General features: G+C 47.7%; 5 protein-coding genes across 11 annotated transcripts; 3 read left to right on the top strand and 2 right to left on the bottom strand.

Annotated features, from left to right (window-relative positions):
* Positions 1 to 17884: 17884 nt before the first annotated feature.
* Positions 17885 to 46334, top strand: PLCD4 (phospholipase C delta 4; the record flags this gene model as incomplete). Its single annotated transcript, XM_080689320.1, has 16 exons — positions 17885 to 17906; positions 18040 to 18198; positions 21280 to 21508; positions 23469 to 23598; positions 24572 to 24803; positions 27349 to 27550; positions 30169 to 30313; positions 31129 to 31281; positions 39393 to 39602; positions 41616 to 41711; positions 41836 to 41992; positions 42851 to 42967; positions 43380 to 43552; positions 44967 to 45102; positions 46009 to 46158; positions 46231 to 46334. 16 exons carry the CDS (start codon positions 17885 to 17887, stop codon positions 46332 to 46334), a joined length of 2415 nt encoding a protein of 804 aa, XP_080545446.1.
* A 2145-nt stretch (positions 46335 to 48479) lies between these two features.
* Positions 48480 to 65624, bottom strand: ZNF142 (zinc finger protein 142; the record flags this gene model as incomplete). 2 transcript variants are annotated; one of them, XM_080689264.1, is made up of 8 exons in its annotated part: positions 48480 to 48949; positions 49829 to 49934; positions 50929 to 53854; positions 54570 to 54747; positions 56661 to 57485; positions 58376 to 58543; positions 60040 to 60639; positions 65342 to 65624. In XM_080689264.1, the coding sequence occupies 8 exons, from the start codon at positions 65622 to 65624 to the stop codon at positions 48480 to 48482; spliced, it is 5556 nt and encodes a 1851-aa protein (XP_080545390.1). The 2 variants fall into 2 exon arrangements, with proteins under 2 accessions (XP_080545390.1, XP_080545391.1); XM_080689265.1 differs by lacking the exon at positions 60040 to 60639 and having other exon boundaries at positions 65342 to 65621.
* Positions 65625 to 69534: 3910 nt separating this feature from the next.
* On the top strand, positions 69535 to 72335 carry BCS1L (BCS1 homolog, ubiquinol-cytochrome c reductase complex chaperone; the record flags this gene model as incomplete). Its single annotated transcript, XM_080689319.1, has 7 exons — positions 69535 to 69854; positions 69957 to 70096; positions 70299 to 70493; positions 70942 to 71005; positions 71468 to 71637; positions 71841 to 71958; positions 72086 to 72335. The coding sequence occupies 7 exons, from the start codon at positions 69535 to 69537 to the stop codon at positions 72333 to 72335; spliced, it is 1257 nt and encodes a 418-aa protein (XP_080545445.1).
* Positions 72336 to 72872: 537 nt separating this feature from the next.
* RNF25 (ring finger protein 25) lies at positions 72873 to 80454 on the bottom strand (the record flags this gene model as incomplete). 2 transcript variants are annotated; one of them, XM_080689281.1, is made up of 10 exons in its annotated part: positions 72873 to 73445; positions 73626 to 73760; positions 74005 to 74097; positions 74413 to 74556; positions 74655 to 74726; positions 77234 to 77303; positions 77386 to 77453; positions 77545 to 77647; positions 77895 to 77969; positions 80365 to 80454. In XM_080689281.1, the coding sequence occupies 10 exons, from the start codon at positions 80403 to 80405 to the stop codon at positions 72873 to 72875; spliced, it is 1374 nt and encodes a 457-aa protein (XP_080545407.1). The 2 variants fall into 2 exon arrangements, with proteins under 2 accessions (XP_080545407.1, XP_080545406.1); XM_080689280.1 differs by having other exon boundaries at positions 74005 to 74094; positions 80365 to 80405.
* A 677-nt stretch (positions 80455 to 81131) lies between these two features.
* On the top strand, positions 81132 to 111176 carry STK36 (serine/threonine kinase 36; the record flags this gene model as incomplete). 5 transcript variants are annotated; one of them, XM_080689266.1, is made up of 26 exons in its annotated part: positions 81132 to 81297; positions 82672 to 82812; positions 82917 to 82994; positions 85667 to 85797; positions 86061 to 86310; positions 88556 to 88649; positions 88917 to 89086; positions 89244 to 89431; positions 90129 to 90228; positions 92646 to 92789; positions 96873 to 97052; positions 98351 to 98448; positions 98894 to 98999; positions 102459 to 102609; positions 102794 to 102921; positions 103978 to 104082; positions 104841 to 104939; positions 105026 to 105114; positions 105642 to 105705; positions 105899 to 106009; positions 106542 to 106616; positions 107353 to 107527; positions 107750 to 107897; positions 108386 to 108533; positions 109044 to 109790; positions 111033 to 111176. In XM_080689266.1, the coding sequence occupies 26 exons, from the start codon at positions 81214 to 81216 to the stop codon at positions 111174 to 111176; spliced, it is 3948 nt and encodes a 1315-aa protein (XP_080545392.1). The 5 variants fall into 5 exon arrangements, with proteins under 5 accessions (XP_080545392.1, XP_080545395.1, XP_080545394.1 ...); XM_080689269.1 differs by having other exon boundaries at positions 81214 to 81297; positions 106605 to 106616; XM_080689268.1 differs by having other exon boundaries at positions 81214 to 81297; positions 107356 to 107527.
* Positions 111177 to 121269: the final 10093 nt, after the last annotated feature.

Below are 121269 nucleotides of genomic sequence, written 5' to 3'. Positions count from 1 at the left end.
TTTTTAATTCTATAGGTGGTTTCATATCTGATTTTTAAATGGAATTTGATATTTTTGAGTTGCCTTTTTTACCACAAAAGATGATGCTTTATTTAAGAAATTTGAGTAGTTTGGCTGGGCAGACCTGGAAACCAGTGTCAGACTTCAGCCTGAATGACTAGAGAAGCAGAGATGTTCAGGTGTGGTGGCATCTACCCGGGGTGTCCAGTGGAAGGTCTAGGCAAGCATGGTGTTCAGATCTCTCCGCCAGCTGCTGCTTCATTTCAATTTAGGGCTTTTAGGCCTTTCCTGGGCATGGTTCCCAGAGAGTCCCTCTGCTACTGCTGCCCTGCTCAGGTTTCTGGATCTGTTAATAATAGACAGCAAGGGGGTGGGGGAGGGATAGGATCTTTGCAGAAATAGGAATTACCAAACCAGATGGACAATTCCTGTGCCTGGGGCTCTGTCTGCTCCCTCCCTGGATCTAATGAGAGTCATGTGCATGACTTCTAAGAGCATGCCTTCAGAAGGCACTCTGGGAAGGTGAAGGTCTCCCAGTGCCCACCCCAAAAATCAGAACAGTTGGGCTGAGAAGTAAATATTAAGAATGCTTAAATAGAATATTTCAGATCTATGCCTTCCCAGAAAATCCAGGATGAGTGATAACGTCCTTAACAGATCACCCAGAAGAAAGGAGGGTGGACAGCATCTGAGGTTAAAAGAGAAGTGTTGTGAAACGGAATGTGAAGTTCTAAAGCTCAGAAAAAGGAGGAGATAACCAGACGTGGTAGGGCGCACCTGTAATCTCAGTACGTGGGGCTGAACTGAGAGGATCATAGGTTCAAGACCGGCTTCAGCAACTTAGGCCCTCAGCAACTAGATGAGACCCCCGTTTCAAAGTAAAAAATAAAACAGGACGGGGGTGTGTGACTCAGAGGTAGAATACCTGTGGGTTCAATCCCCAGCACCACTGAAAAGAAAAGCGGAAGAGGAGATGATAATATTAGGCGAGTAGAAATGGGGAGCAAGACAAACATGTTAGACAGGGCTTCTACAGTAAATCTGTTTTGATGCCATGCCCTCTTTTGTCCCCCTTCAATGGCCTGTGTGTGTGTGTGTGTGTGTGTGTGTGTGTGTATGTGTGTGTGTGTGTGTTACTGGGGATTGAACCAGGGGCATTCTACCCCTGAGCTATATCCCCTTATTTTATTTTTTTAATTTCAAAATAGGATCTTGCTAGCCGGGCATAGTGGTGTACGCTTGTAATCCCTGAACTCAGAACACTGAGACAGGAGGATCGCACAGCTTCGAAGCCAGCCTCAGATACTTAGGCTCTCAGCAACTTAGTGAGACCCTGTTTCCAAATAAAATATAAAATAGGTCTGGCCTGGTGTGATGGCGCACGCCTGTTATCCTAGTGCTTGGGAGGCTGAGACAGGAGGATCGAGGCCAGCAGAGACCTTCAGCAACTTAGCCGAGACCCTTTAATGCCAGGCGTGGTGGCGCACACTTGTAATCCCCGCACTTGGGAGGCTGAGACAGGAGGATCGCGCAGGTTCGAAGCCAGCCTCCACTGGCTTAAGAGACCCTGTTTCAAAATTAAAAAATATAAAATAGGTCTGGGAGTGTAGCCCGGAGGTAGAAGGCCCCTGGGTTCCACCCCCAGTACTACCAAAACAAAAATAGGTCTGGAGTATAGCCTGGAGGTAGAAAGCCCCTGAGTTCCACCCCCAATACCACCTCCCCCCCAAAAAAGAAAGAAAGAAATAGGATCTTGCTAAGTTGCAAAGGGCCTTCTCACTAAGTTACTGAGGCTGGCTGCAAACCTGTGACCTTCGTGTCTCAGCCTCCCACGTACTGGGACTACAGGTGTGTGCCACTGCACCCAACTAAGGCCTCCCACTTCCCTTCCTTTCAGTGCCCTCCCTCTCTTTGTTCTTGTTCCGAAATCAAAACCTGCTCTCAGCTTAGCATGGTGACACAGGTCTAATGCTGAGACAGAACCACAGGTTTCAGGCCAGCCTCAGCAACGTAGTAAGAACAAACAAAAAAATTTTTAATGGCTTGGGAGTGTGGCTTGGAGGTAGAATGCCTCTGGGTTTAACCCCCCCCCCCCCCGCGCCCCAGTACCATTCCAAAAAAATCGAAAAACCCTACTCCCAATAAAGAGTATGGTCAACTCAGCTGCAAACCTGTGATCCTCCTGTCTCAGCCTCCCAAGGGCTGGGATTACAAGCGTGTGCCACCACGTCTGGCTAGGAGGATTTTATTTTAATGGTACTAAAAGTTTAGCTGTAAATAAACACTATTGGCAGAATATTAGGCAGTTGGAGGATGTTTGGGGGAACCAAGAAAGGCAATCAGATCTTGAAAATCACATCATTTCACATAACTGGTTCTCTCTGTGCCTGTGGTTAAAATACACCTCACTGAGCCTGGCGTGGTGGCGCACGCTTGTATTCCCCGCACTTGGGAGACTGAGACAGGATCGTGCAGGTTCAAAGCCAGCCTCCACCGGCTTAAGAGACCCTGTTTCCAAATAAAAAATATAAAATAGGTCTGGGAGTGTAGCCCAGAGGTAGAAGGCCCCTGGGTTCCATCCCCAGTACCACCAAAAATAAAATACGCCTCACTGACAAAGGATCTCACAGAATTCGAGTATGCCTTAACTGCTTTACTGTCAAGCACTGGTCCAGTCTTCCCAATTCAGAGCAAAAGCAGATCCCAGCTTACAGAACTTGGAAGTGTCAGGGGCTGGTTGTCTCTGTTGCTCACATATGTGTGTCTAGATCATTGCATTGACTTCCCTGGGCCTCGGTTTCTCATTGGGAAGTATGGGGTCATAAGAAGGCCCTTACCCATCCATGTTCCACTCCTAATTTGGCCCCCTTTCCTCAATCTTGGTTTCTGTTTGAGCTGCCTATTCTCTCACCCTTGTAAGGAGCTTGTCTTCCTTTCCTAGCGACTGTCTTTCCAGTCTGTGCTTCTCTCTTTGCTCTGGGTCCTTACACATCATGCTTCACACTGTGTCCTGGCACAGAGCAAATGCTTGTAGATGAATGAATGAAAGTAAAAAACAGATGAATGCTTTCACACATTCACTTGTGCATTCCTTCAATATTTAGCAAGTGGCAGACATGGTGACGCATGCCTATAATCCTACTACTCTGGATGTTGAGACAAGAAGATCATAGGTACAAGGACAACCTCAACAAAAAATAAAATAGGGCTAGGGGTGTAGCTCAGAGGTAGAATGCCCCTGGCTAAGCCGGGTGTGGTGGTGCAAGCTTGTAATCCCAATGCTTGGGGAGGCTTTACACTCTTATCATCACTCCTTCCTTTCTCCTCCGTCCCCATCCTAGTTCTTTCTTCCTTTTCCAGTACCACAAAGCTAGACCTGGTGCCCCATGCTGTAGGACTCGGAGACACAGGAGCAGGCTGGTGGAAAGCGACACTGTGGAAGGCAGCCAGATGAAACGAGGGCAAAGACAGCCCTGAGAGAAGCAGAGAAGACCAGAATGAAAAGCTGCGATTCACAGAACACTGAGATTCAGACTCTCCTAGGGTTTCATTTTGAGATCTACTGTGGGATTGGGGTCAGTGGGGGAGGAGGAATTAGGGTTAAAGGGCAGCCAGACCTCCTCCCAGGAGATGCACCGTCTGCTTAATGCTTTCTCCCACCCCACCCCCACTGCTCCCTGACACTGACCGTGTCCTGGGCCCTTTAAGAGTTGGATGGGCTGGACTGAGAAGAGCCCACACACCTCTCCCCCACCCTAGTCCTTTTCTTGGGGCTATAAACGCTGCCAGTCACAGCAATAAGCTGCAGTAGAAGAGGGCAGGGAGCCAGCGAGTGCACAGAAAAGGAGCCAGGCTGGGACTCCTCATCTCACACCGGAGAGCACTGCTACACACAGGACTGCTATCCTGCCCACGGTAAGGGTCTGCAGGCTCTGGCCAGCCTCCATGCTTCGTCCTGCCTGAGTCCCTAACTCTGCCTTCCAGGTGCTGACCCAGCTGGCCAGACTGTGCCCTCCATGCATGCCTTTTCCACAGGGCTCTCTCCTCTTCGTTCCCTCCAGCTTATTCTCTTTGACTTGGAGGGTTTTTTTCCTTCCTGTATGTGTCAATCACCTATTTTCTTTTCTTTTCTTTTGGTACTGGACATTGAACCAAGAGGTATTCTGTCTCTGAGCTATACCCTTGTATATTTTGTTTTATTATTATTGTTGGTTTTGTTGTGTTGGGGATTGAACTCAGGGGAATTCTACCTCTGAGCTACACCCTCAGCCCTATTTTATTTTTTATTTTGAAACAAGGTCTCAATAGGTTGATAAAAGTCTCACTGCTTGGCTGGCGTGGTGGCACACACTTGTAATCCCCGCTCTTGAGAGGCAGAGACAGGAGGATCGCGCAGGTTTGAAGCCAGCCATGCTGGTTTAAGAGACGCTGTTTCCAAATAAAAAAGTATAGAATAGGTATGGGAGTATAGCCTGGAGGTAGAAGGGCTTCCAGGAACCCAGTATCACCAAAAAAAAAAAAAAAAAAAAAAGTCTCACTGCTTGTTGAGACTGTCGTTGAACCTGTGATCCCCCTCCCAAGTACTGGGATTACAGGCATGCACCACCACATCTGGCTTTTATTTTTTATTTTGAAACAGGATAGTCTTGCCGGGTGTAGTGGCACATGTTTGTAATCCTGGCACTTGGGAGGCTGAGACAAGAGGATAGCACAGGTTCGAAGCCAACCTCACCTACTTTAGGCTCTCAGCAACTTGGTGAGATCCTGTTTCCAAATAAAATAGGTCTGGGAGTATAGCCCAGAGGTAGAAAGCCCCTGGGTTCCACCCTCAGTACCACACACACACACACACACACACACACACATATATATATATATATATATATAGTTTTGAACCTGCAATCCTCCTGTCTCAGTCTCCCAGATTATAGGTGTGTGCCACCATACCCAGCTATCTTTTTATTTTGAAATAGGTCTCACTAAGTTGTGGATGGCCTTGTTAATTTGTTGAGGCTGGCCACAAACCTGCCATCCACCTATCCCAGCCTCCCAAGAACTGTTATTGTAGCCATGTGCTGCCATGCCCAGCTAGGAATCCTATTCTAAAACACTCTCCAGGAGATACTGATTTAACTAAGAAGTTTTGGATTATATGTGCTATGAAAGAACGTTCAAGCAGGGCACAGTGGTTCACACCTATAATCCCAGTATGAGAGGCTGAGATGGGAGGACGGGAGGTTCGTGGCCAGCCTCAGAAACTTAGCAAGGCCCTCCATGACTTAATGAGTCCCTGTTTCAAAATAATAAAAGCCGAATGTGTTGGCGCATGCTTGTAATCCCAGTACTTGGGAGGCTGAGACAGGAGGATCACAGGTTTGTGGCCAGCCTCAGCTACTTAGTGAGGCCTTCGCAACTTAGTGAGACCCTGTTTCAAAATAAAGAATAAAAAATTAGGGATAGGGTATAACTCAGAGGCTGAGACAAGAAGATCTTAGGTTCAACGCCAGCCTATGCAACTTTGACCCTCTGCAACTTAGTGAGGCCCTGTTTTAAAATAAAAAAATAAAATAGGGTAGTGAGGCCCTCTGCAACTCAGTGAGACCTGGTTTCAAAATAATCAAAAGTAGGGCAGGGGGTACAGCTTGGAGGTCAGATGCCCCTGGGTTCCATCTCCAGACCTTCAAAATGCCCTGGGTTTAATCCCTAGCACCACAAAATAAATAAACAAACAAACAAACAAACAAACAAACAAACTGGAAATAGAACTGAGGAAAGCTTGGCATGGTGGAGCACACCTGTTATCCCAGTACTTGGAAAGCTGAAATAGAAGGGTTGCAGGTGTGAAACCAGCCTCTGCAATTTAGGAAGACCCTCAGCAAATTAGTGAGACCCTGTTTTAGAATAAAAAATAAAATAGGACTGGGGGTGTAGCTCAGAGGTAAAACACCCCTGTGTTCAATCCCCAGTGCCACAAAAAGAAAAGAAATAGCCTTCAGGCTGCAACATTGTGAGGGCTATGATCTGTGACCGTAGCCATTCTGTCCTCTACGTGAATCAAGTTAGGTATAATCCTCAAAAACAAGGGAGTAGCCAAATTCTTCTCTTTCCTCTTGCTCCTCCCAGAGAATTGAGACACCCTGAATCCTACTATCATGTGTCATTGGTGCCAATGGTGACACTGCCAAAGTCCCTCTTTAGGTGATGCAAAGCTACTTGGAAATTGACCAAATCTTGCTCTACAACCTAAGGCCACCTCCCATCTTATATTTCTTTCCTTTTCTTTTTTTTTTTTTTTTTTTTTGTGGTACTGGGGATGGAACCCAGAGGCTTTCTACCTTCGGGCTATACTCCCAGACCTATTTTATATTTTATTTGGAAACAGGGTCTCGCTAAGTTGCTGAGAGCCTCACTAAGTAGCTGAGGCTGGCTCCGAACCTGTGCGATCCTCCTGTCTCAGCCTCCCAAGCGCGGGGATTACAAGCGTGCGCCACCACGCCTGGCCCACCCTATATTTCTTTCTTCATATCTGTATCATAGAGACAAGCTATATCTTCCAAGATTTCCACATATGAATTTAGCAGCTGATATTTAAGGCCTAGTCTTTCTAATACTGGACGTGGTAGCAAACACCTATAATATCAGAATTTGGGAGGCTGAAATAGAAGGTTTGCAGCCAGCCTTAGCAACCTCACGAAGCCCTCCGAAACTTGGTGAGACCCTGTTTCAAAACAAAAAAGTAGGGCAGGGGGTGTAGTTTGGAGGTAGAATGCCCCTGTTTCCAGTTCCCAAGTGTGTATGCTAGCATGTGTGTGTGTACACACAAACACAAACACACACAACCCATTCTCTCAATCTTAGTTTTCATCCTCTCTGCCCTTATCAGTGCCCACTCCCAAAGCCTTTATTTCTATTTGCCCCACTGCACCTGCATCCACTGTGACCATTCCTTTCAGACACCAGAAGAAACACCAAGACCTAGAACGCTAGATTCTAACTTGCATTCTCAGTCTCCTAGGATACAGGGGAAAGTGAGGCTGTGCAGAGGGACATGCGACCCAGTGTCCAAACCCAAGTGTCCTGAAAATCCTCAAAGGGGATGAGAATCAGAGCTACTGGGAATTAGCAGAGACAGAGGAGGGAAGACAGGAAGAGGTGATGGAGAGAAGGGATTAAAAAAGGAGAGCAAAAAGAGGATGACCTAAGTGACCAAGAAGGAACTCCGAGAAGATCAGAAGAGAGAAGAGTGAGCTGAGAAGAAAGGTAAAGGACCAGGTCAGGCATGGGATGGGGAAAAGAAAGTGGAAAGGAAGAAAAGAGCTAGTTTGCCAGGCGTGGCAGCACACACTCATAATCCCAGCTTTTGGGAAACTGAGACAAAGATTGCGGTTCGCAGCCAGCCTCAGCTACTTGTGAGGCCCTTTACACCTCACTGAGACCCTGTTTCAAAATAAAGAATAAAAACAGGGCAGGAGGTGTAGCTCGGAGATAGAATGCCCCTGGGTTCCATCCCCAGTACCACAGAAAAAAATAAAAGGGAAAAGAACTAGTTTGTGGGATACACAGTGGGCAGAAAATGGTGCAGAGACAAACCAGCAGTGTCTCACTGATTCCTAGCCCGGTTCAACCTGCTTCCTAGAGAAGGCTGATTCTAAGGGCAGAGTCCTGGCGAGCTCTTAGAGCTGTTTTTTGAAGACTTGGGCTCTAGTGCCAGTTCCTCTGGCACGTCAGGCAATTGAGAATTCTAGTCCTCAGTTTCTTCTCTAAAACATGAAGTCTAGCTGGGCTAAGACTTGCTTTGTCAGGCTGGTGTGATGATTAAATTAGTTTAGCAGCAGGGCGTGATGCCACGCCTCTATAATCCCAGTACTTGGGAGGCTGAGGCAGGAGGGTGGCAGGTTGTAAACCAGCTTCAGCAATTTAGTGAGACCCTCAGCAATCTAATGAGACCCTGTTTCAAAATAAACAAAAAGGCCTGGGGTGTAGCTCAGAGGTCTGCCCCTGGAGGTTCAGTTCCCAGTACTACAAAAGAAGGAAGAAGAAGGAGAAGCCGGGCGTGGTGGCGCACGCTTTTAATCCCCGCACTTGGGAGGCTGAGATAGGAGGATGGCACAGGTTCGAAGCCAGCCTCAGCTACTGAGTGAGGCTCTCAGCAACACAGTGAGACCCTGTTTCCAAATAAATTATAAAATAGGGGTGGGGGTGTAGCCCGGAGATAGAAAGCCTCTTGGTTCCACACCCCCGCACCGTACCACCAAAAAAAGAAGGAGGAGGAGAAGGAAGGAAGAAGTTTTTCAATTCAGACATTCTGTGGCTTCCCAAGTTGAAGCTGCTCATATAGCCACGTGTCACCTGGATACAGGTTTAAAATAGTGGTTCTAGAATAGGAGCAGAATTGGGTGGGGGTGAGCCAAGCCCCAGGGTTAGAAGAGTTTGACAGAGGGAAGGATAGTTTTCAAAGGCTAATTAGAAAGGAGATAGTCTCCAAAATAGGGGTATGCAGATATTTGGGCTCTTTTAGTCTTCCCACGTTCAGGACATTCCTGCGAGGCTCCTGGATACAGTTGTAAGAGAAGGTAATTCTATCTCCTCCCAGGCCCATGGCTCCCAGAGTCCTGTGCCCCAGAGGTAGGAGCTGAAGTTGAGAGGGGAGCAAAGGCAGGATTATAGCACAGGAGATTACACTTCAACCTCAGCCCAACTTTGACCCCCAGCAGTTGAGGACCTAACAATTGTGTTGGGGGGGGGTGACTGGGGACTGAACCCAGAGGTAGAATGAGACATTCTATCCAATCAATGTCTCATTCTACCTCTGAACTACGCTCTCAGTCCCCCTTTTTTATTTTGAAACGGGTCTCACTAAGTTTGTGAGGCTGTTCTTGAACTTGTGATCCTCCTGTCTCTGCCTTCCAAATGCTAGGATTATAGGCAATGTGACACCATGCCCAAACCCTTTTTTTTTTTTTTTCAGGTCTGGGGATGGAACCCAGGGGCATTTGACCTCTGAGCTACACCCCCTGCCCTATTTTTTATTCTTTATTTTGAAACCGGGTCTCACTGAGTTGCAGAGGGCCGCACTAAGTAGCTGAGGCTGTTCGCGAACCGCAATCCTCGGGTCTCAGCCTCCCAAATGCTGGGCTTACAAGCGTGCGCCACCACGCCCGGCTGCCCAAACCCTTTTTATGTTTAAATCTGAAATAGGGTCACACACTAACCTGGAACCTGCAATCCTTGTCTTGATTTCCCAGGTTCTGGGATTGTAGGCATGCTCCACTGTGCCTGGCTAGAAGCTAAGAAATTTACTTTTTTATTTTTTATTTTTGGTGGTAATGGGGTTCCTGGAAGCCCTTCTACCTCTGGGCTACACTCCCAGACCTATTTTTTATATTTTTATTTAGAAACAGGGTCCCACACAGCTGACTTCGGACCTGCGCGATCCTCCTGTCTCCGCCTCCCAAGTGCGGGGATTACAAGCGTGCGCCACCACGCCCAGCTACTTGTTTTTTTTTTAATTTATTTATGGTACCAGGGATAGATCCCAGGGGCATTCTACCTTTGAACTATACCCCCAGCCCAATTTTTTTTTTTTAATTTTGAAACAGGGTCTCACTGAGTTGCGAAGGGCCTCACTAAGTAGCTGAGGCTGTCCACAAACCCGGATCCTCCTATCTCAGTCTCCCAAGTACTGGGATTACAAGCGTGTGCCACCTGGTTTAACTAAGAACTTTAAGATAGACCTGTTCCCTTCTACTTCAGTCTTCATATAGCTTCTCTAAGCCTCAAGTTTCAAACTGTGCTTTCCACCCAAACAAGAAAATCCTTCTGTGTCTCTCAGGAAGCACTTCAAGTCCCTTCCTCCATCCAGAAGTTTCTTGTGGCCTCACCCAAGGCACATGTTTCAGCCTCAGCCAGAAAAGCCTTTTCTTCCTGAACTGTCACAGGGCTGTTTCTCTTCCACGGGAACACTTCCAGCCTTCCACCCTCACGCTGCTGCCCCTTTGGAAAGGCTTCTTAGCTCCTGGAGCCAGGAAAGCTGCATTCTCAGTGACCCTCATTCTCCCTGAAGACTTAGTTTCTCCTGGATCACTTTATCGGGTTTTCTCATTAAAGAGATAGACTCTAATATGCTGTGTAACCTCAGACAAGTCACACCACACCTCTGCTTTTTCATCTGTAAAATATAGGAATAAAAATGCATGATGTTTTGTTCTGTTTTGTCTTTGTTTTGGGGGGGGTTCGTACTGGGTTTGAACCCAGGCACTTTCTACCTTGGAGCCCCCCCCTTTTTGCGGTCCTAGGGATGGAACCCAGGGGCATTCTACCTCTGAGCTATACCTCCAGCCCTATTTTTTATTTATTTTGAAACAGGATCTCATTGAGTTGCAAGGGCCTCACTAAATAGCTGAGGCTGTCCATGAACCATGATCCTCCCATCTCAGCCTCCCAAATGCTAGGATTTAGAATTACAAGCATATGCCACCACACCTGGTTCCTATTTTATTTTTAATTTATTTATTATTTGTTATTTTGTGGTACTGGGATTGAACTCAGGGGCATTATTCCTCCATGCTACAGCCCCAGCCTTTTTTATTTTGTTTGGAAACAGAGTCTCACTACATTGCCAATAGTCTCACTAAATTGCTTAGGTTTTCCTTGAACCTGTGATCCTCCTGTGTTAGCCTCCCAAGTGCTGGGATTTCAGGCATGCACCACCACAACTGGCTTCTTGTTTTTTTGTTTTTACTTTTTTCTTGAAACAGGATCTTTGTTGTTGTTGTTGTTGTTGTTGTTGTACTGGGGGTGGAATCCAGAGGCTTTCTACCTCCAGGCTATACTCCCAGACCTTTTTTATATTTTATTTGGAAACAGGGTCTCACTTAGTTGCTGAGAGCCTCACTAAGTAGCTGAGGCTGGCTTCGAACCCATGCGATCCTCCTGTCTCAGCCTCCCAAGCGCAGGGATTACAAGCGTGTGCCACCACGCCCGGCTAGAATTTTAAATTGAAACAGGATCTTGCTAGGTTACTAAGAGTCTATGTTGCTGAGGCTGTTCTTAAACCTGAAATCGTCCTGCCTCAGGCTCTGAAGTACTGGGATTACAGACATATGCCACCACTCCTAGCCACCCTAGCCCTTCTTATTTTGAAGAAGGTCTTGCTATGAGACTTGCTGTGAGTTTATGAGACTGGCCTCCAACCTCTGAGCCCTAACCCCATCCTTATTTCATTTTTTATTTTGAAACAGGGTCTCACTAAGTTGCAGAGGGCCTCACTAATTAGCTGAGGCTGGCTGAGAACCTGGTTATCCTCCTGTACCAGCATCCCAAGTACTGGGATTACAAGCATGCACTACCATGCCTGACTCGGTTTAAATTTTTTGGGGGATGGAACCCAGGCGCATTCCTCAGTTTAAATTTTTAAATTAAGAAACACAACAAAGCCGGGTGGGTGCACACTTGTAATCCCAGCATTTGGGAGACTGAGACAGGAAGATCACAGTTTGCGGACAGCCTCAGCTACTTAGTGAGGCCCTTTAAACCCAGTGAGGCCTTGTTTCAAAATAAAAAATAGGGTTGGGGGTGTAGTTTGGAGATAGAATGCCCCTGGGTTCTATCTCCAGTACCCCACCAAAAAGAAAAAAAGAAGAAAAAGAAACACAGTATGTATGTTTGTGGTGTGTGTGTGTGTGTGTGTGTGTGTGTGTGTGTGTGTGTGAGCATGTGTGTGTGATGAGGGAGGATGTTGGGGGGGATTTGGAATTAACCTAGGAGCACTTTACCACTGAGCTACATTCATCCCTTTGTATTTTTTATTTATTTTCACTTTAAAAATTTTTTTAGTGGCACTGGGGTTCCTGGAAGCCCTTCTACCTCCGGGCTACACTCCCAGACCTATTTTTATATTTTTACTTGGAAACAGGGTCTCTTAAGCCAGCGCGGCTGGCTTCGAACCTGCGCGATCCTCCTGTCTTCACCTCCCAAGCGTGGGGATTACAAGCGTGCGCCACCACGCCCGGCTTGTATTTTTATTTTGAAATAGGATCTCACTAAATTGCTAAGCCTGGCCTCAAACTTGCTATCTTCCTGCCTTAGCCTCCTGAGTTGCTGGGATTACAGGTGTGTTCCACCATGCCCAGCTAAGAAATATAACATATTTTTATTAAAATGTAAGCCCTTTGTTTATGCAAATTCATGCTTTATGTTTCATGAACTTTGTCATTTTCAACACAATCTGGTCAAGAGTTGAGTGTATTTATAAGGACAGAAATGGAATAAAAAAGGCTATGTATTAAATTTTTTAGGTTTTGTGTGTGTGTGTGTGTGTGTGTGTGTGTGTGTGTGTGTGTGAGTGTGTAGTACTGGGATAAAACCCAGGGCCTTGCACATACTAGGAGGCAAGCACCCTATCATTGAGCCACATCCCCAGCCCTTCTCTTTTTTTCTTTTTTGTGGTACCAGGGATTAAATACAGGGGTGTTCTACCTCTCTGAGCTACAGCCCCAGCCCTTTTTTTTTTTTTTTTTGGTGGGTCTGGGCATGGAACCTAGAGGCATTTGACCTCCGAGTTACACCACCTGCCCAGTTTTGTATTCTTTATTTTGAAACAGGGTCTCACTGAGTTGAGGGCCTCACTAAGTAGCTGAGGCTGTCCGTGAATCGCGATTCTCTGGTCTCAGCCTCCCAAATGCTGGGATTACAAGTATGCGCCACCACGCCCAGCTCCCCAGCCATATTTTTTATTTTTTATTTTATTTTATTTATTTTGAAACAGGGTTTCACTAGGTTGATGAGAGTATCATTACTTTCTGAAGCTGGTCTCCAACCTGCAATCCTCCTGTATCAACCTCCCAAATACTAGGATTACAGGCGTGTGCCAGCACGCCTGGCTTTCCCACCCCAGTTTTAAAATTTTGAGACAGGGCCTTTCTATGTTATCTGGCCTGGAATTTGGGATCCTCCTGCATCAGCCTCCAGAGTAACTCAGATTACATGTTTGGCACTTGTATTTCTTTTTAAAGGAAATCTGTTTTTAATGATTATGACAACTTATCCAGGCCCTAAATTGGAATATATTGAACGCAGGTGCATTCTACCTCCGAGCTACACCCTCAGTCCTACTTTTTATTCTTTATTTTGGAACAGGGCCTCACTAAGTAGCTGAGGCTAGCCACGAACCTGCAATCTTCCTGTCTCAGCCTCCAAAGTATTGAGATTACAAGCACAGAGCACACATAACTATGCCTGGCTTGGATCTTACATACACACACACACACACACAATTTGTGTGTGTGTGTGTGTGGTACTAGGGATTGAACCCAGGAGTATTCAACCTCTGAGCTACACCCATAGCCCTATTTTTTATTCTGAAACAGTGTCTCATTAAGTTGCAGAAGGCCTCACTAAGTAGCTGAGGCTGGTTTTGAACCTACCATCCTCCTGTCAGCCTCCCAAATACTGGGATTACAAGTGTGTGCCACTATGCCTGGTTTGGATCACATATATCTTAAAGAAGATTCTCTTTTTTAGTAGGTAGAGAAAATTTGAAAAATGTAATTCTGAGACTTATGTAACTTATTTAGTCCATTAAAACCTATGAGAATCTGGGCGTGGTAGCACACCCTTGTAATCTCAGTACTTGGGAGGCTGAGATAGGAGGATAGAAGGTTTGTAGCCAGCTTCAGCTACTTAGTGAGGCCCTCTACAACTTAGTGAGACCCTGTTTCAAAATAAATAATAAAAAGCCAAGCATGGTGGCACACGCTTGTAATCCCAGTACTTGGGAGGCTGACAGGAGGATTGTGCAGGTTCAAAGCCAGCCTCAGCTCCTTAGTGAGGCTCTCAGCAACTTAATGAGACTGTTTCCAAATAAAATATAAAATAGGTCTGGGAATGTAGCTCGGAGGTAGAAAGCCCCTGGGTTCCATCCCAGTACCCCACCGAAAGAAAGAAAGAAAGAAGAGAAAGAAAGAGAAATAGAGCTGTAGGTATATCTCAAAAGTAGAATGCCCTTGGGTTCAATCCCCAGTACCACAAAAATAAATTAAATAAATAAATAAATAAATAAATAAATAAAATAGAGATGGAGTTCCTGGGCACAGTGGCACATGCCTGAAACTCCAGTACTTGGGAAGCTGAAATGAGGATTGCAGGTTTGAGGCCAGCCTCAACAACTTGGTCAGGCTGTTTCCAAAACAAAAAATAAAAAAGGAGCTGTGTGTGGTGGTGCACGTTGTAATACCAGTACTTGGAAGGCTGAGACAGGAGGATCATGCAAGTTCAAAGCCAACCTCAGCTACTTAGTGAGGCTCTCAGCAACTTAGTGAGACCCTGTTTGCAAATAAAATATAAAATAGGTAGCAGGGCGTGGTGGCACACGCTTGTAATCCCCGCGCTTGAGAGGCAGAGACAGGAGGATCGCGCAGGTTCGAAGCCAGCCGCGCGCGCTGGCTTAGGAGACCGTTTCCAAATAAAAATGTAAAAATAGGTCTGGGAGTCTAGTCCAGAGGTAGAAGGGCTTCCAGGAACCCCAGTACCACCAAAAAAATAATAATAATAAAATAAAATAGGTCTGGGAGTGTAGCTTAGAAGTAGAAAGCCCCTGGGTTCCATCCTGAGTACCACAAACAAACAAACAATAAATAAAGGGCTAGCTGGATGTGGTGGTGCATGCTTGTGATTCTAGCATTTGGGAGGCTGAGACAGGAGAATCAGTTTGCAGACAGTTTCAGCTACTTAGGCCCTTTGCAACTCAGTGAGACCTTCTTTCAAAATAAAGAATAAAAAGCCTGGTGTAGCTGGGTGGGCGTGGTGGCGCACGCTTGTAATCCCCGCGCTTGGGAGGCAGAGACAGGAGGATCGCGCAGGTTTGAACCCAGCCGCGCTGGCTTAAAAGACCCTGTTTCCAGATTTTTTTAAAAAATTATTAAAAATTATATATATTATATATTATATAATATATATTACATATATATTATATATATATAATATATATATATATGGTCTGGGAGTATAGCCTGGAAGTAGAAGGGTTTCCAGGAACCCCGGTACCACAAAAAAAAAAAAAAAAAAAGGTTGGGTGTGGTGGTGCATGCTTGTTAATTCCAGTGCTTGGGAGGCTCACACAGGTTCAAAGCCAGCCTCAGCTACTTAGTGAGGCTCTCAACAACTTAGTGAGACCTTGTTTCCAAATAAAGTATAAAATAATTCTGGGAGGCCCGACATGGTAGCTCACGCTTGTAATCCCAGCATTTGGGAGGCTGAGACCAGAAGATCACAGTTCGTGGACAGCCTCAGCTACTAAGTGAGGCCCTCCACAACTCAGTGAGACCCTGTTTAAAAATAAAGAATAAAAAATTGGAGCCAGGAGTGGTGGCGCACGCTTGTAATCCCAGCATTCGGGAGGCTGAGACCTGGAGGATAGCGGTTCGTGGACAGCCTCAGCTACTTAGTGAGGCCCTCTGCAACTCAGTGAGACCGGGTTTCAAAATAAAGAATAATAGCCGGGCGTGGTGGTGCACGCTTGTAATCCCCGCGCTTGGGAGGCTAAGACAGGAGGATCACGCTAGTTCAAAGCCAACCTCAGCTACTTAGTGAGGCTCTCAGCAACTTAGTGAGACCCTGTTTCAAAATAAAACATAAAATAGGGCTGGGAGTATAGCCTGGAGGTAGAAAGCCTCTGGGTTCCACCCCTAGTACCACAAAAAAATAAAGAATAAAAAATAGGGCAGGGGGTGTAGCTCAGAGGTCAAATGCCCCTGGGTTCCATCCCCAGACCCCCCCCCCAAAAAGAAGAAGAATAAAAAATTGGGCAGGGGGTGTGGCTCAGAGGTCAAATGCCTCTGGGTTCCATCCCCAGATCCGCAAAAAGAAAATAAAAAAAGAAAAAAAAAGAAAAAGAAAAAGAAAGTTCTGGGAGTATAGCTATAGCCTGGAGGTAGAAAAAACCCTGGGTTCTACCCCCGGTACCACCCCCCCCAAAAAAAAAGAATAAAAAATAGGAATGGGGTGTAGCTCTGAAGTAGAATGCCTGTGGGTTCCATGGGGCCAAGGCTATATGTAGCTCGGTTTGATCCCCAATACCAAAAACCAAAATAACAAAAAATAAATAAATAAATAAATAACCTGTGAGAATAATTGCTCTAAAAAATATGCTTTGTGAAGAGAGAAACATACAACTAAGTGTGGTAGAAGAGATTATTCAAGAAATACTCTGCCGGGCCTGGTGGCGCACGCTTGTAATCCCAGCATTCGGGAGGCTGAGACCAGAGGATCACAGTTTGCGGACAGCCTCAGCTACTACTTAGTGAGGCCCTCTGCAACTCAGTGAGACCCTGCTTCAAAATAAAGAATAAAAAATAGGACAGGGGGTGTAGCTCAGAGGTCGAATGCCCCCACGTTCCATCCCCAGACCCGCAAGAAAGAAAAAAAATCAAAACAAAACCACTCTGTTTAGCCCTTGAAGAGCTGGACAGTCTACATGGGAGTATGTATGGACAAGGTTTCCAGAAGAGGGAAGCTAGGAAGATTCCACCTGGAAAAGGTGGAATAATAAGGAGATGGGGAGTGGGCAGCGTGTGAAGAGAGACGACCTCATGGGTTGTCAGGTATTAGGCAAGATGTTTGGTAGATGACCTGGTGTCATCTACCCTTGAGATAGCCTTGGGAAATAGCAGAGGCTGTGGGAGCAAATACATGTGGGTTTATTTTTTATTTTTTATTTTTTATTTATTTATTTTTTTGTGGTACTGGGGGTGGAACCCAGAGGCTTTCTACCTCCGGGCTAAACTCCCTAAACCTATTTTTATATTTTATTTGAAAACAGGGTCTCACTAAGTTGCTGAGAGCCTCACTAAGTAGCCGAGGCTGGCTTTGAACCTGAGCTATCCTCCTGTCTCAGCCTCCCAAGCGCGGGGATTACAAGCGTGCGCCACCACGCCCGGCTAATACATATGGGTTTAAATTCTGATCCTTAGAAAGGCGAGGTGGCACACACCTGTAATACCAGTTCTTAGAAGACTGAGACAAAGAGATTGTAGGATTAAGGCCAGTCTCAGCAATTTAGCAAGGCCCTGTTTCAAACTATTTATTTATTTATTTATTTATTTATTTATTTATTTATTTATTTGCATGAACGGGCCTCCCTAAGTATGTTGGCTGTGAACCTGTGATCCTCCTGTCTCAGCCTCCCGAATGCTGGTATTACAAGCATGCACCACCACGCCCAGCTTCTCAAATTTTTAAACAAAGGCTGGGAGTATATAGCTCAAAGATAGAATGTCCCTGGGTTAGCTGGGTGTGGTGGTACACACTTGTAATCCCAGTACTTGGGAGGCTGAGACAGGAGGATCACAGGTTCACAGCCAACATACTTAGGGAAGCCCTCTGCAACTTAGTGAGACCCTGTTTCAAAATAGAGAATAAAAAATAAAGTTCTCAAAATAGAGAAATAAAAAATCTGAGCTGCGCATGGTGGCGCACGCTTGTAAGGCAGAGACAGGAGGATCACACAGGTTCGAAGCCAGCCTTGCTGGCTTAAGAGACCCTGTTTCCAAATTTAAAAAATATAAAATAGGTCTGGAAGTGTAGCCCGGAGGTAGAAGGGTTCCATCCCCAGTACCACCAAAAAAAAAAAAAAAAAAAAAAAAAAAATTGGGAGGTAGAATGCTCCCAGGTTCAATCCCCAACATATATTTAAAAAATTCTGATCTTTATATAATTTGAAGTAGGTTTCTTAGCCTACCTCATCCTCAGAGTCACTAGATTCAAATTCAAAGTAAAAAAAAAAATAGCTATAGACTAGATGGATGAATGCCTGGCTCACCGTGGGCACACCAGCTTCTTTCTCTTGCTTTCTGCAGGTGACTCTGACCAGCTGGTGGAGCAGTTGCTGATGGCGTCCCAGATTCAAGGCCGTGAGTAGCCCTACTAGGAAAGGGTTTGGGGACTGCCTAGGGAAGGGGAGAGGACTGAAGCAGTGCTCTGGTGCTCCTTCTGGGCCCTCCACCTTCCCCACTGGCTCCCTAGTCCCTGCTTTTCCTGACCCAGGGCTGACCACTGACCAGGACCTGCTGCTGATGCAAGAGGGCACGCTGATGCGCAAGGTGAGGTCCAAAAGCTGGAAGAAGCTAAGATACTTCCAACTTCAGAATGACGGCATGACAGTCTGGCACGCACGGCAGGCCGGGGGCAGTGCCAAGCCCACCTGTGAGTGACCTGGACAGCTGGGGGTGGCATGTGGGCAGGAAGGTCCCTGAGGAAGCTGGCAGCCTTGAGGGCAGGGAGGGACCTGGGTCGTCGTACCATAGTGTTGGTACTGTCCCACCTGAGCCCTATAAGGAGATCATAACCAGGACTTGCCTTTGTAAGGCCGGTTAGGATGATTGAATTAGTTGCCGTGGAAGCTGTCATGTAATCCAGGTACTTGGGAGGTGGAGACAGGGAGGATCACAGAAATTTAGCTAGACCCCTGGCAACTTAATGAGACTCAGTTTCCAAATAAAAACTAAAATAGGACTGGGGATATAGCTCAGAGATAAAATGCACGAAGTTCAATTCCCAATAACACACACATACACACACTTGGTTATTGCATTTACTTATTTATTTTTTATCTATTTTTATTTATTTTTTGCAGTACTGAGGATGGAACCCAGGGACATTCTACCTACAAGCTATACCCCTAGCCCTATTTTTTATTCTTTATTTTTGAAACAGCGTTTTCTAAATTGGCAAGGGTCTTGCTAAATTCCCAAAGCTAGCTTCCAACCTGTAATTCTCCTGTCTCAGCCTCCCAAGTACTAGGATTATAGGCATGCATTGCTGCACCTGAAGGAGTTTAACCAGGCATGGTGGCACAGGTTCATAATCCCAGCATTTGGGAAGCTGAGACAGGAGGATCCAGGTTTGAGGACAGCCACAGCTATTTAGTGAGGCCCTTTGCTACTCAATGAGACCCTGTTTCAAAATAAAGAATTAAAAAATAGGGCTGGAGGTGTAGCTCAGTAGAATGCCACTGGGTTCCATACCAAGTACCTAAAAAAAAAAAAAAACTAAAAATAAAAATCCAACACTGTTGGCTCAGTGCCTATAATCCTAGTACATAGGAGGGTGAGACAGGAAGATCACAGGTTCAAGGAACGCCTCAGAAACATAGTGAGACCCTGGGGGGTTTTTTCTTTCTTTCTTTCTTTCTTTTTTTTTTTTTTTTTTGTGTGTGTGTGTGTGTGGTATTGGGGATTGAATCCAGGGGCATTCTACCTCTAAGCTAAACCTCAGACTTATTTTATTTTTATTTTTAAACAGGGTCTCACTAGGTTAATGAGAGTTTCATTACTTCCTGAGGCTGTCCTGGAACCTTCCATCCTCTGTCTCAGCCTCCTAAGTACTGGGATTACAAACATGTGCCACCACACCCAGCAGAGACCCTGTTTCAGGATAAAAAATAAATCTTGGAGGTAGAATGACTCTAGGTTCAATCCCCAGTACTACAAAACAAATAAATAACATAAAACAAAAATAAAACAGGGCTAGGGGTATAGCTCAGAGGTAGAACACCCCTGGGTTCAATTCCCAGTACAAAAGAAAAAGAAGGAAAAAACCTGGAAATAGTGGTGCATGCATATAATCCTAGTACTTGAGAGGCTGAGTCAGGAAGTTTGTGGCCAGCCTCAGCAATTTAGTGAGCCCTCAACAGCTTAGTAAGACCCTGTTTCAAAATAAAGTAGGACTGGGGTGTATCTCAGAGTCAGAATGCCCCTGGGCTCAATACCCAGTACCAAATACACATACATACATACATACGTACATGTTAGCCATTGATATATATATATTTTTTTTTTTTTTTGCGGGTCTGGGGAGGGAACCCAAGGGCATTCGACCTCTGAGTTACACCCTCTGCCCTGTTTTTTATTCTTTATTTTGAAACAGGCTCTCACTAAGTTGCAGAGGGCCTCACTAAGTAGTAGCTGAGGCTGTCCGCAAACCGCGATCCTTTGGTCTCAGCCTCCCGAATGCTGGGATTACAAGCGTGCGCCACCACGTCCAGCTGAGATATATTTTTTTAAGTCAGGTGTGGTAGTGACACTTGTAATCTCAGTACTTGGGAGGCTGAGGTAAGAGGATTGCAGGTTCGCAGCCAAATTCAGCAACTTAGTGAGGCTGGTCTTTGGTAACTTAGTGAGACTCTGTTTCAAAATTAAAGTATAGGGTGTATTCATTTCGAGTCACCCCCCACCATGCCATTTTGACATGGGGCTGTATTTCTATTTTCTGTATTCTATCTTTCTAATAAACTTCTCTAAATCTTCAAAAAAATTAAAGAATAAAATAGGGCTGGAGGTGTAGCTTGGTGGTAGAATGCCCTTGGGTTCCATCTCTGATAACACACACACACACACACACACACACACACACACACACATATTTTAAAAATATAAAACATACTTCATAATAGATCCATCCTATTGGCCAAGCTCTTTATGATACCTCCAAATTTTTTTTTTCTTTGGTGGTACTGGGAATTGAATCCAGGAGTATTCTATCTCCAAGCTACATTCCCAACCCCTATTTTGTTTTTATTTGGAAACAGGATCTCACTAGGTTAATGAGTCCCCTACTCGCTGTGGGTATCCTCAAACCTGTGATCCTCCTGTCTCAGCCTCCCAAGTACTGGAATTAAAAAACGTGTGCCACCATGCCCGGCTGATGCCTCTAAAGTTCTGATCATAGTATGCATCTAAGAGAGCCTGCTTTAGAGATATAATCAAAGCTCATGAGCCACACTACTCCTGGTTGAGGTAAGGGGGCAGAAGAATTTCTCTGGCTCCCTCCTAGACATCTGGAAAGAGAAGACCTTCAAACCTGTAGGGCATATGCTGCTTTTATGTAACTGTTTCTACCCTTCAAGTGTGTTTCCATTTGTCATCTTTGCCAGTCCTTCTGTGATCACCATTGAGTCTGGCCATGGAAGGGACCATCCATTATTTAAGACACAGACACAGAAGGATTAAGTTGTTTTGGTCTGTACCACACTGCCAGTTTGTGGCCGGAAGCCAGGTCTAGCCACTTCCTACACCAACCCCTTGTCAAGCTGCCTACAAAAACAGCAATGATTTGTGTGGACTCCTGAATCCCAGGGGTCTCTCTGTGTGAAAGCCTTTGGGACTCTGCCTGCAGAGGCTGGAGTTCCTCCTCTCTGTGTTCTCACGGAGAAAGGGAACTGGTCCTTGCCCTTGCAATCTGTTGGATTCCCTTCCTCAGTGCTCCCACCTGCTTCTTCTCTGGCAGTCTCAATCTCTGATGTGGAGACACTGCGTAAGGGCCAAGATTCTGAGTTGCTACGCAGCCTGGCAGATGAATTCCCCTTGGAGCAGGGCTTCACCATTGTCTTCCATGGCCGCCGTTCCAACCTGGACCTGGTGGCCAACAGTGTCGAGGAGGCGCAGTACTGGATGCGCGGACTCCAACTTTTGGTGGAACTTGTCACCAACATGGACCAACAGGAGCGGCTGGACCAGTATCAACAAGATGGAGTCAGGGTGGGACCTGGGGGTCTAGATGCTACAGGACTAGAAAAGTGGGAAGGGATACAGGGAAAGGGAGGCGACGTCCAGATGGCATGGACAGACACAGCTCAGGCCAATGTGTGACTGCGGATTCTGAAGGAGAAATGGATGCTAGGAGTAGCAAAGACTTAGCCAAGAAGAATTTGGCACGAACCAGGACTCCCAGGACTCAGAGGAAGGGACAGTGAGTGGCAGAAGTGCAAACAAGGTGCTGATCCTGAGAGCTGGACAGAAGATTCTGGGGCAGTAACTACCAGAGGGCTGGGAGGAAGCTGCCTTAAGGGCTAAGTGATACAGACTCACTTCAAAATTCCTGGAGTGTACATAAGGGTTTTTTTGTTCAATACTGGGTATTGAACCCAGGGGCATTCTACATCTCCAGCACTTGTTTTTTTTTAAACAAGTTCTTGCTGAGTTACTGAGAGTCTCACTAAATTGCTGAGGCTGGCCTTGAACCTGAGAACCTCCTGTCTCAGCCTCCCAAGTAATAGGATTATAGGCGTGAACTACCATGCCTGGCTTGTATTCCAGTCCTTTTATTTATTCATTCTGCCATCTATTAAGCAGAATGTATCAAGCACTATACCACCTTTTAGGGATACAATAATTAATGAGATACTGATAATTGATTCAGTTAGTGAACAGGATGAAATTGTATACAGAATCTAAGTACAAAAGAAGTGTTATGGCACTCATATCATTTGTATGTGTTCAAAGGAAGGATATTTAATTCTCTCTAAGAGTATCCTGAGCTAGGCATGGTGGCGCATGCTTGTAATCCCAGCATTTGGGAAACTGAGACAGGAGGATTGTAGTTTACGACTAGCCTTAGCTATTTAGTGAGGCCCTTTGCAACTCAGTGAGACCCTGTTTCAAAATAAAGAATAAAAAATAGGGCTGGAGGTGTAGCTCTGAGGTAGAATGCCCCGGGTTCCATCCCTAGGACCACACACAAAATTTTTTTTTTTAAAAAAGAGTGTCCTGAAAATCTTCAGGGAAGGAAGAAAGAACATATCAGCTAGGTGTGATGACGCACGTTTATAATCCTAGTCCTTGGGAAGATGAGACAGGAAGGTCCTAGACAGCCTCAACTAACTAGTGAGGTCTTCTACAACTTAGTGAGACCTTTTCAAAGTAAGAATAAAAAATATGGCTGGAGGTGTAGCTTGAAGATAGAATGCCCCTGGATTCAATCCTCAGTTCCACCAAAAGAAAGAAAGGAAGGAAGGAAGGAAGGAAGGAAGGAAGGAAGGAAGGAAGGAAGGAAGGAAGAGCGAGCATGTAAGACAGGTGTGGTGGCACACACCTGTAATCCCAGTCCTTGGGAGTCTGACAGGGAGATTCCAGGTTCATGGCCAGCCTCAGCAATTTAGCAAGACCCTGTTTCCAAAAAATAAATTAGTTAATTAAATTAAAAAAGACTGGAATGGTAAAATAAAATAGGTAGAATGTCTCGGGTTCACTTCCTAGTACCACACATACACAGTGTAGAATCTGAACATGAAGAGAGGAGGAGGGAAAGACCCTCCTGTGAGGGGCAGCCTGGGGCAGTCTATAAACAACAACTAAGGAGCAGGGGAGAGAGTGAGCCATCAGACAGACCAGGGAGTTGCTGAGCCTGGCTATAGCACAAGGAGATCAGAGATAAACTGAGAGCGCTGGGCTGGGCCAGATCACAGGGGCTTTTTTCTGCAGGCAACAGAGAGGTCCCTGCAGGTACCTGAGCCATGCAGTGACAAGATAGGTTAGTTGTTAGAGAGATCGCTTCATTCTAGAAGCTGTGTGGAGAATGGATTGGCACAGGAGAGACTCTGGCAGCACAAAGGGGAGAGATGCCAGGGGATGAAGCTGCACACACATCTGCACACGCAAACACACACCTACAGTGCTTTTGCCTTGACTCAGACCCAGGTGGCTGAGTGACTGGTTTCAGCTCGGAGACAAAAACCAGGATGGTCGGATGAGTTTCCAAGAAGTTCAGCGGTTGCTGCACCTGATGAATGTGGAAATGGATCCAGACTATGCCTACAGCCTTTTTCAGGTAAGTCCGCTAGGGTTGGAGGCGGGATTTCAAGAGGCAGCCAGTTCACGATTTTGCTCGTCCAGAAGGTCTCTGACACCAATCGGCAACATTCACTTGTTGAACCCCTACTGTGTGCCCTAGCACCATGACAGGCTCAGTGGGAAGTACAGGGATGATTCTTGCCATTCAGTCTTGATGGAAAGATGAATCATAATCCTGTGAAAGGTAAACAGCAATATGCTATTATGTTGAGCCTCAAGGGCCTCTCTGTTGGTGGCCTGAATGTCACAGGTACCTAATGCAAAACCCCAACTGAAATGTGAGCAGAGAGATAGACCTCTTAGGAATCTTTGGGAGGTAAAACTCTTGCTAGTGAAAAGTTACTCTGCTAGTAAATTATATGTATGAAAGTCTTTTTTTTTTTTTCACTTACTACAATGGCTTCTTTTTCTTCTTCATCTTCTTCTCTGGCACTGGGGATTAAACCCACAGCCTTGTATCTTTGAGCTACATCACCAGTCCTATCTTATTTTTATTTTGAAACATGGTCTCACTAAATCGCAGAAGGCCTCACTAAATTCCTCACTAAGTTGTACCACCATGCCTGGCTTGCAGTAGCTTCCCATATGAATAAAAAATGCCAGGAGTTGTGTGGAGGTACGTTTGAATCTGTCTGTTAGTAAGGTTGCTTTTACAGGACAAATGAAGAACATTAAATATCCATTAAATTGTTCATTCAGAACCAGATGTGGTTGGTACATGCTTGTAATCCCAGTACTTGGGAGGCTGAGACAGGAGGATCTGGATTCGCAGCCAGCCTCAGGTACTTAGTGAGGCCCTTTGCAACTTAGTGAGACCCTGCTTCAAAATAAAAAATAAAAAATAAAATAGGGCTGGGGGTGTAGCTCAAAGGTAAAATGCCCCTGGGTTCAATCCCCAGTGATACACAAAAAAATTGTTCCCTCACTGTCCCCCAAACTTTCTCTTGTAGGCAGCAGATATATCTCAGACTGGTTGTCTGGAAGGAGATGAATTTGTACACTTCTATCAGGCATTGACTAAACGTACCGAGGTGCAGGAACTGTTTGAAAACTTTTCATCTGATGGGCAGAAGCTGACCCTTCTAGAATTTGTGGATTTTCTTCGAGAGGAGCAGAAAGAAAAAGACCGAGCCCCAGACCTTGCTCTGGAACTCATCGACCGCTATGAGCCTTCAGACAGTGGTAAGGGGGCTTTGCTGTCCTTTTATTTATTTATTTATTTATTTATTTATTTATTTATTTATTCATTTATTCATTTATTCATTTATTTATTTATGGATGTTGTTGTTGTTGTTGTTGTTGTTGTTGTTGTTGTTGTTTGTGTTACTGGGGATGGAACCCAGGAGCCTTCTACCTCCAAGTGATACCTCCAGACCTATTTTTCATATTTTTATTTGGGAACAGGGTCTCACTAAGTTGCTGAGAGCCTCATTAAGCTGCTGAGGCTGCCCTTAAACTTATAAACCTTCTGTCTCAGCCTCCCAAGTACTGGGATTACAAGTGTGCACTACCACGCCCAGCTGTTGTTGTTTTGGTGCTGGGGATTGAACCCAGGTACTGGGATTACAGGCATGCACCACTACACCTGGCTGCTGTCCATTTGTTTGTTTGTTTGTTTGTTTGTTTGTTTGTTTTTCTGCAGTACTGGGGATTGAACGCAGGGGCATTCTACCTCTGAGCTATACTCCCAGCCCTATTTTGTATTCTTTAATTTGAAACAGGGTTTCACTAAATTGCAGAGGGCCTCACTAAGTAGCTGAGGCTGGCCACGTTCCTCCTGTCTCAGCCTCCCAAGTACTGGGATTATAAACCTGCACCACCACGCCTGGCATAATAGTAAATTATTTACAAGGCATTTCACATTCTTTGTGTAATCTAATCCTTACTATAACTTTGTAAATCAACAGCAATAATTTTTATTGGGCCTTTGCTAAATATCACATAATTCACTAGTATTTCTACATGCTCCCTTTTTTTTTCTTGTTGGTACTAAGAATTGAACCCAGGGACATTCAACCTCTGAGCTATACTCCCAGCCCTATTTTATTTTTATTTTTGAAGCAGGGTCTTACTAGGTTGATGAGCCTCACTACTTGTTGAGGCTGACCTCAGACCCATGATGCTCCTATCTCAGCCTCCCAAGTCCTGGGATTACATGAGTGTGTGTCACCACAACCAGCTTCTACATGCTTTTTCTTTTTCTTTTTCTTTCTTTCTTTTTTTTTTTTTTTTTTTTTTGTGATACTGGGGATGGAACCCAGAGGCATTCTACCTCCAAGCTACACCCCCAGCCCTATTTTTTTTGTGTGTGTGGTTCTGGGGATGGAACCCAGGGGCATTCTACCTCTGATCTACACCCCCAACCCTATTTTTTATTCTTTATTTTGAAACAGGCTCTCACTGAGTTGCAAAGGGCCTCACTAAGTAGCTAAGGCTGTTTGCAAACCGCAATCCTCAGGTCTCAGCCTCCCAAATGCTGGGATTACAAGCTTGTGCCACCACACCCGGCTCCCAGCCCTATTTTTTTTTATTCTTTATTTTGAAACAGGGTCTCATTGAGTTGCAAAAGGCCTCAGTAAGTAGCTGAGGCTGGCCATAAACTGTGATCTTTGTCTCAGCCTCCCAGATGCTGGGATTACAAGTGTGTGACACCATGCCCTTCTCTATGTTTTTTCTAATCCTTCCAATGACCTGTTAAAATGAGTTCTATTATCTAATCAGTTGTATAAAATAAGAAAATTGAAGTTTAGAAAGATTAAATGACCTGATCAAGCCCTTTCTTGAGGAAGGAATTTGAATTCAAACCCTGCTCAGCTCTTGTCTGGTGCCTCCAGGAAGATGAGATGGGATGGGATGACTGCGACCTGGACAAGAGATCCAGGTTTCCTGGATCTCACTCTCTTTCATTCATTTATTCACTACGTTAGCTGATGCTTATTGGATACCTAGCATATATAAGGAACTATATGTGCTGAGCACCAGAGATACAGTCGTGCTTAGGTCAGGCAGGGACACTGCTCTCATGGAACTTAGAGTCAAACTGAAACTATTGGAATATCAGCGATTCCAGATTTCTTGTGTGTGGGTTCAGAGAAGAATTAGGCTCTAAAGCAATTATTTCACTAAACAAAATGGAAAAAGAATGTCAGAGGGTTAAAAAGTAAGATTGTTCCCAGTGCAGTATTCATTGTACAATTATAATTGTAGACAGGGTCTCCGTAAGTGATGAGGGTCTCACTACTTCTACTAATTGAGGCTGTCGTCAAACCTGCGATCCTCCTGTCTCAGCCTCCCAAGTACTGAGATTACAGGCGAGCACCACCATGGCGTCCTTTAAGAGTCTGAGGAGCCAGGCGTGGTGGCGCACGCTTGTAATCTCCGCGCTTGGGAGGCTGAGACAGGAGGATTGCAGGGGTTCAAAGCCAGCCTCGGCTACTTAGTGAGGCTTTCAGCAGCTTAGTGAGACCCTGTTTCCAACTAAAATATAAAAAAGGTCTGGGAGTATAGCCCAGAGGTAGAAAGCCTCTGGGTTCCGCCCCCAGTACCACCAAAAAAAAAAAAAAAAAAAAGAGTCTGAGGGTGGGGAGGATGGAAATGAAGGCACTGGGCAGAACAAGGTAGGGATCTGGAGGTTGGGAGTGGCAGGGAGTGTGGAGGAGGGCAGGCAGGAGGGTGCCCCATGCTCCCATCAGGGCTCCTCACTCTGGCCTTCCTGCCCACTCCCTAGGCAAACTGCGCCACGTGCTGAGCCTGAACGGTTTCCTCAGCTACCTCTGCTCCAAGGATGGAGACATCTTTAACCCGGCCTGCCTCCCTGTCTACCAGGACATGAGCCAGCCGCTGAGCCACTACTTCATCAGTTCCTCTCACAACACCTACCTAGTGGGTGACCAGCTTTGTGGCCAGAGCAGCGTCGAGGGATACATACGGTGCGGTGGTGGAAGAGAAGGGGTTCAGCTCATGGGTGGGAGCATTTGTGGGAAGCTGGGGAGCAGGGATAACAGGGATGGAAGAGGTATTATTGTGGGGGGTCAAGGGCTGAGGGTCCCTGGATACCTGAGACACTTGGAGAAGATATTGGTGACTGGTGGAAAAATGATAATGAAACCCTATGGTAAATGGAATTTATCTCTTTTCCAAGTTATAAAATCCTCAGAAGTCAGAGGCCCAGACAGACTTATTTATTTATTTATTTATTTAGTGGTACTGGGGGTGGAACACAGGGGCTTTCTATCTCCAGGCTATACTCTCAGACCTATTTTCTATTTTATTTGGAAACAGGGTCTCACTAAGTTGCTGAGAGCCTCACTCAATAAGTAGCTGAGGCTGGCTTAGAACTTGTGTGATCCTCCTGTCACAGTCTCCCAAGTGCGGGGATTACAAGCGTGTGCCACCATGCGCGGATATTTATTTATTTATTTATTTATTTATTTATTTATTTATTTTGCAGTCCTGGGGATATAACCCAGTGGCATTCTACCTCTGAGCTACATTCCCAGCCCTATTTTTTATTCTTTATTTTGAAACAGGGTCTCACCAAGTTGCAGAGGGCCTCATTAAATAGCTGAGGCTGTCCGCGAACCGCAATCCTCCGGTCTCAACCTCCCAAATGCTGGGATTACAAGCATGTCCCACCACACCCTGCCAAACAGATTTATTTGGAACAAATCCACCAAGTGTTAAAGAAAAGGCAGTAGAGCACAGAAGTTCAAAACCTGGGTTCTGGAGTTGGACCATTGAGGTCAAATCCTAGCTCCTTCTCATTCTGGGGCTAACTAATTAATCTCACTATACCTTATTTCTTTATCTGTGCAATAGGAATGATAACAGTGCCTATTCTCTGCAGGTTGTTCTGAAGATTAAACAAGATAATCCATGTGTGAATAGCTAATAAGTGGCAGTCATTGTATTGTTTTTTTGTTTTGTTTTGTTTTGTTTTTTGTGGTACTGGGGGTGGAACCCAGAGGCTTTCTACCTCCGGGCTATACTCCCAGACCTTTTTTATATTTTATTTGGAAACAGGGTCTCACTAAGTTCCTTAGAGCCTCACTAAGTAGCTGAGGCTGGCTTCGAATCCGTGCAATCCTGTCTCAGCCTCCCAAGCGCGGGGATTACAAGTGTGGGCCACCATGCCTGGCGCAGCCGTTGTATTGTGACTAATTATCATGTATTAGATGAATAGATAAGTTAATTTTATGTTGCTTGCAACGGAACTAGTATCTCTGAGGGATACAAAAATAAGTGGACAGCCTCAGCTACTTAGTGAGGCTCTCAGCAACTTAGTGAGACCCTGTTTCCAAATAAAATATAAAATAGGTCTGGGAGTATAGCCTGGAGGTAGAGAGCCTCTGGGTTCCACCCCCAGTACCACAGAAAGAAAGAAAGAAAGAAAGAAAGAAAGAAAGAAAGAAAGAAAGAAAGAAAGAGAATAATAAATGGAAATTTTCCTTAAAAAAAAAAGTGAAGCTGAGTGTGGTGGCACATGCTGTGACCCCAGCATTCAAGAGGCTGAGACAGAAGGATAGCAGTTCACTGCCAGCCTCAGCTTAGTAAGGTTCTTCACAACTCAGTGGGACCCTGTCTCAAACTAAAGAATAAAAAATAGCTTGGAGGTAGAATGCCCCTGGGTTCTATCCCCAGTACCACACACACACACAAAATGAACCTTCCAAGTTCCTACCTTAGGAAATCTAAAGGAGAAAAAAAGGAGTTGGGGGTATAGGTCAGTGGTAATACTTAACATATGCGAGCCCCCAGTTTCAATCTCCCATCGCCAGAGAGAGAGAGAGAGAGAGAGAGAGAGAGAGAGAGAGAGAGAGAATAAAGTATACATTTATTGACTGTTTGACTGAGTGTTTTACTGAGGTGTTGTAAATATACAACCAGAACACTAGAAGGATCAAAAGGCAATATGTAAATCGGGCGTGGTGGCGCATGCTTATAATCCCAGCATTTTGAAGGTTTGAGACTGTAGGATCGTGGTTCGAGGACAGCCTCAACTACTTAGCGAGGTCCTTCGCAACTCAGTGAGACCCTGTTTCAAAAAATAAAAAATACTAGCAGCGCTTGGGAGGCTGAGACAAGGAGGATCGCACAGGTTCAAAGCCAGCCTTAGGCTCTCAGCAACTTAGTAAGACCCTGTTTCCAAATAAAATATAAAAGAATAGGTCTGGGAGAGTAGTCCTCCCAGTAACACACACACACACACACACACACACACACACACACACACACACACACACACACTGGCTGGGATGTAGCTCAGAGGTCGAATGCCCTTTGGTTCAGATCTCAGTGCTCCCCCCAACAAACACACAACGTGGAGGTGTGTGATGAGTTACTAGGGAGAAATGTGAGGTGATGGGTTGGGCGGGGGTGTGAGCTGCACCTGTGTCCCCATAGACAGAGAAGTCTCTGTGGAAATGTAGATTAAAGGGGTTTGGGTGAGGAAGTGCTGGTGGGCACTGTTCTCTCCAGAGCGGGAAGAGGGTCGTGAGGTAGATCACACCTTGACCTCTTCTGCTTCTTGGGGGTTGGATTTTTGCAGGGCCATGAAGCGAGGGTGCCGCTGCGTGGAGATAGATATATGGGATGGACCTAACGGGGAACCCATCGTGTATCACGGACACACCCTGACCTCCCGCATCCTGTTCAAAGATGTTGTGACCACACTAGCACAATATGCCTTTCAGGTAGTAGCCCTAGGTTGGGAACAGTGCTAGGGCAAGAGGGTCTGAGGGAAGAGTGACTAGCTCTGTGTCTGGGGAGGGTAGAGGGTGACAGGGAGGGTTATTGCAAATAGATGATAGATGTAGGAGAGATTTTAACTGTAACGCATCAGGCAAATATTGAGAGATTATTACAAATAAGCACGGATGTGTTAATAACTAGCGGTCATAGAGGTAATTACAGTGCTTAGTAACTACTAGTACTACTAACAAGTTTTGTTGCCTACCTGGGAGAGGCTGGATAAGTGGTGGGTGGGACTGGGGGACAGTTGTAATCTGTATTTTTTTTTGTGGGGGTCTGGGGATGGAACCCAGGGGCATTCAACCTCCGAGCTACACCCCCTGTCCTAGTTTTTATTCTTTAATTTGAAACAGGGTCTCACTAAGTTGCAGAGGGCCTCACTAAGTAGCTGAGGCTGTCCGTGAACCACGATCCTCCGGTCTCAGCCTCCCGAACGCTGGGATTACAAGCGTGCGCCACCACGCCGGGCTCCAGTTGTAATCTGTAGACAAAGCCGAGAGCAATGCGAAGTCATAGGGGAATGGCTTGGCTCGCGATGCCAAGAATGGCCTTGGGGTGTGGATTTTGTTCCGGCGGGTTGGCCCCAGCCCTGGCAAGCTCTCATCCATTCCTGTAATGGGGTTGTAGGAGTCTGGCAGTCAGGTGCTCTTGGAGTGAGTAAATAGGCAGGTGGGCCTGGGAGCCGAGCATTTGGAGAGGATTATAGGGTTTTAGCACATTGGAAGCAACATGTACCCCCCCCTCGCCCCCCGGCCAGACATCGGACTACCCACTCATCTTGTCCCTGGAGAACCACTGCAGCTGGGAGCAGCAACAGACAGTGGCGCAGCACTTGACGGAGATCCTGGGGGAGCAGCTGCTGAGCACCACCTTGGACGGGCTGCTGCCAGCGCAGCTGCCCTCGCCAGAGGTAGGTGCTCGCGGGAGCCGTGGGGGTCTCTGCTGTGGCTCCACATTCCACCCACGCTCCATCCTCCAGGCCCCTCTTGTCCCCTTCTTTCTGTTCCCAGACAAGCCCTCTTGCTCTTTAGTATCCCTGGAGTCAACTTTAATTTTGACAAATCTAATTGAACACAGACTTCTGCTTATACCTCTCCAAGTTTTATTTATTTATTTATTTATTTATTTAATTTATTTATTATTTTTGCAGGTCTGGGGATGGAACCCAGGGGCATTCTACCTCAGAGCTACAAACCCTGCTCTATTTTTTATTCTTTATTTTGAAACAGGGTCTCACTAAGTTGTGGAGGGCCTAAGTAGCTGAAGCTGTCTGCGAACTGTGATCCTCCTGTCTCAGCCTCCCGAATGCTGGGATTACAAGCGTGCACCACCATGCCTGGCTTATTTATTTTTATTTTTATTTTTTGTGGTACTGGGGATGGAACCCGGGGCATTCTACCTCTGGGCTATACCGCCAGACCTATTTTATATTTTATTTGGAAACAGGGTCTCACTAGGTTGCTGAGAGCCTCACTAAGTAGTTGAGGATGGTTTCTAACCTGTACAATCCTCCTGTCTCAGCCTCCCAAGAGCTGGAATTACAAGCGTGTGCTACCATGCCCAGCTTCTTTTTACTTTTTGAAACAGGGTCTCACTGAGTTTCAAAGGACCTCACTAAGTAGATGAGGATGTCCTCAAACTGCGATTCTCCTGTCTCAGCCTCCAGAATGCTGGGAGGGATTATAAGCATGTGCCACCATACCCGGCTTTCCAAGTTTGTTTGTTTGTTTGTTTGTTTGTTTAGTGGTATTGGGGATGGAACCCAGGGGCATTTTACCTCTGAGCTACACCCCCAGCTCTATATTTTATTCTTTATTTTGCAACAGGGTCTCACTGAGTTGCAAAGGGCCTCACTAGGTAGCTGAGGCTGACCTGGAACCGCAGTCCTCTTGTCTTAGCCTCCCAAATGCTGGGATTACAAGCGTGCGCCACTACACCTGGCTTCTTTCCAAGTTTTAAATCAACTATTTTTCATCTCATTCACAATGGAATATCTTAATTTTTCCTGATAGTTTATAATTTTGGAGTCTATATTAACACTACAGAGAAAAGGAAAGAAATCTCCATCATGACCCCAGCTTTTTCCATAATAACACCTGTCAGTAGATTGTGTGCATCTGTGTGTTGGGGATTGAACCCAGGGCTTCAAGCAAGCTAAATATCTGCTCTGCCACAGAGCTACACCCCCAGCCCCATCAATAGAATTTGAAAATGCTTATCTAAACATACATATGTACATATTTACTTTTGTGTGTGTGGTACCAGAGATTGAATCCAGAGGTAGTCTACCTTCAAGCCACACCTCCAGCCCAATTTTTAAATTCTTTATTTGGAAACAGAGTCTCACTTGGTTGCTGAGAGCTCTGCGAAATTGCCACGGCTGGCTCTGAACTTGCAACCCTTCTGTCTTAGCCTCCCAGAACTGGAATTACAGGTGTGCACCACCACACCCAGCATATATTCTCATTTTAAAAAATCATAAAATTGAGCCGGGTATGGTGGCACATGCTTGTAATCTCAGCGCTTAGGAGGCTGAGACAGGAGGATCGCGCAGGTTCAAAGCCAGCCTCAGCCTCAGCTGGCTTAAGAGACCCTGTTTCCAAATAAAATATAAAAAAATAGGTCTGGGAGTGTAGCCCAGAGGTAGATGGCCCCTGGGTTCCATCCCCAGTACCACAAAAAAAAAAAAAAAAAAAAAAAAGCCATAAAATTGAGCCGGGCATGGTGGCGCATGCTTTTGGGGAAGCTAACACCATTGAGGTTCGCGGACAGCCTCAGCTACTTAGTGAGGCCCTTTGCAACTCAATGAGACCTTGTTTCAAAATAAAGTATAAAAATAGGGCTGGGTATAGCTCAAAGGTAGAATGCCCCTTGGTTCCATCCCCAGTACTACAAAAACAAACAAACAAACCTATAAAGTTGGGCCTGGTAGTGCACGTCTGTAATCCCAGTACTTGGGGGGTTTGAGACAAGAGAATTGCAAGTTTACAGCTAGCCTCAGCAATTTAGTGAGACTGTTTCAAAATAAAAATATAAAATAGGGATAGGAGCTCAGAGGTAGAAGACCCCTGTGTTCAATTCTCAGGCGCTCTCTCTCTCTCTCTCTCTCTCTCTCTCTCTCTCACACACACACACACACACACACACACACACACACACACACCATAAATGGGATTATATTTCATATTCCTTTTTTTTTTGCGGTACTGGAGATGGAACCCAGGGACATTCTACCTCTGAGCTACATTCCTAGCCCTATTTTTTATTCTGAAACCGGGTCTCACTGAGTTGCAGAGGGCCTCACTAAGTAGTTGAGGCTGTCCATGAACTGCAATCCTCCAGTCTCAGCCTCCCAAATGCTGGGATTACAAGTGTGCGCCACCACGCCCGGCTCTTCATATCCTTTTTATATGTTACATATATCATGGATGCCTGATCATGAATTTTTTCTTTATAACAACTCTGCAGTATTCTATTTATGTCATAAGCTATAATTTATTCATTCAATCACACATTTGGCAGACTTTTTTTGTGTGTGTGGTGGTACCGGGGTTCCTGGAAGCCCTTCTACCTCCGGGCTACACTCCCAGACATATTTTATATTTGGAAACAGGGTCTCTTAAGCCAGCGAGGCTGGCTCCGAACCAGCGCGATCCTCCTGCCTCCACCTCCCAAGCATGGGGATTACAAGCGTGTGCCACCGCGCCCGGCGATTTGGCAGATTTTTTAGTTGAGTATAATTTTTCACTTGTACATACAACTTTGTCCATTTATTTATTTATTTATTTATTTATTTATTTATTTATTTTTGTGGTACTGGGGATGGAACCCAGGGGCATTCTACCTCCGAGCTATGCCCTCAGCCCTATTTTTTATTCTTCATTTTTGAAACAGGGTTACACTGAGTTGCAAAAGGCCTAAGTAACTGAGGCGTCCAGGAACTGTGATCCCCCTGTCTTAGCCTCCCAAATGCTGGGATTACAGTGTGCGCCACCATGCCTGTCTAATTTTTTGTTTTGAAACAAGATCTCATTAGGTTGCTGAGAGTCCCACAAGATCTCATTAGGTTGCTGAGGCTGGTCTTGAAATTTTGATCCTCCTGTCTCAGCCTCCCAAGTACTGAGATTACAGGCTTGCACCATCACGTCCAGTTTATATACATTTATTCTTTCTTTGAAATGGATTCCTAGAAGCAAAATTGCTGGGTTAAAATGTTTGCATTCTAGCCAGGTGTGGTAGGCTGAGACAGGAGGATGCACAGGTTCAAAGCCAGCTTAAGCTACTTAATGAGGCTCTCAGCAACTTAGTGAAACCTTGTTTCCAAATAAAAATATAAAATGGGTCTGGGAGTATAGCCCAGAGGTAGAAAGCCCCTGGTTTCCACCCCCAGTACCACACACACACACACACAAAAGTTTGCATTCTGACAGTTTTTATTTATTTATTTATTTTCAGGTCTGGGGATGGAACCCAGGGGCATTTGACCTCTAAGCTATACCCCCTGCCCTATTTTTTATTCTTTATTTTGAAATCAGGTCTCACTAAGTTGCAGAGGGCCTAAGTAGCTGAGGCTGTCTGCGAACCTCAATCCTCCAGTCTCAGTCTCCCGAATGCTGGGATTGCAAGCATGCACCACCACACCCGGCTCAGTTTTGATGTTTTGATTGTTATTGTCAACTTGCCCTCACCAACCAACAGAAGAGAGTGACTACAAACGACATGATTCATAATGGCAAATACTGAAAAAAAGTGTATCCAGATGTGGTGTCACATGCTTATAATCATAGTACTTGGGAGGCTGAGACAGGAGGATGGCAAGTTTGATGCCAGCTTCAGCAACATTGTGAAACTCTCAGCAACCTAGTAAGACACTCAAAAACAAGAGCAGAAGAAAAACATAAATTTTTGTGGTATTGGGGATAGAAACCAAGAGCCTTCTACCTCTAGGTTATGGCCCCAGCTCTTTTTATTTTTTATTTGGAAATGGGGTCTCACTAAGTTGCTGAGAGCCTCCACTAAATTGCTGAGGCTGGCTTTCAACCTGCCATCCTTCTGTCTCAGCCTCCCAAGTACCCAGATGAAAAGGTTATTATTAGCCAGGCATGGTAGTACACACCGGTAATCCTAGTATCTGGGAGGCTAAGACAGGAGGATTGCAGGTTTGGGGACAGCCTCAGCAAGTAGTAAGACTCTCATCAGCCTAGTGAAACTCTGTTTCAAAATAAAAAATAAAGCCAGGCATGGTGGCACACACTTGTAATTCCAGTACTTGGGGGGAATTCCAGTACTGAGAAAGGAAGATCATAGGTTCTTGGCCAGCCTCAGCTTAGTGGGGCCCTGTTTCAAAATAAAGAATTATAAAAGGGGGTCTGGGGGTGTAGCTTGGAGGTAGAATGCTCTTGGGCTCAATCCCCAGTACTGTAATCAATCAATCAATCAATCAATCAATAATAAAAAAAATAGAGTTGGGGATATAGTTCAGAGGTAGAATGTCCCAGGGCTCAATCCCCAGTACCACTCCCCCCCTCACATACACACACACACACACACACACACACACACACACACACAGGTTATTATTGTTGTTGGGTTTTTTTTTTGTGTGTGTGTATGTGTGTGTATGGTACTAGGGATTGAACCCAGGGGCATTCTACCTTTGAGCTATACCTCTAGTCTTACTTTATTTTTTTATTTTGAAACAGGATCTAAGTTGCTGACAGCCTAAATTGCTGAGGCTGCGTGTGAACCTGTGATTCTCCTCTCTCAGCCTCCCAAATACTGGGATTACAGACATGCGTTTAAAGGTTATTTTTTGTTTGTTATTGTGGTGCTGGCGATTGAACCCAGGGGCATTTTACCTCCGAGCTACACACTCAGCCCTTTTCATTTTTCATTTTGAAACAGGGTCTCACTAAATTGTGGAGGGCCTCGCTAAATTGTTGAGGTTTGCTGTGAATCTGTGATCCTCCTGTCTCAGCCTCCCAAGTACTGAGATTATAGGCATGTGCAACTAAACCCACCTAAGGTGGTTGTTGTTGTTGTTGTTATTATTATTATTATTATTTATTATTATTTTGCGGGTCTGGGGATGGAACCCAGAGGCATTTGACCTCCGAGCTACACCCCCTGCCCAAGTTTTTATTCTTTATTTTGAAACAGGGTCTCACTGAGTTGCATAGGGCCTCACTAAGTAGCTGAGGCTGTTTGTGAATCGTGATCCTCTGGTCTTAGCCTCCCAAATGCTGGGATTACAAGCGTGTGCCACCACGCCCGGCTCTAAGGTTATTTTTTATTTTTTATTTTTATTTTTTGCGGATCTGGGGATGGAATTCAGGGACATTCGACCTCTGAGCTACACCCCCTGGCTATTTTCTATTCTTTTACTTTGAAACTAGGTCTCGCTGAGTTGCAAAGGGCCTCACTAAGTAGCTGAGGCTGTTTGTGAACCGTGATCTTCAGGTCTTAGCCTCACAAATGCTGGGATTATAAGCATGTGCCACCATGCCCGGCTATAAGGTTATATTTTAAAAATAAATATGCATGGTTTCTTCTTTTGAATTACATGATAATATAATTTAATTACTTTTATTGGGGTTTATTTATTTATTATTTTTTGTGGTACTAGAGATTGAACTCAGGGGCATTCTACCTCTGAGCTATACCCCCAGCTCCATTTTTCATTTTTTTCTTTTTCTTTTTTTTTTTTTTTGGTGGTACTAGGGGTGGAACTCAGGGGCTTTCTACCTCTGGGCTATAGTCCCAGACCTTTTTTTTTTTTAATTTGGAAACAGGGTCTCACTGAGTTGCTAAGAGCCTCACTAAGTAGCTGAGGCTGGCTTCAAACCTGTATGATCCTCCTGTCTCAGCCTCCCAAGTGCGGGGATTACAAGCGTGCGCCACCACGCCCAGCTTCATTTTTTTAATTTAAAGCAGGGTCTCACTGAGTTGCAGAGGGCCTCACAAGTAGCTGAGGCTGGCCATGAACCTGGATCCTCCTATCTCAGTCTCCCAAGTATTGGGATTACAAGCATGCGCCACCAGGCCCGTCTCTCATTATTTCTTTCTTCTTTCCTTCTTTTCTTTCTTTTTTTCTTGGTTCTGTGATTGAATTTAGGGACATTTTCGCCCTGAGCTACACCCTAGCCCCCCCCCCTTTTTTTTTTTTTGCAGGTCTGGGGATGGAACCCAGGGGCATTCAACCTCCGAGCTACACCCCTGCCTTATATTTTTTAGTCTTTATTTTGAAACTGGGTCTCACTGAGTTGCAGAGGGCCTCACTAAGTAGCTGAGGCTGTCCGCGAACCGCGATCCTCCGGGTCTCAGCCTCCCGAATGCTGGGATTACAAGCGTGCGCCACCACACCTGGCTAACCCAGCCCTTTTTATTATTATTTTTTTTTAATTTTGAAACAGTGTCTAGCTAAATTGCTGGGGTTGGCCTCAAACCTGTAATCCTCTTTTTTTTTTTTTTGTGGGTCTGGGGGTGGAACCCAGGGGCATTTGACCTCCGAGCTACACCCCCTGCCCTATTTTTTATTCTTTATTTTGAAACCGGGTCTCACTGAGTTGCAGAGGGCCCCACTAAGTAGCTGAGGCTGTTCGCGAACCACGATCCTCCAGGTCTCAGCCTCCCGAATGCTGGGATTACAAGCATGCGCCACCACGCCCGGCTTTGTAAACCTCTTTTCTCAGTCCCCCAAGTACTGGGATTACAGGTATCAACCATCATACTCAGCTATAAACATACCATGTTTCTAAAGACTTTTCTTTTTCTTTATTTTCCCCTTGATACTGGAGATTGAACCCTGGAGTATTCTACCTCAGAATTACATCCCCTGCCCTGTTTTATTTATTTATTTGGTTGAAACAGGGTCTCACTAGGTTGATGAGAGTCTATTTGCCGAGGCTATCCTTGAACCTGTCTCAGACTCCCAAATATTGGGATTACAAACCTGTGCCACCATGCCCAACTTTCTAAAGGTTTTCTACTACCATAATATGATAAGTTCTCTATTTTCTTCCCACACTCTTATGTTCTTTATATATGCTAATTTAAACTCTAAAAACACTTTTAATCTGGTCATGGTGGTTCATGCTTATAATCCCTGTACTTGGGAGGCTGAGACAGGAGGATCAAAGGTTCAAGGCCAGCCTTAGCAATGCTATGCCCTCTGAAATTTAGCAAGATCCTCTTTCTTCTTTCTTTCTCTTTCTTTCTTTCTTTCTTTCTTTCTTTCTTTCTTTCTTTCTTTCTTTCTTTCTTTCTGCAGTACTAGGGATGGAAACCAGGAGCATTCTCCCTCCAAGCTACACCCCCAGCCCTATTTTTTATTCTTTATTTTGAAACAGAGTCTTACTGAGTTGTGGGGAGCCTAAGTAGCTGAGGCTGTCCGTGAACCGTGATCCTTCTGTCTCAGCCTCCCGAATGCTGGGATTATAAGTGTAAGCCACCATGCCTTGCAAAGAACCTCTTTCAAAATAAAAAATAAAATAGGGCTGGGGGTATAGCTCAGAGGTAAAATGTCCCTGGGTTTAATCTCTAGTACCACAATAAATAAGTAAATAAAATAAAAATAAATAAAAAGCCGAGCATGGTGGTATGCATGTGTAATTCCAGTACTTTGGAGGCTGAGACAGGATCTCAGGTTCAACATGAGCCTCAGTAACTAGCGAGGCTCTCAGCAACTTAATGAGAGGCTGTTTTCAAAAAAAAAAAAAAAAAATCAGGCTGGGGTGTAGCTTGAAGGTAGAATACCTCTGGTTCAGTCCCCAGTACCAAAATAAAATAAATAAAAAGTTTTTAGTGTGTCAAATGTGAGCTAAGGGCCTACATTTTCCCCCATGTGGATATTACAGGTTTGTCTAACAATAAAGGAATTTCTACCTACCATATGTACCATCCACCCAATCTCTTCCTAGGGTCACGTCTGGCCACTCTCTTTCTCTGCCTTTGAGAGCAGTGGGATCTGCAAGATTCCAGGAGGGCCCTGGAACAGACAGGTTCCTCTATTTCCCTCCCTAGCAGCTTAAAGGGAAAATCCTGTTGAAGGGGAAGAAGTGTGAAACAAATGAGGATCTTGAAGACGAGGAGGAGGAGGAGGAAGAGGAGGAGGAGCCGGGTTCTGAGCTTGTGAGACAGCAGGGGTCAGAACTGGAGCAGGACCCCTTCCCTGAGATCGAGCCTCAGCTTGAGTCCCAGGAGCTGAGCCTTGGGAGTAAGGACAAAAAGAAGGTAGGCCAGGAATGGTCTTTCTGCTGTGGGATTTGATTAGTGGGCTTCACAAGCTGCTGAGGGTCGGTTTGAAGAAACTGGAGCAAGGAAGGGGGAGGGCCAAGGAGAGAAAGGACTCTTCCTCCTGATAACAGAGGTGTAAAAATGTATACGTGGCATCCCATTTATAATTTATTTTCATACATACATACATACATACATATATACATATATATATATATATATTTTAATTTTTTATTTTTTTTGCGGGTATGGGGATGGAACTCAGGGCCATTTGACCTCCAAGCTACAGCCCCTGCCCTCTTTTTTTATTCTTTATTTTGAAACAGGGTTTCACTGAGTTGCAGAGGGCCTAAGTAGCTGAGGCTGTCCGCGACCCGGGATCCTCCGATCTCAGCCTCCCGAATGCTGGGATTACAAGCGTGCGCCACCACGCCCGGCCTTCATACATACATATTTTGCAGTGGCTTTCCAACTTTTTTGAGCTATGAAAACTTTCTTTTTTAAATGAAACCTTATATGGAAGCTCAGTATACAAAATAGATAAATGAAAAACCATTCTCATTGAAGCTCTGGTTTGGGTCTTCTGTGTCTCCTATGTGACTCTGGATACATGTTTGTATTTCTCAGTATCCTTTGAAAATCACAGAGCAAGTAAGCGAGCAAGACACACACACACACACACACACACACACACACACACGACAGTACTATTATTATCCTAGCTAGATAGGGGTTACTGCAATGATTGCTATGACCTCAACTACAGTGGGCTAGGTTAGAGGAAGCTTCTTAGAAAAGGTGAAGTTTGAGTTTAAGGAGGGACAGAAGTAGCCAAAGAGCAGGAAGGTGGGGATGGCGAAGGCTCTGAGAAGGTGGCAGCATGGGAAGGGGAAGCCAGGGGAAAGGCGTGCCATCGGTGGGACCTTCAAGACTTGGGCCTGAGCTCTGTATTTTTCTCTTGTGTGCTTGTTTGGTGCACTCAGCTGGCTTCTGGCTTCTCCAGTTCTCTCTGGGGGCTGTGGTGTTTATCTGCTGCCATGCCAGGGGTGGAAATGGGAATTCAGGAGACAAATCCAAGGACAGTACCCTGGACCCTCACGTCCTTCCTGGTGTGAGTTCCATGACCATTTCCACACCCTGATATATCTGTCTGAATTCATATACGTTTTGATCATCAAAGATTATTGTTCATAGCCGGGCGTGGTGGCCCACGCTTGTAATCCCAGCATTCGGGAGGCTGAGACCGGAGGATCCCGGTTTGCGGACAGCCTCAGCTACTTAGTGAGGCTCTCTGCAACTCAGTGAGACCCGGTTCCAAAATAAAGAATAAAAATAGGGCTGGGGGTGTAGCTCGGAGGTCAAATGCCCCTGGGTTCCACCCCCAGACCTGCAAAAAAAAAAAAAAAAAAAGATTATTGTTTATTTGTTTTCAAAGAAGAAAGGTATTGAGGATGACACCTCTCTGTTTAAAAATAATTAAGAGCCGGGCATGATGGCATATGCCTATAATCCCAGAACATTGGGAGGCTAAGACAGGGGGATCACAGGTTTGAGGGCAGCCTCAGTAAGTAGTGAGATTCTCAGCCACCTAAGATGACCCTGTTTCAAAACAAAATAGAGCTGGGGGTATAGTTAGGAGGTAGAACACCCTTGGGTTCAATCTCCAGTACCACATATACAAACAACAAAATCAGTAGCCTGTTAGCCAGGCATGGTGGTACATGCCTATAATCCTAATACTTGGGAGGCTGAGACAGGTTCATAGCCAGCCTTAGCAACTTAGTGAAACCCTCCACAACTTAGACCCTGCTTCAAAATAAAAACTAAAATATGGCTGGGGGTATAGTTCAGAGGCAGAATACCCCTAGGTTCAATCTCCAGTAACAACAACAACAACAAAAAAGACCTGTTACCCAAGATATTAACGTATAGCAGACCCTTCAAGCCCAGAGGCTGAAGCTGACCCCAGCAGTATATGCAGACTGCCTTTATTCCCATCCCCACCCCCAGGTTGTGATGTGCCCGCTGTTTTGTCCGCCTATGTGTTGTCAGATTGTGGTCCAGGCTCCTATTCCCAGTCCTGGGTCCCTCCTCTTGCCTAATCAGGTGAGGCAGGAGGGAGAATGCAGTGGGGAGGCCATGGGCTGAGGCTCAGGTTGGATGGCCATTAGCTTCTTCCCTCTCAGACTGCTGATAATTCAGTTCCATCTTCCTTTCCATTTTCCTCCAGAAACCCAAGCCCATCTTGTGTCCAGCCCTCTCTGCCCTGGTTGTCTACTTGAAGGCTGTTACCTTTCACAGCTTCACTCATTCAAAGGAGAACTACCACTTTTATGAAATATCATCCTTCTCTGAAACAAAGGCCAAGAACCTTGTCAAGGAGGCTGGTCAGGACCAAAATGGAGGAACAGGGAGGGATAAGGGAAGGGTCGGTTCAGGACTGATGGGCAGGCAGGTAAGAGAATCCAAGAATCTAGATGGAAGAGGACAAGGGAGCTAAGTGGAGATGAAGGAGATAAATTCCTAAGAGCAGGCAAAGAAAGGGTTAAGACTAGTGGACAAAGCTAGGTGTGGTGGTACATGCTTAAAATCCAAGTACTTAGGAAGCTGAAACAGGAGGATTGCAGGTTTGAGACCAACCTGAGCAATTTAGCAAGAACCTGTTTAAAAACTGAAAAATAAAATCAGCAGGACATGGTGGTGCATGCTTGTAATCCCAGTACTTGGGAGACTGAGACAGGAGAACCACAGGTTCAAGAATAGCCTCAGCAAGTAGTAAGACCACCATCAACCTGGTGAGACCTTGTTCAAAATTAAAATAAGGCTGGAGTGTAGCTCAGAGGTAGAATACATCCCCAGTGCCACAGGAAAAAGGAAAGGAAAGGAAAGGAAAGGAAAGGAAAGGAAAGGAAAGGAAAGGAAAGGAAGGAAGGAAGGAAGGAAGGAAGGAAGAAAATCTTAGTAGTCAGGTGTGGTGGTATACATTTGTAATTCCGTAATTTGGGAGGCTGAGACAGAAGGATTGCAGGTCTAGGCCAGCCTCAGCAATTTGGTGAGGTTCTCTGTGACTTAGTGAAACCTTTTTAAAAATAAAAAATATCTGGATGGAGCAGAGAGGCATGCTGAAGCTCTCTGGAGTCAGCCTCAGATGCTGGGAAGAGTGAAATGAGTGGGCAGGGTCCTTGGGACAGGAGGAGCAGGAGGGTCTGCCCTACTTCCATCTCCCTTCCTATACCCTTTTGCAGGCAATGAGTTTGTGCAGCACAATGCCTGGCACTTAAGCCGTGTGTATCCCAGTGCTCTGAGGACAGACTCGTCCAACTACAACCCCCAGGAGCTCTGGAATGCAGGCTGTCAAATGGGTGAGGAGGCAGCAGGGAGCCGCGGGTGGGTGGGGCCGGGGCCTTCCGTGTCCTAGGCTGAGAGGTGCTGCCTCTGGAGTTGTTCTAGCAGGCACTCTTACACCCTGTCTTCCTGAGCCAGGTGTGGTGGCGCACACTTGTAATCCCAGCATTTGGGAGGTTGAGACAGGAGGATCGTGGTTCGTGGACAGCCTCAGCTACTTAGTGAGGCCCTTTGCAATTCAGTGAGACCCGGTTTCAAAATAATAAAAAAAAATTGGGCTGGGGGTGTAGCTCGGAGGTAGAATGCCCCTGGGTTCCACCCCCAGTACCACAGAAGAAAGAAAGAAAGAAAGAAAGAAATCAATCACTCAATCTAGCTTCTAAATTCCCTCAAAGAGGTAACTGTTTTCTTTCCTCCTGGGGCCCTCAGTGGCGATGAACATGCAGACTGCAGGGCCTGAAATGGACCTCTGTGATGGGCTCTTCCGCCAGAACGGTGGCTGTGGCTACGTCTTGAAACCAGACTTCCTGTGTGATACTCAGAGTTCCTTCCACCCCGAGAGGCCCATCAGCCCTTTCAAGGCCCAGACTCTCTTAGTCCAGGTATGATGGAAACTGTTGGAAGAACCTGAGATAGGTGGGACGGAAGAGGTTTTAGATCCTACAGGAGTGTAATTGGTTGGAAATTCCTCCGATTTTCAAGGCAGGACAGCCTGAGTGTTAACTGCAGACTTTGGAGCCAGTTGCCTAGCTTAAAATCCACCTCCTTGCTTGCGTAACATTGGGCGAATTCCTTGACCGCTCTGTACTTCAGTGTGCTCACCTGCAAAGTGGGGTGATCCTACTGCCTACCTCCCAAGGTTGGTAAGGACTGAAGCAGTTAAGATCAAGTTCTGCCAGGAGTGGTGGTGCACACCTATAATTCCAGTACTTGGGAGACTGAGACTAAAGGACCATGGTATTGAGGCCAGCCTCAGCAATTCAGCCCTCTGCAACTTAGTGAGACCCTATTTAAAAATAAAAAAGGGCTAGGGATGTAGCTTAGAGGTAAAAATGTCCCTGTATTCAGTCCCCAACACTATACACATGGTCAAGTGCTTATAAATCCTGGTACACAGTAGAGTTATAGAAGCTGCTATCATTATCAGATCTACTTTCAAACTGTCAAGTTTCTACTTAGGTGGTTTTTTTGTTTTTGTTGGGGATGGAACCCAGGGGCATTCTACCTCTAAGCTATACCCCTAGTTCTATTTTATTTTTATTTGGAAACAGGGTCTCGTTTTTTTGTTTTGTTTGCCAGTCTAGGGATGGAACCCAGGGACATTCAACCTCCGAGCTATACCTCCTGCCCTATTTTTTATTCTTTATTTTGAATACCAGGTCTCACTGAGTTGCAGAGGGTCTAAGTAGCTGAGGCTATCTGCAAACCGCGATCCTCCTGTCTCAACCTCCCAAATGCTAGGATTACAAGCATGCACCACCACGCCCGGCTGAAACAGGGTCTCAATAAGTTGTATAAGACCTCACTAAGTACCTGAGGCTGGACTCAAACCTCGTAGCACCACACCTGGTTTTACTTCGTGCATTTAAAATTGCAGATAGAGCCATGCTTGTAATCCCAGCATTTGGGAGGCTGAAACGAGAATCATGGTTTGCAGACAGCCTCAGCTACTTAGTGAGGCCCTCCGCAACTTAGTGAGACCCTGTTTCAAAATAAAGAATAAAAAATAGGGCAGGGTGCAGTTCGGAGGTTGAATGCCCCTGGGTTCCATCCCCCAACCCACAAAAAAAACTGCAGATAGAGGGTGGCAATGGTGGCACATGCCTGTAACCCCAGACTTGGGAGGCTGAGACAAGTGGATCGAAAGTTCCAGGCCAGCCTGGGCAATTTAGCAAGACCCTATCTCAAAAATAAAAGTGTCAGGTCTTATGTCTTCTTCCCTGGGGTGAGAGAACTAGGGATGTGGGTAGACTGGGCTGAGCAGGAACTCATGGGGTCCCAGTGCTCTGGTTGCAGGTGATCAGTGGTCAGCAACTCCCCAAAGTGAACAAAACCAAAGAGACATCCATTGTGGATCCACTGGTGAAAGTGTCGATCTTTGGTGTTCGTGCTGATACAACCCGGCAAGAAACCAACTATGTGGAGAACAATGGTGAGACTGAGCAGCGCTGGGGAAGATGGTAGGAGCAGGACTGCCATTTCCCCTCCTGTCCTGCCCTCCATTAAGCATGGTCCGTGTTGCCTCCCCTAGCCCCAGCGCGACGTAGAACGGAGCAGTAGAGCATCTTGGCTCTTCACTTAAGAGGCTCCAGTGACTTGGGGAAACTGCTTATACTTCCAGCCTGTAAAATGTTTCCCCACCTGTAAAATGCCGATTACCACCTAGATTGAGAATGCAGGGAAAGCAACCCATTATGGGTGTAAAGATGAGTCAATCCAGCATTTGGGAGGCTGAGACAGGAGGAGGGTGGTTTGTGGATAGCCTCAGCTACTTCAGGGAGGCCCTTTGCAACTCAGTGAGACCCTGTTTCAAAATAAAGAATAAAAAATAGAGCCGGGCGTGGTGGCGCACGCTTGTAATCCCCGCGCTTGGGAGGCAGAGACAGGAGGATCGCACAGGTTCGAAGCCAGCCGTGTGCGCTGGCTTAGGAGACCCTGTTTCCAAATAAAAATGTAAAAATAGGTCTGGGAGTGTAGCCTGGAGGTAGAAGGGCTTCCAGGAACCCCAGTACCAAAAAAAAAAAAAAAAAAAAAAAAAGAGCTGGAGCTGGGGGTGTAGCTCAGAGGTAGAATGCCCCCGGGTTCCATCCCTATTACTGCAAAAAAAAAAAAAAAAAAAAAAAGTCAATCCAGGAATGGTGGCTCACACCTGTAATGTCAGCAACTCAGGAGACTGAAGGAAGAAAGTCCCTGGCCAGCCCGGGCAAATTTAGCAAGACTTCATCTCAAAAATTAAAGGGGCTGGGAGAGTGGCTCAGTGGGGCTCAGAGCACCCCCAATAATGTAAAAAAAAAAAGAGAGCCAATGTCTGTTCCTGTTTCCTCTTGCCTCACTTCAGGCTTTAATCCATACTGGGGGCAGACTCTATGCTTCCGCGTCCTGGTCCCTGAGCTTGCTGTGCTTCGCTTTGTGGTAAAGGATTATGACTGGAAATCCCGAAATGAGTTTATTGGTCAGTACACCCTGCCGTGGACCTGCATGCAGCAAGGTGAGCCGGTCCTGGGGCCTGGCCAACACCAGCTCTGGCTGCTGTCCTAATGCCGCCTTTCCATCCTCCCAGGTTACCGCCACATTCACCTGCTCTCCAGGGATGGTGTCAGCCTCCACCCAGCCTCCATCTTTGTGTACATCTGCATCCGGGAAGATATTGAGGAGGAGCCCTGAGGTGGATACTTTATAGCATGGATGTGTATGCTAGAGGGTGTGAAGCCTGGGAGGTCAGATGCTTCAGAGGGAACCAGAAGTGGTGGAAACCAAGCTTGTAATTGTGCGTTCCCAGGCACAAAACCCAGGACCTTATTTTTCCCTTTTTTCTCTTCCCTTCCCTTGTTTTCACTAGCTGTTGGGATCTTTCCTGCCCTTTCTTTTTGTGTACTCTGCTGGAGTTCCCTCCTCCCTCTTGATGTAGCTCAGTCTCACACTCAGGTCTACCACTAACCTCTCCCATCAACTCTGGCACGAAGACAGATCGCAACTAGAAATCCAGAGAGGGATGTGGAACAGAGAAACCTACAGAAGTATTATTCCTTCCGCTCCTAACTTCCCGCAAACTCAGAACCAAGGGAAGGATAAATCAAGGCTCAAGACTCCCCAGGCAAAAGCTGGGGATGGAGACCTGACTCCAAGACTACACCATGACTCCGGAGAAGAGCGCACGGGCCCGAGTCCCCACTGGGCTTCTGCTCCTCAGTCCCACCGGAGTAAACAAAACTGCTGTCTCCAACTTGGCTCCAGTCTGGTCTGTCACTGTTAGTCAAGAAGGGAGGCAGAAGGGTTGGAGAGACATTGGGTAGTTGGGCAAGGCAGGGAAAAGGTAGAGAATGAGGTTTCCAGGGGCCCTCCTGCAGGTGCTGCATAGGAAGGATGCAAGAATTTTCTGAAGGGTAGGGAAAGGCTGGGTGTGGTGACTTACGCCTATAATCCTACTACTTGGGAGGCTGAAACAGGAGGACCACAAGTTTGAGACTAGCCCCAGCAATTTAGTGAGAACCTCAACAACTTAATGAAACCCTATTTCAAAACTTCAAAAAACAGAGCCGGGCGTGGTGGCGCACGCTTGTAATCTCAGCATTTGGAAGGCTGAGACAGGAGGATCACGATTCATGGACAGCCTCAGCTACTTAGTGAGGCCCTCTGCAACTCAGTGAGAGTTTCAAAATAAAGAATGAAAAAATAGGGCTGGGGGTGTAGCTCGAAGGTAGAATGCCCCTGGTTTCCATCCCCAGTACTGCAAAAAAAAAAAAAAAAGGGCTGGGGGTGTGTCTTAGAGGTATAACACCTTTGGATTCAATCGCCAGCACTAATAAATAAATTAAATAATGGGGCTGGAGGTCTAGCTCAAAGGTAAAGTACCCTGGGTTTAATCCTGGGTACATCCTCGCTCCATAAACATGAATTAAATAAATGAATAAATAAATAAATGAATAAATAACTAAAGATGGGGAAAGGAGGAGGTAAAGGTCTATGTGGGCCGCGCACTCCCGGAGTTCACCTGAAACAGTCCTGGTTCACACCTGTTGTGCTCAAGAGTGATGGTTAATGGCGTCCTCCTTAGTTTCCCAGGGTCTGTTCAATGATTGGACACATAGGGAAACATTACGGAATTATGTTGTCAGAGTTCTGAATGAGAAACTTACCTCCCCAGCCATCTGCCTTCCACAGTTCCCAAGAGCACCTGAGGACTGACACTGAATTAAAGCCACTTCCTGAAGGAGGTTTAGTGAGTGGCAAACCTTCCTCTGTGAATAACAAATAGCTTGGAAACCGGGGGAGAGGAAAGCACCAGGACAGGCTTGAGGACAGAGAGGACGGAGTGAAGACTCTGAGTGAAGACGGAGGAGACAAGGAGGAGCAGAGGTCCATGAGGGCAGGGAAGATCAAGGTGACAGGCGGGAGGCGTCTGTAAACTGGTAATCATTCTGTTTTAACATGCTTTAGAGCCAGCCACAAAAGCACATGCAGTTAGATACAGCTGTTTTGAAGGTGCTGAAAGAAAACAGAACTTGATACAACAAGAAGGAAAGAGAAGAGAAGACAAAGAGGATAAAACCAAGATCTTATAGCTAGGGAGTATGGTGGAGCGGTGGTAAAGAAACTGGAAAAGTGCACCTCAGCAAGAAAGTGATCTTTTGGTCCACTTCTCTCTTTATATATAGCTGTTAATTTCAAAGTACTGTGGCCAAAATACCTATGGGACTCTAGTGCACTGACATCCCAGCCCTGCCACAGGCCCTGAGTGCCTCCTGCTAGCTAGTCTCAGTCTGCGGGCCTCTGACCACGCCCCTTCCTGTCTCAGAGAGGGGTAGGCTCTCAGCCCTCGGGTCCGGTGGGGAGAGCGGCAGGGGCAGGAGGGCTGGGACCCTCCAGCTTCACGTCATGCAGGTGCACCGTGGGGGTGGTGGGGTCTTTGCCCACACCCTGGTTTGGGTCAGCCTGGTCAGGGTGGTGCCTGCGCACGTGCTTGACCACCTGAAATTTCTGTTTGGCCTTGTAGCTGCAGAGGCGGCAGAAGAAGGGGTGGCGGTCAGTGTGGGTAAGGGCGTGGTGGCGCAGGCCCGCAGCCCAACGGAAAGCACGGTGGCACACGTTGCACACATAGGGTTTGGCCTCGCTGTGCTTGCGAAGGTGAGTCCGCAGCAGGAAGCGTGTCTTGAAGGCCTTGCCGCACTGCTCACACATGAAAGCCCGGGCTTCTTGGTGCCGCGTCTCCTGGTGCACACGCAAGGCATCAGCCCTGTTGGTGCAGTATTCACACTCAGGACACTGATATGGCTTCAGACCTATAGGATGGGAAAACGCAAGTCACCATTGAAGGGGTGGGGTAGAACAGTGCTCAGTAGGCCCTAGGAGTCACTGTGATACTGGGATATAAAAAACATACACGGCAGCTGGGTGTGGTGGCACACTCCTGTAATCCTAGTATTTGAGAGGCTGAGACACGGGGATTGCGGGTTCGAGACCAGCACACTGGCAACTTGAGACCGTGTTTCAAAATAAAAAATAAAATTGGGCTGTGGGTGTAGCTCAGAGGTAGACTACTTCTGGGTTCAATCCCCAGTACCAAAACAATGAAAACATAAGCAGCAAGCTAATGAGGACCCTATCATTGGAATGTTCCAGTTTTCTGACATTTCTATATCCTTCTCTCAACACAATCCTTGTATACACAGGTGGCCAATGAGTGCAGCTGACTAGCTGGACTTGTAACCAACTTGCCATCTAATGGTAATGAATACTCAAATATGGTAGGGTCATCAAATGGAAAATTCCATCCCTCTTCTGTGTAGTTCCATAGCCAGGAGAGGAGGAAGGACAAGTTAGGACAGGGAACCCTCACTTTTTTCCTCTTACTTATGACAGTTCCATCACAGCTGTATAGAAGCCAGGTAGACCTGCCCTTAGTCATTCAAGTTTGAGTTGGGGCTCTTGATGGGGGTTGGGGAGCTTTGTACAATAATCACCTAGGAACAAAGTACACAGGGCCAGGCTCCCAGCTTTACTTCTGTTTCTGATATGGATTTAGTGGGTTGGGGAGACATTCTGGTAGATGCTCTCCCAGCCTATCCTCTACCCCACTGTGAAAACCAATGTGGGCCCTCAATCGGACAAGGACATACAGCACCTCAGCAAGGTTAGGGTTTAGTCAAAATCACATTCACCTGTGTGCTTGGTCATGTGGTACTTAAGCTGGTTGACCCACTTGCACTTGTAGCCACACTCTGGGCACAGGTACTTCCGTTCCTCCTTGTGGATCCGCATGTGGTACTGCAAAAGGGCAGAGCAAAAATCAGCACATGTGCACCCCATGGCATTCACTGGATATGGAAGTAGGAACCGGTAGGCAGAGGAACTATGGACAGGTAACTCCATTCCCTGCTCCCACCCTATCCATATTCCCCTTACTAGCTGGGCTGCCCAGAATGCTACTTTGATACCCTAACCAATCTAGCCTCTCCCTAGGCCTGCCCTGACCTCAGCTCTTACCAGCTGTGTTGTTGGGGGTAAACTAATTCTTAGCTTACTGATCTGTAAAATGAAGACTAGTAAAAGTATCCATAGCTTTTATTTTTGAAAGGATTAAAATTAGAGTTGGATTATAATAAGTGCTTAATAAGTGTTAGCTTCTACATTTATCCAGATTATCCCCAAACACAGGCTTTAATCACTTGGTATGCAGATGTTCTAGAATTTTATCTTTATAATAACACTGAAGTATTATCCTCTTTTTTATGTAGGGGCCTTGGAATGTATCCGATCGGTTCCTCCACACATGGGACCATCTGTAACAATCACGGGTAGACAACCACAAACTGTGCACAAACTGCAGTGTGTAGTCCCATAGCCAGGAGAGGAGGAAGGACAAGTTAGGACAGGGAACCCTCACTTTTTCCCTCTTACTTATGACAGTTCCATCACAGCTGTATAGGAGCCACATAGACCTGCCCTTAGTCATTCAAGTTTAAGTTGGGGCTCTTGATGGGGTCTCATCAAGAAACAGGGTCTCACTAAGTTGCTGAGAGCCTCATTAAGTAGCTGAGGCTGGCTTCGAACCTGTGCGATGCTCCTGTCTCAGCGTCTCAAGTGCGGGGATTACAGGTGTGCGCCACCATACCGGACTGTACTATTCTCTTTTTAAAGATGAGGAATCTGAGCCTTGGAGAAGTTAAAGAACTTGTCCAAAGTCACAGAGCTAATACTGGAAGTCAGGATTAGAGAACCCAGACCCTGCACGCCTTCCTTTCCTTGCCCCTGACCTTACCTTGAGGCGAGAGGGGTCAGCACAGGCGTAGGGGCAGAGGTGGCAGCGGTAAGGCTTTTCCCCAGTGTGGATGCGGCTGTGCCAGGTGATTTTCTGCCGGTTCTTGGTGCTGTAAGCACAGTCAGTACACTTGTAAAGTCTGGTGCCCCCATGCCCTTTCACATGGTGATCTAGTACCAGCTGATGGCGACATGCAAAGTCACAAAAGGGACAGTGCAGAGGGGGCTGGCTGGCATTCCCGTCCCCCGCCGAGGTGGCTGCCGCGGTCCCTTCGTGCTGCTCCAGGTAGTGCTTCACCAGGCCCGCCCGCTCCCGGGCGGCGAAGTCACAGAGCTGGCAGCGATGGCTGAAGTGCTGCTGCCTCCGGTGTTCTTCCAGTGCCGGCCGGCTAGGGAAGGCCTCCTGGCAGGCGCCACACTCCAGCCGTGGGTGCTGCTTGCGGGTGTGTCCTCGCAGGCTGGCCGGGCTGGGGCAGAGAAGCCCACAGCGGGCACAGTGCAGGGGGCCCTCCGTGGCCTCCGCAGGGGAGCCAGGCGCAGGGTGCGTGGGCGCAGCGTGCCGGCGCAGAGCGTGCTGCTTCAGGGCTGTCTCTGAGCTGAACTGGGCCTCACACTGGGAGCAGGCAAAGGCTGGGGCCCCCTGGTGGCAGCTGTTGACATGGCGAGTGATGTCGTGGCGAAGATAGCCACTATAGTCACAGAGGGGACAGAAGTGGGTGGGTGTTTTGTCATGTACCCTTAAACGGTGCAAGCGTAGTTTTGAGTTGGTGCCAAATGTCTGGGGACAGGAACTGCAGGGGATGCGGCCAACGCCTGTGTGTCGGGACTGGTGAGCCTCTAACCGATAGCGCCTGGTGGTAGAGAAGTCACAGAAAGGGCACTGATGTGGCTTCACCCCCTCATGCTTGAGTCGCCGATGCTGCTGCAGGCACCGGCTCTGTTTACAGGTGAAGCCACAGTCCCCACACTGCAGCGGGGGCCGAGGGCCGCGGGCGGGGGCCGCAGTGGGGTGCCTCCGCTGCTGGTGCAGCCTCAGCACAGCAGCAGCAGACGTGGTGAACGGGCAGAGGCCACAGCGCAGCTCTCTAGACCCAGCAAGGGGACAACCCTTGGTCTGGTGAGTCCTCAGGGCCCGTTCCTGCTGGCAGCTAAAGGGGCATGTTGGGCAGGAGAAGAGGGTCCTTTTTGGCTTCTGAGGAAGAGCTGTGTCCTCATTACCAGGGCTGGATTCTGTACTCCCACTGTTCAGGGGAGCAGAGTCCCCATTGTTCAGGGGGGACACAGCAGTCTGGGACTGAGGGAAGCCTCGCTTTCCTCCCCTGCCACGCCACCCTCGGCAGCCTTCAGCCACATGAGAGGTAATAGAAGAGAGCCGAGAACAGAGGAACGTGCAGGAGCTGCAGTGAAACTTGCCTTGCTCAAAGTAGAATTTCTCAGGGGTCTGCATAGGTGAGGAGCTTCCTGGAGGGGGCGCGAGGGAGCCAGGGGGTGTGGTGAGTGGCTCCCCTGCTGCTTCTGGCTCCCTGGGAAGCCCAGAAGGAGCGTCTTTTGGAAGCTTCAGTTCTACTCCTTCTGGTGCAGGTGGGGGCTTCCCACCTTCGGCATCCTCCAAGGCCTGGGTGCCCGGGAGCTGAGGATGCAGAGGATTGGGAGAATCTGGTCTGGGTAAGCCCTTGTTCCTCCTGAGCAGTACAGGACACTTCTTCAGCAGGTGGGTGCTTAGGCCGCGTTGTTGCTTGAAGCTGGCCCCACACTCAGAGCAGAGCAGGGGCTCCCTGCGGGCCTGGCACCCGGTCCTGGAGTGCAGACTCAGGGCCTTCTCCCGGCGAGTGATAAAAGGGCAGTGTGGGCAGCGGAAGGCTCGCCCCTCTCCCTGGATCACTACCATCTGCACCCGCCCCTCCAGCACCAAGGCCTCTGCTTGCTCCTTGTCCTGCCTCCGTAGAGCCTTGAGTAGTGACTCTGACTCAGGGAACTGGGGCGAGGGCGCCGTCCCAGCAGGTGCAGTTGCCCTGTGGGATCCCACCCAGTTGTTAGGGGCCTCCTCTGAGGATGGAGGATTACTAGGGGGCTCGGAGACTGGCTTCTCCAGAATGGGCTCTTCAGCACCTAAGCCAGGAGTCCCAACACCTTCAAGGCTGGACAGCATTGGCCCTTCCAGTCCATCTGGCCCTTCCAGTCCCAGTGCGCCTGAGGGATCGAGAGGTCTGAACTCCACAGGGGCTGCTTCAGGGAGCGTCTCCAGGGGTGGCTCGGCCACAGGCTCCAGCTCCACTCCCAGGGCCTCCAGGTGCAATGTGCAGCTGCCCTCCTCCACCTCCGCTGGGCTGGGGCTGCCAACCAGGTCATCCCCACTAGGAGCCTCACTGCCATCCTGTTTCCTGGTGCTGGCCTCCTCATTTGTCTCTGGCAGGGCCTGGTCCAGGCTGGGGTCCACCATAGTCCCAGGTTCGTGGCCTGACCCCTCAGGCTGGAGGGAGAGCTGGCTTGAGGGCTCTGAGTCTGGTGGGGATGCCAGGCACTGCCTGGCTCCCTCTGGCTCTCGGCTAGCCTCACGGAGCTGACAAACCTGGTCTCCTGGCACATAGCCATGGGCCTTCCGTTTATGGAAGAAGAGCGTGGTATTGCTGAAGGTGCGGTAGTCACAGAGGGCGCAGCGGAACTCGCGAAGACGGGTGTGCTTGCAGTTCTCGTGGCTCAGCAGGGCCTGCTTGTGGCGGCTCTGGTAGCTGCAGTAGCGGCAGGGGTAGAGCGGAGCCGGTGTGCCAGGGTGGTGCTGGGAGGCCATGTGCTTCTGCAGCTCATACTTCCGCTTGCAGGCAAAGGCACACACCTCGCACATCAGGGACTTGCCCTGGTGCCGGAGTTTGTGGCTGCTCAGCTGATCAGCCCGATGGCAGCGATAGGAACACTGGTTGCACTGGTATCTGGCAAGGAGAGAAAAAGGGAGTCAATCATAATAATCAGTCACAACAGCTAATGGTCACCGAATAACTTCCTTCAGGCCAGGCACTGCTCTCTGTATTGTACGTGTATCATCTCATTTAACTCACCTTTCCACTACCCTGTGACACAGGTACTTCTCTTCTACAAGTGAGAAAGCCAAGGCACAGCCTGACTGAGCTTCATTGCAGGGGAGTGAGGGGCAGAGGCAGCCCAGCTCCAGGACTGAGCTACCCCTGCTCTACAGCTGCTTCCTGAAGGAGAGCAATCAGGAGCTGCACCTCCCACAGTGGAGTGCCAAGGGGCTGCTAAAACTACAGCCCCTGGGGGCAGATTTCTGTGCCAAGTTCCCATTCTCCCCTGGAGAAATGAAAGCTCTAGAGAGCTGTGCCCGCAGGGCAGAGGGGTACTTGGCTGGATTTGGATGTGGCCAGAATTGACACCATAGGTGTAGATTCTATCCACTTTCCCAGGCTCAGACTCAAGTGACTGAGTCTCCAGGCCTGTCCTCCAGGTCTACACCAGGAGCTCTCACCAGGCCGGCTGGGCTGCAGGGACAGGGGCCGGATGGTGGGAGCAGAGAGGAGCGTGAGGAGGAGACTCTCTGGGTAGGGAGAGCAAGGGGGCCAGAGGCAGGATCCGAGAGGCTAGCTGGGCACAAGGCTCCGGGGACGAGGACGGAGCACGGCACGCTCATACCTGAGGTCCCCCGCGTGCTTCCGCATGTGTACACTGAGGTAGTGCTTCCACTTGGTGACGTAGCCGCACTCAGTGCACATGTAATCCTTGGTGTTGGAGTGAGTCAGCATATGCTTGGACAGGTAGCTCACATCTCGGCAGGTGAAGTCACACAGCTCACACTTGTGAGGTTTCTCACCTTACGTGGGGGTGAGGTGGGGAGGAAGGGGAAGACACAGGTGAGACAGGGACCAAGGAGGTGGCTAGACCATCTCCTCCAGCAAGCTTGCGCTGATGCCAGGCAGGAGCAAAAACCTGATGTGCTACCTGAGGTACTGAAAACTTCAGTCCAAAATCTGCTTCACAGCCTCTCAGATAACTTCTCCTCCAACTTCTTTTTTTTTTTTTTTCTTTTTTCTTTTTGGTGGCTCTGGGGGTGGAACCCAGAGGCTTTCTACCTTGGGGCTATACTCCCAGACCTATTTTATATTTTATTTGGAAACAGGGTCTCACTAAGTTGCTGAGAGCCTCACCAAGTAGCTGAGGCTGGCTTCGAACCCGTGCGATCCTCCTGTCTCAGCCTCCTAAGCGCGGGGATTACAAGCGTGCGCCACCACGCCCGGCCTCCTCCAACTTCTACACCAATGAAGAGGAGAAGAGTAAAAACCAAGCTTTTCAAAACTGCTCCAGAGTCCACTCTTGACTTGTTTACAGCTTATTGGCATTAATGGCCAATGACACCAATTCCTTTCACTTTTCTGGAACAGCACATCACTAGGCGATGGATCATAGTGGCCAAGAACACCAACAGTGGGCATGGGGGTGCACGTTTGTAACCCCAGCCGCTCGGAGACTGGGGCAGGACTGCAAGCTCGAGGCTGGCCTGGGCAACCGAACGAGAATATGTTTCAGAAATAAAAAGGACTAAGGATGTGGCTTAGTGTGGTAGAGCACCACTGGGTTCAAGCTTTAGTAACACACACACACACTCTTTGTGTATGTGTGGGGTACTGGAGATAGAACTCAGGGGCATTCTACCTCCAAACTACACCCCCAGCCCTGTATTTTATTCTTTATTTTGAAACAGGGTCTCACTGAGTTGTGAAGGCTCACTAAGTAGCTGAGGCTGTCTGTGAAATGAGATCCTTCTGTCTCAGCCTCCCAAATGCTGGGATTACAAGCGTGCGCCACCACACCCAGGAGGGTGTTCTACTTCTGAGTTACATTTCCAAGCTCTATTAAATTAAATTAAATTAATTTATTCTGGTACTGGGGATTGAACCCAGAGGCATTTTACCTCCAAGTTATAGCTCCATCCTGATTTTATTTTGAAACAGGATCTCACTAAGTTGCCGAGGCTGACTTCAAACCTGTGATCCTCCTGTCTCAGTCTCCCAAGTACTGGGACTACAAGCGTGTACCACCAAGCCTGGCTAATTATCTTTAAACAAGGTCTTGCTAGGTTGCTGAGTCTTGTTCAGTTGTTGAGGCAGTCTCAGCCTATCTCAGCCTCCCACATACTGGGGTTACAGGTGTGTGCCACCACACCCAGCCCGTGCCCGCATTTCCCTAGTAGAAAATTTTCACTGATGCTTATATAAATCACATGGAAGAGCTGCTGTGGCAGGAAGCCTGATTTAGCTATTACCTAACCCATCAGGTGCCAGTAACGCTGTCAACCAATTAAGAGCCTGAGGTGAAACAAGTGCACCCTGCACATCAGCAGGAGATCCTGTTTCGGTGTCATGGGTGCCCGGGCTATGGAGGGCCATATGTATGCCTGGCTGAGTCCCCTTGCCTCCCGCTTCTCACAGCTTACCCCCAAATTTGAATTGCAAATCTATTCTGGTCTGGGTCTCTTCACTCTAGCATGATGGGTAGGCTCCCCGACACTTATTAGGGGTGGGCAACTGGACAGGAGCTTGCATAGTGGTTAGAGTGCGGGCTCTGCAATAAGACTGCCTGGATTCAGATCCTAGCTGGATCACGAGGTCCATGTCTAGGAATTCTAGCTGAAACGAAATGATGCACGCAAGGCCCTTGGTGTGATGTCTGGTACACTGTAAAAGGCCATCATTATGACGTTCCAAGGATGGAAGCCATCTAGCTCACCGGTATGCAGCAGCATGTGTCTGATGAGCACCCTCTTGTGGGCAGTGGCAAAGCTGCACTCGGGGCACTGGTGGATCTTCTCATGAGCATGCATCTTGCCCAGGTGGTCCTGGTAGGCCACTGGGTTAAAGGTGGCAAAGGGGCAGAAGGTACAGCGCAACTCTTCACTGCCTGCGTGGCCCTGCTTCTTGTGCTTGCGGAACAAGTGCTTGTTGGAGCAGGCGAAGTCACAGTGCGGGCAGTGGAAGGCGTAGTGGCTCTTGTGGTGGGCCTCCATGGCTTCAGCCGTGGCGAAGAGCATGGGACAGGAGTGATGGCGGCACTCCACGGCCCGCACCCCATGGGTCTCCTTCAGGTGTTTAACAAAGGCCTTGCGATCGGGGGCCGCGTAGCTGCAGCCCTCCTGAAAGCAGGGCAGGGGCAGCGGCTCCGCTGCAGCTGCTGCCGTGTGGCTCTTGAGGTGCTCCTTGAGTGCCTGGCTGAGGCGGAACTCCTCCCGGCAGACGGGACAGACGTAGGTGTCTGAGTAGAAGTTGGAGATGTCTTCGTGCATGCTGGCCATGTGGCGGTTGAGCGCATTCCTCTCCACGGCACTGTAGTGGCACAGCGGGCAGCGGTGGGCCTTCTCGCCCAGCTCCCGCAGCAGGTGGGTCTTGAGTTTGCTCTTGCTGGTGAAGAACTTCTGGCAGTTGGGGCACTGGAGGCTTGGGTCAGGGAAGTGAAGGTGCAGATGCTCCACCAGGTGGGTCCGCTTCTTAAAGCAGCGCTTGCACTCTGGGCACATGTGTGTCTTGAAGAGGGACTCAGTGCCAGAAGCCACATCCCCTGGGGGAGGAATGCACAGAGGTAAGAGCAAGGTCCTTTAATAGGTCAGGGGCTAGCCAGGGCACGAGAGGGCCACGACGTGCCCAGACACAAACACCATGTGACCTTTCGCTCTGGGAAACCAAACAATAGTCTGAAGCATTGTAGTCTCAAAGGAGAAATAAGAAACTCTAGTATTAAGAGAATAACAAACTACAAGGACTTCTCAGACCTTGCTATGGCCTGCTTTAAGTGTTTCCCCCAGTCACCCACTGTTCCTGAACCTGTTTAGAGCTGCGCAAGAGAACACACTGGATTAGGCATTCTTGTTCCTGTGCCCCTCTTCTCAGGGGCAGGCAGATGAATTAGCAGGATTGGTGAGAAGGAAAGGGAATGAGCAGAAGAGAAGAAGGTAAAGTACTCTTATTTCTAGGTCCTGTCTCACTGGGCTCTAGATAATAGAGAGCTCCTAACAAATACAATCAGATCTCTCCCATTCGCCTGACAGTAAATATGCTCCTTGTGGGATGGATATCAGATTTCTATTGAATTGGAAAGCGTGGGAAGCAATGATCCAGAAAAAAATGTCCTAGGAGGCTCAATGCCAGGTAAAAGAGGCTGTTTGTCATCGATAACCTCTAACATCTTAGTTAGGAAATCACCTCCTCCTTCCCTGCATAAGAGCTTCCTGTTGAGGAAAACCAGCCCAGAAGGGCAAACTCTATTTACCTTTACCCTATGTTAGTGGTCCCGACCTGTTTATCAATCTCCCGCTAGACCCTGACTTTTGAGGCAAGATGGAACAGAAAGGATCTGAACCCAAACTCAGAAAACCAAGGCCTAGGGCCTCAATGCCAGGTTCCCCACTACCCATCCACGACACCTAGAGCTGCAAGCAGTCCTATCATTACCTCCCAACTGCTGAGCCCCTGGGCCTTTGTCCAGAGTTTTTGGGGAGTCCTTCTGGATGCCGCTCTCCTCTTCTTCCTCTGCATCCTCCTCCTCAGCTGACTCCTGTGCGGGCAAAGGTGAACCTGCTTCCTCTGCAGGTTCTCTCTCTCTCAGAGGCAGTCTGGGGGCTGGAGACACATGAAATCTCATGAAGTCCACAGGAGTGTCAATGACAGCTTATAGTTCTCTGCTTACTGGCTAGCAGAATCACCCTCCTCAGTTTTTAGCAGAAAAGAATATTGGATTCTAAACAGGTAAGTGTATTCCTACTGAAGACACGGATATGAAGACCAAAAGCTAAAAGCTACGAGTGATAATCTGGTCTAAAGTAAATCAAACCTCAACTCCTTAAAGGTCAGAACTTTGAGGCCCCTGGGGTGGGGGTAGGGTGAGAGGTAGAGAAGTTAGAACTGCATTTCTTTGGCTCAGTTCTCCAGGGCTAATGGCTTCAATGGCTCGATGCAGTAAACATACCCTGATAGCTCAACTGCTGTACTGAGAAGCCAAGTGATTCAGGATGATATCTTGCCCTCAAATCTATCCCTTTTTATCCAGCTGACTCAGTAAGGCAAAGAGGTATGACAAGTTCCTAGGAAAAAGGTATTAGATTTCAATGTATCTCATCAAGCCAATTTCTGTCCTCTGGCCTGTTTTTCCCTGTCTCTTCCTGTTCCTCTACTCACCACATGCTGTTTTTTCCTTCTTGTTATTGCTTTCAGAGATGAAGAGGAGTAGAAATCAATAAAGTACCACCCTCCTTGAAGGTTTCATTATAAAATGGTCCTAGCTTCTCCTCTCCAATCCCACTTGCTTTACGGGGAGTCTCCAGGCACTCTTTCTTTTTCTTTCTTGCAGTACTGGGAACCAAGGGGCATTCTACCTTTGTGCTGTACCTCCAGCCTTATTTTTTATTCCTTTTTTTGGTGGTACTGGGGGTGGATCCCAGGGGCTTTATACCTCCCAAGATATACTCCCAGACCTATTTTCTATTTTATTTGGAAACAGGGTCTCATTAAGTTGCTGAAAGCCTCACTAAGTAGCTGAAGCTGGCTTTGAACCTGTGTGATCCTCCTGTCTCAGCCTCTCAAGCGCTGAGATTATAAGCATGCGCCACCACGCCCAGCTTCTTTATTCCTTATTTTGAAACAGTCTCATTAAGTTACAGAGGGCCTCACTAAGTAGCTGAGGCTGACCATGAACCTGTAATCCTCCTGTCTCAGCCTCCCAATACTGGGATTACAAGTGTGTGCCACCACACCTGGCTGAATCTACAGGCGTTCAACAAGTGGCTGCAGCTACTCACAGACACTTTTACTTTTGCCCTGAGAAGAAGGTTCTGAAATGGATCAGTAGAAAATGTTGCTTAAGTGAACCCAGGTCACAAGTAACCCGAGCCAAATTTCACCCGGTGTCATGGACAAAGACCTTCTCCTTGTTGCATATATCCCCAGTGACTCGGGGTTTCGAGATACTTTCCATGCTGTCTAGTAATTCTGACTCCGAGCCACTTGTCTAGATTCCCTTATACTCAAGCAGTTCATGGCATTGGAAATAAGTATCTCTCCTATAAGATCAACTGTAGCTACGTTCTAGGCAGGGGGCTGCTGGGTCCGTGGTCTCATACCTGGCAGCAGCTCCTGGGATGGAAGTCCCTGAACAGCAGAAAGATCTCCCTGTGTCCCGGCTCCATGGCTCCGCTGATGCTGCCGGAAGAGTTTGATGTTGGAGCCCATGAAGCTGCAATGGCTACAGTGGAAAGGATAATGGGCCTGCCGGTGCAGCTCCATGCCCTGCTGACTCCCAAAGAGCAGGGGGCAGCCCCGGAAAGAACACGGCACAGGAACCACACTGTGGGTCTGCTGCAGGTGGTGCTGTAGACCCTTGCGATCTTCAGCACAGAACACACAACCAGATTCAGGACAGGAGAAGGTGCTGGGAGTGGTGCGGTGAATCTTGAAGTGGCTCTTCAGGGCCTGTGGCTGGGCAAATTCCTGCTTACATACAGGGCAGGGCAGGGGGATATCTGCTGGGTTCTGGCCCTGTGGAGGGCCATGGAGGGTGAGGTTGCTGGAGGGCAGCTGCACAGAGCATGCGGGACTGGAGAGGTCCTGTACGGGCTGTATATGGGTCTCAGGACACTGGTGCAGGGACAGCAGAGTGGGCTCTGCGAAGCTCTGTTCACAGCGCTCACAGAAGTAAACCTCCACCACCTTTACCAGGACACCTGCAGGCAGAGGACCAACAGAGAAAGGCACAGATCAGATGGAATGAGACTCACAGGAGTTAGTTACTAGTAGAAATGTAGTTGAATCTGTTCATATTCAAAGTGCAGCTGGACTTCGAGTCTGGCTCCGCAGCTGGACTATAAGTGCACAGGGTCAGGGTATCCTACCTTGGGTTCATAGTGTCTAGCACGATACATACCACAAGACGGGGCGTAATAAGAACGTTAACCGAATGAACACATACTCATCAAATCCAGAAAGTATTACGGCAGTATATTTTCTCAAATAAAAAATAAAAACTAAGCTGGGCGTGGTGGCGCACGCTTGTAATCCCTGTACTTGGGAGGCTGAGACAGGAGGATCACACAGGTTTGAAGCCAGCCTCAGCTACTTAGTGAGGCTCTCAGCAACTTAGTGAGACCCTGTTTCCAAATAAAGTATAAAATAGGTCTGGGAGTATAGCCCGGAGGTAGAAAGCCTCTGGGTTCTACCCCAGTACCACCAAAAAATAAAAAAAGAAAAAAGAAAAAGAAGGGGGGCAGTCTGGAAGTTTAGCTTCGTAGACTTTCCCTAGGTTCAATCTCCAGCACCATACACAGACAAAAAAAGTAGAAACTTCTAGCCAGGCACAGTGGTACATACATGTAATCCCAGTACTTGGGAGGCTAAGACAGGAGGATCATGGGTTTGAGGCTAGCCTCAGCAATTTAGTGAGGCCCTCAGCAATTTGGTGAGAACCTTTTTCAAATAAATAAAGCCAGGAGTGGTGGCGTATGTTTATAATCCCAGTACCTGGGAGACTGAGAAAGGAGGATCACAGGTTTGTGGGCAGCCTCAGCAATGTAATGAGGCCCTCTGCAACTCAGTGAGACCCTGTTTCAACATAAAAATAAAACAGGGCTGGGAGATTGGTTCATAGGTAGAATGCCCCTGGGTTCAATCCCTAGCATCACACACACACAGAATGAACACACACACACACACACACACACACACACACACACACACACACACACACACACACAGAGGCTGGGCTTGTAGCCCAGAGGTTGAAGGCCCCGGATCGAATCCCTAGTGTATATATCTGTACTACAAATACACATCCCCATCCTGTGTGCATGTGTGTCTTTCTAAAGTAGAAATTACTAGGTAAGAGCATGCATATTGTAAATTTGCTATGGAGCTAAACTGCCCTTCAAAAGATTATATTCGCCAGGTATGGTGGTACACACTTGTCACCCCATTACTAGGAGGCCGAGACAGGAGGATCACAGGCTTGAAGCCCGCCTCAGCAACTCAAAGAGATTCTCAGCAACTTAGTGAGACCGTTTCCAAATAAAAACTAAAATAGGTCTGGGGGTGTGGCCCGGGGGTGGAAGGACCCTGGTTTCCACCCCCAATAGGACAAAATAAAAAAAAAAATAATAAAAGATTATATTATTTATATTCTCAGTGATAAGATAGTATATTTCTTCACAGCCTCTTCAACACCACGTATTACATAGAATGTTTAATTTTTGTCAAAGTTAAAAGCAAAAATGGCACCATATAGTTTTTTGGGTTTTTTTGGTTCTGTGGATTGAACCTAGGGGAGTTTGTTCACCAAGCTACAACCCAGTCCTTTTTATTTTTTATTTTGAGACAGGGACTTGCTGGTCTCCAACTTGCAGTCCTCTGGCCTCAGCCTTCCTAGTTGCTAAGATTAGAGGAGTGTATTACCATACCTGGCAATGCAGTTGTTTTTATTTTTATTTTATTACTTGGTTCTAGGGATTGAACTCATGGGGAGTCTACCTCTGAGCTATGCCACAGCTCTTTCTATTTTGAAACAGGGTCTAGTTACACTGCTGAGGCTGGCCTCAAACCTGTAATCCTCCTATCTCAGCCTCCCAAGAACTAGGATTACAGGTGTCTGCCACAGTGCCTGGCTGCGTTATTTTCTGGTATGGGGCATCAACCCAGGGGCATTCCACCTCCAAAGTACACACTCAGTCATTTTTTATTTTGAAACAGGGTCCCACTAAGTTGCTGAGAGCCTTGCTGCATTGCTGAGGCTAGCTTTGAACTTGTGATCCTCCTGTTTCAGCTTCCCAACTACTAGGATTACAAGCAGGCGCCACCACACCCGACTGCATAGGTTTTTTTTTTTTTTTTTTATTCTTTATTTTGAAACAGGGTCTCACTGAGTTGCAGAGGGCCTAAGTAGCTGAGGCTGTCCATGAACCGCGATCCTCTGGTCTCAGCCTCCCACATGCTGGATTACAAGCGTGCGCCACCACGCCCGGCTACATAGTTATTTTTAATTGTGAGATTTATTTGTGTGAGAGTGAGCATCCTTTTATATGGTTGTCGACTATTTATTTCTTTAGTAAACTACATGTACATTTATTCTCCCCCCCCCTTTTTTTTTGCAGTACTAGGGAATTGGACCCAGGGTCACTCTACCTCCAAGTTACATCCTCAGCCCTATTTTTAATTTTCTTTCTTTTTCTTTCTTTCTTCCTTTTCTTTTCTTTTTTTTTTTTTTTTTTTTTTTGTGGTACTGGGGTTCCTGGAAGCCCTTCTACCTGCGGGCTATACTCCCAGACCTATTTTATACTTTTTTTATTTTTGGAAACAGGGTCTCTTAAGCCAGCACAGCTGGCTTCGAACCTGCGCGATCCTCCTGTCTCCGCCTCCCAAGCGCGGGGATTACAAGCATGCGCTACCACGCCTGGCGTTAATTCTTTATTTTTGAAACAGGGTCTCACTAAATTGCAGAGGCCTCACTAAGCAGCTGAGGCTGGTTGTAAACCTGAGATCCTCCTGTCTAAGCTTCCTAACTACTGGGATTATAGGCATGTGCCACCATGCCCGGCTTGCACTTACAATATTTTAATTACTATAAACTGAAATGATTCTGACATTTAATAAACAGTATCTCACATCATATGCAACATAAGAACATTTTGGTTTCTGTTTAACTTTCCATGGATTAGACTGGCTCATGTTAATAAAAGGTTACTTTTGTAATTCTTTTTATTTTTATGAATTGGGGCATTCTACCTCCAATCTATACCCTCGTATTTTCTATTCCTTATTGTGAAACAAGTTCTCACTAAATTTTGGAGGATCTCACTAAGTTTCGGAGGGCCTCACTAGGTAGTTGCGGCTGGCCATGAACCTGAGCTCCTCCTATCTCAGCCTCCCAAGTACTGGGAGTACAAGTGTGCGCCAATACACCGGGCTTAGTCTCCCATTTAAAAAAAGCTGTTTCTTTTCTTTTTTCTTACTGTGCAGATCTTTTGACTTTTACAGATATTCTTTCTTACATATTATCAATATTTTTCTCTCTTTAACTATAAAGTTTAGATGAACATTATATGGTCAAATTAGATAATCTTTCCTAGTATTTTTCTGCCTCGGTACTACACTGCCAGGGGCAGGGGTGACAAGAGTAGCTGGAGGGTGGCAGTTAAAACACAGGGGCGTTTCCTAAAAATAAGAAGTGTAGATATGAGAAGAATAAAAAGGGGAAAATGTTTCTACTAGGATAAATACAAATGATCAACTACTCCTCTTTTTAAATTTTGTAGTACTGGGGACTTAAATCCGGGGCCTCATGTATGATAGGTATGGGCTCTACCACCGACTCACATCCCCAGCCTCAACCTCTCTTTTTGTGGTACTGGGGACTGAACCCTGGGGCATCTAACCTTTGATCTACGCTCCCATTTTTTAGTTTGAAATAGAGTTTCACTACATTGCTGAGGCTGACATCAAAGGTGTGACCTCCCCCCACCAGCCTCCCAAGTACCGGGATTATAGGCTACCACACCCAGTTCCCCAGCCCTTTTAAAAATATTATTATTATTATTATTAATGTTATTGTTATTGTTATTATTTGGCAGTACTGGGGATGAAACCCAGGGGCATTCTAGCTCCGAGCAACACCCCCCAGCCCTATTTTTTATTCTTTATTTGGAAACAGGGTCTCACTGAGTTGCAAAGGGCCTCACTAAGTAGCTGAGGATGGCTTCGAACCTGCGCGATCCTCCTGTTTTGGCCTCCCAAATGCTGGGATTACAAGCGTGCGCCACCACGTCTGGCCTTAAAATATTATTTTTGAAACAGAGTCTCACTAAGTTGCCCAGGCGGGCCTTGAACTTTCTATCCTTCCTGCCTCCAGAATAGTTTGAACTTACATATGTAAGCCACCACACCCAGCCCAACTCTTCTCCCTAACAGGCCTTGGGTGAGTGAAGTATGTTATACACAGGACATGAGGGCAGGGAAATACCAGTTACTTCGCGAAAGCCCTGCCAAGCCAGCGTGCTGGAGACAGGCTGGGCCTTTTGCCTAATCCCTGGTTGCAGTTCCTGGGTGATGGGGTCAGTATGGGGAAAGAATGCTCAAGGATTTAAGAGTAAGGACAAGCCAGAATTGGGCAGAGGTGTCAGAAAGGTATTCTCTTCTGGACTAATGCCTAGCAAACATGAAGCCCTTGTAGGACAGACTTTGCCAAATGCCTGCTTCAAGGTTGTGCAACACTTTGCCAGTCTTCCATCAACATGCATCAACTGCAAATAAAATTATATTTCAAAGTATAAAAATAGCATGCTACCCTGGGTTCTGATCATATTCATAGAGAAAGATAAAAATAGAACACATAAAACCTCAGGGCTGCTTGTCCCAGTGGCCTGCAAGCAACTGTGTCTGTACCTGGGGTCACTCCTGGAACTCCTGGGGATAGGGTTCCAGCTACTGTTTCCACAATGATCTCCATGTTCCCTGGGCTCTCTTCAGTAGCTGTGGCTTCTACCAGCAGACAGCCTGGGTCAGCAGGCAAAGACGCAGTGTCCCCAGAAGGACAGGTATTCTGGACAGGCCCCAGCATTCCGTGGTTAGAGAGGGGCGGGGGGAGGAGCAACAGCTCAGGGCACAGGCCGTCCATCTCTCCAGAACTGCTGGCTGCTTGGGAGGCCAACGCAGGGTCTGTCATCATCACTGACCGCTGCACTGTGGCCTCTTAAATGCTGACGAGCCAACCAGAAGAAAAACAAAATATGGTTAGAACTCTTATTACTTTCTTCCCAGTTTCTGTGGGTACCCAGGCCAGGGCCCACCCATTTATACATTTCCCTCCCAGCTACATGTTCAGAACAAAAAGTATGGAAATGATAATAGGGTCAACATTAGGAGAAAGCCACAAAGTTTTGGCTAACACATTAAACACTATGGTTATATTATGCTTCTTGCTACTAAGTGACCTTGCTCCAATCGTTAAACAATCTGAGTTTCAGTTTTCTTTCTTATTTACTTTCTGTGGCACTGGGGATTGAACCTAGGGCATTCGAATACTGAGCTACATCCCCAGCCCCTTTTATATTTCATGTTGAAACAGGATCTCCCTAAGTTACTGTGCCCTGGTCTCAAACCTGCAATCCTCCTGTCTCTGCCTCCCAAATACTAGGAGTACAGATGTGCACCACAGTACCTACCTTTTCTGGGTCTCGGGGTTTTTTTTATAGACAATAAAACTGGGTGGGGCCAAAGGATTTCAAAGGTCCCTTTCCCTCTTACTTTTTGATGACCTCACTATTCCTCAGAAAGCATGTAAGGTCCTACCATCATGATCTGCTCCCTGCTGACCTCTTCAAATACATCTTCCACTCTGCCCTCCACAGATCTCTGAACCAGGCTGATTTGCCATCCTGTGGACATACTACATCCTCTTTTGCTTGCACACCCACATGCCTTTGCCTCTCAGGCTTGATGTACCTTTTCCCTTTTTCAATTTCTCTTGTCTGACTAACTAACTCCTAACAATCCTTTAAGAAGTTGCATGGCTGGGCGTGGTGGCGCATGCTTGTAATCCCAGCATTCTGGGAGGCTGAGATCGGAGGATGGTGGTTTGAGGACAGCCTCAGCTACTTAGCAAGGCCCCTCACAACTCAGTGAGACCTTGTTTCCAAAAAACAGACTAAAAAATAGGGCTGGGGGTGTAGCTTGGAGGTACAATGCCCCTGGATTCCATCCTTCATACCAAAAAAAAAAAATTAATTAATTAAAAAGAAGTTGCACAAATGTCATTTCCATTATAGAGGCTTCCTGCAGCTCTTAATTAATTCTCTCCTCTGGGGTCCCAACGACAGTCTGAACATAGCCCTATCAGAAACTATGTCACAGTGCACGCTATTTCCCTAACAGTTTCCTGCCTAGTGTGAAGGTTTTGGGGTAGTGTTCTGATATTATCACTTCAATAAACCACCAACAAACTATGCAAGCCAAATAAGAGAATTCAGGTGAAGAAACATAGACACAGAGTTGCATCAGAGTAAAACTGGCTATCTTGTTCCCAGGTACCAAACCAAGGGCTCCTGGCATATCAAGTAATACATGGAGAAACTTCAGACTCATTAAGGTCTCAAATTGGGACACAATTGAGGAATGCACAGCAATTAAGCTGCATATCCTATTATGCACAAGGCAAAATGAGTTTAAGCCCAATTTTTGTAATTAATAAGAACGGCAGAAATCACTTCATGAAACGGAATCACAGAGGTTGAGTAAGGACAGGTTGGTGGTGAGAACTGAAAATGCTATTCTTCAAAACGGATTACAGGGCCTGGGAAGGTGGCAGGGGAGTGCACTTCCGCAGTCAGAGGGATTCTGTAGAAACCAGGGTTCACTTACTGCCAATTATCGTGGCTCTGGGGAGTATTCCAGCCCTGCCTCGGAGAGACTGCAAAGACAAGGGCGCTGTCTAGATTAAGTACCTTTTACCCTTGAGCAGGCGAAGCGGGGCAGGCACGAGAGAAGAAATCTGCTTACCTTCAGGGACAATGAGGAAGAGCAAATTACGGGGCGGGGGGAGAATTGGAGAAACCAGGCGCCCGACCTAGGCAGCCGGGTTCCCCGGCCCTGGGCTCTGACTCAAGGCGAGGCCACGCTTCTCTGGGCCTCAGCGTTCCTATCTGTAAAGTGGAGGCGGCGACAGCGTCTGCATCGTCAGGCGGGCGCGGGATCACGGAAGCCCGCGGGCGGGGACGGCGTCCGGCAACCTGCCAGGCCTGGGACGGGGCATCCTCGGGATTACGGTCCTGAGGGGAGGCAGCGGGTACTCGGGCGGTGTCCAGAACCGCGACGCGGCGGAGGCGCGAGCAGCCGCGGAGACGCGCCGGGCCCCGCGGTCCCTCTCACCTCCTCCCGCGGGCTCCCCCCGCCCGGGTCCACTCCCATCCTGGGGCTCGAGAAACTTTACCTGCAGGTGGCTCCAAGCGCACTCCCGCGATCCCGCCCCGCAGCGGCGGTCTGAGCTCCGGACCCACTGCGGGCGGGAGCCGCATCTCTATGGTCGGCCGCGGCTGGAGCGGCCGCCCAGGGCGCCTTTGTGCGCCCGCCCACGGCCCAGCATGCTCTAGGGCCTCGGGCACCTGCTGGCCGCTCTGGTCGCGCCGAGGGGGACTCTATGGTCTTCTCTATGATCCGTCCTCCTCATCCTTGAAGCCGCAGGAGGGACTGGGCCGGCTGCGGGGCGGGCAGAGCGGCTCGGCCTTGCCGGTGGGCGCGGCGGGAAGTGGGTGAGACCCCGGGGCGGGGCCAGGCGGCGCTTCCCCCTGGAGCGCAGCGGCGAAACCATCGAGACGGGCGGCCAGAGAGTCATGGCGGTAAGGGGCGGAGTGACCCCGTGCTCCGAGCCTGGAGGCGAGAGCGTGGGTTGTATTGGGGGTTCGGGAAGGCTTCGGGTCTTTGACAGGGACTGGGAAGAGCACAGCCCTATTTGTGGCCTTCCATGCATAGATGCTTTGGAATTCTGGATCCCAAGTTCTGAGCCTCAGCCCAGGTCACTGCTGTCAGTTCGCCGCCTGCGAGCCAGGGGCTGGGCAAGGTGGCAGAGGTGGGGTGTTGGAGGAAAGGTGTGCTAGAAACTGTTTGGCCCTCTGCCCCTTGGGGTCTTATTATCTGCAGTTAGACTTAGTCGCGTCTTATTGGGTTGAATTCGGGAATGCTCCGTGGAGGAAGTAGCAGATAGGCAGGATTTCATTGGGAGCGAATGCAGGGAATAAAGAACGGGCATTCCGAACCAAGAGAACTACACGAGCAAGGAGGTAGGAGGTGTCTGCGTATTTGTTGAACGGGGAGTATTAGGAGCTAAGCCATGAAAGGTAGTTGGGTGACCTGTTGTGTGTCTTGAGTACCGGACTGAGGAGTTTGCTGAGAGCCAGCCATTGAAAGTGGGAGTAGGGAGAGAGAGAATTAAAGCTGATCCTTATAACCAGAGTTATGGATGCCCGTGTAGCTGTTTGGTGATGCAAGAGCTGAGGACCCATTAAAGTACCATTTCTAGAACCAAAATCTAAAGAGACATTTTGGCTGGGATGTAATAAAGGTCTGAACAGGACATTAGGAATTGGATATATGAGGGAGAGGATATTTGAAGGGCATTGTTCGTAAAGCATGTGGTCTCTGGCGGGTCAATGGAAAAGCCATGCTTGCTGACTCCAGCCAGTGGGCCCCTTTTTATCTCAGCTTGTACCCGGGGATTACAACAATTTTCTCCATCCATTTTCCTGATACGCAGCCTGTTTCATGCTCGCTTGGGCTTGAGGGAATCTCTAAGCATGCCCTCTGCCAAGAAATTGAGGTATGAGCAGGCCAAGGAAAGGCAAAGTAGGTGAAGGGACTGGAGTGTCACCACTTGCATCCTACCACCGCCCCTGCCCCACAAAAGGAAGAGATTGAAGCCTACAGTTCTGAGCTGCCCTTCCTGCCGCTGCCTGAGGAAGGAGGGTGGGCTGGGGACATATAATGGAGTCCAGAGCCCGTTTCTAAACTAAACCTGTATTTTGTCCCATCTCCACTGCCAGGTTTTGATAATGCCTCAATGCCCGTAAGCCTGTTTCCCTTTCAAGATGCCGCTTTCAGACTTTGTTCTGGCCCTGAAGGATAATCCCTACTTTGGGGCTGGATTTGGCTTGGTGGGTGTAGGCACAGCCCTCGCCCTGGCCCGGAAGGGTGCCCAGCTGGGCTTGTTGGCTTTCAGGCGCCATTACATGATCACGCTGGAAGTCCCTGCTCGAGACAGGAGCTATGCCTGGTTGCTTAGCTGGCTTACCCGCCATAGTACTCATACTCAGCACCTCAGTGTTGAGACTTCGTACCTTCAGCATGAAAGTGGCCGCATCTCCACCAAGTTTGAATTTGTCCCTAGCCCTGGAAACCACTTCATCTGGTAAGACTGGGCATCAGGGAGGGCTCTGAGACTAGACTAGAATTAAGGGCAGTGGATTTGACCACTCTCCTTCACTCGTTCATTTTGGCCATTCTTATATAGGTATCAGGGCAAGTGGATCCGGGTAGAACGAAGTCGAGAGATGCAGATGATAGACTTGCAGACGGGGACCCCTTGGGAATCTGTCACCTTCACAGCCCTGGGTACCGACCGCAAAGTTTTCTTCAACATCCTGAAGGAAGGTATGGGGCGGCCAGGCAGGCTTTACAGGGGATTTCAGGGTTGGGGACACGGATATCAGATGGACATCAGAGGCAGAGCAGCTTGGGGAGTGGTAATAAGATCTGAGTTCTTGAGAGGCTGGGGTCCGAAGGAGCCATTTTGACATCGCTCTACCCACGGGCAAAGAGAACTGTTAGTTTTGTTTCTTCCCCTCCTACCCAGCTCGAGAGCTAGCCCTACAACAGGAAGAAGGGAAGACGGTGATGTACACAGCCGTGGGCTCTGAATGGCGCACCTTCGGTTATCCCCGCCGCCGCCGGCCTCTTAGTTCCGTGGTTCTACAGCAGGGTCTGGCTGACCGAATTATCAGAGACATCCGAGAATTTATTGATAACCCCAAGTGGTACACTGACAGAGGTGAGAAGTGGCTAGGATCTAGGCTAGGCTGTTTTTGACTATGTTGTTAAAAGCCGATAGGCTGGTCTCTGGCCAGATGGGATGATCAAAAGCTCCAGCCTGAGCTGGGCATGGTGGCACACACTAGTAATCTTAGTCCTTGGGAGGCTGAGACAGGAAGATCACACGTTCGAAGCCAGCCTCAGCAACTTAGCAAGGCGCTCTGAAACTTAGTGGGACCCTGTTTCCAAATAACAAAATCAGGCTAGAGGTGTGGCTCAGGGGTAGGATATCCCTGGGTTCAATCCCCAGTGCCTCCCCATCTTTAGCCCAGTTTGCCAGAGGGGGTGATCTCTTCCCATTCCGAGGTCATGAGGCCAGTAGGGGGCAGGGTTGGGAATGAATGTGGACACCTGGGACAGAGTCCATAATTCACTTCAGGTCTTGTTCATCCTGGCTCCATCCCTAGGCATTCCTTACAGACGTGGCTACCTTCTTTACGGACCCCCTGGTTGTGGAAAGAGCAGTTTTATGTAAGTAGTCAAAACGTGTCTTGGCTTTGCAAAACAACCTTTGCAGCTGGGCGTGGTGGCGCACACTTGTAATCCCCGCGCTTGGGAGGCTGAGACAGGAGGATCACGTGGGTTTGAAGTCAGCCTCAGCTACTTAGTGAGGCTCTCAGCAACTTAGTGAGACCCTGTTTCCAAATAAAATATAAAAAAGGTCTGGGAGTATAGCCCGGAGGTAGAAAGCCTCTGGGTTCCACCCCCAGTATCACCAAAAAAAAAAAAAACAACCTTTGCAGAAAAACTGGGCCGGAGGTTGGAGGGAAGTGAATCTGGGGACCAGGACAAACACTAGACATGCGGAACATTAGGTAGATGGTAGGAATCAGGCCTCTGAGACACATCTCTCAGCACTGTGAGGAGGTAGTAGTTGGGCCCAAGGAGGAATCCCCAGCTTGCCACCACCTCCTGCTGTGCCACTGTCCACAGCACCGCCCTGGCTGGGGAACTGGAGCATAGCATCTGCCTGCTGAGTCTCACAGACTCCAGCCTCTCTGACGACCGCCTCAACTACCTGCTGAGCGTGGCCCCACAGCAGAGCCTGGTGCTCCTGGAGGACGTGGACGCCGCTTTTCTCAGTAGAGACTTGGCCACAGAGAGTGAGTAAGGAGCTGGGGAGAGTGGTTCTAAGTGAGCAGTGAGGTGCATGGGGCATAAATAGCAGCAGGAGAGGACGGAAATCCAGAAGGCTGAAAGCTGCCTGCGCTGGCAGTAAGAGGCAGCAGCCAGTGCGGGACTGGGGAGTGCAGGGGCTGCTGATCTGAAGCAGGCTCTGGCCGCCCCCGCTCCCGTCTTCCTCCAGACCCTGTGAAGTACCAAGGTCTAGGTCGCCTCACCTTCAGTGGACTGCTCAATGCCTTGGATGGCGTGGCTTCCACGGAGGCACGCATCGTGTTCATGACCACCAACCACGTTGACAGGTGAGGAGGGAGGAGTGTGGCGAGAGTCCACTCTGTCCATGTCTCGGGACAGTCAGGATGTTGAGGGAACCACTTTTTTTTTTAACACCAGTAGGACTGTTGCTTGTGACTCTGCTTCTCTTCTTAGGTTGGACCCTGCCCTGATACGCCCTGGGCGAGTAGATCTGAAGGAATATGTGGGCTACTGTTCACACTGGCAGCTGACCCAGATGTTCCAGAGGTTCTATCCAGGGCAAGCACCGTCCTTGGCTGAAACCTTTGCAGAACAGGTCCTTCAGGCTACCACCCAGATCAGTCCTGCACAGGTGCAGGGCTACTTCATGCTCTATAAAAATGACCCTGAAGGGGCGATTCATAACGTCAAGTCTCTGAGCTGACCACGCTGTGCCCAGCTCTCCTTGAGACCAATAAACGCCTGCCACACCGAGGCCTCTGGCTTCCCTTCCTCCCTGGCTGTGCTGGTACTAGAGGAGAGAGCAGGCTGCAGTCACAGATGCCCACAAGGGCCAGTCAGGCCACACACACACAGATGATGGGGCACGGCTGAAGACACGGGGGAGGAGACACTCAAGTAAACAGGAAGGTGTAGGCCTCCCCTAAGGGCACCCAGGCAAGAAACATGGGTATGTGTTACAGTGCTTCCTAAGGACTCTGCCCAAATGTTCACCTCCAGCTAGTTTTCCCTGAAACTTACTGTACTAGTAGAGGAGTCAAATCCTCTTTACCCTGATTTCTTAGGAGAACAGACTAAAGAATGAAGGTGGGGACTACTCTGCCACACGGGAATCCTGCTAGGAACTCAGGAAGAGAGCCGGAACTCAGGCTGCGCGGTACTGAGCAAAGAAAGCCAGACAAGGCCAAATCTCTTTATTGTCCCTTCCCACCCCCAATTCCCCGTCCCCCCCACAGTACTGCTAGGAGCCATCTTCAGATTCCAGGCCCAGGGGCTCCCTCCGAGTACCAGGCCGACAAGCTCCCTGGCCCCGGGGCAGGCGGGGATAGGAAGAACCTGGTGTCCGGCCTTTGGAGCGCTCCCAGCGGGCACAGTCCCGAGTCCTGCGGGGCGGGGGGCCCTGCCAACTGCTAGGTCCCTTCTCTTGGGGAGGACCTTCAGTGCCTTGGTTGTGGGGTTCCAGCTTTAGATCCATGGGCTCCTTAAGGGGCCTTTCGGGAGGTGGCAGTTCCTGGGAGTCACTTGTACCTTTGGGGGCACAGCACACCCCTCCCTTCAAGTGCTTCTGACTGGGTTGTTGCCAGGGGCCTCGACTGGGCCGGGGGGGGTCTAGCATAGCTTTCTGGGTCTCACCCGACTTCTGTTGATTTGGCTCAGTCCCTGGAATCTTCTCACACGCGTACTGGGTGGCCACAGGAAGAGGAGTTGGCAGGGTGGGTTGGGCATCTGGTGAGGTGGACTGTTCAAGGGCACTAGGTGGGTGGGCTCCTCTGGAGGCATCTAAGGCTGACTCAGGTTCCGTCGGGGGAGGAGGCTAGGGTGAAGAGAACCCAAGGGAGATGCAGTTCCTCACACAGGGAACTGCAGGCCCCTCTCCTATCATCAGCCTCTAACCTCCTAGGGAAAATACAGTGCCCCCTAAGGGCCACAGCAGAGTGACATTTGTAGGAAAGGTGGTCACCTCGGGGGGGATGGCAGGAAGCCCTTCTCTCACCTGCTGAAGGCTGATGAAGTACCGGTTCCGCTCAGCCTCAAGGTCAATGATGCCGCCCCGCTGCTGCTGCCTCTGGTAGAGCCGCTTCCGCTCTTCCTGCTGGCGTAAACTCTCGGCACTGGGTCGGTACAGCTCCTGGAGGGAAGAATAAACGGGAAAAGGCAAGAGACTTGAACCCCTGCTCTTCCAAGACAGCGCTGGGAGAACTGCATAAGGTTCTTGGTCTTGTCCCGTAGTGTTGGGCTCCAAGTGGGAACTGAGGCTTTGTAGATAGGTCTTAGGCAGGTTAAGCCCAATTCCAAAGATCCCGTTCAGTGGAGACATTCCACTGCCTTGGAGAATGCCTTTATTTTTGGCTCAAATTAGAAGGAAATCTTACCATGGGCTGCTGGGGTTCAGGGGCTGCTTTCAGTGAGGCAAGATCGTACACGAGGGGCTCTCTGCACACTGGACATTGCACACCAACTGCCTTCTAAAATAAGAGGAGAAATCACACCCTGCTCCCTGTCAGCCAGCCTAGAGAGCTGGGAAGGAAAAGCACGGGTATACTTTTCTTGGCAATAAGATGGGGCTGGCAAGGGATGGATGAATGGCTGCCTGGGGGCTTCCAGAAATTGCACGCAGTATCTAAGTATACAAAGGGATGGCTTTTTTTCGAGACAGAGGTAAGACTTCATCCAAAGGGATCTATGATCCTAAAAAGGTAAAAAGCCACTAACGGGGAGGGATGGAAAGAGTTGTGCAGGTGTCAGGGTGCTGGCTGAGAAGGCAGGGCCGGCCGGCCTACCTGTTTGGCGGCAGCGTGCTGCCGTTCCTGTTCTTGTTCCTGCCCTTGTGCCTGCAGTTCCTGCTCCATGTGCTGGATGTACCGAGCAAGGCAGTGGCAGTGGAAATAGTGGTAGCAGGGTGTTTTGGTGAAGGCCTCGTTCTCCTGGAGGGGACGCGGCGCGGGGTGCGGTGTCAGCGCTTGCTCATGAGGCCACACCTGCCCGCCCCAAGCACCTCCCAGGCCCCAGGTGAGACCCTTACCTGGAAGCCATAGAGGCAGATGACACACTGGCCATGGGGGATGTTGTTATCTGTGAGAATTTCCTTTCCTTTCTGAGAGGAGAGAAGACACTAAAGCAATGGCAAAGGGGCAGGGCAAAGGCTGTGAGCAAAGTCTGTTTGCTGCTCTCAGGAGCGTTTGGTCTCGACACTCACTGGCCAGCTTGTTCCTTTGTGTTTATGCCTGCCTTTCTTTCCTTCCTTCCTTCCTTCCTTCCTTCCTTCACAATAGCAACAACAACAACAAAATTTTTTTTTTTTTTTGCGGGTCTGGGGATGGAACCCAGAGGCATTTGACCTCCAAGCTACACTCCCTGCCCCATTTTTTATTCTTTATTTTGAAACAGGGTCTCACTAAGTTGAGGAGGGCCTCACTAAGTAGCTGAGGCTGTCCGCGAACCGTGATCCCCAGGTCTCAGCCTCCCAAATGCTGGGATTACAAGCATGCGCCACCACTCCCGGCTCATGTTTACGCATTTCTGTCCTGGTCATGCCCACTTGCTCTCCTGGCAAGCAGTCCTTCTCCATGTCTCCACCCAATTGATCTGTTTTGCGTCTTATCAATTCAATTTTATTTTTTGGGGATACTGGGGATTGAACTCAGAGGCATTCTATCTCTGAGCTACACCCCCCAAGCCCCATTTTATTAATTAATTAATTAATTAGTTTATTTTTGCAGTACCGGGGATGGAACCCAGGGACACTTTACCTCCGAGCTACATCCCACCCCTATTTTTTATTCTTTATTTTTTGAAACAGGGTCTCACTGAGTTGCAAAGGGCCTCACTAAGTAGCTGAGACTGTCCGCGAACCATCTCCGCCTCCCAAATGCTGGGATTACAAGTGTGCGCCACCATGCTTATTCTTCTCTTATGAAATGGGTCTCACTAAGTTGCTGAGGCTGACCATGAACCTGAAGTCTTTCTGTCTCAGCCTCCCAAGTACTGGGATCGTGGACTGGAACTTAAACCAATACTGTGAGCCAAAATACACCTATTCTCTTCACACACACACACACACACACACACACACACACACACTACTGAGGAAGGTGTGGTGGCGCACGCTGGTAATTAATACTGGGGAGTCGGAGTACTTGAGAGGAGGATCACAGGTTTGTGGCCAGCCTCAGCTACTTAGTGAGGCCCTCCACTACTTACTGAGACTCTGTTTCAAAAATAAAAAGACTTAGCTGGGCGTGGTGGTGCACACTTGTAATCCCAGCATTTGGCAGGCTAAGATGGGAGGACTGCAGTTCATGGACAGCCTCAGCTACTTAAGTGAGACCCTGTTTCAAAATAAAGAATAAAAAATAGGGCTGGAGGTGTAGCTCAGAGGTAGCAAGTCCCTGGGTTCCATCTTCAGTACCGAAAAAAAAAAAAGACTTAAAAAAATAGGGCTGGGGGGTGTAGCTCAGAGGTACAGTGCCTCTGGGTTCCATCTCCAGTACTGCAAAATAAATAAAAAATAAAAATAAAATAATACTGACCTTAAGTAAGTGCTTTTAATCCCCCTCTTTTTTTTTTTTTCATACTGGTAGTTAAACCCACAGGTTCACCTCTGAGCTACACCCCGAGCCCTTTTATTTTTTAGTTTGAAACAGGGTCTCACTAAGTTGCTGAGGGTCCAGCTAAAGTGCTGAGGCTGGCCTCAAACCTCCAATGCTAGAGTCATATCTTCCCAAGTACTGGGATTAGAGAAATGCCACACCACACCTGGCTATGTGCTTTTAATCCTAACTTTGTTAAAAAACAAAGTTAAAGTTGTCTGTGTATGTTAATTTGTAGTTCTGTGTGTTGCTTCATGTCCCTATTTCCTTAGCTAGGGTATAAACTCTCAGAGTAAAGTCACAAATTATGTGATTAATACCACCCAGGCAAGATCCCTCTTTTCCCACTTTTTTTTTTTTTTTGCGGGTCTGGAGAATGGAACCCAGCAGCATTTGACCTCCGAACTACACCCCCTGCCCTATTTTTTATTCTTAATTTTGAAACAGGGTCTAAGTTGCGGGGAGGGCCTCAATAATTAGCTGAGACTGTCCGCGAACCACAATCCTCCGTTCTCAGCCTCCCAAATGCTGGGATTATAAGTGTGTGCCACCACACCAGGCTTCTTTTTCCACTTATAGTTGCTGATGCTATGAGAACAGGACATGCACTGAATGTGAAGAAAAATGCAAACTGAAAAGGAAAATTACTTTTCTGTAAAGGTACTGGAATTGGCAACTTGGGGATATATAGTCTTTTGAGTTTTTTTGGTATTGGGGATTTAGTTTGTTTGCTTGTTTGTTTGTTTTTTTTTTTTGGTATGGAGGGTGTTCTACTTCCAAGCCCCCCCTAGTTTCTTTCATTTTATTTTGTATGATGAAACAGGGCCTTGCTAAGTTGCTGAGGCTGGCTTTGAACTTGCAATCCTCCTGTCTTAGCCTCCCAAGCACTGGAATTATAGGCGTGGGAATTCTTTCTTTTGCTTTTGTTTTTGTGGTACTGGGAATGGAACCCAGGGGCCTTTTACCTTCAAGCTATACCCCCAACCATATTTATTATTATTTTGAGACTTACCTCGATGAGTTCATAGAGCATGGCAGCGCCTAGCCCAGCTTTGGCCACATGGCCCAGTGCTTGTGAGATCCTGGAAGAACAGAGTGGAGCTAACATTAGGACTGCCCCCTTCCTGCACCAGGCACAGCTCTGGGCTGAGCTTTCCAACTTACTTGTGGATCTGTTCATCTGAAAGTCCTCGGGGGTTTCGGATGGAGATCTGTGGCACCTCTTGGGGATACTAGTGGGGGAAAGTAACAGGTTACTGCTAAAGTGATCTACCTCAGGGACTCTCCCTCCCTCCCTTTTCTGCTGTATAGTAGCAGCCTCACCTGCACGGGGACCTGAAGCACCAGAGTGAAACAGACATACTGAGAATCCTGGTCTTCTGCAGTGGCAGGGTACAGAGTGATAAAGATCTCCCAGGGAGAAGATCTGCAGGCGGATGAAGAGGAGACCCAGGATGTAACTGGGCAGAGCCTCAAGGGCTAGGGAGAGGGAGGCGAGACCCTAAAGCTGGCAGAGAAGATGAGCACTCGACTCTTGAGATTAACAGAACAACCTTTACCTACATAGGAGAAGCATTATCTCTGAATCAAGGCTCACAGTGTCTCAAGATTAGATTCTGCACAGAATCCACCTATTACTAAGAATTCCTGCCCGCCCCTAGTCAAATACATACCTGCCATTTCCTTTAATCACCTGTAGTTCATCCAGATAGATAGACTCCAACACTTCAACTTCAGAGGGAAGGACCCTAGGGAGACAGGGAGAGATTGACTCACCGTTACAACTCTCCCTGCTGACGCCTGCTAAGGCAATGAAGGATGGCTTTGGAGAAAAATGGCATTCTGCATAAATGCGTTTGCTAGCTAAACTCTTAAAAATGAGAGAAATATGTTGTCAAGTGGCGAGGTAAGATGCGTAAAAATTAGATCTTACAGATCACTTCTGCCAAAAGATAAGGAAACAAATTCCCAGAAAGATGACTAACTAAGGCTTAACGTGGGCAGAACTGGGACGAGAGCCAGGTTTCCCCGACTCTGATCAAGTTTCATTCTACAGTTGATTTTCCCTTAGTGGGCATCTCACTGACCCAAATATATGGCCATTCATTACTAAGAAAGTTGCTAACAATACTTTTCCTTTTTCCTACACACTATACAGCAAAGAGCCCAGTGCCCTGGCTACTGCCTATATGCCTTGTCAACACCAAACAATTTGAACAGAACAGGTCTAGGTGGTTTACAGGCTGTGTTATGGTAGAAGTGTCATCAGCCTTGAAGTCAGTAATAGGTACCAATCTCTTACCAGCTATGGGATTTGGATAGTTACTTATTTCTGTAAGCCTCAATTACCCTGTCTACGCAGACAGATAATACCACCTATTCCCTAGAGGTATTGTGAGAACTAAAAGTGATTTGTTTATGTAAAGTACCTTATAATGTCTGGGCCACAGTAACTAGGCTAAGTCCTCTTTTTTTCCTGTTTGTATATAACCTTCTCACTTAAAAGGAAAGAGAGGATGTAATTAGTATTCTGGATGTATTTACAGCCCTAGCCATCTGGTTGACCTAAATTAGCCTGTCCAGGTTAGGCTCGAAGGTCCTGATGTAAGCCAGAGAACACACATTTAAGCACAGAAGCAAACTGCAATGCCACTGAAGATGTGCAGCTGGAGTCCACAGCTCCGCCCAGGTGGTACGTGGAAAGATGCATGCTTTGCCATCCTATATATGATTCCATTTTTACTAAGCGTAGGGCTGACCTAGGATGATCTATATCAAAGGTTCTCTTATTGTTACTCTTATGCCTTAGGCAAACACCTCAAACTATAAAAATATCAAGCTTTACATCTCAGATAATGAGTAGTTCTGGTTGACAGGAGGAGGAGATTCAGAGTACCACAGGCTTCTGCAGTCACTGCCAACCTGTAATGGCCCCTGGAATCTTAAAGTTCCCCCAACACTGAAAACCACCAGTCTAGGCAGTCTTTTATTTTTTTGGTACTGGGGACTGAATCCAGAGGCATGCTACCTCTGAGCTACACACTCAGCCCTATTTTATTTTTATTTTGAAACAGGGTCTCACTAGGTTGATGAGTGTCAGTACCTGCTGAGGCTGTCCTTGAACCTACACCCCTCCTGTCTCGGTCTCCCAGGTACTGGGATTACAGGCATGCACCAACATGCCTGGCTCTGGGTGGTCTTTCCAAAGGCCAGTCCTGGCTGAACTAATTAACACTGAGGTGTAGCCTCAGTAGTCCCTTCAATAGCTGTGCCCATCCTAGCTGTGACTTGGATCCTGGGTATGAGGTACAAGATGTGATGATGGTACCGAGAATATAAATCTGGGGTCTGATAAACCTGGATTCCTAGTAGTTTCTGTGTGCCATCTGGCAAATCACTTTACTACTTTAGAGCTCATCTAGTCTCAGGTCCTCAGAGTTATTAAAAAATGAGGCTTCTGTATGGTACATCTATGTCCTCTCAAGTACTTTATGAGGTAGATGCCACACCCACTTTCTTACATATGAAGACACTGACTCAACAGAAGGTAGTTGGCCTGGCCAGCATCGGACAGCTAATAAAATGTGGGATGAACGCACATTCATCATATTTCCAAATCTCAGAGTCCTTACAGATTCTGGTCTCTTGTTAACAATGTTTGAGAAAAGGACTAGGAGGGCTTTTTGTGGGGTAGAAGGCTTTATTCTGACAATAGTCCTCATTAGTGCTGTCTGGGAGAGAAAAGGTTAAGGAAAGCGTAGGCGGAAATAGGGTGATCCAAGGGACTGGGGGACCGCGAGCGAGAGGACGTCGGGAGGTGGGGAGGTGTGATGAGCCAGCATCATCCCCAGGCCCCTGAGAAAATTCACTTCTGGAGAGATGGGACGGAGCGGGTAACAAGCCCACAGGGCGTGACCCCAACCGGCGCCGAAAGCGCGGACCCAGTCTCCTCTTACTTAGATGAGCGTTCCTCCACCCTCCCATCCCCAGTCCAAGAGCTCGCCTAGATAGAGGTGTCAGCGTCTCTGCCATCCCTTATCCCTCGTTCCATCCCACATGCCCGCTGTACGGACCGTCTGCTGCCGCCACGAGCTCCCCGCACCAGATCCAGGCGACCAGCCAAAGCCCATGACCCAAAGTTACCAGTCCTCCTCCCCTGCAGCTGCCGACGCAGACGCCGCCATGTCTTCTCCGGCCGGCAGCCGGAACCGGAAATGCTTTTGGGGAAGTCGGAGGGGAAAACTGACGGGGGGTGGGAGCTGGCGCCGTTTCTAGGCAACCGCAGACTCCGGGTCCTCAGTGGGGCCTGAGAACCGAGCGACAGCTTGGAAGTGCCCTAGGAAGTGCCTATGGGCGGTCCACGTCCCTCCCACACCTCTGAGAGCCGTTGTCGTCCGAATTTCTGACTAGTTCTAGCAAGAAAAATTGGTAAGAATGGGAGCCTAAAGAGACCAGCAGTAGGCGATGGAGAAAACTTACAAGCCACGCAGTGTGCAGGCAGCCAGAAGGGACCGGGCAGGAGGTCGGGACCGATGCCTCTGCCTGCGGAGCTTGGAGCTTTAAGGGTTCGGGGTGAGATAGGGCCCCCGACCAGCGAAGCACACAGACAGGGGGTCTGGTCGGGGCTCCAAGGAGTTTGGGAGTGGCAGAAATTGGGGGGAGGCTGAAGGGGGAGACCGGTAGGCGAGGCTGCGTGGAGGGGGAAGAGGGACACCGTGTCTGGTGGGCGCCGGGCTGGGTTGGGGGACAGGAGACTGAATTCCAAAGAGACACCCTGTTTGTTCCAAGACCTCGTATTTTCATCTAGTCCACCTGACCGTGCCTTTGAAGGCTGGATTAGTGTGAAAAAGAGTAAAAGACATGGGGCTAAAACGTTTACCTTTCTCTCGTGCCTGAACCAGGCCTCCCAGATGTGTGGAACCGTTCCTGGATCTAGAGCTCCTCGGCATCGTAGCTACCTCCTTCATTTGGAAAGACCCGGATATCTTTGCCATGGAAAAGTATCACGTGTTGGAGATGATTGGAGAAGGCTCTTTTGGGAGAGTGTACAAGGGTCGAAAAAAATACAGCGCACAGGTGGTGAACACAGAGGGATATCTTTTGAGTGGGACCCAGTACTCCCAACTCCAGTGGAAATTGAAGCCAGGAGACATGCATTTATACTAGCCAGTATTCCTAGGGAAGGCACTGACTCCTTCATACTTCTTAAGAAGTATGAGCTCTGAGCTGGGCGTAGTGGCACAGTACTGTTGTTTGTTTGTTTGTTTGTTTGTTTTCAAGTCTGGGGATGGAACCCAGGGGCATTTGACCTCCAAGCTACATCCCCTGCCGTATTTTTTTATTCTTTTATTTTGAAACAGAGTCTCACTAAATTGCGGAGGGCCTCACTACGTAGTTGAGGCTGTCCACGAACCACGATCCTCAGGTCTCAGCCTCCCAAATGCTGGGATTACAAGCATGCACCACCACACCTGGCTGGTGGCACAGTATTGTAATCCCAGCATTTGGGAGGCTGAGACTGGAGGATCGCAGTTCACGCACAGCCTCATCTACTTAGTGAGGCCCTGTGTCAAAATAAAGAATAATAATAAAAAAAAAAAACAGGGCAGGGGGTGTAGCTTGGAGGTCAAATGCCCCTGGATTCCATCCCCAGACCCGCCAAAAAAAAAAAAAAGTATTAGCTCTGAAGTTGGATCATGTGGGTTTAAATTCTATATTCAAGGCCGGGCGTGGTGGCGCACGCTTGTAATCCCTGCGCTTGGGAGGCGGAGACGGGAGGATCGCGCAGGTTAGAAGCCAGCCGTGCTGGCGTAAGAGACCCTGTTTCAAAAATATAAAATAGGTCTGGGAGTGTAGCCCGGAGGAAGAAGGGCTTCCAGGAACCCCAGTACCACCAAAATAAATAAATAAATAAAAAATAAATAAATTCTATATTCACCACTTTCCATTTTGGAAATATGGACAAACCACTTAATCTCTCTATGACCTAGTTTTCTCATCCATAGACATGAAATGGGATCAGAACTGATGGATGAGATTTGAGGATCACTTAGTACAATGATTGATTGACACCTAGTAAGCAACACATAAATATTATTATTCATTTCTAGCATATCATCCAGGAAGAGATAAAACAAAACACTTGAACGCTATTCTTCCATCTTTATTTTTTCTTCTCTTTTCCCCAACTCTCCACTGAAGTCTTTTGGTTGGATCAGAACACCTCTCTCAGAACCTACCAATGGGATCCTTTCTCCTGGGATAAGGGGCGGGTGAAACCTGAGTAAGACCAGCTACCATAGGGGCAGTGGAGGAAGGAGGCTAGCAGGTGTAATCAAAGTTGCTCAGACACTCTAAAGCCTTGAATTCCTGAGCTCTGAGGTTGAGGTTGAAATCCTGGATGTTTTCAATAGCATGGCTAGGCCTTGAACCTTCCCTTTACCCTGATAGGTGGTGGCCCTAAAGTTCATCCCAAAGCTGGGGCGCTCGGAGAAGGAGCTGAAGAATCTGCAAAGAGAGATTGAAATCATGCGGGGTCTGCGGCATCCCAACATCGTGCATATGCTTGACAGCTTCGAGACTGACAAAGAGGTGTGGTTTGCTGGCTTGGGGTCGCCTCGCCCAGGCGCGAGGGGGCATTTCCTAACTTCAGAATGCAGGAACCTCCCGTCAGTGCCACTGCCTTCTTGCTGTAGGTGGTGGTGGTGACAGACTATGCTGAGGGCGAGCTCTTCCAGATCCTGGAAGATGATGGAAAACTTCCTGAAGACCAGGTATGTTTCCCGGCTTAAACTTCTCCCCACTCCTGACCACTGAGCAGGTGAACGGCTGTTAGAACAAAGTCCCCATTTTTTAAAACACCTGAGAAGAATACAACAATCCAGTTATATCTTGAGGCAGTGTGGTGTGAGGGTAAAGTATGTGAACACTGGTGTTAGCCAGGCGTGGTGGCACACACTTGTAATCCCAGTACTTGGGAGGCTGAGATTGGGACGTCGCAGATGTGCAGCTGGCCTCAAATTCTTAGTGCGGTCCTCTGCAACTTTGTGAGACCCAGTTTCAAAATAAAATATAAAAAAAAATAGGGCTGAGAATGTAGCTGGGAGGTAGAATGCCCCTGGGTTCAATCCCCAGTACCAAAATAAAAAATAAAAAAAACAAAAAGAACAAATAAACATTGGAGTCAAAATATCAGTATGGAAGCTTGTTCTGCCCCTCACTAGCTGGGTCTCTTTGGACAAGCTAATGTCTTCATGTTTAGTTTCCACATTTATAAAATGGAGATAACCTTAATGCTCCCTCATAAGGCTACTGTGGGGGATAATGAGTTAATTCACATCAGTGTTTAAATTGTTAGTAATAACAACAACAATAATAATAATAATAATTATTATTATTATTATTTATGTGTGTGTCTGTGTGTGTTACCGGGGATTGAGCTACACTCCCAGCCCTATTTTATTATTTTTTATTAATTTATTTTGAAACAGGGCCTTACTAAACTGCAGAGGGCCTCACTAAATTGCCGAGACTGGTGGCAAACCTGCGATCTTTCTGTCTCTGCCTCAAAAGTACTGGGATTACAACTGTGTGCCACCATGCTGGGCCCATGGTGACTTTTACTAGGTCGCTTTAAGGAAGAAGGGCCAGTGTGGTGGTACCAGACGGGGCAATAAGAGATAAGAGTTACGGTCAGGCAGGATTTGCCACCAGTAAATAGTGGCTAACAACGGGATGTGGCTGCATACAGGCTCCAGCCACATCCATCCTGGGCTCTCTCTGCTCTCGAGCAAGTACACCTCCTCAGGACTCCTCATCACAGCCCTCTCTTTCCTTTTGAGCACATATCATTATTTGTAATTATCATTTTCATTTTGTCTGTTTTTTTTTATAACTATTTCCTTTGAGAAAAGAGATTTTATCTTATTTAATAACACTAATATTGAGCCAGGCACGGTGGCACATGCCTGTAATCCTAGTACTTGGGAGGCCAGTATAGGAGGATCACAGGTTTGAGGCCAGCCTCAGCAACTTTAATTAATTAATTAATTAATTTTATTACTGAACCTAGAGGCATTCTACCTCCAAGCTATACCCCCAGCCCGATTCTATTTCTTATTTGGCTACATGATCTCATTAGGTTGTTGAGAGCCTCACTAAGTCGCCAAGGCTGGCTTTGACCCTGCAATCCTCTGTCCCAGCCTCCCAAGTACTAGGATTACAAGCATGGACCACTATGCCTGGCTCAGGCTCAGCAATTTAAGGAGGTCCTCAGCAACTTAGTGAGACCCTGTTGCGGTACTGGGGATGGAAGCCAGGGGCATTCTACCTCTGAGCTATACCCACAGCCCTATTTTTTATTCTTTTTTTTTCCAATACTGGGGGTGGAATCCAGAGGCTATCTACCTCTGTGATATACTCCCAGACCTTTTTTTAATATTTTATTTGGAAACAGGGTCTCACTAAGTTACTGACAGCCTCACTACATAGATAAGGCTGGCTTCGAACCTGTGCGATCCTCCTGTCTCAGCCTCCCAAGCGCGGGGATTACAACCGTGCACCACCACGCCCGGCTTTTATTCTTTATTTTGAAACAGGGTCTCACTGAGTTGCAAAGAGCCTCACTAAGTAGCTGAGGCTGTCCACGAACCATGATCCTCTTGTCTCAGCCTCCCAAATGCTGGGATTACAAGCATGCGCCACCACACCTGGCTGAGACCCTGTTTTATTTATTTATTTTTTGTGTGGTACTGGGGGTGGAACCCAGGGGCTTTTCTTCCTCCAGGCTTTCCTCCCAGACCTATTTTATATTTTATTTGGAAACAGGGTCTCGCTAAGTTGCTGAGACTGACTTTGAACCTGTGCAATCCTCCTGTCTCAGCCTCCCAAGCGTGGGGATTACAAGCATGCGCCACCACATCTGGCTGAGACCCTGTTTCAAAAATAAAAAGTAAAATGGGGCTGAAGGTTTATGTTGGAGGTAGAATGTCCCTGGGCTCAATCCCCAGTACTACACAAGCAAAACAACAAGTGGCACTAATGTGCGTTGACTATTTATTCAATGCCGGGCACCATGCTGAGCTTTGCTTCATGAGCTTTAACTTGTTTCATCCACACAGCAATCTGCAAGGTATGTGGTTTCATTATTTTCACCTTATCGAGGGTAAATCTGAGAAGCACAAAATATTTTGCCCGCTATGATCATGCAACTAGTAAGTGAGCTTTAATATGTTTTCCTTGAGTGAATGAATGAATGAATGAATGATCGATCAAATTAAATAGTAAATTTGAAAGGGGAGCAAGACCTAAGGAAGGTGTAGTGTGAAGCTCTGGAAAAACGGGCAAGAGGGAAAGATGACGTTCGTGGTGGTCTTTAGAAGTCTCTGGCTTGTCAGCTAGTGCCGGCCCCTGACTTTCTTTCTCTCTCCGCCTGTCTGGCCTCTAGGTCCAGGCCATTGCGGCCCAGTTGGTGTCGGCCCTGTACTATCTGCATTCTCACCGCATCCTGCACCGAGACATGAAACCGCAGAACATCCTCCTTGCCAAGGGCGGTGGCATCAAACTCTGTGACTTTGGGTGAGGGCGCGGAGCTTCCGTCTCTGCTCTCAGTTACCCAGGGAGTCTTAGACCATATGTGTGGCTTCCTTTGGCCTGACTTTAGACCCTGAGCTGGAGACTGGGCCTCCTGGGCTGGGTCCTTGGGAACCAATCAAAGGTGCTCAGTTCTGGTTTGGGTTAGCTCGTACAATAACAGGGAGTAGTGAGAGGGTTAATTTCCTAGTAGTGGCCAAGTCTAGACGACCTCTTCCCTTTCTATTTCCATCCATCATCTACTGCAGATTTGCCCGGGCTATGAGCACCAACACGATGGTGCTGACCTCTATCAAAGGCACACCACTGTATATGTCTCCAGAGCTGGTGGAAGAGCGACCGTATGACCACACAGCCGACCTCTGGTCTGTGGGCTGCATCCTGTATGAGCTGGCCGTCGGCACCCCTCCCTTCTACACCACGAGCATCTTTCAGCTGGTCAGCCTCATTCTCAAGGACCCTGTGCGCTGGCCCTCTACCATTAGTCCCTGCTTCAAGGTAATGAAAATTGAAAGAATTTACATCAGAAACCTATCTCCGTCTACTTCTATTCTCTTTTCAAAGAGTTGGGCCAAACAGCCTTGTTTTTCTATGATAAGGGCTTTTTTTGTGTGTGTGGTACTGGGGGTGGAACCCAGGGGCTTTACTATCTCCAGTCTATACTCCCAGACCTATTTTATACTTTATTTGGAAACAGGGTCTCACTAAGTTGCTGAAAGCCAACTTTGAAGTGCCATCCTCCTGTCTCAGCCTCCCAAGTGCTGGGATTACATGGGTGTGCCACCACACCCAGCTATAAGGGCTTATTTTGAGAAGAGGGATGGTCTAAGGTCTGCAAAATTTGGGAATGGCAGTCCCTGTGTGGGGCAGTGTATGCTTTATCACACTGGAGCTGTAATTTCAAGACACAGTAGAGGCCGGGCATGGTGGCGCACACTTGTAATCCCAGCATTCGAGAGATGGAGACAGGAGGATCAGGATTTGTGGACAGCCTCAGCTACTTAGCGCAGCCATTCGCAACTCAGTGAGACCCTGTTTCAAAATAAATAAAGCCGGGCATGGTGGCACACACTTGTAATCCCAGCATTTGGGAGGCTGAGACCGGAAGATCAAGGTTCATGGCCAGCCTCAGCTACTTAGTGAGGCCCTCTGCAATTCAGTGAGACCTGGTTTCAAAATGAAGAATAAAAATAGGGCAGGGGGTGTAGCTCAGAGGTCAAATGCCCCTGGGTTCCATCCCCAGACCCGCAAAAATAAATAAATAAATAAATACATTAAAAGACTAAAAAACAGGACCAGGGGAGGTAGAATGCCTCTGAGTTCCATCCTCAGTACCACACACACACAAAAAAAAAGACACAGTAGATAGATACTGGTCCTTTTCCATGCCCTCTGTTCCACTTATTTTATTAGATACAGTGTCTGGGTGTCTAGACATTGTCCACTGCTTTCAGACCTCTTCAGCCCTAGTGAGGGGCTGGCTCAGTGGTTAGGGGCAGGTGACAGAGGTGGCGCCTGCTCACTGTGGCTCGGTCTCATCTGGTCGGTGGAGGGAGGGAGGAGGAGGGGGAAGAGTTTGAGCTCCTTTTATTTCTCGTCTAGGGCAAGATTATGGACACCTGATGGAATTTAAGAACGATTTTTACCCAGAGTAAAAAAAAATCTCATTACAACTTTCTTTTGCTTTATCTAAGATGAAAATGGGCAAATTTCTCTCTAACCTGTTTAGTTGGGGAGGCCCAAATAATTATGTAAAGGAATCTAAACAACAACAACAAAAACCTTAAGTAGGGGAGAGGTACACAGCATCCTAAGGGCAGGTACACAGGTATCTTCAGTAAGAGCCGTAGTTCTGCAAATCTCCATTTATTTATTTATTTATTTATTTATTTATTTATTTTTGCAGGTCTGGGGATGGAACCCAGGGGCATTTGACCTCTGAGCTACACCCCCTGCCCTATTTTTTTTCTTTATTTTTGAAACCGGGTCTCACTGAATTGCAGAGGGCCTCACTAAGTAGCTGAGGCTGTCTGCGAACTGCGGTCCTCTAGGTCTCAGCCTCCCGAATGCTGGGATTACAAGCGTGCGCCACCACGCCCGGCAAATCTCCTTGTTTTAGAACAGTGATCATAAATCTACTAGTTAATCTCCTATCCTTATTTCAAGCCTAGCTGAGGATGTACCCAGATACCCTGTAACAAATATATCTTTTTGAGAAGATAGTCTCCCTACTCTTCCACCCTCTGAAGACTTAAAAGATTTGTTTTTGAATTTTCCCAATCATATCTTTACACTATTTCTTGTGTATGTGTTTTTAAATACAGGTGCATTTCTTCCTATATAGCCACCAGTGAACCATAATGGAAGGGAGGACAAAGGCACTGGCTTGGGAGGGACACCTTTGAATGCTTGCTTTCTGAATAAGATTGTGAAGGTGCCATCCCCTCTCTCTCCCAGTTCTTTTTCCCTTCCTCACAGTTAGTGACTTTGAGATTCCTCTCTCTTCTTAGTACAGAGAATGTCCATGCGTAGGGATCGGGCTCCCTAAGTGCTGAGCAGTGGTTTGTTTGGAAAATGAGGCCTCAGGACAGGGTTGCCCAGGTGTGGACACTTGGTGGAATTTACCAACAGGTCTGCCATAAAACAGACGCAAGAGTCTTGGTTTGCTGGTTCTGCTAATAGGTCTGAGAGAGGGGAGAGGGGAGGGAAGGAGGGGCTGATGGAGTATTATTTCTCTCCACAGAACTTCCTGCAGGGGCTGCTCACCAAGGACCCCCGGCAGCGTTTGTCCTGGCCAGACCTCTTACATCACCCCTTTATTGCTGGCCACGTCACCAGTGAGTCCTCAGGGTCCCGGGCTGACTTCCCGGTGTTCTCTCTAGCCTACCCCCTTTTCCCAGCTGGTTCTGGCAGATTTCTTTCGTCCACCAACTTGAACTTTCTTCCTAACTCTTTGTCTAACTTTCGCCACTCCTCCTCCCTTCTTGTCACACCAAGTGGTCTCCTCCCACAGAAGCCTGGGGACACTGAGGTTGTCCCTGGCAAAGTGGGAAGGGTGGCTGCACCCCTCGTATAATCGTGTCTTCCCCCGTCTCTCTCCACAGTAATAACCGAGCCAGCTGGCTCAGATGTGGGGACCCCGTTCACCAGTCGCCTCCCCCCAGAACTCCAGGTCCTGAAGGATGAGCAGGCCCATCGGCTGGCCCCCAAGGGCAATCAGTCTCGCATCTTGCGGCAGGCCTATAGACGCATGGCCGAGGAGGCCAAGCAGAAGGTGTGTGGAAGAGCGAAATATGCAGGCTAGCCACTGGGGGGAGCTGGAGATGGAGGGGGACTTTGTAGTGTGTTGGGGAAGGGCCACAAATAGGATCCATACAGCCCTCTGACAACCAAATAGCTCGGATCCAACATCTCTTGCCCACCTCCCACAGAAGCATCAGAACACAGGACGTGCCCTTGAGCAAGAGGATAGGACCAGCAAGGTGACCCCCAGCACGGTCCCTCTGCCTGGACCGAGGGCTGCCCCTCAGCAGTCAAGCATCTTGGCTGGGATCTTGGCCTCAGAAATGAAGAACAGCTGGGCAGAGTCGGGGACTGGAGAGCCCCCTCCTGCACCACGGTGAGGAGGATATAGTTAGGGGGTGGTTTAGCAGGGGAAGGTATCTTTCAGATCTTTTGACCCAGAAAAAGCAAATATGAAGTGGTCCCTGTCACTAGCATTATGTAAATAAAGACACAGCCTGGAAATCTGAATCCTGGGTTCTAATTACACTTTCTTAACTCTTTGAGCAACTTGAGGACTTTTTCTTCTTTGTTTCTTAGTTGTACTGTGAGTGAAAGGGAAGGGTCATTTCTATCCAAATGGGAAGATTATTTGAGTTTAGGGCCATAGGTGAAAACTATAAAGTAGACGAGAATAAAGTCCACAGTGGGAGGACAGTCCTGGATATGTGTTTAGAAGTCAACATTTGACAGGCGTGGTAGCACACGCTTGTAATTCCAGCATTCGGGAGGCTGAGACAGGAGGATCGTGGTTCATGGACAGCCTCAGCTACTTAGTGAGGCCCTGTTTCAAAATAAAAAATACAAAATAGGGCAGAGATGTAGCTTGGAGGTCGAATGCCTCTGGGGATGGAACCCCAGAAGAAGTCAACATGTCCTGTGCCAGCCATGTCCCATACCCAAAAGGGACTTTCCCCTCTCTACCTGTGTAACTTGTTCTTCTTTCTTTCCTGGGCCTAGAGGGAAGGACAAGTTAAGTAACTCTAAGCTTCACAGGTTTGTAATTCATCCTACTTCCTGGCTTTCTCTGGCAGGGAAAACCACATCACCTCGGACTGTGAACAAGCATTCCCAGAGCTGAGACCAGAGGCGATGGACCAGCCAGGCATTGATACAGTAGACCTGGAAAATGAGGTGAGATCCAGTGACTCTTGACCACATCCCTGCCATAAGATATTGGGGCTGAGGAGGTGTTTTTCTACAACAGTGATTCCCTAAGTATAAGCTCTAAAGTACGAGCTCCTTTTGTGTTAACAGTTGCTCTATTTGTCCAGCATGGTGATGTACACCTGTAATCCCAGTACCGGGAGCCTTTTACAGAGGATTGCAGGATTGAGGAAAGCCTCAGCAAATAGCAATACTCTGAGCAACCTAGTAGACCCTGTTTCAAAATAAGAAATAAAAAGGGATGGAGGCATAGCTCAGAGATAGAATGCCTTTGAGTTCACTCCCCAGTACAAAAAATAAAAAGGAGCCGGGGTGGTGGCGCACACTTTTAATCCCAGCATTTGGGAGGCTGAGACTGGAGGATCTTGGTTCACGGATAGCCTCAGCTATTTAGTGAGGCCCTCCGCAACTTACTGAGGCCCTGCTTCAAAATAAAGAATAAAAAATAGGGCAGGGAGTGTAGCTCAGAGGTTGAATGTCTCTGGGTTCCATCCCCAGACCCTCAAATAATTAATAATACATAAAAAGGAAGCCAGAAAGACTGGACAGGGTCAGGCTCAGGATTTTTTTGTTTTTGTTTTTTGTTTTTCTTATGGTACTGGAGTATGTCCCAAGGACATTCTACCTCTGATTTATACTTCCAGTGAGATTTTATTTTTTTATATTGAAACAGGGTCTCGCTAAGTTGCTGAGGCTGGTCTTAAACCTTTGCTCCTCCTATCTCAGCCTCCCAGGATCATAAGCATGAGTCACCATACCCCACTCAGGCACAACGTTTTATAACAGCCCTCTCTCGAGAACTAACCAGAGTCTCATTAGAAATGCATAATCCCATGCCAGGCATGGTGGCACACGCTTGTAATCCCTGCGCTTGGGAGGCTGAGACAGGAGGATCGCACAGGTTCAAAGCCAGCCTCAGCTACTTAGTGAGGCTCTCAGCAACTTAGTGAAACCCTGTTTCCAAATAAAATAGAAAATAGGTCTGGGAGTATAGCCCGGAGGTAGAAAGCCTCTGGGTTCCACCCTCAGTACCACCCCCCCCCCCAGAAAAAAAAAGAAATGCATAATTCCAGCCAGGCGTGGTGGCGCACACTTGTAATCCCAGCATTTGGGAGGCTGAGACAGGAGGATCCAGGTTTGTGGACAGTCTCAGCTACTTAGTGTGGTCCTTTGCAACTCAGTGAGACCCTGTTGCAAAATAAAGAATAAAAAATAGGGCTGGTGGTATATCTTGGAGGTAGAATGCTCCTGGGTTCCATCCCCAGTACCACAAAAAAGAAAAAACGTAAAAATACACAATCCCAGGCTAGATATATAGTTCAGTGGTAAAGCAGTTGCCTAGCTTGTGTGAGACCCTCGGTTTAGTCCCCAGCACACCTAGAGAGAGAGAATGAAATACCTAAACTGTTCCAAATTGACCTCCCAATTGACCTAAGGACCTTCCACTAGTCCCTACCTCAAGGTTTCACTACTTCCCAATAACCCCATCCTGGGAACAAGCCTCCAACACATGGACCTGTGGGGAAACACACTTAAATCATGTCCATAATAGTACATAAGCCACTTATTTTGTAGAAATGTTTCTCAAGTTGGTATTTCTTTATGATTCAATTTAGATTATACTTTTTGGTAGAGATATTACATAAATGAGGCATTCTCAGTACCATAGTCTTTTCAAGAACCTACAGTATTTCCTAATAGGGATGGATCATGGTTTATCATTCCTTTACTCTCTACTCTATGGTGTTTCCATTTTTTTTGTTAATATTGACCATGCTACAATGGATATCTTTCTAGGTATCCTTTTTTTGTTGTGTGGTGCTGGAGATTGAACCCTTGGGTGTTCTACTTCTGAGTTAACCCCCTAAGTCCTGTTTTACTGTTTATTTGGAAACAGTCTTACTAAATTCCTGAGAATCTCACAAAGTTGCTGAATCTGGCTTTGAACCTGCAATTTTGTCTCAGCTTCCCAAGAACTGGGATTACAGGCATATGCCACCAGGCCCCTCTCTAGGTATCTCTCTCTTTTGTGTGTGTGTGACAGTGAGGATTGCACCCAGGGGCATTCTACCTCTAAGTTATACTCCCAGCTCCCACTTTTAAAATTTTTTGTTTTGTTTTCATAGGGTCTCACTAGGTTGCCGAGGCTGGCCGTGACCTGCGAACCTCCTGTCTCACTCTCCCAGGTACTTGGATTAGAGGTATCTGTCGCCACATCTGGCTCGTAGATATCTTTATGCTAGTGGCCTCCAAGTGGCATTTCAAGGCCCCTCACTTGCTGCCCACGTCATTTCATGGCTCCCCAGGTTTCTAACCCCAGGCTGGGAGCTTCGGTCCTGAGACTTCCTTGCTCTTCCTGGCCCCACCCCCACCCTGTGTCCCAGGAGCCGGACAGTGATAGTGAGTGGCGACAACTGCTGGAGACGGCGGAGCCTGTGCCCATTCAGCTGAAGGCTCCTCTCACGCTGCTGTGCAACCCTGACTTCTGCCAGCGGGTCCAGAGTCAGCTGCGCGAGGCCGGAGCGCAGGTGATGGGTACTGTGGGTCGGGTTCGGGGCTGTTTCAGAGATGAAGCATTTTAAAAGGTTTTTTGACATTTACTGACATAGCTAACAGTCTTCCGTCCCAGTTCTTCCAATTTATCTTCTTAATTAAAAGCGATTTACTAACCTCCTTTAGTAACACAGAAACGTGCAGGCCTCAGAACACTCCTCCTGAATGAAGCCTCAGTCTAGAGCAGGCATCCATAAACTTTTTCTGATGGGATGGAGGCATTGTGGGTCAAAAGGCAAAAACGGTGGCTATTGTGTAAGGACTTACATACTGAGGGAAACATTTCCACAGAATTTTTGTTGGCAAACTTAAAATGTAATCATAGCAATTAAATATGCAATATCTTGTATGACAAATACACTAATGAGAAAAATGAAATCATTTGTTTGGGGGGTAACTTTTTTTTTTTTTGTGGTACTGGGGGTGGAACCCAGAGGCTTTCTACCTCCGAGCTATACTCCCAGACCCATTTTATACTTTATTTGTAAACAGGGTCTCACTAAGTTGCTGAGAGTCTCACTAAGTAGCTGAGGCTGGCTTCGAACCTGCGCGATCCTCCTGTCTCAGCCTCCCAAGCACTGGGATTGTAGGCGTGCGCCACCACGCCCGGCTCGACATTACTATTTTTGAGGCTTATTCACAATGTACCACATATTGGCATTTCATTCCCTTTTATTGCTTATTAGGATTCCATTGTATGCATAGATAACATTTTACCTACTCATCAGTTGATGAACATTGTTTTATTTCCACTTTTTGGTTTTAAATGAGTAATGCTATTTCATTCACAACTGCGTTTATGTGTAGACATATGTCTTTGTTTCTCTTGGCTAGGTACCTAGCAGTGGAATTTCTGAGTCATCTAAATTATATTTAACATTTTAAGAAACTACTGAACCACTTTCCAAACTGACTGTACCATCTTACATTTCCACCAGTAACTTATGAGGGGTCCCAGGTTCTCTACATTTTTTTTTTTTTTTTTTTGGTGGTACTGGGGTTCCTGAAACCCTTCTACCTCCGGGCTACACTCCCAGACCTATTTTATATTTTTTATTTGGAAACAGGGTCTCTTAAGGCAGCACAGCTGGCTTCAAACCAGCGCAATCCTCCTGCCTCTGCCTCCCAAGTGCGGGGATTACAAGCGTGCGTCACCACGCCTGGCGGTTCTCTACATATTTACATATTTGCCAACATTTATTGTGGTCAACTTTTTAATTATAGCCATTCTAGGAAGTGTGAAATACTATTGTTTTTTTTTTAGTTTGCATTGTGCTAATGATGAATGTTGAGTATCTTTTCATGTGCTTATTAGCTCTTTGTATGTATTCAGTGAAATATTCAAGTTTTTTGCTCATTTTAAAAATTGACTTTTTGCTGGGCATAGTGGTGCACGTTTGTAATCCTAGAGCTTGGGAGGCTGAGACAGGAGGATTGCACAAGTTTGAAGCCAGCCTCAGCTACTTAGTGAGGCTCTCAGCAACTTAGTGAGACCTTGTTTCCAAATAAAATACAAAATAGGTCTGAGAGCCCAGAGGTAGAAAAAGCCCTTGGGTTCCACCTCCAGTACCACCAAAAAAAAAATATATTGACTTGTGTTCTTATTGAGTTGTAAAAGTTCTTTATATATTCTGGATATGGGACTTTTATCAGATAGGTGATTGCAGATATTTTCTCCTAGTCTATGGTTTCTCTTTCTATTGCCATGTCATAAGAATGCCTTTCGGAGGTGGGCGTGGTAGCACACACCTGTGATCTCAGTAATTGGGAGGCTGCCATAGGAGGAGCTCAGGTTCAAGTCTACCCTCAACAACTCAGTAAGATTCAGTTTCATAATAAAAAGTAAGCCGGGCGTGGTGGCGCACGCTTGTAATCCCTGCGCTTGGGAGGCTGAGACAGGAGGATCGCATTGGGTTCAAAGCCAGCCTCAGCTACTTAGTGAGGCTTTCAGCAACTTAGTGAGACCCTGTTTCCAAATAAAATATAAAAAAGGTCTGGGAGTATAGCCCGGAGGTAGAAAGGTAGAAAGCTTCTGGGTTCCACCCCCAGTACCACCAAAAAATAAAAAATAAATAAAGAAAGAAGCCTGGGGTTGTAAAGTGGCCCTGGGTTCAATTCCCAATACCAAAAACAAACAAACAAGGATAACTTTTGAAGCACAGTTTTTTTTTTTTTTCTTGTGTGGTACTGGGATTGAACCCACAAGCAGTCTACCTCCAAGATATACCACCAGCCCAATTTTCTTTCTTTTCTTTTCCTTCCTTTCCTTCCTTCCTTCCTTTCTTCCTTCCTTCCTTCCTTCCTTCCTTCTTTCTTTCTTTCTTTTTTGCGGTACTGGGGATAGGACCCAGGGGCATTCTACCTTCGAACTACACCCCCAGCCCTATTTTTTATTCCTTATTTTGAAACAGGGTCTCACTAAGTTGCAGAAGGCCTCACTAAGTAGCTGAGGCTGGCCACGAACCCAGATCCTCCTGTCTCAGCCTCCCAAATGCTGGGATTACAGGCATGTGCCACCATGCCCAGCTCCCAATGCCATGCCATCTTGGCATGGGGCTGTATTTCTATTTTTCTAATAAACTTCTTTAAATCTTCAAAAAAATAATAAAAATAAAAACTGAGTCTCATTGAGCTGCAAAGGGCCTTACTAAGTAGCTGAGGTTGTCTGCGAACTGCGATCTTCCTGTCTCAGCCTCCCAAATGCTGGAATTACAAGCGTGCGCCACCACCCGGCTTTATGAACTCTTGATCTAGAATTGAATGATGTTTTGTCTCTCGGGAATTAAATGATATTACTTTGCAGCTTTTTTTTTTTAAATACTGAGGCATTCTGCCTCTGAGCTCACTCCTAGCCCTATTTTTTTTTTTTTTTTTAATTTTGAAACAGTCTCACTAACTTGCAGAGGGCCTAAGTTGCTGAGGTTGGCTGTGAACCTGCTATCCTCCTGCTTCAGCCTTCCAAGTAATGGGATTACAGGCGTGCATGCCAGTAATGGTAATGCCGGGTATGGCCATTGTTTTGAATTTTCAGAAGTGTGTGTGTAGCCCACAGTGGCGGTACACACCTCTAATCCTAGTATTTGGGAGGCTGAGACGAGAGAATTGCAAGTTCAAGGACAGCCTCAGCAATCTAGTAAGACTCTCAGCAACCTAGAAAGACTGTTTTAAAACAAAAAAAATAGCTGGGCGTGGTGGCATACACTTGTAATCCCAGCATTTGGGAGGCTGAGACAGGAGGATTGTGGTTCACGGACAGCCTCAGCTACTTAGTGAGGCCCTTTGCAACTCAGTGAGACCCTGTTTCAAAATAAAGAATAAAAAATAGGGCTGGAGGTATATCTTGGAGGTAGAATGCCCCTGAGTTCCATCCCCAGTACCCCCAAAAAACAAAAAACAAACACAACAACAAAAAAAATAAGCCAGGTGTGGTGGTGCGTGCTTGTAATCCCAGCATAATAATAATATTGGGGTTATAGTTTGGAGGTAGAATGTCCTTGGGTTCAGTACCATGTGTGTGTCAGGGATGGGGGAAGGATTAAAGAAGGGAGGAAGAAGATAGTATTGGCAGGAGATCTGACAGAGAGGTCCTGAGGGGAGGCCCCTGCTTGTTGGTCACTGGTCACTGGTGTTCTGTGTCAAGAGACCTGGCAATAGTTGTCTTCCAGGGGGCATGGTGATGCATGCTTGTTATCCCAGTACTTGGGAGGCTGGGTAGGAGGATCTCAGTTCAAGGACAGGACAGCCTCAACTACTTCATGAGGCCTTTGCAACTTAGTGAGACCCTGTTTCAAAACAAAGAATAAAAATAGGGCCTGGGGTATAGCTCAGAGGCAGAATGCCTATGGATTGCATCCCCCGTACTAAAAAAAAAGAAAAGAAAAGAAAAGAAAAACAGTTGTCTTCCCTACAGTTCCTCTGTTTCCTTACTCTTCTCCCCAGAAAGGAATGCAAACATTTGGCCTGCGTGGCTAACTCCTTGGGGACACGGGGCATCGGTAGCCCTCCTTCTTGTACCTATGATAATAGCCATTGCTAAGTCTCTCCGTCCTGTTACCCAGATCCTGAAAGGCATCCCGGAGACCGCTTCTCACATCCTCCCCGCACTCCGGGTCCTGAGCAGTCTTCTGTCCAGCTGCAGTGACTCTGTCCACTTGTATTCCTTCTGCCGGGAGGCGGGGCTGCCTGGGCTGCTGCTCAGCCTCCTCAGGCACGGCCAGGGGAGCAGCAGCATCCAGCAGGTAAGCGGCAGGTCAGGAGCCTCCGACCAGCAGAAGGTCCTTTTCCTTTGGGCTGCCTTCTGTATTTGGCTCAACTGCCTTTTATTTTTTTCTAATCAGACCATCAATTGCAAACTCTAATGCCTTCTGGAGCCAGTAAGATAAGCAAGGTTTGTAACTCTGAGTAGTGGAGAATATGTTAACCTGGCGAGCACATGCCCACTCTAAATGGAGCATCCTGTTTGGGCTCCAGACCATTGTTGCTGTGTGGAAATTTAAGCCAGTGTTGCCAAATCTCCCAATTTTCCTAGAGGAGGTAGAAATCAAGATTTTTATACATACTTTCTTAATATTGAGAATACTGTGTTTTAAAATATTATATCCGAGACTTTATTGGCCTGATTTTACAGAGCAAAGTACTGACTTTCAGGGATTAACTCATATATGATCACTCACTGTAAACGGTCACAGAGACATGACGTGAAAGAGCTCGGATGAGGGCTTAGTAAAACACTAGAGCCAAACCTCTACGTCCCACATCGTCATGCTGCAGCTGATGTAAGAGACAGGGCAGCCATCACCCAGGAAGGACAGAGAGAGTTCCCAGGGTGTGGACTGAGGCAGCTGGGAAGCTACACTTTGCTGATGAACATTAATCTTGGGTGATTTTTGAGGAATTTTTTAAAATTGTGTTGTTTTACCCTCCAAATGCTGGGATTATAAGCTCATGCTTGTAATCACAGCATTCGGGAGGCAGAGACCAGAGAATCACGGTTTGTGGACAGCCTCAGCTACTTAGCGAGGCTCTTCGCAATTCAGTGAGACCCTGTATCAAAAATAAAAAGATGGCCAGGCGTGGTGGCGCACGCTTGTAATCCCAGCATTCGGGAGGCTGAGACCAGAGGATCACAGTTCGTTGACAGCCTCAGCTACTTAGTGAGGCCCTCTGCAACTTAGTGAGACCATGTTTCAAAATAAAGAATCAAAAAATAGGGGCAGGGGGTGTAGCTCGGAGGTCAAATGCCTCTGGGTTCCACCCCCAGACCCGCAATAAATAAATAAATAAGTAAGTAGTGTTTTTTTTTAAATAGGATCTCTTATATGAAAAAACTCTGCATAGTCCAAAGAAGACACGTTTCAAGCTGTTTGCAGCTCCTGGCAGGTGCTTTGTCACCTCTTGACCTTTTATCTGCCAGTACGTCTCTCCCTCCACCCTTTTGTTCGGTCGGCTTGGCTGGATCTCTGTCTGCCTTTTTCCAGCTTTTTCTCCTCTGTCTCCATCCCCCACATTGTGCTTACTCTCTCTCCTTCCCTGGCAGCAACCTTGGTATGGGACCTTCATACGGGATCTAATGGCCGTGATACAGGCCTACTTTGCCTGCACCTTCAATCTGGAGAGAAGCCAGACGGATGACAGGTGGGATAAGACACGCCTTTGCTCTGACAGCCAGTTTGGCTTCAGTTTCTGCCCCATTTCTTCCCTTCCTGACTGTTAAGAGGCCAAGTGAGAAGAAGCTGTGTTTATGACAGACCAGTCGATGGCACTCAGAGTTCAGCGGATCCTCTTAAGGATCTCCAGACACCACCCACTGCAGCCCAAGACGTTCATGCTCTAGGGGTCAGAAGTGTCATTGCCCTAAATGGAGGGTCAAGATGTGAAGATGGTGGAGCGGGGCCATGGAAGGGGTGTATGTGAAACTGTGAGTGTGAGTGTGAGTGTGTGTGTGTTTGGTGGGGAAGAAAGGAAGCAGCATTCTGTGTTCCTTTGAAGAGCTCCTCCTACCAGCCCAGAATTGCCCCGTTCATTACATGTAGGTTTTTAGTAGATGGATGATAATAAACCATGGCTTATTTTCTCCCAGCCTACAAGTTTTTCAGGAGGCTGCCAATCTGTTTCTGGACCTGTTGGGGAAAGTGCTAGCTCAGCCAGATGACTCTGAGCAGATACTGCGGAAGGACAGCCTTATGGTAATCTGTTCCCACTTCCAGATTTCTGTTTCTTCCATCCTTCTGTATTTCACCCATCTTTTTTTGTTTGTTTGTTTTGAAACAAGGTCTCGCCAAGTTGCTGAGGGTGGCCTTGAACCTGAGAACCTCCTGTCTCGGCCTCTCAAGTAGTGACATTACAAGGCACATGCCATTGAGCCCAGCTTCCATCCCCTTTCTTATATGACTCTAAAGAGCCAGATCAAGTCAACTCAAGCATTTGTTGAATTCCCATTATGTACCATATGCCACCTGCGTGAGAAAAAGTTTCTGCCTTCAAGGTACTAGGGATAGTCAAGTGGGAGGAATGAAAGCGCACTAGGATTTTGTATTGAATATAGATGCACCGAATAAGATACATGAACATTATTTGGAGGGTCATGGAAGAAATCTTAGAGGAAATCATCTCTTCTAGGATTGAACATACAACAAATGGATGAGACAAGAAAGTAAGGAGGACATTCCAGACGGAAAAAGCAACAGATCTGAAGACCCAGAGACATTAAACAATTTGGAGATATATATATACATATAAACATACATACATATATATATATGCCAAATTATATATATGCCAAATTATATATATATATATGTATATATATATATATTTTTTTTTTTTCCAGTACTGGGAATGGAACCCAGGGACATTCTACCTCCGAGCTATACCCCCAGTCCTATTTTTTTTTGGTGGTACTGGGGTTCCTGGAAGCCCATCTACCCCCGGGCTACACTCCCAGACCTATTTTTACATTTTTTAATTTTGGAAACAGGGTCTCCTAAGCCAGCGCGCGTGGCTGGCTTCGAACCTGCGCGATCCTCCTGTCTCTGCCTCCCAAGCTCAGAGATTACAAGCGTGCGCCACCACGCCCGGCCCCAGTCCTATTTTTTATACTTTATTTTGAAACAGGGTCTCACTGAGTTGCGAAGGGCCTCACTAAGTAGCTGAAGCTGTCCGCAAACCACGATTGTCTGTCTCAGCCTCCCAAATGCTGGGATTACAGGCATGCACCACCACACCCAGCAATTTGGCATCTTTCGGGGACCACAAATAGAAGTATTTATTCTTGAAAAGACTTGTAGATCCTCTCATAATTCCAAGCCTTGTTTATCCTGGAGACCAGTGAACCAGCTGGGCATGGTGGCACATATCTATAATCCAAGAACTTGGGAAGCTCAGGCAGGAGGATCACAGGTTTGAGGCCAGGGCCCTGTCTCAAAATAAAAAATAAAAAGGGCTGATGTGGTGGCGCACTCCTATAATTCCTCCTTTAGAGGCTAAGACAGGAGGATTGGACGTTTGGGGATAACCTCAGCAACATAGTGAGACTCTTAGAAAGACCCTGTTTACAAACAAACAAACAAACAAATGGCTGGGGTAAAGTGTCCTGAGTTCAATCAATCAACCAATCAATCTAAAAAGGCCTGGGAAGCCAGGCGTGGTGGCGCACACTTGTAATCCCCGCATTTGGGAGGCTGAGACAGGAGGATCGCACAGGTTCAAAGCCAGCCTCAGCTACTTAGTGAGACCCTGTTTCCAAATAAAGTATAAAATAGGTCTGGAAGTATAGCCCAGAGGTTCCACTCCCAGTACCACACACACACACACACACACACAAAAAAAAAAAAAAAATAAAATAAAAATTAAAAAGGGCTAGGGATGGAGTTCAGTGGTAGAATGCCCCTGGATTCAATTTCCAAAAGGAAAAACAAAACAAAAAAACTAGTGAAGTATGTGGATTCGTTGCGCTAGACCCTAGAGGTGAGGGCAGGAGAATGGAAGAATGAATGAGACAGTAGCTGAGTTCCAGTGAGCCCAGAGGAGATCATTAGAAAGGGAAACCTACAAGGAAGGAAGCGATTGTCTGGTCGCTATTCACATTTGTGATTGGAAACACAGGCCTGGCCTCCATTTCTACCTCCAGCCAGCTAGCAGTCTACTTAAGCTTTACTAGTCTGAGGTTCCGATGATTGCAGATACTTCAACCTTTCAAATCAGGAAGCTTGCCAGGCGTGGTGGCGCACGCTTGTAATCCCCGCGCTTGGGAGGCAGAGACAGGAAGATCGTGCAGGTTCGAAGCCAGCCGCACGTGCTGGCTTAGGAGACCCTGTTTCCAAATAAAAAAAAATGCAAAAATAGGTCTGGGAGTGTAGCCAGGAGGTAGAAGGGCTTCCAGGAACCCCAGTACCACCAAAAAAAAAAAAAAAAAAAAAAAAAAATCAGGAAGCTTTGCGTGCATAATCTAAGTTCCAGTTTACAGCAATACATTTAGTTTGCTTGTACTTCTCATGGCGTTGTGCAATAAATGGCATGGGGTGTTTGGAATAATTGCCCCTCCTGAAATTCTGAATCAGTAGGACTGGGTTGAGGGGGTCCCAGGAATACTTAGGAGTTCTTATACTTATGATCCACAGAGTACACTTTAAGAAAAATCACCCAGCCGGGTGTGGTGGCGCACACTTAGTAATCCCAGCACTTGGGAGGCTGAGACAGGAGGATCGCACGGGTTCGAAGCCAGCCTCAGCTACTTAGGCTCTCAGCAATTTAGTGAGACCCTGTTTCCAAATAAAGTATAAAATAGGTCTGGGAGTATAGCCTGGAGGTATAAAAGCCGCTGGGTTCTACCCCCAGACCACCAAAAATAAATAAATAAAAGATAAAATAAAATAGCCGGGTGTGGTGGTGCACACTTTTAATCCCAGCATTTGGAAGGCTGAAACAGGAGGATCACACAGGTTCGAAGCCAGCCTCAGCTACTGAGTGAGGCTCTCAGCAACTTAGTGAGACACTGTTTCCAAATAAAGTACAAAATAGATCTAGGAGTATAGCCTGGAGGTAGAAAACTCCCTGGGTTCCACCCTCAGTACCACCACCAATAAATAAATAAACAAACAAACTAACTAACTAACTAAAAAAATAAGACTGGGTGTGTAGCTCAGAGGTACAATGCCCCTGGGTTCCATCTTCAGTACCACAAAAAATTAAAATAAAATAAAATAAAATAAAAAAGGGCTTTGGTTGTAGCTTGGAGGTAGAATGTCCCTGGGCATCCACCACAAAAAAATAAATAAAAGGAAGAAAGAGAGGAAAAGAAAGAAAATAGAAGGCTTTCTCGAGGAGTAGCTTAGTAGTGGAGCATGTGCTTAGCATGCACAAAGCCCTGTATTTGATCCTCAGCACAGAAGCAAATAAGGAAAGGGAAAGGGAGGAAAGGAGAAAGGAGGAGGACTGATACTAGACCTGTTTACAAGCCAAACTGGTACCAACATTGCTGTCTTTGAAACAGACAGGCTACATTCTCTGCCTAAGGGATGCTTAACACTAGATAGCTGTCCCCTGGGGTTTATTCTCTTTCCCAGGTTCTCAGGGTATTTTTGGTTCTTAAATTAAACCCACTAAGTGTTATACCCCGATGCTACCTCTCCCCTTGTTTCCTTCAGTGCTTTGCTGTCCTGTGTGAAGCCATGGATGGGAACAGCCAGGCCATCTCCAAAGCCTTTTACTCCAGCCTGCTGACCACACAGCGTGCAGTATTGGATGGACTCCTTCATGGCTTGACAGTTCCACAGCCCCCTTTCCACAGCCCCCCAGGTGACTGGGTAGGGCGGGGCTCTTGGCTGCTTTTCATGAGGTGTGGCCCTGTTCTTCCTAATGATGTTACCTAGAGTGGTGCTGGCCTTGAGTCCGGGCTTGAAAAACAACTGAATCAGAAGAGCCAATGGGGACTCAGCAGGACAGCCGGCCCTCACTCTGCACTCTCTCCCTTTCTCCACAGGAGCCCCACAAGTGAGCCAGCCACTGCGGGAGCAAAGTGAGGATCTGCCCGGAGCCCTTTCCTCTGCCCTGGCAGCCATGTGCATTGCCCCCGTGGGATTGCCTGGCTGCTGGGAGGCCAAGGAGCAGGTCTGAGCTGCAGCTTCCGGCTCCTCCCTTCCGTGTTGCCAGAAGAGTTAGAAGGCTGACCCCACTTTCTCAGAGATAGAATAAACAAGCTCTATGTCTCTCCTTGCTCAGGACTTCCAGAAACAGATGCTCCCACCTGGGCTGGGGTCGCTGTACAGTATGATTTAGCCAGAATCCCAGATCCTGTGGCCAGCTGGTGAGGGAGCAGGCTCAGTGATCAGCTGCCTCGGGGTAGGGCGGCTGGTCCAGCCACCAGCAGTGCTCCTCGAGGGCTCAGGATGCACTTTTCCTGTTGCTCAGTAACACTTTCCTCTGTACCTGCCTACCCTGGAGCCAGACTGAGCCAGGACTTTGGCTTCAGCCTTGGCCATAAAGACCATGGGGTCTGAAGATTCTGGTGAACCTGAGACGAGGGACTAGCAAGGGATTAAAGGTCCTGCTCAAGCCAGGAGTGGTGGCGCACCCTTGTAATCCCAGCATTCGGGAGGCTGAGACTGGAGGACTGTGGTTCGTGAACAGCCTTAGCTACTTAGTGAGGCCCTCTGCAACTTAGACCCTGTTTCAAAATAAAGAATAAAAAGTGGGGGGTGGTTGTGCACGCTTATAATCCCCGTGCTTGGGAGGCGGAGACAGGATCGTGCAGGTTCGAAGCCAGCCGCACTGGCTTAAGAGACCCTGTTTCCAAATAAAATATAAAATAGGTCTGGGAGTGTAGCCTGGAGGTAGAAGGGTTCCATCCCCAGTACCACCAAAAAAAAAAAAAAAAAAAAAAGAGAAAAAGAGAGAGAGAAAGAAGAAGAAAAAAAGTATGGCAGGGTATTATAGCTCTGCTCAATTGGAGATAGGAGAGGACTAGAGTTAGAATAAGTGGAATAGGGCCAGGCATGATGGTGCACGCCTGTTGTTTTAGTGCTTGGTAGGCTGAGACAGGAGGATCACAAGATCAGGGTGGAGTGTAGCTCAGAGGTAGAACACCCCTGGGTTCAACCCCCAGCACCACACACATACATAAAGAACAGGTGGGATAGGACCGAGTCTTGGACTGTGTCTCCACAGGTCTCTTGGCATGTGGCGAGTCTGTTGGCTGAAGACGGCAGCCAGCTAAGGCCGTCCCTCATCGCTGGCTTGCAGCACCCTGTCCTGTGCCTGCACCTTCTCAAGGTACTCCCGATGCCTCAGGCTTTTCCCCTTTTTTGGTACTCGAGGTTGAAGCCAAGGGCTTTCTCTGAGCTATACCCCCAACCCTATTTTTTATTTTGAAATAAGGTATTGCTAAGTTGCTGAGTGACCTCACTAAGTTACTAAGACTGGCTGCAAATCTGAAATCCTGTCTCAGCCTCCAAGGTCCTGGGATTACAGGCCTGTGCCACCACATATGGCTTCAGATTTCTTTTTTTGTGTGTTTGTGTGATACTGGGGATTGAATCCAGGGACATTCTGCCTCTGCGCTATACCCCCAGCTTTTTAAAAAACCTTTATTTGGAAACAGGGTCTCAGTTGCAAATGGCCTCACAAAGTTGCTGAGGCTGGTTGCAAACCTGCAATCTTCCTGTCTCAGCCTCTCAAGTACTGGGATTATATGTGTGTACACCACACCCGGCTGTCAGATTTCTTTTTAACTCCCAGGAAAGAGAGACAGACAGACCCAGGGACAGAGTGAGACAGACAGAGACCCAGACTCTCTTGGAAGATTCTGTTCCTCCTTTAAATCTGTTCCACTGAGGTGACCTCGTGCTAGCCAGTCCTTGCCAGAACTGAGTATTTGTATTTCACTCTTAAGCAGGAAGCGAAAGTTCCCTTACAGCTCCAAGCATGGACTCCAGTTCTGTTGAGAGGCTCAGCTGAAAAGCAGCTTCTCAGCTGAGCCTTCCAGTCGAGAAGCCCAGGCTGCTCCACCCACTAATACCTCCCACCCCCAGGTTCTCTACTCCTGCTGCCACGTCAGCGAGCGCCTGTGCCACCTCATAGGGCGAGAGCCCTTGGCCTTGGAGTCCCTGCTGATGTTGGTCCAGGGCAAGGTAGGCCAGCAAAACAGGTGGGCATCTCATGGTGGCCCTACCCTCTCGCCCAGAGGGGGTTCTCATGGCTTAGGTTTCCTTCACAGGTAAAAGCAGTGGATTGGGAAGAGTCTGCTGAAGTCGCGCTCTACCTCCTCTCTCTCCTTGTCTTTCGGCTCCAAGATCTGCCTTCCGGGTGAGTATTAAGTCAAGTCTCTCCACTGGAGCCTTCTATGGACGTAGCTAGGTCTCACACAGAATGTGGGGACTGGCATTCATTAGCTTGAGTTTAGGAGGGACTTGGACAGAGAGACTGAAGGTTTCTTTACAAATAACAGATCTGGATTTCCATCAGCCTTGGGCTTTGGAGGTGAACATGCAGCCTAATTATGGAGCACAGTCCAAGGAAGAGGGAAGCCACTTATTAGCCTCTCTCTCTCTCCATATCTCTCTCTCTCTCTCCATCTCTCTCTCTCTCTCTCTCTCTCTCCTCCCTCCTCTCTTTCTTAGAAATGGGGGGTTGAACCCAGGGGCATTCTACCTCCAAGCTACATCCTTAGCCTATTTTAGTTTTAATTTTTTAGCAGGGTCTCACTAAGTTGCTAAGGCTGTTCTTGAACCTGTGATCCTCCTGTCTCAGCCTCCCAAGTGTTGAGATTACAGGTATGTGCCACCACACCTGCCTACCAGCCTCCTTTGACATAGTGTATCTCCCTATTTCAGATTGGAGAAGCTAGGCAGTGAGGTTGCTACTCTCTTTACCCACTCGCACGTCGTCTCTCTTGTGGTGAGTCTTGAACCTTTCCCCTCCCTCCCTTTCACCCTGTCACCCAGCTCTTCTGGGAGCAGGGCAGTCACTTTCCCATATGCAGCTATGTCTGGAGGCATTCCTCTGGACCAAGACACAGACATAAATCCTATCTGCCTGTCCTGAACACCGTTCAGGTTTGGACAGTCCTCCTCTTCTACCTCCCCCACAGAGTGCAGCAGCCTGTCTGTTGGGACAACTTGGTCAGCAAGGGGTGACCTTTGACCTCCAGCCCAGGGAATGGATCGCAGCAGCCGCACACGCCTTGTCTGCCCCTGCAGAGGTGAGGTCTCTGGAGAAGCCTCAGATATATTTTCTCTGAGTCAAACACTGTTACAGTATTCCAGGAACATACTGGGCATTAAACCCAGGGTTGCTCTCCCACTCAACCTTCTTTATTTAATTTTGAGAAAAGGTTTTGCTAAGTTTCCCAGGCTAGCCTTGAACTTGCGATCTTCCCGTCTCAGCTTCCTGAGTAGCCAGGATTACAGGCGGGCACCATTACATCTGTCTGTCTTTCAAATTTAATCCATCAGCTTGCTACTACCCCCAGGAGGCATTTTTAGGCACTCTCAACTGTGCTCCTAACCTCTGTTTATCAAGTATCTTCCTAACTATAATCGTTTCTGTGCCTGCTTGCTACCAGACTGCACATCTTTGGGACATACATGTTGAAGACTCCTAAGTCCAGAGGAACTCTGCCCACTCTCCTCGGCCAAGGAGAGCTTTTCCTCCTGCCTGGATGTGGGTCCACAGGCCTAAGAGGCCTCTCACCCCGCTCAGGGATCTGTATTCTTCTTGACTCTCTCCAACAGGTCCGGCTAACTCCGCCAGATAGCTGTGGCTTTTACGATGGCCTCCTCATCCTTCTGCTGCAGCTCCTCACACAGGTACACGTAATTCCTGGGATGGATGAGAAGAAAAACAGAGAGAAACTGGGCACTTTTTGGAGCCATTGGATAACAGAAAGGAAGAACCAACTCATTCTCACCTCACCTCTCTACTGTGCCTGCAATGGCCTTAGAATTGCCCTCCCTGCCCTCAGTAAGACCCTTGGAAGGAAACCATTCACTGCATCCCTGGGGATTCAGTGAAGAAAACAGCAAATTTTCTGCTTGGGCTCCCCCTATTTTTAAAATATTTAATTTTTTCCCTTTTATAGGCCTTTGAGCAACATGGCCTTGATACAAGTTCACCCCAATGGACATTCCCTGGTTTTCAGCACACACACGGGCTGAGAGCCAGGGAGCTGAGCTGTGATCAGAAAAGGAGAGTAAGCCGGGCATGGTGGCACACGCTTGTAATCCCAGTACTTGGGAGGCTGAGACAGGAGGATCGCAAGTTCTAGGACAGCCTCTGTAACTAGCGAGACTCAGTGACCTAGTGACACCCTGTTTTTAAATAAAAGTAAAATAGGGCTGGGGTGTACCTCGAAGGTAGAATGCCCCTGGGCTCAATCCCTACTACCACAAAAAAGGAAAACAAAAGAGGATATGGAAATAACAGTGGGGAAGACAGAGGGGTCATTTGGGGCTCCTTTTCCTTATATAGGTCAGAGACAGGAATGGAAAGAGGCATCTGTGCTCCTGGCTTCTGCCCCACCTACCCTCTTTCACCTGTCTCCAGCAGGGGAAGGCGAGCCTGATTAGGGATATGGCTAGCTCAGAAATGTGGACCATTCTGTGGCATCGCTTCTCTATGGCCCTGAGGCTATCTGAGGAGGTGGCTACACAGGAAGACGAGCTGTCTGTACCCAGTGTGCCCAGCCCAGAGCCAGACTGGACACTGATCTCACCCCAAGGTATCTTTCTCTTAGCATAGCCTCCTATAGGCCAGTATATGGGTACCCCTTTAAGGAGAGACTTCTGCTGCTGCTGCCTGGAGAGAGGACAGCGGAGTCTGCAGTGAAGCTGCTCGAGGATGGAGAGGGGACTGGATAGGTGGTGGGCCTCAAGCCACGAGGAAGCAGGGGTATCCGAGCCTGTTGCCTGCTTCACTAGGTCTCCGTTCCCTGTGTTTTTAGGCATGGCAGCCCTGCTGAGCCTGGCCATGGCCACCTTCACGCAGGAGCCCCAGTTATGCCTCAGCCACCTGTCTCAGCGTAGAAGTATTCTCATGTCCACCCTCAGGCACCTGCTTTCTCCCAGCTTCCTGCATCACTTGAGCCAGGCGTGAGTCTGAACTAGAGGAAGGAGAGTAGAGTATCCAGAGTTAGTGGGGTCGGGGAGGGAGAAAAGGGAGCAGAGCTGACAGCTTGAGTTATGAGGCCAGAAATGGAATAAGAATTAGGCCGGAAGCCGGGCGTGGTGGTGCACGCTTGTAATCCCAGTACTTGGGAGGCTGAGACAGGAGGATCACGGGTTTGCGGCCAGCTTCAGCTACTTAGGCCCTCTGAAACTTAGGGAGATGCTGGTTCAAGATAAAGAATAAAAAAATAGGACTGGGGATGTAGCTCAGAGGTAGATAGAATACTCCTTGGTTCAATTTCCAGGACCACAAAGAATAAAAAAAGAGAGAGAGAGAGCGAATTAGGCTGGAAACCTAAGGAGTTGATGATATTGGGGAAGAGAAACTTGGGAAGGGAGTTTGAGGAGTGGGAGGAAAGCATCAGAGTGTAGGTGGGCAAGACCGCGTCTCCTTTCTGCACTCTCCTCTGCAGTCCTCACGGGTCCGAGTTTCTCCCGGTCGTGGCGCTCTCTGTCTGCCAGCTCCTCTGCTTCCCCTTTGCCCTGGACGTGGACGCTGACCTCCTCATAGGTATCTTGGCTGACCTCAGGGACTCAGAAGTTGCAGCCAACCTGTTGCAGGTACTTGGGAAGCTACGAGGCATGGAGGTGGGAGAGGAAGATGGCCAGTCTCGGGGTTTCTGATGCACTTCCCTGTAGCTCCAGGGCTCTCCCAGGCCCTGTTAGACCTCAGCTTTGGAGTGGAGATGGCACCCAGGCCTGAACGGAGGCAGGGAGCAGAGCTAGGCCAGTGTCTCCCTGTCGCCATCAGTCTCTCATTGGGGAGATAATCAGAGTCCAGACCCCGGAGCCTCAGCTCCTTGGCCAGGAGTTCCTTCCCTGGCAGTTCTTGGCATTAAGCAAGGGTCTCCGGAGGCAGAGCCTGAGCCCATGCGGAGCAGGGGGGATACTTGAAAAGAAGCTGCTCTCTTGGGCTCTTAGGTAGTGTCTTAGGTAGCGTGCCGTGGACAGGCCTTCCAGCTCCCTGGCATTTCTCCCCTAAGCTTGGCTTTCCTCTCCCAGCCCAGAGCCCCTTCTTACCAGGACTCCCTCCCTTACTCCGTTCACCTGTGCCCACCCCCACCCTCCCAGGTCTGCTGCCACCATCTCCCGTTGTCACATGTCGAGCTGCCCATCAGCCTCCTCACACGCCTGTCCCTCACCGACCCCACCTCTCTCAACCAGTTTGTGAACACAGTGGCTGCCTTCCCTAAAACCATCATCTCGTTCCTCTCCGTTGTTCTTCTGAGTGACCTGCCACTGCTGACCTCTGACCTCCTGTCTCTGCTGGGCCACACAGCCCGGGTACTGTCTCCCAGCCACTTGTCCTTTATCCAAGAGCTCCTGGCTGGTTCAGATGAATCCTATCGGCCCCTGCGCAGCCTCCTGGGCCATCCTGAGAACTCTGTGCGGGCCCGAACTTACGGACTCCTGGGGCACTTGCTTCAACACAACATGGCTCTCCGTGGGGCGCTCCAGAGCCAGGCTGGCCTGCTCAACCTTCTGCTGCTGGGGCTTGGAGACAAAGACCCTGCGGTGAGGCGCAGTGCCAGCTTTGCTGTGGGCAATGCAGCCTACCAGGCTGGGCCCCTGGGACCTGCCCTGGCAGCCGCAGTACCCAGTATGACCCAGCTGCTGGAAGACCCTCAGGCCGGGATCCGGCGCAATGCCGCATCAGCTCTGGGCAACTTGGGGCCTGAGGGGTTGGGGAAGGAACTGTTACAGTGCCAAGTACCTCAGAGGCTCCTGGAGATGGCATGTGGAGACCCTCAACCAAATGTGAAGGAGGCCGCGCTCATTGCCCTCCGGAGCCTCCGGCAGGAGCCCGGCATTCACCAGGTACACCCCAGGGGACACTTCAAAACATTTCTCTGAAATAATCCCTTAAGGAATTGGGACATCCAGAAATCTAAGCTGTGTTGTTCCCTGGGCGCAGGAACGCCAGGACAGTGTGTTAGAGATGAGTTTCCACTTACCATCTCTTACCCTTGAAAAGAGAAAGGAGCTAGACGCGACCTCCCCTGAGCTAGAATGTACCTGAGATCTCAGGGACCACAGCTTATCCCTTCCTCAGGCTGGGTGGAGGGAGATGAGGGAAGACCAGAAGGCGTCGGAGCCATGAAGTTGCCACTATCTTTTTAACACCATGCTAAGCATTCGACCTTTATTATGTAGTTTATGCCATTAGTATCTTTATTTTTCAAGTGAAGAAACGGAAGCACAAATAATTTAGTATATTTTCTAAGTTACTAAGCTAGCAAGTAGGATTGAGCTTTTGAACTCAGGAGTTTGTGTCCAGAACCCATACTCTTTTTGTGTGTGTGTGTGTGTGTGTGTGTGGTACTGGGGATGGAAAACCATCTACCTCAGGGCTACACTCCCAGACCTATTTTTTAAATATTTTTATTTGGAAACAGGGTCTCTTAAGCCAGCGTGGCTGGCTTCGAACCTGTGCGATCCTCCTATCTCCGCCTCCCAAGCGCGGGGATGACAAGCGTGCGCCACCACGCCCGGCAGAACCTGTACTCTTAACCACTGCTTGATTCTGCCTCTTCTGCTTAGTGTTCAGCATATAGGGAGCCCATGGGAATCGTGCTTCTGCACATGATAACAAATTATCATGGCTCCGTGTGAGCGCAGTGGCTGATTCACGCAGAGCAAAACTTTGACAGGCTAGTGGTGATGTTACAGGAGCTTCTGGTAGTCCATGTAGGGAAAGAATACACGGGCTTCTTGGCTGCGAGTGAGGGATCAGGTTTGGGCCTGATGGGCTGGATCCAGGGCTGGGAATCAGACCTGGTGACTTAGTCACTGCAACACTCACTGCCTCTGCCTGGGCACAAGCGGGTCCCTGGGGGCTTTGGTTTTATGGTCTGCAGCCAGAGAGACTGAAAGTAAACCCTAGTCCTGATGATTCCTGTCTCCAGGGTTTCTCTTCTCCCTTCCGGTCTGTTCCAAGTCAAAGCACATCTCCTTTCTCTTCCTTTGGAGTGGGCCCTGCTGGGCTAGATGCACGTCCTCCGCATGTGCCCCGTTTCCAAGCCTCATGTCCTGTTCTGTCATCTGCTTCCTCTCCCGCAGGTGTTGGTGTCCCTGGGTGCCAGTGAGAAATTAGCCTTGCTCTCTCTGGGAAATCAGTTGTTGCCGCATAGCAGCCCCAGGCCTCCCTCCTCCAGACACTGCAGGAAACTCATCCACCTGCTGAGGCCAACCCATAGCACGTGATCCACACTCCTGGGGTCCAGCCTCCAGCCTCACTGTCCTACCGTTGCCAAGTCTTCCTTACTCTCCTACACAAGCCACCAACTCAACCAAGCTAATGACTGCAAAAGAGTGATAAGCTGCCAATGCACCTGAGCGCAAGAAACCAGAAGACATTTATGTATAAAGCTCCTTCCTTCCCCAGATTCAGAATGATTTCAACCAGTAAACTTTATTGCTGTTGGTGCCAGAGAAGATTTCTTCCTTCTCTAGGTCCAAGGGTCTTTTCTCCAATAATGTGCCTTTAATCCCAGGAACATGTCTCCTGGACCATAGGGAAATACCACCGCCTGGCATCTCTCCCGCTCTGGAGCGCCTACAGTTTCCCTGGTGGTTTTGCTTTACAGGCATCGTCCTCTGTCTCCACTCTAGGCTATGAGGACCAGCTCCTATGCCATCAACTCCTGTTGCTGAGGGGTTCCCAGACCTTAAGCCCGCATCTCCTGTGCGTGGGAGATGGGATTATATCCTTTTTTTTTTTTTTTTGTAATTCTGTTTGTAAACTCTAAATAAAAGTACCTTGGCCTACTTGGAGATCCCGGGGTAGGGAGTTGGGAGGATCAGCTCCTCTTTCAGCTTCTGTGTGTGATGTAGAAAGGACCCTGGCTTGTGCTGTGTGTCTTCTCCACCCTTCCACCTTCTCTCATTTTAGATGAGCCAGATGTCACCTTCTAAGCCAAGGCTCAAAAGGATGTAGGGTGAAACAGGTCAATTGGGCTGCTCTGATATCTTAGATGCTGGTTTTTAATTTAGCATACAAAGTGGGGCATGGTGGCGCACGCTTGTAATCCCAATATTTGGGAGGCTGAGACAGGAGGATTTCAGTTCTTAGACAGCCTCAGCTACATAGTGAGGCCCTCAGCAACTTAGTGAGACCCTGTTTCAAATTAAAGAATAAAAAATAGGGCAGGGGGTATGGCTCGGAGGTTGAATGTTCCTGGGTTCCATCCCCACTATTAGCCTGGCATGGTAGCACGTACATGTAATCCTGGTGACATGGGAGGCTGAGGAAAGAGAATTGCAAGTTTGAGGCCAGACTGGGCAACTTGTCCTTTTTTTTTTTTTTTTTTTTTTTTTGGTGGTGGTACTGGGGACGGAAGCCAGGGGCCTTCTACCCCCAGCCTTATTTCATTTTTTATTTGGAAACAAGTTCTCCCTAAGTTGATGACAGCCTTACCAAGTTGCTGAGGCTGGCTTTGAACCTGTGATCCTCCTATCTCAGCTGGGATTATAGGCGGTGTACACACAATCATGTTCAGCAGCAACCTGCCTTAAAATAAAAAATAAGCCAGGGGTGGTGGTGCATGCCTATAATCTCAGGACTTGGAAGGCTGGGAAGAGGATCATGGGTTTGAGACTAGCCCTCAGTAACTTAGCAAGACTTTGTTGTAAAAAAAAAAAAAAAGCTGGGAGTATAGCACCCCTGGGTTCAATCTGTACTACTGAAAAAATCCACCAACAACAGGCAGATTCTCTGTTCATGGAGATTGTACAGTTTAGCAGAAAGGAGTGTTTGGCAGACTGATTGGTCAGAATCGTAGTCTGGACACATACTAGCTCTGGTCTTCATTGCCCACTGTGTCCATACTTTAGAAGAAAGGACATTTGTATAGGAACCACTTCAGTTTCCTGCTGTCTAGAGTATTTCAGTTCAACAAACATTTACTGATTGTTTTCAAGGAACTGGAGATAAAACCATTCCTATCCGTCATAGAGTTTCTATTCTGGTGGGGGACATAAGAAACTTATTAAAATAAGTGAATTAGCTGGGCGTGATGGCGCACGCTTGTAATCCCAGCGCTTGGGAGGCAGAGACAGGAGGATCGCGCAGGTTTGAAGCCAGACTCAGCTACTGACTGGGTGAGGCTCTCAGCAACTTAGTGAGACCCTGTTGCCAAATAAAGTATAAAATAGGTCTGGGAGTATAGCCTGGAGTTCCACCCCAGTAACCCCCCCACACACACACACACAAAAGAATTAAAACCAGGCATAAGCCGGGTATGATGGCACTGCTTGTAATGCTAGTACTTGGGAGGCTGAGTCAGGAGGAATTCAGGTTTGCAGCCAGCCTCAACTTCTTATGAGGTCCTCTACAACTTAATGAGACCCTGTTTCAAAATAACAAATAAAAGTAGGGCTGGGGGTGTAGCTCGGAGGTAAAATGCCCCTGGGTTCAATTCCCAATACTACAAAAAATGAAAAAAGAAAGCCAGGTCTAATGGTGCATGCCTGTAGTCTGTTTCTTGAGAGGCTGAAGCAGAAAGAGCACTTCAGCCCAGGAGTTTGAGACCAGCCTGGGAGACACAGTGAGACTCAAGCTCAGAAAAAAAGAAGTGTGTGTGTGTGTGTGTGTGTGTGTGTGTGTGTGTGTGTGTGTGTGTATGTATATGTATATGTATGTATATGTATATGTATATGTATATATACATACATACGTGCATATATAGGCACATGCTACATAGAAAGGTGATAAAAGCTCTGGAGAGAAAGAAAACGGGAGGAGGGTTGAGGTGCACCGAGTGGGTGGTCAGGGTGGGCCTGCCTAGGAGAGGAATTGTCTGTCAATGCTGGGGATCAAGGCGAGGCCCTGTGCGCGCCGAAGCACTGCGCTGCTGAGTGACTACAGTCCCGGCCCTGAGCGTCTTGCTTTGCTTTTTTTCTTTTGACATGAAGTCTCACGGTGTCCTCCCTAGGCTGGCCCCAGACTCTGGTGCTCAAGCGCCTCAGCCTCTTGAGAGTCTGGGCCAGCGGGCCTGCGGCACGGCACTCAGCCATCCGTAGGGGAATTCGAGCAAGTGCTGAAGGGTCAAGTGCAGCGCTGGGGGAGTGCCCAGGTGGGAAGAATGACTGTGAGCTGGAAGCATCCTTGGTGTGCTCGAGGAGCTACGGCAGGGCCATTTTGGATGGAGCATAGGAAAGGACGAGGAGAATAGACAAGGAGAACAGACAGATAATGGTAAGGCCAGAGGCCTTGTTGACCTTGGTGAAGACATGGGGTTTTCCTCTAAGTGCAGGCGGAGTCTTTGGAGGATTCTGCACAGAGAAATATGCTCTCCATTCCTTTTTTTTTTTTTTTTTTTTTTTTTTTTTTGCAGTGCCAGAGATTGAACCCAGGGGCATTCTACCTCTGAGCTACATCCCTAGACCAATTTTTTTTTTTTTTTGAAACAGGGTCTCACTGAGTTGTGAAGGGTCTCACTAAGTAGCTGAGGCTGTCTGCAAACCATGATCCCTGGGTCTCTGCCTCTCAAATGCTGGGATTGCAAGCGAGTGCCACTACGCCCGGCCCTCAGCCTATTTTTTATTTTCTTTCTTTTCCTCTTTTTCTTTTTTTTTTTTTTTTTTTTTTTTGCTACTGGGGGTGGAATCCAGGGGCTTTTCTACCTCCAGACTATACTCCCAGACCTGTTTTTTTTAATTTTGGAAACAGGGTCTCACTAAGTTGCTGAGAGTCTCATTAAGTAGCTGAGCCTGGCTTCGAACCTGTGTTCCTCTTGTCTCAGCCTCCCAAGTACTGGTATTACAAGCGTGCCCCACCACACCTGGCTTATTCTTTTTTTCTTTTTTATTTATTTATTTATTTTGGTGGTACTGGGGTTCCTGGAAACCCTTCTACCTCCGGGCTACACTCCCAGACCTATTTTATATTATTTTTATTTGGAAACAGGGCCTCTTAAGCCAGTTAGGCTGACTTCGAATCTGCGCAATCCTCCTGTCTCTGCCTCCCAAGCGCTGGGATTACAAGCGTGTGCCACCATGCCCAGCTTATTCTTTATTTTGAAACAGGGTCTCACTAAGTTGCAGAGGGCCTCACAAATCGCTGAGGCTGTCCGTGAACCTGCGATCCTCCTGTCTCAGGCTCCCAAGCACTCTTGTATTCTAAAAGGATCACTTCCTTGTGGTGTTTTGAAGGGATCTTGGAGCCCAACAGCAATCGTGGGGAGCAGGGGGAGCAGTTAAGTGGCTGTTGTAATGATACAGGTAAGGGAGAATGCTCTCTTGGGCTGGGGGTGAGGGCTGACCAATGGAATCAACATGGAGCAAACTGGATTTTTCACCTGATTGGATGAGGATATGACCAACAGAAGGCAGGCAAGGCTGACTCTAAGGTTTTTGGTCTGTGCAGCCGGCTGGGTGAACTCATCATGAGCAGAAATGGAGAAGGCCACCAGTCTGGAGTGCAATGGGAAGGAGATTCAAGTTCAGTTATAAACATGTTAGGTTTTTTTTTTTTTTTTTCTTCAGTACTGGGGGTAGAACCCAGGGGCATTCTACCTCTGAGCTACACCCCCTGCCCTATTTTTTATTCTTTATTTTGAAACAGGATCTTGCTAAGTTGCAGAGATCTTTGCTAAGTAGCTGAGGCTGACCGCGAACCATGATCCTCTGGTCGTAGCCTTCTGAATGCTGGGATTACAAGCGTTTGCCACCATCCCAGGCTTAGGCCTTTTTTTTTTTTTTTTTTTTGGTGGTGGTACTGGGGTTCCTGGAAGCCCTTCTACCTCCGGGCTACACTCCCAGACCTATTTTTACATTTTTATATTTAAAAACAGGGTCTCCTAAGCCAACGCGCGGCTGGCTTCGAACCTGCATGATCCTCCTGTCTCTGCCTCCCAAGCGCGGGGATTACAAGCGTGCGCCACCACGCCCCGGCTAGGTCTTTTAATTGGAAGATTTCAAACACAAAAGTAGAGAGGTTAGGTCAGCGAGCTTTATCATCACTTGAACAGATACCGTATTTATTGTTTTGCTACTCAAGTATTTAAAAAACAAATCCTGGCAACATAATGCTGGGGTTTTATCTCTGTGGAGGAGCTGGGGTGACGGCCCGGTGGGGAGATCCTTTCACCCTCCAGCCCTCTTTCAGCTCTCCAAATCCAGCAGGTCCAGGAACGTCTAAGAAAGGGGGCATGATCTATCTGACACGGGGAGATAATGACGCATGTCAGTACTTCCTAAAGTTCACATCTGAAGTCCATAAAGAGCAGGTGGTTACAATTTTGTCCTGCTGTGTAAGTTGGTTTCAGAGAAAGGTGGGTTTGAGGGTAGTGGAGTGGATGAGGAGATCTTCCCTTTACCGTGCTCAAACTCAAAAGTCTTTAACTCCGCTGACGCCCCCCCCCTCCCCTAGGGTTTGAGTCCAGGGGCATTCTACCTCTGAGCTACACCCATAGCCCTATTTTTATTTTGAAACTAGGTCTTAGCTAAGTTGCCGAGGGCCTCACTAAATTGCGGAGGCTGGCTGTCGAACCTGTAATCCTCCTGTCTCCGCCTCCCAAGTACTGAGGTTACCGGCGTGCGACCTTTTCTTTAATAGATCCCGGACTCTCTGATTTCAGAAGGGCGAACTGAGGCGCGGCCAAAGAAGGAACCCAAGGTCCTCAGATGGAATCAGAATAGGAAGGTAGAGTCCCGGATTCCAGAATGGAGCCTTTAACTTCGGGACTACAACTCCCAGAATTCCGGTCGCCGGGCCCCGCCGCGGTGACGGCACTGCGCGTGCGCGGCCCGTTGCGCCCTCCCGCAGGCCCACAGGCCCGGCAGCCCGCGGCTCGGCGGCTTCCCGCCAGCCCTCCCAGGCCCTCGGTCCGTCCGCTGGGGGCGCGCGCAGTGCGCGGCGGCGACGGAGCGCGCGGGTCGGCGGCGGTGCGCGGTTGCTAGGGGCGCCTGAGGTCGCCCGCTCGTCCCGCCGGAGGGACGGAGCAGGAAGCAGCGCGGAGCGGACGCCGAGCCCGGGCGAGGCTGGGTTCCCTAGGTGAGTTCCGCCGGCGGCGCCCGCGCTCCCTCCGCCGCCCGCGCCCCCGCCGCTGCCCGCCCGGCCGCGGTCCTCCCCAGCGAGGGGCTGCGGCCTCCCCCCGGCCTCCGCCGCCCGCCGGCGGAACTCGGATGGCTGCGGCCCTCCTGCATCACCCCCGCGGTCTCGGCCCGGCGCCGCCTTTTTCCCGCCGCGCTGCGGTTTAAATTCCTTTCGTCTGGGTGGGAACCCAAGTTCTTCTCAGGCTTCAGGGCTGAATTTAACATGGATATTTAGATTTTTTACTTCTCCACTCTGAGTATCTATAGAGGAAGTGCTGTAAACTATAGAGTCTAGTAAGATCTGAGGCCCTATGGAACTTAACACTTCGTTTACCCATCCATCCTCCCGTTTAATCATTTGCAAACAACGTTTAATACACATGGCAAATATCTAACGAACCAGGCTACTGTGAAAGGTACTGGGAGGGGGGTGGGGATACAGGGGCGAACAGACACGCTTGCTTTCACGGAGCTTATAGTTTAGGGAGATTTTTAATCAGGTCAGCAGGCATATAGCCATATACTGTGAAGAGGAACACTTAAATCAGACTTGTTGGAAAAATACATGATCCCTGACACCCCTGATCTTTACGTTCCCATTCTGGATCTAGGAATTCTTTTAAACCTTCCTTTATGGGGATCATCTCAACTACTCCAATTCACATTTTCCTTAGTTTCAGCACCTGTTGATTCAGCCAATCATTAGGCACCTAGAGCACCCTCTTGGAAAATGAGCCATCCCATTCTTTCATATCTTGCAATAAATACTGAGACATTTCATTAAAACCTCATCAGCTCCCAGAAAGTTCCCAGCTACTTAAGATTATTACTGTTTTTGGTACTGGGGAACGAACTCCGGGGCGTTCTACCTTCAAACTATACCCCCTACCCTTTTATTTTATTTTAATCTTTGTGTGTGTGTGTGTGGTACTGGGGATGAAACCCAGGGGCTTTCTACCTCCGACCTACACTCCCAGACCTATTTTATATTTTATTTGGAAACAGGGTCTCACAAGTTTGCCGAGAGCCTAAGTAGCTGAGGTGGGCTTTGAACCTGCACCATCTCCCAAGTACTGGGATTACAAGCGTGCTCTGGGCTATTTTTATTTTTGAAACAGGGTCTTGCCCAATTTCCAGGGGACTTGCTAAATGGCTGAGTCTGGTCTTCAATGTATGATCCTCCTGTCTCAACCTCCCAAGTACTAGGATTTCAGGCCTAAGCCACGGACATTTGACCACCAGCTGCTTATGGATTGGGTGGAAATTTAGCCTTGAAAAGTTACTAAGTGTTTTGTGGAAATAAAGAGGTGGGAGAACATATCAGATACAAAGTGGCTTAGGAAAGATACAGCAAGGTCTGAAAAGAAAGCCGACCTGAAACAGTTTTACAGACCTGAGGTGGGTTTGTTGGGAGCTATCCTGTGACAAATAGAATGAAGCTGACAAGAGATCTCAAAAGGCCTTGAATTTCTTTCTGGATCCACCTGAGCAGTGGTTTTTAAGTTGGGTCATCAGGGCCCGAGATTTCCAAGGGATGGACGCTCCTGAACACACTGCTTTAGGTGAATCAATTCCTAGACCTGCAGCTTCCAAAGAAATTCTCTGTGTGTGTGTGTGTGTGTGTGTGTGGTACTGGGGATGGAACCCAGGGGCATTCTACCTCCCAGCTATACCCCCCAGCCCTTATTTTTTATTCTCTATTTTGAAACAGGGTCTCACTGAGTTGCAAGGGGGCTAAGTAGTAGCTGAGGCTGTCCGTGAACCATGATCCTCCTATCTCAGCCTCCCAAATACTGGGATTACAAGTGTGCGCCACCACACCTGGCTCAAAGGAACTCTTTTTCTAAAACTGGGCTTAAAAGGGGAGAGGATGAGGTAAGAAGCATATTCCTCACATTTCTGAAATTTAATCAAAAGTGGTAAATACCAAACTAGGAATACACTGGAAATACTGATTTCAGGGAAGCCTTCTTTATTAGATTGTTACCTCTAAAACCCAGCCCATTATTAAGCCCATTAACATAAGTAGCATTTTAAATATAAATTACGGTTAACTTGTCATGCTTTATTTATTTGGTCCTGGGTATTGAAGTCAGGGTATTTTACCTCTGAGCTACACCCCCAACCCAAGTTTGTTTTTTATTTAGAAACAGAATCTCAATATAATTGCAGAGAAAGCTCAATTTTCCATCCTGTCTCAGTCTCCCACATATTGGTTTTAAAAATGAAAATTGTTGTTTCAAAAAGACTTGTTAGAAGAGTGGCATTGCTTTTGCAGATCTTTTTAATGTCTGGCCTAATAGAAGATAGCTGAATTTTCATATCTTATTTTTGCAGTCTGTGGAGACATGTGTTTTGCTTGAATTATAAAGAAAATCAAGCCTCACACAGATAGTTATATAGAACAGAAGCATTTCAAAAGCCTTGTCAGGGAATTGGGGTAGTCTTTGTTACTGTACAGAACAAGGGTGATTTTGTAAAGGTTAGTGGCAGTATATATTCTGAAATGATATCAATGAAATTTTTGTATTTTTCATACTAAATCCATTGGTCTTTTACTTTGACTGGCTCATAATACCCATGCATAAATCTGTAACATGTGATAGATAATTGGATAATACTAGTTAATTGAGTTATATACATCTTCCAGATGCTGCAACTTTATATAGTTACCAAAAAAAGTCGTATTTGTATAATCACAATCCCTTTAGAAAAACAGTTAAGTAATAGGAACCTGCCAGGCTCTAGTGGCAGATAGAATTTTGCCAAAATTTTAATTTTTTTCTTGGAATCTCAGATTTTATCCTTGGCAGCAAATACTGTCAGCTGTTTTCCCTGAAGTGACAGGCGTAGTTGGTTTTATTTTCCAGAACAAGTCTGCCAAATACCAAAGCCTGAAGAATGACTATCACTTATGTCATTCCTTCAAGTAAACAGTGTTCCACAGAAGAATCTTGCAATTCAAACAATGATACAAGTACTTAGAGACAGCCGTCACCCTCTGTTTGCAGCTTGTGTATTCCCCTTACTTCCTGTGGCTGGAACTCAGGGCCTCATACATACTAGGCAAGTGCTCTCCCACTCACCTCTACCTTTAAGCCCATTTTATCACACAGCATAGTAAAAGGATGTGTGCTCAGGGTTGCTATTTAGTATGCTATTTACTCTGTCATTAAGTAAAACTAGCTTTCTTTCACTAGGTGGCAAGGAAATGTGTAAGAGTGAAGAATCTTAACTTGCCGTTGTCTTGATTCATGCTAAGGTATCAGTAGTTTGTTCATCATTGCTTTTGTTACCCAGTAAGCCCAGTGGTAAGGTCGGCACAGTAGAAAACACAAATAGGATCAGAATTTTGTTAGGAACGCGTTTGACCCAGGAGGAGCTCTGAAAGAGTCTCCGGGTGTATGGACCAGGCTTTGAAGTTGGCTGCCCCAGCCCTCACTTGAGAAGGAAGAAGGTTCCTTTCAAAACTGATAAAAGGTCAAGGCTTCAAGGCATCTAATTATATAAGGCCTTCAACTGGCTTCACTTTTCAAAGATTTGCAGATTTTTCTCAGTGTTAGCCATGGTAGCATCTTTTCCTCAGGTTTGCTCACTTGTTTTGCATTACTGAATTGTGTTCTGCCAAAGCTACCAGTGACGTCACTCACCTCTACCTGTGATGCCAACACTCCCTTCTCATAGCTGAGGTCTAGTATGGCTTTAAGAAATTGATTGCTACCCAGGTGCCTTGGTGCATGTCTGTAATCCCTTACCTGCGAGGCAGAGACAGGATCGCAGGTTCAAAGCCATGCTCAGCAATTGAGTAAGACATTGTTTCAAAATAAAATGGACTTGGGGTGTAGCTTGGAGGTAAATGTCCCTGTGTTCAGTCTCCAGTTTCAGAAGTTGATTGAGGAAGGCATAGTTGCACATCCCTGTAATCCCAGCTAATCCCAGTGATTTGGGAAACTGAGACAGACAGATTGCAAGTTTAAAACCAACCTGGGCAATTTAGCAAATAAGAAGGGCTGGGGATATAACTCATTGGTAGAGCGCCCCTGGGTTCAATCCTCAGTACCCCAGAAAGGAGAGTTATAGTAGTAGGTTGCTCCTCCCCTCCACTCCCACAGAGTTCTAGAGGTTGAACCCAGGGTTGATCTACCGCTGAGCTATATCACTAGTCCTTTTTCTTTTCTTTCTTTTTCTTTCTTTTTTTTTTTTTTTAGACAGGGTCTTGGTAAGTTGTCCAGGCTGGCCTGGAACTTGGTGATCCTCCTTA

Source organism: Muscardinus avellanarius (assembly GCF_963383645.1).
Source record: "Muscardinus avellanarius genome assembly, chromosome: 2".
Classification (NCBI taxonomy): domain Eukaryota; kingdom Metazoa; phylum Chordata; class Mammalia; order Rodentia; family Gliridae; genus Muscardinus; species Muscardinus avellanarius.
Note: the sequence above shows the minus strand (reverse complement) of the source record. Positions and strands in the feature narration are given on the sequence as shown.